At 38.3% G+C, this 144179-nt stretch overlaps 3 protein-coding genes across 3 annotated transcripts; 1 reads left to right on the plus strand and 2 right to left on the minus strand.

Moving 5' to 3' along the window:
- Window positions 1-8105: 8105 nt before the first annotated feature.
- Window positions 8106-24648, minus strand: LOC104223807 (CAAX prenyl protease 1 homolog). The gene is made up of 14 exons (XM_009775618.2): window positions 24449-24648; window positions 20744-20891; window positions 20555-20639; window positions 20377-20472; window positions 18920-18985; window positions 18722-18820; window positions 18419-18532; window positions 18203-18313; window positions 16416-16478; window positions 13971-14063; window positions 9919-10032; window positions 8794-8865; window positions 8619-8684; window positions 8106-8480 (listed from the first exon to the last, which is right to left on the minus strand). The coding sequence occupies exons 1-14, from the start codon at window positions 24477-24479 to the stop codon at window positions 8364-8366; spliced, it is 1275 nt and encodes a 424-aa protein (XP_009773920.1). The 5' UTR covers window positions 24480-24648; the 3' UTR covers window positions 8106-8363.
- Window positions 24649-33090: 8442 nt separating this feature from the next.
- LOC138876476 (secreted RxLR effector protein 161-like) lies at window positions 33091-33824 on the minus strand. The gene is made up of 2 exons (XM_070155462.1): window positions 33687-33824; window positions 33091-33633 (listed from the first exon to the last, which is right to left on the minus strand). Exons 1-2 carry the CDS (start codon window positions 33822-33824, stop codon window positions 33091-33093), a joined length of 681 nt encoding a protein of 226 aa, XP_070011563.1.
- A 5491-nt stretch (window positions 33825-39315) lies between these two features.
- Window positions 39316-40882, plus strand: LOC138876479 (uncharacterized). Its single transcript, XM_070155468.1, has 4 exons — window positions 39316-39406; window positions 39701-40264; window positions 40349-40563; window positions 40646-40882. Exons 1-4 carry the CDS (start codon window positions 39316-39318, stop codon window positions 40880-40882), a joined length of 1107 nt encoding a protein of 368 aa, XP_070011569.1.
- Window positions 40883-144179: the final 103297 nt, after the last annotated feature.

Consider the following 144179-nt stretch of genomic DNA (forward strand, 5'->3'; position numbering starts at 1 on the left):
GAATCACCCCCCAGATCCTCGAATCTTCATTTGAAGATTCGAGTCAAAACTCGATCTAACCCAACCAACCCCAGTTTCATACCAGACACTCCCCAGACCCTCCTCGTGACCAAACCATACTTGGTTTGGTCCGAATCTAACCAGGGAAACACGAATCCCAGATCTAAGTTTTTGAACTCTAGTTTTCCCTGTGCATGTTCCGTCACTGGTTCAACCGAAGAGATTAAGGTCTAATGGACTTTAATCAAAATGTTTCTCATCTGAGAAACACTTCGTTTAAAGTCCGTTCAGCCTTAAGAAAGGCCTGACCAAGTCCGAGTTAAGGTTTTGATCTTTTGCGGTTGAGGTAAGTTTCTTTCTTTCCTTTATTGTTTTAGCCCGTTTGATTGTTTGAAAAAAAATCTGTTCATATTTGTTTTGATTTTATCAACTTTTGTTTGTTCACTTTACTTAAACCTCCGTGTTTGTCTAAATCCCCCCTCCTATTCTGATAAGGCAAGTGTAATGTTTGTGTTTCGAGTTTGGACTGACTAGTTAACTCCTCGAGTGCATTTCTGTTTAGTCAGTATAACTCAAACCATGTATCGATGTTGTTTAAATGCTTGATTTGTTGGCTACGATTGTGTATATTAATGCTAATATAGTCGAGTCGACATGAGTCGTCAATTAGTTTCAACTGTCCGAACAATAACAAATCAACTTACTCCTGCTAAGCATGTGTTGGGTCAATTAAGAACCAGTTTTTGTTTACTGATAGCTTGTTTGAATTGATCAGTAATGTAGAAAGGATTATTTTGTTTAAAGTTCTGAAATGGAGGGCATGTGCACTTGGCACAGCATGTGCATTGGTGCACCTCATGTGCCTTGTGCACAGCCTGTTTTCTCCTGCATAAAAGGGCTTTCAATTTTTAAATTGGTTTGACAGCATATGCTGTCAGATATATTCTGTTGCCCACACCCTACTTTAGTTTCAGAAATAATAAACATCACAAAAAGGTAAGCATGCCAAGAGAATATGATGGGAACTTTCTAATACTTAAGTAGCTAAGTGGAACTGAAAAAGGGAAGCACATGGGAGGGGTTATTTGATTAATCCAACAGGCTGATAAAGGACTGAGGTTGAGGCTTATAAAAAAAAGAGAGAGTTCATAGTGGAAAAAAAAAAGCATACAGAAACATTGAGAGATACCTAAGAAAAAGATACAGAATTAGAGGTGAGAGAACCCTGGAGATTTGAGAAGAGAAAAGACAAAAACTGTGAGGAATTTTTGAAAAAAGAAAGCTGAAATACATACAAATACACACACACATAATAGAGGGAGGCACACGGTGAGGAATATTTAAGAAAGAAGATAGAGAGTGGATAGACAGAAAGCAGAAACTGTCTTTTTCTTCTTGCTAATTGTTCGATTCCCAGTTTGCTTAACCTGTTTCAAATAAGTGCTGATTTCCCCCAAGTATCAGCTAGGTTTCTGCTGTTCTGGTTCTTATTGGTTTGCCTTCTTTTGGAATTGGACCGTTTGAATCCTGAGCCCACTTCTCTGCTTGTTGCTGTCACTTTTGCCCATTGGCTATAACTGCATCTCGTACTGGGGTTCTGTTTCTATTTGGTTACCTGCTTGTTTGCTGCTGCTATTTGATTCCTGCTGCTGCTGACCTTCCCCTGTCATTCTCTTCTTCCTCTTGGCATTTCAGCATTCCAGGTACACATTTCAAATCCTATGTGGGTGTAAACTGTAACCGTTCGAAAGCATGAAATGAAGGGAATTCCAAGAAGTTTAAATGTCTGTCTGTAATGCTCGTGGTCTATTGCCCTTTTCGTATGAATTGATCAGTGTATAATTCAATAGTAAAAATGCCAGTTAGTTAATGCTTAAGCTGAGTTTTAGCCTCTTGTATCTTAGTTTGTAGTTGTTTGTTGATATGGGTTAAGTAATGGTGTGGTACGTAGGATGTACAAATATTTGACACAGTGACTGATCAGATTCTTGTTTTAGCTAAAATGATAGGATACTTCCACCTTACACAACGATATTCCATTTTATTTTAGTTCCTTTTGTCAAAACCCGCTAGGCAGCATATAGGAGCGCGTTTGAACCCCCAATGATAATAATGCTCAGTGGGTTAATTACCTTAACCTAGCCTAAATGAGTCTAGTTTGAATTCAAGTCAAGAGATGTTTTGGATAGGAGCCTAGCATTTGTCACGTAATTTCTTTATCAAAGTAGAACATTTCTCATAAAGTAGGACGTCTTTTACTTTACAAATAACTAATCAGAAATTGATAAGATTTAGGCCCAAAGCATATACTTGAATTGATATGTATCTTCTTTCTTCTATTTTAGATTGAACATAGTTAGAAATGTAGCCACTTTAGGATATCCTTTTTCTAAAATAGAGATGAGTCTCGCCAAATAAAAAATGCAAATTGCGGGGCCCTCAATAAATAACCATGATAATTATTTAGAATTCAAGATAGGCCATTTAATAAATTTCATGGCCTTCTGTAAAGATAATAACGCGTTAGACTCTGAAGGCGCGGCTTAATTAAATCATATTCTTAAATTCGGGTGCACATTGATGTGACCCAAATCCGAATCTCAACGAAGTCCGAATGTGTCGACGATCACGGGTGCATTGATTGTGACGTGGTTCGAGATGCATTTCCACGACGTTGCAATTCCATAAAAATAAATGATAATAATAAAAGCGGTTTAAACTTAATAAAAGCACGTAAGTCATAACATGTATTTAAATCAGATATTTAGCCATTATAACAATTTAAGCGACCGTGCTAGAACCACGGGATTCGAGGGTGCCTAACACCTTCCCTCGGGTCAACAGAATTCCTTACTTAGAATTTCTGGTTCGCAGACTTCATTTGGAAAAGTCGAAAATTTCCTCGATTTGGGATTCAAGATAAACCGGTGACTTGGGACACCAAAAGCCAAACCTTTCCCAAGTGGCGACTCTGAATTAAATAAATAATCCCATTTCGAATATTGTCACTTAAATTGGAAAAACTCCACCCGCGCATTTTAAACCCTTCGGGGCGGGGCGCGCAAAAAGGAGGTGTGACAGGGGCGGAAAAAGGAGGTGTGACAATGAAAAGATTGAATATCTTTATATTACTACAATAATGTCTGGTAAGATATATGTGCTTTAAATGTTACCTGCTCTTTCCTCCGGCTTATACTACACAAGTATTAGCAGAATTGAAACATATACCGTAGTAAACGAGAAGTTTACTAATCAAGATAATTTTATTATTTGGCATGACCGGTTGGGCCATCCTGGTTCTAATATGATGCGTAAAATAATTGAGAATACACATGGACATGCAATGAAGAATCAGAAGATTCTTCAATTTAAGGAATTCTCTTGTGTTGCGTGTTCTCAAGAAAAATTAATTATTAGACCATCAACTATTAAAGTTAGGATGGAATCCCCTATATTTCTGGAACGTATACAGGGTGATATATGTGGGCCCATTCACCCTCCATGTGGACCATTCAAATATTATATGGTTTTGGTAGATGCATCTACAAGATGGTCACATGTGTGCTTACTATCAACTCGCAATATGGCATTTGCGAGATTGTTGGCTCAAATAATAAAGCTAAGAGCACAATTTCCAGATTATGCAATTAAGACAATTCGTCTTGATAATGCTGGTGAGTTTACATCCCAAGCCTTTAATGATTATTGTATTTCAACTGGGATAACAATTGAGCATCCGGTTGCTCATGTTCATACACAAAATGGTCTAGCAGAATCATTGATCAAACGCCTCCAATTAATTGCTAGACCAATGCTTATGAGAACAAAACTTCCCATTTCAGTATGGGGTCATGCTATTTTGCACGCAGCAGCACTTGTGCGGATAAGGCCCACAAGTTATCATAAAGTCTCCCCATTGCAATTGGCTTTTGGTCAGGAGCCAAATATTTCCCATCTTAGGATCTTTGGTTGTGCGATATATGTTCCAATTGCTCCACCACAACGCACAAAGATGGGTCCTCAAAGAAGGTTGGGGATATATGTTGGATATGAATCTCCTTCTATTATAAAATATCTAGAGCCGATGACTGGAGATTTATTTACGGCAAGATTTTCTGATTGCCATTTTAATGAATCAGTATATCCAACATTAGGGGGAGAAAATAAGCAGCTGAAAAAAGAAGATAGATTGGAATGCATTATCACTGTCTCATTTAGATCCTCGAACAAATCATTGTGAATAAGAGGTTCAAAAGATTATTTATTTACAAAATATTGCAAATCAATTGCCAGATGCATTCACTAACCTACCAAGGGTGACTAAGTCACATATTTCAGGTATTAATGCTCCAATTCGAGTTGATATCCCGACAGAACAATTAATTAAAGCAAATGAGTCTAAGCCATGATTGAAACGTGGTAGACCAATCGGTTATAAAGATAAAAATTCTCGAAGAAGAAAATGAGCAAGTGATCAAAGTGTTACATAACACAGAGGTAGTGGCTCAAGAAGAGCCCCAAGACGTAACAAATGATAAGACCTTAGGGAAGGTCCAGGTACCTAAAAATAATGAAAATGAAGAGATATCAATAAGTTACGTCTCAACCGGGAAAAGATGGAACCGAAATAATATTGTTATCGATAAAAATTTTGCTTATAATGTTGCTGTTGAAATAATGCAACAAGATGAGGATCTTGAACCAAAATCTGTCAATGAATGTAGACAGAGAAATGATTGGCCAAAATGGAAAGACGTTATCCAGGCAGAGTTAACTTCACTTGGAAAACGTGAAGTCTTCGGACCCATAGTTCGAACACCTGAAGGCATAAAGCCAGTAGGGTATAAATGGGTTTTTGTGCGAAAACGAAATGATAAAAATGAAGTCGTTAGATATAAAGCACGACTTGTGGCACAAGGGTTTTCCCAAAGGCCTGGAATTGATTATATGGAGACATATTCTCTTGTAGTGGATGCTATCACCTTCAGGTATCTCATAAATATGGCAGTACAAGAAAAACTTGATATGCATCTAATGGATGTTGTTACAGCCTATTTGTATGGATCATTAGACAATGAAATTTTTATGAAAGTACCTGAGGGATTTAAAGTGCCAGAAGCATATAAAAATTTTCGAGAAACTTGTTCAATAAAGCTTCAGAAATCTTTATACGGATTGAAACAATCAGGACGTATGTGGTACAATCGCCTGAGTGAATACCTGTTGAAAGAAGGGTACAAGAATGATCCAATTTGTCCCTGTGTCTTTATAAAAAGGTCTGGATCTGAATTTGTTATAATCGCCGTGTATGTTGATGATTTAAATATCATTGGAACTCCTGGGGAGCTTCCAAAAACAGTAGACTGTCTGAAGAAAGAATTTGAAATGAAAGATCTTGGAAAGACAAAATTTTGTCTTGGTCTACAAATTTAGTATATGAAAGATGGAATATTTGTCCATCAATCGACATACACCGAAAAGATTTTAAAGCGATTCTATATGGATAAAGCACATCCATTGAGTACCCCGATGGTTGTGAGATCACTTGATATAAAGAAAGATCCATTCCGACCTCATGAAAATGATGAAGAGCTTCTTGGTGCCGAAGTACCATATCTTAGTGCAATTGGGGCATTAATGTATCTTGCCAATAATTCCCGACCAGATATAGCTTTCTCAGTAAGCTTATTGGCAAGATTTAGTACTTCGCCAACACAAAGACACTGGAATGGTATTAAACATATATTCAGATACCTCCAAGGGACCATTGATATGGGTTTATTTTATTCAAATGAATCCAAGCCATCATTGATTGGTTATGCAGATGCAGGATATTTGTCTGATCCACACAAAGGTCGATCTCAGACAGGCTATTTATTTACAAGTGGAGGTACAGCCATATCATGGCGTTCGACAAAACAAACTATGGTTGCTACTTCTTCAAATCATGCAGAGATAATAGCCATTCACGAAGCAAGTCGAGAATGCGTTTGGTTAAGATCTATAACTCAACACATTCAGCAAACATGTGGTCTTTCTTCGAAAGAGAATATTCCAACAATATTGTATGAAGACAATGCTGCATGCATAGCTCAATTGAAAGGAGGATATATCAAAGGAGATAGAACAAAACACATTTCACCGAAATTCTTTTTCACTCATGATCTTCAGAAGAATGGTGAAATAGATGTACAACAAGTTCGTTCAAGTGATAATTTGGTTGATCTGTTCACTAAGGCATTACCAACCTCAATATTTGAAAAGCTGATATATAAGATTGGAATGCGTCGTCTTCGAGACATTAAGTGATTTTTCATCAGGGGGAGTAACTACACGCTGCACTCTTTTCCTTAACCAAGGTTTTGTCCCATTGGATTTTTCTGGTAAGGTTTTTAATGAGGCAACAAGCAATGCATATTATAAGCAACTATGTACATCCCAATATTATTTTTTTTGTAAGTTTTTAATGAGACACATTATCTTACATGGACATCCAAGGGGAGTGTTATGAATAGTTTGTACATTGGATACTACTTTGGATACTACATTGGATACTACATTGGATGCTACATTGGATGTCCATGTTGTGAATAACTTAAAGATTAAATTTCCTATTTTATGTCCATCATCTTTACTTTTTATACTTATAAAAGGTCATGTAATTGCAATGAAAAATTACACCAAAGCGAAAGAAGAAAACACTTCTCCATTCTCTCTATCTCTTCTTGTTTACATTTTACTGCATTGCTTTTATTTTATAACATATAGATCTTTTTTTTTTTGTTGTTTTTAGCGAAAGAAACTGAAGTTGAATGCCTAACTAAATTTTTAGCGAAAGGAACTGATGTTGAATCTAACTTAGTCTTACATGTTACCTACGAATAAATTATTCATTTATACTATGTAACATAATGTGGAGTTAAATGCTATAGATACATAACAAATATAGTTTCTGGTGTTTACTATCTATAATAATCATTTAAAACAACTAGTATAGGAACTTTAATAATGCTCTTGTCAACCCCACCACCCCACTTTCTGTCCCACTTCTTAGTTAAAGATTTATTAAAATAAAAAATTTATTAAAGATGCGGCCAAATGGTGCTTAATGACTAAACGACATTGGAAAAGGTAATTAACTTAAACAAGTAGAGATGTTGAATTAAGGAAACTCTATAGTTAGACTATCATATTGCTATCTTTAGAATTTTTCTCCAAAGAAATTATTGACCTTTATGATTGATACTTTACCTTTTTGTTGTAAAGCTAGAAGTAATGGATGAGAGAAAACAATAACATGATTGCATGCGTTATAGCACTTTCTTTCTTTCTTCCTTCTTAAGTATCCTTTTTAGCCAACTTTAGTAAAGACAAGTGAATGGTGCGTATGAGATAATGTATTTCTATGTTTGCTCTTAAAAACTAAAAGAATGGTTGTAATGTCTATTTTTACACAAACAAATGCCAAAAGAATGACCAAATTAGTGTTACGTTTTGGGATAGTGGCCATGAATGGATAGGTAATGACCCTCCTTTTCTTCTTACTAATTATGCACCTAAGCTTCACGACTTACTTCTACTTGAAGAATGGGGTAACTCAACCAAAAGTACTTGACAAAACACATACCTTATCTAAACTACTTGACTGGAATTTCGGTAAGGGACACTTTTACCCTTTACAACGGAGGTCGAGACAAATTCATAATTTAAATTTGATGAATTCCAACATTAATAATTAAGACGGCACCTTATGTTTGATGGTAGGTTTAAGATAACCCTCTATATATATACTCTTGAGTAGTTTTGATCTTATTATCAACTACCAAGCTCTGGCGGTTCAATTTAACGGAAACTACGTCGTATGGTGAACCTCCCAGAGCTCATCTAAGCAATAAGCAAAGGGTTAATCTGCCATTAATAAAACTGAGGCGCCCATGTGCCTAAGCCCAAAGGTCCTTTTTTTCTTCAAACTAGTTATGATAGCAAGAATGAATTTTCTGTCAGTTCGCTCTGTTTAGAACCATTTTATTCCAATATTGGTAAATGATTTGTCCAATGGTAAAAGATCATTTTTTTATGCTTCACATTTTGGCGTTATAGCAAAATTGAGGTAACATCTTCAAAAGATCATTGTTTTTCTTATGTTTCAAATGTTAGTACATAAGAATTCATTCCCTTTTCCCCTCTTTGTGATCTCTAATACTGAGTTACTCATCTGAAAAAAAAAGATCATTACTTTTGCTGTGCTTCGAAAGATCAACATACATGACTAATTGCAAGCATATAATAGCTATGCTTGCAGATGTGCAGTGCAAAGTATAGAACTGAGTTCTACGTCAAATGGTGAAACTCCCACGTATTTGTTAGTCCGTCTTCTTATCAGGTTCATCAATGGCAGCCAGTCTTTCAACTAGGGGAGGGTGAGAGTAATGATAGGCTGAATACCAAGGATCTGTGTTCATAGCTGACAAGTTTTCTTCCTGGAAGACACCAGACGAATGGTTAATACACAGCTAGTACAAAGTTAAAAAGAAAAAAAAATATGCAAGACAACATGCACATTCTAACAATCGACTTCTATTAAAGTAGAGATGCTCGTGAAAGAAGAGATGGTTAACCTGCAATTTCACAAGACCAGCTCGAAGAGGTGCAGCATAGCCCAACTTCTTTGCAAATGCATCAGCCTGGAGAAAGAAATAACATAAAGTTAACGTAAAAGCATTTTTTTTGGGGTGTGTGTGGGGGGGGAGGTAAAGATTCAAAATCTGAAGACAGGTGCTAAGCAAAATTTACCTGGAACTCAAAAGCGCGGCTTACAAGATTAAGGCCAAAGCTTACTAGGTGCTGGAGAGGTATCACTGTGTGCTGCAACAATAAAGTTAATATTGAATAAGTAGGAAAAAAAATATTTGATTTTTAATTGAAAACAATAATCTGTGTTCTTGCAATGTTTCAAACAACAGTACAACAGAGTAGTGAAATTCAACCTGGTTGCCTACCCAAAATTATTGACTGTCACAGAGTAAAACAACCTAAAGGTACAGCGTTGATTAATAACAGATACAAATAGTACATCGAGGTACCCCTTCTATGACAAATTTGAACCTTCCATCTATTTTTGTGCCGTTAGTAGGCCTAGTCTTTCCAGCAATTGCAATGGCTTCTTTATTTCTTCGTGTTCAAAAAAATAAGATTGTTTAGATCCGCTGGGACCCAATCTCATCCATTTTTTTTGAAAACGTGGACTTGTATCATAACACAGATATCTATTTATTGGAATATAGTATAACATGTGATTTCCACCAAACATAAAGGAAAAAACTCTTATGCCTGCAGAAATATGATATATGGATATATCAATTACTTGTACTGTACCCAAATCAATCACTACCATATATTGCACCTTTTTCATAGACTCACAAGTTATGTCATACAATTTGACTTTATAAGTGAAAAGAACGTTTCAAATTAAACGTCTTGATTTAATTTTTAATGAATTTAAGATGTGAGTTCAAGAAAATGAATTGTTTACTTATATAAGCAAGACAAGTGGTTCAAAAAAGGAATATTTGGTTTGTCTTTTTATAATTAAAACGAAGAGAAGTCGCTTGAGAAAAGTAAATGCAGGGCTCGTTGGTTCATGCCATAGGTTTCCAAGGTTCCCTCTTTAGAAAAGTGGCCACTATTTTGATCTGGGCTAGAAAAGGAAAAAGGAGACTCAATTCAGACAGAGGGGGTAAAAAGCTCTGTCATTTCTTTCTAACTTTTGAAGGATCTCTCAATTCATTCAATATCAAAATTTGCTCCTAAAATTGGTACTTGGGACCCAAAAGATGCACTTGAATGGGATTGCATATTTCAAAATTAAGTTTTCATATTTAACTCTCCTAGTAGCCAAACCTCCTGACCTAGTATTACCTGGAAAATGATGAGTCCAATAAGAACTGGTTGTGTATCAAACCCAAAACTCTGAAACAAGTCCTTTGAATTCCTAACAAGAGTGTATCCTCCAAACTGCAACAACGTGAGAATCTGCAGGGAAAAAATACTAGAGTCAGAAAAAGACAAACATGAATATAAAGTTGGACGGAAAAAAGATAACAAATGTGTATTTATGCACCACATGGATAAGTGTGTATGTGCGCACGAGGCATTCCAATGAGGTAAAGAAGAAAGAAGTAAGATACTTTTTGGAAATGTTAGATGTCATGCACCAAAAGTCAGACAAACCATGCACCTGAAGCACAACAAATGTAGCCTGTCCATTTGAATGTTATTGAGGAAAGTAAATTCATCTTACCAGCATTTTATTTCGAAAAGATTACAACGGCGATGTCCATAAACAATAACTTGCAGTAGCATCTTACACCTTGATTCCAAAATGATCACACTTTGTATTGTTTGGCAGTTGGAGAATACTGGGCCTTACAGAAAATATGGCTCTAAGTGATCCCAATCCAAAATTGAGAAGGGAAAGAAACAGTTGTTGACAATGTGGCTCTAAGCATTACAGACAACAGTATTCTCACCCTTACAGATTTGTTTCACTGAGGCCCTTTTCTGCACTGCATTCAAGCAGCGACTTAAGAAGCTCATATTTTGTACCAAATCACCGGTTAGAAAGGGAGAAAATGGAACTCAGAAAAATAGAAGGCTTTGAGCAATAAAATTATTCACCAATAATACTGCTTGACATGCTGTGGAAGTTATCATTCACAACACACGGATTTCAAAATCGATAATCGGAAATCTGATTAAGGAGAGGGATCAACATGCTATGGACACTATTGTTTAGCAGATGCATCCAAAATCGCATGATTGATTAAGGATTATGATGGGAGTAACTCAATTTGGGATCACCCTACAGGATCTGAACAGGAAAATATTGCCAATTACTGATATAAGAGGATGAAAAAAGCCAACCACTTCAAGTCAATCCAATGGATATATGAGAAATATATTATGACAAACAAACTAGTGAAGGTTCTTGCAAGTGGATGTGTTTTATTAAGAGCAAATAGGGAGAAAGCAAGGATTTCTGCCTCAGATAGCCAAGAAGACAGAAAAGAAGAACTGACAAGATGAGCAAGGCAAGGAAAGCGAAAACCCAAAGCATGAAACAGAGCTGATCCATCTAGAATGTTGCATACTAATCGATCAATCAACTACACCTTAGATCCAGATTAATTGATGTTAGCTATATAAATCATATGTATGCACTCATAGTCTATCAGGCCCTTTTGATCCCAAACTATGAAAACCTTTGTCAAACAATGGACCAAATATAAGTGCAACAACAATAGCTAAGCTTTTATCCAAACAGTACGTATCATTAGTCATAATTAATTGCGAGCAATGGAAGGTCTTCTCTTAATACTTTCCTCTATGTGATTTTACGTCTACCTCACCCCTTTTAGCGCCTTCAATAATCATAGAATAACTCCTAGAGACGAGCATTCACGTAGGACATGACTAAACTATCTAACGTGATCTTATTTCATTTATCATATGTGTGCTACCTGCATTCTCCATCAAATGTGATAACTATTAATCTTGTCCAATCTAGTGTGCCCCATAGCTATGTTAACATCTGCATTTATACAACATTCATCATGTAGATACATTGGGCCTTGGATGCCCAACTCTCACACCATATAACATTGTTGGTCTCATAATCATTCCATGAAGCATAACTTTCACTTTGTTAGTGCTTCCTATTGTATAGCACTCCCGTAATATTCTTCCATTTCAATGATTCTATTTAATTCTATGTGTTACATCTTAATGTATCATTGCATTCTCATGAAGAGTGAGCCAGGACATAAATGTCTAAATTGTTTGCATTTGGACACTAGAATCCCATCTACCACCACCAGCATTCTTCTTATTGGGGCTAGCTTGTAGCGCATGTTGATTTGTTCTAATTATTCATCCTAAAACTCTTACTCTCCAAAATGATTTATCAAAAGTTACAATTTTTTATTGACTCTCACTAGATCCGTTAATTAATACAATATCATACACAAATAGCATACAGTTAACAACTTCATCCCCCATATTATTGGTTCACTTATTCATAACTAGGATAAACAAATACAGGTCAAGGCAGAGCCTTGGTATAAATCCACAGTTACGAGAAATCCTCTACATCTCTAGTCACACTTTTGAACATTGATATAAATTCTTTTCTTCACAAGTACCCATCAAATGACATTTTTTGATACTTTATCATATGTTTTCACTTGATCAATGAATATCTTCCTTTTATCCCTATAAATTTCACAAAAACATAACATATACTGTAGAGTTTGGCAAGTGCGAATTCGAATTGGTTCTCTATCACCCCTACTTTATCTCTAAGTTGACGTGTTATCGCCCTTTCCTAAAGTTCCAACGTACGACTCAAAGGTTTAATCCCATGAAAGTTCGCACAACTTTAAAGATTTCTTTTGTTCTTATATACTGGACTCAGGTACCCATTCTCCACTCTTTTGACATGTTTTCAATCCTCAATAGAACATTCAAAAGCTTGGTTAGTCATTAAACTCACCCTCTGAAATGTACCTCAAACCTTTATTAGGATACCATTTGGACCAAATGCTCTTCCAACCCTCATAATTTTTCATTTGCATTCTTATCACCTAATTCTATAGATGGGGAGCTAAGGTTTCTTTCCATCTTGAAAGTATGAAGTGAGGGGATTAATTATGTCTACATTAGGTTCAGTTTCTCGGGCAGTTAAATCACGGCGCTATATATTTCAGGAACCCTCAAATGCTTTTATTTAATATTTTTTTCTTACCATAATATTTACTCTGGTATCTTCTTATTTTTCAAAAACATGTAATCACTTGAGGATAAGGATGTTCTTTCCCAAGGTAGGAAAATACTTATGGTTACTATCAAAAGAGAAGCAAGCATGTTTGAAACATAAACTACATAATAAGAATTGAAGATGTGCTAAAGGACCCCAACTTTTTTAGAAACTAATGCTCATGATTACTTCACCGATCAAACCACAAAATCTACAAAAAAATGTTTCTTTTATCGTGATCAGTATCCAATAACTATTAGACTTATTTCAACTCCATATGGAATTTCTTTTTGCTGCTTAATGCTACACCACATTCATGAATCGTTACAGCAAAAACCAAAACTTAAACCAGCCAACGCTTAACATTCACGTGAAAGCCAACCAGCAGACAAAATGATAAATTGGCAGGTACCTAGAGCCAGTAAACAAGAATATAATTGATCTAAAAATTTTCCTTTTTTAAAACGATCGTGCTGTCCAGCTTGTGTGCACCTCGACTATTCAACGGGTGCCTACTTGTACCTCTGTCCAGAAGGCTTAGGCAGATGGAAAGAAATCATCTACTGATTTTTGCCTGTGCTAGGATTTTGAACCTAAGACACCTCATGGTTCTCCTCCCACTTGATTAACCACTAGGCCACACCGTTTGGTGCTTGATCTAACAATTTCCCTGTACACATTTCTGTGACAAGGTGGGCATGCTCTTAAGTTTTGACACATTTCTTTACAATACTGACAATAATATTTATGTCGTTTGGCATTCACATGTTTCAAGATTTCGAACAAAATTTAGCATTATCTTCTTCCATAAGAAAATCTCTTTTATCTTTTTACTTTTTGATATAATCTTCTGCCACAAAAATCAAAGATGTAAAACAAATGAACCCCTAGAATCTTTGTGCCAACACAAAGTAAATCACATAAAAAGGGATGAAGCAAATATATGCTTAATCTAGAAAAAAAACAAAGAACTGATTAGGGTGAGAAGTCTCTGACTTCAGTGTACCAGATTCCTCATTAACCTTCTTGGCCAGCTACACTAGCCACAAGAATCCCTCCAGCTTCCCCCCCCCCTCCCCCCAAAATAAAACAACTGCTAACAGACTTGAAATATGAATGAGAATTAAGGCATGGGCTTCAGGATTTAATTGCTTACCTGGACTGCAATGAAGGAGTACATTGTGTGATTAAGTTTCCAGTGACCCAGTTCATGTGCAATAACAGCAACTATTTCCTCATCATTCTTGCACTACAGAGCACCAAGAAGTGAAATTAACTCCCAAAATACAAACTAAAAAGAACTAACCAAAACATTTCAAAGGAATTTAAAAGCCAGGAAAAATAATAAACAGAGAAGAAGAAATCATTTGTTGGGGAGGTCGATGGCTAAACCACCAGCAAAGTATTTTCATGAATTCTAGCGACACCGATACCATGCATAAGAAGTGATGATGACATATGATTTCATGCAGTAAAGACAACCTTTCTAACATCCAATCAGTTCAAAGAAACAGGAATATCATATTTTAATTGGTTAGAAAGTAAATGAAGAGCGTGAACATATAATGAAAATGGACCCATATACTCATTCCTCAAGATATTACTCCATCTTAATCTGGCTACAGCTCTCAAATACAGTAAATTAGCCTCTATCTCCTTGAGGACAGAGGCGGACCTACACTAGGGGTTGAGGGGTCACGGGACCCCGTTAGTCTCGGACAAAAAACCTGTATATAGCTATAATACATATTTTTATATATATTGAGGACCCCTCATATATTTTCCTTGGCCCCCTCAAACAGCGAAAGTTGCGCAGGGTGACTGGTATTAGCGGCCAATGTGTGTTCCTTCCTGCACCTGGATACCTGAGATCGAACCCATCTGTAAAACATTTGTCTTTTCAATTCTTTTTTGTTTCTTTTCTTTTTTGGTTACTTTTTCTTAATTCAACAATAATTACTACTCCTTTTTGTTACCTTACTACTACTCCTTTAGTACGTAGGCAATTGGTTTATTTTTTTCTTTTATATTTTTGAATTAGTTTGGTATTAATTTATTTTATTCATTTTCAAATTCTCCCTTGTTCTCTTTCTTTAAAAGTTTTATCTCCTATACATCTACGAGGAAATAAAACATATTGTTTTTACAAGAATGGGACTGCAGTTGCATTCACATAATTACCAATAAAATTTACCTTATGAAGATAGTAAAATATGAAATAACTTGGACAATTTCCTGTGTGTTTCCTTATGGAAATTTGCAAGTGGCTTATGATTTTATATGCATCAATAAGATATATACTTTCTTATTCTAATTAGTGATACCCAAATATTTAACTAATTAACATCTAATTAGCTAGAATCACATTGGGCTATTCTATACAAGAATTTACACATTAAAGTTTAAACTTCGCACGATTTGCATATATAAATACTACGAGTTCAAGTATGAGCGGATAATATTATGTCAGTGCCAAATTATTTATGTTAGTAAAAATTGAATTTATATTTTCGATATGTATTATAATCAGTAAGTTTTCAAAGAATAAACATGTCAAACTTCGCCACTGATAATTGGCATATCTAAAGGCAGTGGGGCCCCCGCGACGCTCAAATCCTGGGTCCGCCTCTGCTTGAGGACATCCAATACTTAAGCAACCAAATGGCAGAAATTGTTTTCAATGAACTAGCAGTCATTAGAATACTGTCCACTCAAAAAGGAACATAGAACTGGTTCAACAAAAATGATCACAGTAAACAAGTTTTACCATCTTCAACTTTCACAGTATCAAGGCATAGACTCCTGCCATCACACAGATATTCCCTCCATTTCAGTTTGGTGTCTTAGTTTAACAGGGCACAAAATTTTCCATGTAAAGAAGACTTCTGCAGCTTGTGGTCTTAAACTAGAAGTGTGTAAAACGTGCTGAAAAATACCCTTTGAATGTTGTGGTCTTAAACATGCAATATCATACGCATAAGAGAGTATCATTAAGGGTAAAATGGGAATGTTGAATTAAAGCCTTTTTTATCAGGTAAAGTGAAATTTCATTTACTAAGCATCCAGAAGATGCACCTCAGTAAAGAGAAGTCATTAGCTCCTGTACATTCTTTTGACTCCTATCTAAACTCAAGGAACTTACAAAACCCATAAAATAAGAGGGGATTATTTACATTACAGTGGTTATACCAAGCAAAAAGATTGAATAAACATAGATTTTAAAACATGAATTCGAGTTACTTGGAACCAAAAACTTACTAAATGTGACATTCTTTTTGCAACAAACCAAAAGGGAAAGTAAAAATACATAAATTGAAATGGAGGGAGTATCTGTTATAGTGACCCTTCTTGGAACAATTCAACAAAGTTATAGTTCTATTGCTATGCAATAGTAAAATGGTAGAATCTGCATATGAACTCAAAACCCTTACCTTTGTTATTTTACTTCTTGTCAAGATCATGTTAGAACGACCTTTTTACCAACAAAACAGTTTCGAGGAATCATTAAATGTTCACAACTTCATCAACTAATGGCGATTAATAGAAGACCGGGGAAAAAACAAGACAAGGAACACTTAACAAGGTTTTATAGGCACCACACCTGCTGGATGAGTGTATCATAGAGGACAATGCGCTTGTTCTTGAAGAACCCATACATGTATGCCTAGCAAAATTTTGCAGATACAAGATCAGCCCGCGGAGTAAGAGAGGAGATAAAAGAGAAATAGATAACTAGGTATACGGGAGACAAGACAGAAATAAGTAATAGGTATAAACATCAGGATAATATTATACCCTCTGTGACCATTAATATTTCACCGTCATACACGACATAAATCCAACAAATGACTGAGCAGGGAGATTTCCAATGCAAATTTCATATCCCTTTCCACCAGAAGCTACAATATCGCAGATCTAATAAGATCCAATGGCTCAGCTTTTTATACGGAGTAAGAACTAGTTGGCTATGATTAGCTGGAACCTGAAGCCATAACGGCTGCTTTAAATCTACAAAACATGCATCAGGGAAGTGTAGACACACTTTTACACACACCTTTGTCAGAACCCTATCCAGCAACACATCCCGTAACATAATGTGGTTATTGTAGAAGGGATAAGGACCATAAAGCTATCACATAAACAATTATTGTATCCATTGAACTTTATAATGAAACCAAAGTATCAGAAAACTATATTAGACTCCAACAGCAAATGCAAAACTGAAAGCAAAATGACTTCAAAAGGCAACAGAGGGGAAAAATTCTTCATACGTATTTTTATTTACCCAGAAGCACACATGACTTGCAACCAATTCACACAACTTAGTTTTATCATTAGTTTCTGCGTAGGGCGTAGTTTTATTATTCCATTACATTCACCATATATAAATGGAAGAGAAATGAAGGCTTAATCAACCATTGTTTATGACTCACGTACACTATATGGAGTTGAACACAATTTTCAAGCTGAAATATAACTAACTACCAACGACTAGACAGATTTGATGTGCAGCCTAGTACTCTGATAGAGAAGACGATAACAACTAAATCCCCTCCAAGCTTTATTACTGTAGCAAAAATACTAGAACTTGAGCTCATAAACACTTTCATATATTTAGAAATCTTCTTGTTTTTGGTTGGGTGAGAGGAGTTGAAATCTTCTCGTTATCAATTACACTCTAAAAGAATATAAATTTATTCTTTTATCCTCAATTGTTGTGTAAAATGTTCTTGCCCCACCCTCAAAGCCAAATCCTTCAGTAAATAGGCAGATGACATATAAAAAGCAACAGTATCACATGCCCATTTGTCACTCAGCACAAGTGCAACTACTCCACCGTCTGATTAAAACCAAGAGATCCAAGAGGACGTCTCAAACTAAGCCCAGAATGATAAAACGAAGAGAGACCTCTCCAAGTTAGTTTTACATCCTTAGCTCTTTATCATATTGATTTGTTCAACAAGTGGAACACCTTACTATACCTTTCGCAAACCATATGCAAACAAAACGCACACTTCATCTCCAAAATGTATGAGAAGATTTGAAAGGTAATCAATTGCAAAAGAAAAATAAAGCAAATAAGAGATCAGGGCTATACTGCAAATCTGCTTCATTTAAAGCTAAAATATTGAAGCAATTAAGCAAAGCTAAAACTAAACCTGATTGCTAGTTCCGACAAAAAGCTATCATAGACAGAGGATTAAAAAAATTGAGCTGGAAACGGAACAAAACTAGCGTAACTTAAAGATTCAAATATTATCTCAAAATCTACTAGCACAACTTGGACCACCCAATCTATGAAATTATAGCACATAAAATGAATTTGCATTCAATGTGAAAAGTTACATATATAACCACTATGCAAAGATCAGTATAATAATCACTCACATTGCTGTGGCTCGACCTTGTAGACCCATCAACCACAAATAATTTCTTTAGGGGAAACTTGAGTGAGGATGCAAGATTCTCAATCTTCAACCTAAGGTCTCCCTGTGGAAGCTACTCATTGGGGGAAAAAAAATTAATCACCACAATGGAGCTGCAGGAAATATGTTTTTGATTTTCCTCTTCTTGAGGGGAAGAAGGGGTTGATGTACTACTTACCGGAGTGAACTTGTTGAAAAGTGGAGCAATTAGTACAGGGTAGATAGTCATCATAACAAGAGATAAAATCAGCATAAACCCCCACAAGTAAATTGCCAAGTAAGGACCTCCTTTCTGCAAATCGAGAATAGATTAGTGCTGTTAGCGGAATGCACAAGATGATATTTTGCAGCCTCCAAAATGAACGTGCAAGGTAAAATTATGTGATGAAGATCCAAGAAAAAGTTGATGCCAAATGAGATGAACAAGTGAGCGGCTATATCATGCTAAAATCTTGAATAAACAAAACCCATGTCCCAGTACCTGTACTATAACAATGATGGCAGCCACAATGGGAGGACCAATCACAATAGCTAAAGCAATTCCTTTTATCATGTCCCTAAAGAATAGCCATACTGTTTGCTGCATCAAAAAGACAATTCAAATTCCAAAGAGACATGTCAGCCACCAAGGGATGACAGATGCATGCTTAAAGAAAGAATTACATTTATTCCATGATACCTTGTTGAAACCATGGCGGGCCTCAATCACAAAGGTTGAATACAATGAAAATGGCAAATCGGTGATCTGTAGAAGTATTTGAAAATTTAGAATTGGTACCAGATTATGAAGCTATAACTTTTTGAAGCAATCCAGAATACTTGAAGGCGTCCTTGGTCCACGATATCACCACACTAAATACTAGCATATTCAAAAGAGGAACTAACAGCAAATTCACCACGAGAAAGTAGTCGTGTGCCAAACAGAAGTATTTCACAACAGTTCTCTAACTGAGAACTTAACTTAGAAAAAGATGAGTCAAACTCTGAAACACCAGAAACTAAAAACTACCTACTAAACTTGCTCATCATTGCAAGTGCAAAGCATAAAATAAGATGCCGCGTCACGCATCACGGGAATCAGGAACAAATGCACCAAATTTGACAAAATTCACTCTCTGAGTTCAACAGACAGGTCTACTTAAAGAATGAATCCTCGTCCAACACCACAATTAGGGAAGATAAAGATGATTAAATCAGACCTGAAGCTATCTTCAATCTAACAAGAAAAAGAAAAATAAAGACCAGGACTGCATATATGGTTTGTGGTTCATTTAGCCAATGTGATCAAGACTACATTGCTCGGACACAAAAGAGGCTCTACAGAGCGCCCTTTAGGACATAAGGAAAGCATTTATGCACAAAAAGATTTACTCATCCCCGAAGAAACAACTATTCACCTAAAACTTTGGCAACAAATACTACAACTCATACATAGTTGGAGCAAAATACCTTTCTAAACGAGCAACAGACAAGTTCCCTGACGAGAACTGACACAAAATCATCAAATAAGGAAAAAAGGTTATCCCAAAATCAAACTCAGATCACAAATCATCAACCTCGCCAGCTAACATTCACTTGACATAGGATCACACCATCACAGAGGCATTTTTCATCTACATTTCACAGTTTAAAAGTATGAGAAATTAAGGTCATATTCACATAAGTGATAACTCCTAGAAGATTGGAAAACTAAAAAGAAAGCCAGGGCGTCTGGTGGAAGTCTACCTTGATAATATCAGGCTGAAAAAGGGGCGATAGCACTAGAAAGTCTGGAACTTTAAAAGTCCCTTTATAAGGAAAAAGGGTACCCCGGATCACGAAGCATACCGCGTTCACACAAAGGGGTGTAAAAATTATAAAATTAACACGGGGCAAGAGGTACTTTGAAGCATTAAAGAAAGATAGAACTTCTGTAACTCAAAAGGAGAGAGTATCTGAGGATTTGCACATTAAATACATTGTAACATAATGCTAAACAGTTTTAATTAATTCACTTTTAACAAGGACAAACAAAACCCTAGAGAGTGCTGATAAATATTCTTTTTAAAAAGAAAAAATATATACAATGGACAAATATTCAACTCCAGGAAGTGTCAACCATTATGAACAAGAAACCAAAGGGATACTCATATGCACCTGTGACCAAACCATAACTCCTGCTAAAAATGAAAGTGTGTGAAATATTTCATTCTCTGCATTGAGACCAAGGTATACCAAAGATTCTCCTGATATCTGCCAGAATATAAAACACAAAGTCCATGAGTTGCTAGAGTGGGAAGAGAGGACATTTTAAGAAAAAAGCTGAACCATTCACCTTCCAAAACCAGGGCAATATCCGGAAGTACAAGATGGAAGAGTCCATAAGTATCGTAACAAACTCATGGATAAAATGGAAGTAACTGGAAAAAAAAAAGAGATGAAAAAGAATATCAAAAAAAATAGAACAATTTGGATGGTATCCCCTGAACAAAAGAAAAAAATCAAAAGCAAGTAGGAGATAAACCTTTTGTCTAGACTATATGCACGGGACTTCTCAAATTTTTCCTGGCTGATAACTCCCACCAAAGTTTTCGGAAGTGTTGGCAATTTATGAGCAGCATGCTGTCGTACATCAAGGTATGTCTCAAATATGTACATTAATATCATGAATCCTGAAATTCAACAGCAAAATTAGAGCCAAAAGCACAATAAGAAGGGAGGTTAATACAGCACCCTAGAAAAGACGGCAATAAATAAAATCAAGGAGGGAAGTCAGAGATAAAATCTGAAGCAAACAGCAAGCAAGCCAACTACCAAGAGACACAAGGAAAAAACCAAAATATAAAGATGTAAAAACCATTAACACACAAAACACGTCTCAAAAGTTGAACCAAAGCAGACCTTTTTCATCTCATTGCATCATCATTTAACCAATGATGTCTACTGGCTAGTTGAGCTATATATCAGACCAAATTAAGGGTGAAAATAAAAGAGGAGACCACCATATCATACATCAGATGACAACAAAATGCCATAAGATTAACAAAAAGGATATTTTCAGTTTCTTCTTGCCTGTCCCAGTCCATAAACGATACACAAATTGTGGATATTGTGTATGATAGTATGAGTGTATCCCCCACCAACATTAGCAGTCCTTACTTATCAACTGAATGAAGTTAAAAGCTACGTAATCATCGCTTAAGGTATTATGTGAAAAACAGACTGCATTAGCAGTCAATGCTCAAAAAAACGGAAAAAAACAATTAACTCATGGAGGGAGAGTCAAGGTGTCAGTCAATTTAAGCATATTTCCTGCACCTACAGAATCATTCAACAGTCGACATTCATTGGTTCCACTGGAGAAGAAAGTTGCCAGAACAAATTAGAATACACAGAATGAAAGGTGTTTCCAATGTGATCCTGCAATTAAAGCTCTCTAAATACCAATAACACACCACTCCTTTTCTAACAGTGTAATGTAAATGTTATAATGGGCATCCAGTTGATGCAGAATATGTACAAAAAAGGTTCCTATGGAACTTACGTTACCGACAAAATCCAAAAACTCATTATACGATATACACTAGACAGTTTGCTCCAGCAAAAAAGATTTACCAGATACTGAATTCAATGAAAGAGTAGGGTAAACTTCTCCTTCAAAGATCTATAGTTCCTTCCCTTCTATCCAGTCCATATAACAAATAATGCACCACTCCTTGAGGTAACAACAATGAGAGAGGTCCTTAATTTAGGCACGGCAGGAGGGAGAGCAAAGGTGGAAAAGTCAAGGCATTCAAGCACTTAAAATGAACTTCGCTTATTTGGAAAATCTAAAGGTCCTCCAGTTCTATCATGATTCTTCCAGGAATCCAAAAGGCACACACCAATGGATCTACTAGTCTTATCCTTTTGGTTGATTACAACAACAAGAAAAAGGACCTAACAGTTTGAAGCTTATCAGCACGTGAAGATGCACATAAAATTTAGCAGCAGAATAAAAGGTATTCAGTGAGAGAGTAAAGAACAGTAACATGTGTAACCTCAAATAGGGTTTAACACATCACAGGAAGCATCTGGCACAAATTTTGAAATGAATACAAAACAATAATTTCAGTTAACTCAGTAAAAGCACTGAGGGCCAGCGCATCAATACATGTTTTAATTAAAATTTTGAAATTATAGTGATCAAGTCATACAAATCCAGAACCAAAAACATGCATAACAAGCATCTAAAGTGCAAGTAGATTTTCCTTTATGCCTTCAAATATTCTATGATTCCTCTCTAACCAAACTGTCCACCAAATGGCAGCAGGGATTGTGTCCAACATGATCTTCTCGTTCTTGTTTAGACCTTTTCTGTGCCAACCTAGCATCAGAAGAGGTTGGTGGCATTGTCCAATGCATCCCCAAAACTCTAAAGAAACAAGGCTAAGAAACTTTCAAGGCCTTTCAGAAGAAGTTAGAACCGTCATATTACGACCTCAAAATTATCAGTAGATAGGCTCTAGCTAAAATGAATTCTAACTTAGTTTCTTAGGAACTCTAAGAAAGCACCTAATTTATTCACCGCCAAATGAAGCAGGACTCCACAAGGCGATGTTATATAGTTGGGCCGGTTTCTGTAGAAGAAGAAAGCAAAAGGCGTGAAAGTTCGCCCCGTTAGCTCTCATGTGGATAGTTTGGAGGGAGAGAAATAGGAGAGCTTTTGAGGGGATTGAGTCTCCTTTTTCACATCTTAAGAATAGTCTTTTATCTTTGATCGCTTTTGGGTGCACTCATATAGCCCCTACTTGTATAGAAGATTGGGCGTCTTTTGTAGAGAATCATGTTCTGTTGTAAATTCTCTACTCTTTGGTATACTTCCTGTATACGGGAGTTCTCTCCCTTTTGATCAATACAATTTACCTTATCAAAAAAATGAAGCAGGACTCCAATGCAATCCGATATGTTGCTGTTTGCTTTATTTGATAACGTTTTTGTTTCAATCTTCATGTTTCTCCATTTAAATTCATCTTGGGCCAACATTATACAAAATCAAAATAAAATAAAATAAAATAAAATAAAAGGTATAAAAAAAGTGCAAAAATAAAATAAAAGTACAAAAAAAAAAATATTAAACTGTTTTTGAGGCTTGAAAGCATAACCCCGAGCTAGTATACAACCAGATTAACCAACAGACCATAATGATTCAATATGATGTTAACATCGCATTAACCTTATATTGACATATAAATCTTTAACCAAACTGAAAAACCTCCCAGCAAAGACCAGACCTAAACGAAGACAGAACAATGTACACGTACATGCATAGAAACCATCAAGACTTTTACCAATTACAACACTATCTTCTAGAAATAAATTAAGTTCAAGATAACCTAAACCCCAAAATGCCAATTTCTTTCTAAACAGACAGACAACAGAGATGCTACAAGAATCTAAATAGAAACTGAACTTCTATACTAAAGAAAGACTGAAAGAATCATAGCTAATTAATAGTCCCCGAGATAAAAAAGGTACACACATGCATGCATAGAGAACAACAAGAATTCTACAGACTAGATGCTTTCTTCAAAAAATACATTAGTTTCAAAAAAAAAAACATAAACCCTAAAAGCCTATTTATTTCTCTAAATAGGCAACCAAAAGAGAGTTACAAGTATTCAATCAAGAACCCAGAGATTTTGAACTGCTAGACTAAGAAAAGCAAGGATCATTCGACCCAAATAATGCATAAAACACGTCAAGATTTTTACAGAGATTCCGATACCTTTCTTCAGGAAATATATTAATTAGAGATACCCAAAACCCCTACATGTCTATTTCTTTCTAATAACAGACAACAGAGAGACCACAAATATTTTATCAAGCTCCAAATTTGTAGACTAAGAAAGCAACAACCATCCTTTAACCGAATACAAGAAAATTGTTAAGTTAAAGAATCCAATAAAACCTATAATACCTACTTATTTCAAAACAGACGTTGAACAGAGATACAACAAATATTTGATCAAGAGCCAAAATTTTCGAAACATATGGACCAAGAAAGAAGAAGCAATAATGTAACCCAGTAAAAATGGAAGCGTGAAAACGGGAAAAAGATTGCATAGATATCAGTAATGACATTCAAAGACAGTAGAGCCGTTCAGAAAATGTAATATCCAGTAAATACCTGAGGCACTATAACGCGAATAAGTAAAAGGTGTAGAAAGATAGAAAAAAAAAGGCGTACCGAGAACTGCTTCCAAGTAAGGAAATGCCATAGCGAACTCAGTGGTTGGTTAAAGACTGCGAACACAGAGAGAGAGAGAAATGTCTTCTTTTGGTGATTTATAGAGAACGGTTTAGTGGGTCGGGTCATAGTGTGGAGTTTATGGGTCACCGACATGGTTCTATGGGTCGGATATACCCAGATGATTTACACCTGACGCTAAGTGCACAAATAGCCATATCTAGTACCCTATTTAAAGTAGAGACGAAATGTACCGGATTTTAATGTTTTGCCGCCTTAGAATCAACCTCAAAATCAAGATTTTAATGTTTAATATGAAGTAATTGCACGTCTAAACTTTCCAAATTCAGGCTGTTGAGTTCTGCCAACGAAGTTCAAATTCATACATGGTGTTAGGGTGCACAAAAAACGAATAAACTGTACCAATTCGATAATACGAGTTAAATCGGGTAAAAAATGACTATGATTCGATTTGATTTGATTTGATTTGATTTGGTATTTAAAAGCCCCGGCCATATTGATTTGGTTGTAACTAAGAAAAGCCAAATCTAAACTAAACCAACCCGATATTACATGTAAATAGAGCGGGCACGTACCAAACCCTCCAGCGCCGTAACTATGAAAAGATTGGACGATCTGGCCAAAAATTAAAATAGTTATAGTATAATTCATAAATATTTCTTAAACTTTTTCATATTTTTTATCTTTTAACATATTATTTCAAGCTTGAATTTAGAATTTTTGATTGGTCCAATATATTTTATACACCATAAATATTAGTAATTCAAACATAACCCAAACCTAAACCAAATTGATACTAATGCTAACAAAAAGTTTTTAATTCAATACTAGGAATGACAATAATGTTAAATATTTCTATTTAAGCTTTGTATTAGTTTAGATATGCATGAGATCCGAGGAAGAGCGGACCACAAAGGTCTATTGTACACAACCTTACCCTACATTTCTATAAAAGATTGTTTCCACAACTTGAACCTGTGATCTCTTGGTCGCATGATAACAATTTTACCAGTTATGCCAAGACTCCCCTTTGTATTAGTTTAGACATTAAAAATACATAACTTAACTTTATTTTTTTCTTCAGTGTTTAGTCATGTAATTAGTACTAGTACTTATTAGTCGACTTGTTTTAGCATGACTAAGTATTTTTAGATTATGTTCATTTTTATTATAGCTTATTAGTTAGCAATATTTATTTTATGTAATTTTATTATTGAATATTTTATGACAGTGTCATCACTTATCTCATATTATTTTGTGTTATTTGCTTGAGAACACCTTGTATTGTTGTATTCTACTAGGATTAAAGAAATATTAAGTTTTGAAATTTCAAATAGTCTGGGCGTTCGCTCATTAACTACTAAAAACCTTGTCTTACTTACAAGTAATGCTGTATTTTGTCCCGGGCCCGGGCCTTAGTGGGCCTAACGGGCCGGGCCTCGCGGTCCCGGGCTTCGTGGTCCCGGGCTTCGTGGGCCTAATGGGTGGAACCGGCCCGTGACGGGCCTAAGCCCACATGGTCCTGTGCTTAACGGGCCGGGCTCGTGGGCTTCGCGGGCCTAGCGGGTTTTTTTTTTTTTTTTTTAGACAATTTCTTGTAGTATCATGGCTATATTAAAAATATATATGTAGTATATATGTATATCTAATTATTAAAGTGCTTGATGAAAAAGAAAATAACAAAACAATAGTAAAACACTAAATTGTCATGCATAAATATCACTTCTTGAAGTATATTATATTGTATCTTATGTATATATATTCTCTTATATATTTTCTTTTAGTATATATATTGTATCTTATGTATATATGTTCGCATAATATATTTTCTTGTAGTATATATATTGTATATTATGTATATATTGTAGCATAATATATTTTCTTGAAGTATATTATATTTTATCTTATGTATATATATTCTCTTATATATTTTCTTATAGTATATATATTGTATCTTATGTATATATATTCGCATAATATATTTTCTTGTAGTATATATATTGTATATTATGTATATATTGTAGCATAATATATTTTCTTTTAGTATATTATATTGTATCTTATGTATATATATTCTCTTATATATTTTCTTGTAGTATATATATTGTATCTTATGTATATATATTCGCATAATATATTTTCTTGTAGTATATATATTGTATCTTATGTATATATTGTAGCATAATATATTTTCTTGTAGTATATTATATTGTATCTTATGTATATATATTCTCTTATATATTTTCTTGTAGTATATATATTGTATCTTATGTATATATATTCGCATAATATATTTTCTTGTAGTATATATATTGTATCTTATGTATATATTGTAGCATAATATATTTTCTTGTAGTATATTATATTGTATCTTATGTATATATATTCTCTTATATATTTTCTTGTAGTATATATATATTGTATATTATGTATATATTTTCGCATAATATATTTTCTTGTAGTATATTATATTGTATCTTATGTATATATATTCTCTTATATATTTTCTTGTAGTATATATATTGTATATTATGTATATATTGTAGCTTATAAATAATTCTAAGTATAGACAAAGAAATATTGCGAAAAGAAGCTCATGGGTAGAAGCAATAAATTTTATTACCAAAAAATGACATATCTTTCTTAGTCATCCTTCCCCCAATGGAATGAGCACAACAAGGTACTAATACCACCATTAGAAGGAAAAAAACTAAGGAAGATGTGCCAAAATACAAGTTACATATTATTCTATGTATTATCTCTAACAAATCTCATAAATCCTTCAAGGTTCGGAGGAGGTTGCGTTGGTGGTGGTGGAAAAGAAGCTTGTTCATCACCACTTCCGGGCGAAGCCGAATCCTCCGCAAGTTCCGCTATCATTTCTTCATAAGCTTCATCTATCGCCGGTTGTGCTTCTGCAATTCCAAAGTTTCTTCTTTCCGAGCGGATCCAATCTCTAAACAATACTGATTTTTCCAAGCTATCCCTCATAGACGCTCTATGATCACCTATTTGCAGTCTTGCTTGACTGAAAGCGCTCTCTGATGCAACAGTTGAAGCTTGAATTGATAAAATATCCCGAGCCATCCTTGCAAGAACAGGAAAATGTTTTTCCCTTGCCTTCCACCATTCCAAAAGATCAAAAGAGCCGTCTGGATTCTCCTTTTCAAGTCCCTGAGACAAATAAACTTGAAGCTCATTTAGATGTGAAGTTTCATCATAATTTTCACCTTGAGACCCCCTGAACTCCGTCCAAGATTTAAGAGCTTTTAAGCCCGCAACTCTTTTAGAGGATTGTGAGCTAGACGAAGTAGGGGTTGGAATAGTTGGCCTAGCATGCTCTAAGGCAAGTTGATAAGCATTATAAACTGTTTGAGCGTTAATCTTAATTGAAGCTTTTGCATCTGCAAGTGTCGCAATTTCCTCATTTGAAAGATCTAAAGCCTTATAAATATTTGAATACCAAAAATGAGGACCTCCCAATTTCATTGTAGGATTTAGCATTGCAGCAAGACCATAAATAGGAGGGATAGGAAAAAAATATTTTTTAAACTTTTGTTTCATTTCATTTATAGCAAGTTCATAAATATCCCCACCCTCACTAAATTCAACAAACAAATCAGATAGTGCTGCAATATAAACTAAACAGTTTGAAATAGTAGGATAATGTGACGCGAATTAATTATTCTATATGCAATTATGCGTTTTTGCATTATCCATTCTTCATCTATCCAATGACTTGTAACAGTTAGGTAATCACAATCATTACCACTTCTACCAATATCAGTAGTAATAGAAATCCGATTAGGTATATGAGTAAATAAATAACGCAAATATTGTTCATATTCATGTTTGAATTTATAAATATCACTCTTAACTGTTGCGCGAGGCCAACCTTTATAAGTAGGATTAAACACTCTTCTAATATAATGAACCCAATTAGGATTAGAAGCAAAAGTATAAGGTAAGCACATAACAGTAATCATCTTTGCTAATTCTTCACGATCTCTATTTGGATCGTAATATAAAATACCTCCAGTGACAGTGTTAATTCCTGGTTGAACTAGATTTGAACCTGTACTAGGGTTAATCGCAGAATCTACACTTGTCCCCTCTAGATGCGCTTTCATTTGAAAAAATCTAGCCTTATCTCTAGGGTGTGTTTTTATGTGCCTAGTCAAACTACCTGTGCCGCTACGGTCTCCTACATATTTATGCGACATTAATTTCCCACAAGTTTTACACTTAGCCTTATTTTTTTCTCTTACTTGAGTAAAAAAATTCCAAACTAATGATGTTTCTAAGCGTTTAGCAGGTTCTCTATTAAAAGTAGGAGTTTCTACAGGTGGGTCGACCGGTGCATCACTTGGGTTATTAAGAGGACTAGTAGGTGTATCATCTAAATCCGGTGCTTGAGTTTCATCATCATCCTCATTTTCCTCATTATTTTCTAAGATGGTTTCATTAGGATAAAGAGCATTCATAATTTCATCATCTAATCTATCACCTGGTGCAACATTATGATAAAATTCACTATCGGTAAATTGAAAACAAGGGTGATCACTATCAAGAATTACGGAAGGAGGAGGACGTCTAGGTTGGCGACTACTTTCAACTTGCTTATCTTTTCTAGGTCGGGGAGCCGGGGGAAGGGTAGTTGGTTGGCCACTACTTTCACCGGTTTTATCTTTTCCTTTACCAAACATTTTTTTCAAAGTAAATGCCATATTAATTATAATTATGCAAACTAAACCACACAAAAATATATTCTAAAAACGTAAGAGTTGAAACGAGTTTACCGGATTGCCGAACAACTTCTTGAAAATTGAAAATCGTTGAACACTTGAAAACTTCAATTCAACAACTTCACAATTTTTCACGAAATTTCAACAATAAATTAAGTAATTGTAGTAGAGAGATTGAGAGAGATTGAGAGATATTGAGAGATATTGATGAATTGGTGAATAAAAATGAAAGAATGAGGGGGTATTTATAGTTGAGAAATGGGGAAAAGTGTAATTATATAAAGTTTGGGGTTAAAATAAAGTTTGGGGGCCAAATGGCCATTTTTTAACTTAAAAAACGGTCATATTTTCAGCCCAAACGGCTAGATTTTAAATATGGCCGTTTGATTTTTTTTTTTTTTTTTTTTTTAAAAATAGCCGTTGGGCCCGCCAGGCCCGCCTGCCGGTCCCGGGCCAAACGGTCCCGGGCTCGTGGGCTCAACCATGGAGACCAGCCCGTGACGGGCTCAGAGGCCCACCAAGACCGGCCCACCCAGGACCGGCCCACCAGGCCCACCAGGCCCGTTAGGACCGCGGGCCCGGTCCGGTCCGGTTCAGGCCCGGCCCACCGAGCAGCATTACTTACAAGCCTAGCTTGGAGGCTATTAAATAATCCTTCCTTCCCTTAGGCACAACTTATCACTTGAAAATACGCTCACAAAAAGTCCAAGGTTAATACCTCTTTCATTTGGACAGCTCTTCTTAAAGACTGAAAAAATTGTAATGAAAGCACTATGTGGTATCCTTGTACAACTTCTAAAATCAACATCTGGTGTTCTAGATGGGTACACCACACTATTAAGCTGAGAGGTTCCATTGTTAGACCATTATACTTAAGTGACTATAATCTAACCATAGAAAGACTTACTCAAAGATGATCACTAGGATATCTCTATAATCTCTTCCGTATTTCCTCCTACTATTGTCAATAAAATTACCTCTACTCCTATCCCCAGCAAATACCTTTAAAGACTAAGTCAAGCCATGACATATTAAATCCACAAAGCCCTCAGATCTAGACTTTAAGTGGATTTGGAAACTACGATGCCCTAACAAAATCAATTACTTCTTATGGCAATGCCTCCATAATCGTATCCCTTGTAGAGCTTTCTTACAATGAATTGGGATGACATATGCCCGGTTTGCAAAAATGGTCCGGAAGATATTCAACATATTTTTCTTCACTATCCTATAGCATCACGTTTTGGAAAATATAGGTATTGTGAGACAGTCCAAGAACTGTGGCGTTCATTGGCTAATTCACTAAAAGGATTCTGAATGTTAGCACACGATTAACTGGGAAAGTCTTTTTCCATTCACCATTTGGAACCTTTGGAAAGATAGAAATAATGATGATTTCAATAATCCAGTTAGACTTAAAAATGTTTCTAAAGTTATTCAACAAGCCTGGGCATTTAATTTCCTTATTAAAAGGGATCATCTTAGGATTAAGAGGATAAGAATCGAGGTTAAATGGCAAAACAACCCAACGACACTGTCAAGCTAAATGTAGATGGTGCTTTCTCAAAAAATACGTTGAAAACATGCTTAGGTGGGATGTTTCGAGGTTACAATGATGACTGGATCTTTGGCTTTCACAAATCTTGCTACGCAATATTTTTCATGCAGACTAAACTTATGGGATTATAGTAATGTTTAAAGATTGCAATAGAGATGAATTTCACAAAAATGGAGATTGAAACTAACTCCACAAAAATTATTAAACTAATGGGTAAGGACAACCAATCTTTTACTAACACTTTACTAGATTGCAGGTTATTAATGCACCAACTGAAAGTCTCGATACTCATGCATAACTTCAGGGAAGGAAATGGAGTTGCGCATCAACTAGCAAAGGAAGCTATTACCACTTTAAGCCAGCTAAATGTATTTATCTTGCACGTCCCTTTTTTTTTTTGTTGAACCAGAACTACATTGAAACAAGCAAGAAAAATGTAGTAGTATTAAGTATCGTTCCACTTTTTTAATAGTCTTGCCGCTATGGACATTGGCAATATCCTTCGGGGCTATATAATGACTATGTAATCTTTATTTTAGTAATATAATCTTCCCTTTCTTTCAAAAAAAAATATTTTTTGAAATTTAAACTTTGGCCTTTGAAACATCACAGCTTTAGCTATGAAGTTAAACTGACAGAGCGCAACTTTAAATCAAAAAAAATTTTGGAAGAAGAGGAAGCAAAGATGAGAAGGTTCAGTATGAAGTTAATTTTAAAAAATAAATTTAAATAGGTTTGTAACAAGTACCACTCAATCTGTATTTTTTGCATAAAATACAAGAGATTGTATTATTTATAGTTTGACGGCAAGTAAAATCATCGAACTATTTTATTCAATCAAAAATAACCAACTGTTATATTTGTTAGAAAAATAGTTGATAACATTGACCAAGAATAATAAGAGAATAGAAATAACTTATCGAATAAATATTGTGTCGTGGCAAGCTACTGCCTTGAAAGCAATTTTGGTCCGACTGGGTGCAAATCGTTAAGACCGGTCGCTCCCCAAAGTTTCACAGTACTCCCAAACACGTGCACTCATGGCTATAAGTTTGGAGTTTGCAGAACGAATTGCCCGGGAAAAAACGGAAGAAGAATAGTCTTCCAGAATAATAAGAATAAGAATGGTCTTTTGAGAAGATGAGAGTAAATGTTTTTTGGTAGTTGTTTAGCTCACAAATGATGATGTTTATATAGGCAAATCACCTATGTTTTCTTCCATCAGAAAAACGTAAGTAGCCAAATGGGAGTTAATGTTATGTAACATTACTTTTGGTTTAATGATAAAATTGTCATAAAGACAGTAACTTCAAACCTTCTGAAAAGTTTGTTCTTTTCACAAACGAAGTCACAAAATTTAAGAAACCGTCGTATGAATGAATGTGAACCATTTATGAAGTAGTAACTTCATTCTCTCACCCCGCATATACATAAAATCTAGAAATGTTACAACAAATTAATAATGGAGAGGTATGACAATTAACCACTGATTAATTGTAGATTAGAAGTGTTCTTTATTCTTTGCATTATCAAATTAGAGTAACGCCTAAAGAGGAATAATACCAACAATCCCTCACTAATGCAAAGATAAAGAATAAGAATAATTCATGGGCAAAAGGGAGGGATATGTAATTAACTATCAATATCTTTCGATTTGAATTGACACGTAGTGAAATGAGGCAACGACTAATATCCACAAAGTGAAGTACTCTTGAACTGAATGGACATGAATTGAAACCCTCAATACACATACTATATCCTTAATTTTATGCAAACTCCGCGATACTAATAAAGTGCTTTTATGGTCATGCACACACCTTGTGTCTCATGAGTGCTCTAGAAAGACATCCCAAGTTTTTCATAAAAGGGGACCGCACCTTTACACTCATGTAGGTGATTCCATCAAGTCTATCAACATATAGACCACCTTAAGGCTATGGAATCATTAAGAGTAAAATAGAATCAACCTTATAAAGCACTACCACATGTCATAGGGATAGGAAATATAGTGCATATTGAAGTCTCATATGGCTTTGTTTGACCATGGATGGGTATCCACCATACTTCCTCAATCCATGGGCTTTATCCCCATTCCCCTCGATGTTTCAAGGATAATTCTCCTTGCTAAACCCTTGGTTAAAAGATCCACCAAATTTCTTTCGGACCTTACATATTCCAAGAAAATAACACTATGTTTTAATAATTATTTCACCGCACCATGTCTAATGCGAATATGTCTTCTTTTCTCATTGTACACGCTATTCTTGGTAATTCCAATTGCCGCTTTGTGAGTCACAATGTAAAAACACTGGTGAAGTTTATCTTCTCCACAAAAGCACATCTGCTAATAATTTTCTCAGCCATTCAGTTTCTTGCCCTGCTAACTCAAGAGAAATAAATTCAGATTCCATGGTCGAACGTGCTATACAAGTCTGTTTTGAAGACTTCCACGAAATAGGACCTGCACCCAAAGTAAACACATAGCTACTAGTGGAGATAACTTCATCATTGTTAGTAACCCAATTTGCATCACAAAATCCTTCTAAAACAGCAAGAAATTTATTAAAATACAAACACCAATCCATAGTAACTTTCAAATACCTTAGCAAACGATGAAGAACATTCTGGTGTTCACTATTGGGGTTGTGAGTATATCTACTCAATCTACTAACAGCATAAGCAATATCAAGCCGTGTATAATTCATGAGAAATATTACACTATCAATTATCTTAGCATATTCAGTTTGAGAAACACTAGATTCTTTATTCTTTCTCAAGTGTATGCTAGGATCATAAGGAGTTCTCACAGGAGCTACATCAAAACAATCAAACCTTTTCAATATTTTCTCAATATAATGAGGCTGAGACATTGAAAAACCATTAGCAGTTCTTTGATTTTAATCCCAAAAATTACATCTGCTTCTCCAAGATCTTTCATTTCAAATTTAGAAGACAACATATTCTTAGTCTTATTTACAATATCCACATTAGGGCCAAAGATTAACATGTCATCCACATACAAATATATAATCATACAATCTGATCCTACCATCTTGGAATAAACACAAGTATCAGATGCATTGACAACAAAACCATTATCTACTAGTGTGCTATTAAACTTTTCATATCATTGCTTAGGTGCCTGTTTAAGACCATATAAAGACTTTCTCAATTTGCATACTTTATTCTCATGTCCTTGGATCACAAAACACTCAGGTTTAGTCATATAGATCTCTTCCTCTAAATTACTATTTAGAAAAGCAGTTTTAACATCCATTTGATGTATCACTAAATTATGGATAGCGGCTAAGGCAACAAGAGTTCTAATAGTTTCTATTTTAGTTATGGGAGAATATATATCAAAGTAGTCAGTGCATTTCTTTTGGTTAAAATCCCTAATAACAAGTCCAGCCTTATATTTCTCGATTGTACCATCATGTCTCAATTTCTTCTTAAATATCCACTTGCTACATATGGGTTTAAAACCTTTAGGCAAATCAGACAAGTCCCAAGTGTGATTAGAAACTATCGAGTCTAAGTCACTTTTACTAGCCTCTTTCCAAAAATCAGTATCTATTGACCTCATTGCTTCATCATAAGTCTTAGGATCTTCTTCTACTAAATAGGTAGGCATTAATTCATAATTCAAAAGATCAAGCTCAATATTTTCAGTCAAGAAAGTAGTGATAAAGTAAGGACCAAAGCTAGATTCAATTCTACGTCTCTTACTTCTTCTAAGTTTATTTTCATGATCATTAGCAGTAATACTAGAAGAAGGCACAATATAAGAATTAACAAACATAGATGTAGAAGTATTGTTAGGAACATCAATAGGAACATTATATTTCAATGGAAAATTATGCAAAAAAAATTCTGCATCTCTAGATTCACAAATAGAATGATCATTCAAAGATAGAAATCTATATGCAACACTGTTTTGAGCATAACCAATAAAAATGACATCAAAAGTCTTAGGTCCTACAATTACTTGTTTAAATTCAGATAGACCAACCTTAGCCAAACACCCCCACACTTTTAGAAATTTCAAGTTAGGAGAAAATCCTTTCCATAACTCATAAGTAGTTTTATCTAACTTCTTATGAGGAACTCTATTAAGAACATAACAAAAGAAAATAACTTCCCCCCACATCTTGTCAGATAAACCTGAACTCAAACGCATAGAATTCATCATTTCTTTGAGGGTTCGATTTTTTCGTTTAGCTCCACCATTTGTTGGGGAATATAAGGAGCACTAACCTCATGCATAATACCATTTTTTTTCTCACAAAAAGATTCTAGAGTATTAATACTATATTCATCACCCCTATCAGACCTAAGTCTCTTGATTTTCCAGTCTAATTGGTTTTCTACTTCTGCTTTGTATTTTAAAAACATGCATTCAACCTCATCCTTAGACTTAAGAAGATATACCTTAGTGTATCTTGAAAAATCATCTACAAAAGTGATGTAGTATAATCTTCCCACCCTTACTAATAATATTCTTAAAATTAGCTAAGTCTGAATGCACTAGTTCAAGCAATTCTGTCTTTTTACTAGTTACATTTTTAAAAGGCTTTTTAGTATATTTTGCTTCTACACAAACATGACACTTAGAAAAATTATCAACATTAATTGCAGGAATTAATTCCATTTTTCTAAGTCTTTTTATAGAAGCAATATTAATATGACCTAGCCTACCATGCCACAAATCATTAGACTCAGCAATATAAGCAGAATTAGAAATAGTTGCATTACTAGTAATCTCTTGAACAATGTTCAGTATAAATAAATCTCCATTGGGGTAACCCTACCCAACAAAGTCTCCTCCACGAGAAATAATAATTTTATTGGGTTCAAAAATAAGTTTAAGGCCTGCTTTGTTGAGAAGTGCACTAGAAACTAAGTTTCTACAAATGGAGGGAACATACAGAATATTGTACAAGGCTAAAGTTTTTCCAGAAGTTAACTTAAGAAGAACTTTTCCTTTACCCGTAACTCCTGCTGTAGTGGAGTTACCCATATAAACACACTCACCATCAGTAGACTCCTCAAAGTCATGGAACAATTCCTTGTTGGTGTAGAGGTACCTTGAGCGCTTGTGTCCAGTATCCAATCAGTCTCATTCGCCACCATATTTGCCTCAAAGATCACAACAGCAATCACGTCACCACTTTCAGTAAGGTTAGCTTGGGCTGGAGCTTTCCCTCTTGCTTCGAGCCATGTCCTTGCCTTTGGTTGCACTGGAAAGCCTTGTGACCAATTTTTTCACAGACATAGCAAGGTCCTTTCGACTTTTGGATTTGGCCCTCCGGTTTATTGAAGTACTACTGCTTCTTTACATATCCTTTCTTATGTTTGCCTTTAAACCTGTCTTTTACAAAAGTACTAGCAGATTCCACAAGGTTAGCTTTAGAATAATTAAGAGAGAGCGAGAGAGAGAGAGAGAGAGAGAGAGAGAGAGAGAGAGAGAGAGAGAGAGAGAGAGAGAGAGATTTCATCTTTGTTGATACCCAATTTTTCCCTATATATTTTAAATATGCATAAATGCCTTCAAAATAGCATATATATATATGCATATATAAGCATGCACAAGGTTTTTATTATTGTTTTCCACAATTTTAAGCGTTTAAATTGATTTATTTTCTCTCCTTTTATTCATAAATTCCCCAATAATTATTTCCAAAATTATTGTTATGATAATTCATTTATTTAATTTCTATACTTATTCCAAAATATATCTAATGTAATTTTTATGTATTTTTACAATCACATTTAGTATTTTTTAAGCTAAATTGCATATAATTGCAATGTTAGCCCATTTTAAGGTATAATTATATTTTATATGTATAAAATTGGTCCTTATATTTTTAACATGATAGTTATGTATTTTAAATCATTTTGGAACCTTAAATTATTTTCCAAAAATTACCTATTATTTTTTATAAATTAAAATATGGAAAAACGGGCTATTTAAATAATAGCCAGATTTGGCTTTCAATTGTAGCCCAAATCGGATCCAATTTCCTATTAAATAACCCGACCCAGACCCTACAAACCCCTACCCAAACCCGGAACCCACCTACCCAGTTGAATCCTGACCGTTGATCTCCTAGATCAACAGTCCAAACAAGCCCCTACCTTTTTAAACTCTAATCAACCCCCCTCCCAACCCTAATCACTTTTCCAATCCGCCACCTTCAGATGCTCTCATCTCCCTCTTCTCTCAACCTAACCCTAATCACTTTTCAACCACCGCTTCTTTCTCTGGTCATCTCCGGCGACTGCCTCTCAACCCCAAGCCTCCAATGGTCACTCCATCGCCTTGCTCATCATCTTTAAGGCCTTCAAGGATCCTGGGCCATGCTGATTTGGATCTAGGGTTTCTGTTTCTGTTACTCATAGGTTCTCCGGTGTGATTTTGGGAAAAATCACACCTTATTTGTCACGATCGGTGAAGTTTACGACAGGTTCTTTCGTTCTATTTAGGTTTCCTTTTGAAACCCTAACTCTCGTTTGAATCCCTTAGATCTGTGTTATTTTTTAACGCTTTAAGTCTGTTTCTTCTTATGATTTGCACTATTCTCGAACTTCTTCTGCGAGATCCTCAACTTTAAACCGTTTTTACTTTCTTTAAAAAATTAGGGTTTTCTTGGAGTTCTTTCTACACTTGTTTTAACCGATTTTCTTTATGATTAAACCTCTTTCCTTGCTTATTTTGACCGATCTTATGTTCTTACTGCTTTTAATTCGCCTATGTCAAAAGCCCTAATTTTTAAGATTTGTTTGCTTTGGTTCTGTGTGTTAGCCTGTTTACTTGATTCTTGATAATCTTCCGTGGTTACCATGCTTCGAATATGTATCCTACTGAGTCTTTAGTCTACCTATGTCACTTTTGCATGATTGTGCTCATTTTGTTTATTCATCTCTTTCTTCTTTCTGTCACTATGGCTAATCTTGCCTGTTTGCTACGTCTGTTCGTTCTTCTCTATTTGTATGTTGCAATAAAGATACTTCCACCGCTTTTAATTAACAGTGAATTCGCCGTCTTTTGTATTCAGTTTACCGTTGTTTTCGGATTAATCAACACAAGTTCCAATACAGAGAAGAAGCTGTCGAGGAGAAGTAGTTAATCGTTGGGGAGATAGCTCCGGAGCCCAACGCCGGTATGACTAAGCATCACTAGGATTTTTGCAGTTTTAGATGCAAACTTTTTTAATTCGAGTTACCTCTTATTATCAGGTGTTCTAATCTCATCAATTTCACATTTATTGCTTGTGATTTGTGCTTTTAGTTTATCTTTATTTTAATTGCTTTATATTTGTTCCTTAAACCCCAAACCTAGATTTTTCATATCACATTATCTTTGCTGCTCACTATATTGTGTGTTTAATTGGTATTGTTCATTCTTCTTGAAATCTATATTATACTATTATTTGAAGTTAAAAAGAGTATACCTGCATTCAGTATTCTTGATTTATGCTTGATTTTAGTTTGGTGTAGAAGGCTTGACTATTATTAACTATTATTGTCATTAACTATTATCCTCCATTTCGCTTCTCGAATTAATCTTGCACTCTTTTCCGCAAGAAATAAATATGAGTTTGAACAGTAACTGCACAAGATTTTCGATCTGGTAGAGAGGAGAAGAGTAATCGACCTTTGGCTTTTACATATGTGCGAATTTTTTTTTTTTTATGTTTTTTGAATTGAAAAAAGGGTTTTATATCTTTTAGCTTCTAAAAATCTCCGATCTGCTTCATCCAAGCTCAGATCTATCTCTATGGTAAGTTTCTAGCTCCAATTTGCTAAATCCTTTTCAACAAAGTTTTTCACTAGATTTCTTTTTCAGAATTAATTAATATTTTGAAAATATAAGCTCCAAAAAACAGTTGACTTCTGTTGTCTTCTTCTGTTGCAACTAATAAAAAAATGATTTTTTCTATTTAACTAGTATAATTTCGATTTGTTTTAATTTATAGAAGAGTACTGATTATTTCTTAATTTATAGTAGTTATCAAGTGTTCTGGCAATATATTTCATTAGATATTTGTGTAGTTCTCTGCTTTTTCCCTACATTTCCCCCTACTACTATCAGGGCTACACCAGTGGTAGCGGTGACAGCCCTTTTTGGTTTTTGGGTCGTGGTATTTTTTGTATTTTTAGGGAAATTCTCGAAGTTGTGGAGACAACTTGGACGCACGAGCACTAGCAAAGGAGAGAAATCAGGACGAGCGTCCGCAACGGGCGGTGGGAAGCGGTGTGTGAGTGTACAACTACATCAAGTACAACAAATCAACACAAGTTTGGTTCTCGGGAGTTGTTACCTACCGTTCTACTGTCTCCCTTTTGGTGTTAGCTAAATTGATGTTACTTTGGTTCACAATAGTTCAATCATTCAACTAGTGTACTTGTAGTCACTTGTTTTCTTCTAGTTTGATTCGTTGTTTGTTGTGCACTAGTGAGTCTTCTTGAGATTTGTCGTAGGTGTAGTGGCTCCAATCTGGGATGATAGATTAAGGGCATGTCCTCGGGTGGGGCAGAGTATGGGGACAGGGTCAGGGTGTGGGACGGGAGGTAGGGGAGGTAGAGGGGACAAGGGAGCCTATAGGTTGAGAATCGGGTCATGGAACATAGGTTAGCTAACGAGTAAGTCTATAGAGTTGGCGAAAATACTTTAGAAGAGGAAGATTAATATAGCGTGTGTCCAGGAGACTAGGTGGGTTAGATCGAGGGCGAAAAACGTGGATGGGTATAAGTTATGGTACTCTGGAGTCCTGAGGGGTAAGAATGGAGTGCGTATCCTGGTAGATAACCATCTTAGAGATTCGGTGGTAGAGTTCATGCGGGTGAATAATAGACTAATGACTATTAAATTGGTGGTGGGTGAGTGTACTTTAAATGTCATTAGCGCGTACGCACCGTAAGTAGGCTTGGATGAGGAGATTAAAAGGCGTTTTTGGGAGAGGTTGGATGACATCGTTCGTAGTATTCCGCCTTCGGAGAGGTTATTCATAGGAGGAGATTTCAATAGTCATATTGGGTCGTCTGCAGTTAGTTATACTGAGGTGCATGGCGGCTTTGGTGTCGGGGAGCGGGACGGAGGGGGCACTTCACTGTTGGACTTTGCCAAGGCATTCGATCTAGTGATTGCGAACTCAAGTTTTCCGAAGCGGGATGAGCATCGGGTTACTTACAAAAGTTCGGTGGCGAAGACTCAGATTGACTATCTCCTCCTCAGGAGATGCGACAGAAGGTTGTGCGAGGATTGCAAAGTTATACCAGGTGAGACCCTAGCAACGCAACATAGGCTTTTGGTGATGGACATTGGTATTAGGATAAGGAGGAAGAAGAGGTCAGTACGAAGCCATCCGAGGATTAGGTGGGGCACCTTGACTAAGGATAAAGCTCAGGAGTTGGAAGGAAGGTTATCGGCAATGAGAGCTTGGAGAAGTAGTGGGAACGCAAACACTATGTGGTCGACGATGGCTGATTGTATAAGAAAGGCGATGAGAGAGGTGTTAGGGATATCTTCGGGCCGTACTGGTGGCCACAAATGAGACTGGTAATGGAATCCAGTTGTCCAAGATAAAGTGGAAGTGAAGAAGGCGGCGTACCTGCAGTTCATAGGGAGCTCTGGAGAGGAGGAGAAGAGGGCGAACAGTGAGAGATATAAGGTAGCTAGGAAGGAGGCGAAGATGGCAGTAATGGAGGCTAAGACGACAACTTTTGCTCGTCTGTATGAGGAACTAGGGAACAAAAGAGGGGAGAAGAAGTTATTCCGATTCGCTAAGGTTAGAGAGGACGGCTCGGGATTTGGACCAAGTGAGGTGCATAAAAGATGATGACGACAAAGTTTTGATGGGGGGTGACCAGATTATGAGGAGATGGCAGACCTACTTTCATAAAATTATAAATGAAGAAGGGGATCAGGATATTGTGCTAGGTGAACTGAGGAATGCCAACAACCCCCATGAATTAAGTTATTGTAGGGACATTGAGGTCGATGAGGTTATGGAGGCAATGCATAAGATGAGGAGGGGTAGAGCTACTGGGCCAGAGGAAATTCCGGTTGAACTTTGGAGGTGTGTGGGTAGAGCAGGCTTGGAATGACTTACTGGGTTGTTTAATGTTATATTCAAGACTAATAAGATTCCTAAAGAGTGGAGGTGGAGTACAATGGTTCCGCTGTATAATAACAAAGGCGATGTTCAAAGCTGTAACAACTATAGGGGTATCAAATTATTGAGTCATACCATAAAAGTCTGGGAGAGAGTGGTAGAAATAAGAGTGCGAAGGACGGTGTCTATTTTAGATAACCAGTTCGAGTTCATGCCGGGGCTATCTACCACATAAGCTATCCACCTTATTAGGATGATGATAGAACAATACAGGGATATGAAGAAGGATCTCCACATGGTGTTTATCGATCTAGAGAAAGCGTACAACAGGGTTCCTAGGGAGGTCCTATGGAGATGCCTAGAGGTTAAAGGGGTCCCGGTTGACTGCATTAGGGTGATTAAAGACATGTATGATGGAGCTAAGACTCGGGTTAGGACAGTAAGAGGCGACTCCGACCATTTTCCGGTTGTTACGGGGTTGCACCAAGGGTCTGCATTCAGCCCTTTCCTATTTGTCCTGGTGATGGATGCCATAACACATCATATTCAAAGGGAGGTGCCACGGTGCATGTTATTTGCTGATGACATAATCCTGATTGACGAGACACGACGCGGCGTCAATGAGAGGCTAGAGGTTTGGAGACATGCCCTTGAGTTTAAAGGTTTCAGGCTGAGCAGGACGAAGACGGAATACCTCGAGTGCAAATTTGGGGCCGAGCCGACGGAAGCAGGAGTGGAAGTGAGGCTCGACTCTCAAGTCATCCCTAAGAGGGGTAATTTCAAGTACCTTGGGTCAGTTATTCAGGGGACCGGGGAGATCGACGAGGATGTCACACAACGTATAGGGGTGGGGTGGATGAAGTGGAGGTTAGCAACGGGAGTCTTGTATGACAAGAAAGTGCCATCGTTACTAAAAGGTAAGTTTTATAGAGCAGTGGTTAGGCCTGCTATGTTGTATGGGACCGAGTGTTGGCCGGTTACAAATTCACACATCCAGAAGATGAAAGTAGCAGAGATGAGGATGCTGAGGTGGATGTGCGGGCATACAAGGATGGACAAGATTAGGAATGAAGATATTCGAGAGAAGATGGGTGTGGCCCCCATGGAGGACAAAATGCGGGAAGCAAAACTCAAATGGTTCGGGCACATTCAGAGGAGGAGCACTGATGCACCAGTGATGAGGTGTGAGCGACTGGCTGTGGTGGGCACGAGGAGAGGTAGAGGGAGACCTAAGAAGTATTGGGGGGAGGTGATCAGGCATGACATGGCATGACTTAGGATTTCTGAGGACATGGCCCTTGACATGAAATTGTGGAGGTCGAGCATTAAGGTTGTAGGTTAGAGGAAAGTTTGTGAATATTACTACAACGCACTAGAGGGAGACTAGCCATTTAGGAGTTAGACTTAGGATGCTACTGACCAGCTACTGATGCAGGGCTGTATCTGTTGGATATTAGTATACCTTACATCCTTTTCATACTTCCTATATTTCTTATATTGTTGTTATTTTGTTATTTTATGTTATGTATTTTATGTTATTTACTATGAGTCTATTGATAGTACTAATATATTGTCTCTTGTTGCTCTCTTGAGCCGAGGCTCTCCTGGAAACAGCCTCTCTGCCCCTCGGAGTAGGGGTAAGGTCTGCGTACTTATTACCCTCTTCAGACCCCACTTGTGGGATTATACTGGGTTGTTATTGTTGTTGTTGTTGTTGTTGTTGTTGTTGTTGTTGTTGTTGTTGTTGTTGTTGTTGTACTCTCACTTGATTGATTTTGATTTCCTTAATTGATGTTGATTGAAAGATTTTCTTTTAAAGCCTAAAAAGCTTTACCTCGTCTGTTAAGCTTACTGATTTTATTACCTTATTTGCTATGATGCTTTATTTCTACTGAGTCGTGTCCTTAATTGAGGTTTTTCTGAACCTAGTCCTAATCGACTACTCTATGCCTACTTGTAGACATGTGTTTTTTGACCCTCCCCAATTGTTTTATATTTTAGCATGTAAATATTTAATTTAGGCCTAATATAGCTATTTCAACTCATTTTGACTCTTTTACTTTATTTTATTACAAGAAAAATGAAAATTACAAAAAATATTTTATTTATGTATTTTTCATAATTTGTTTTTAAAAAATATAATACAAAAAATAGTACCTTATTTTTTATTTTTTATAATTTCGAAAACACAAAAATAGTTTCATTTTTAGTTTAATTAATTAGGATTAGCTTTGGCATTTATTTCAAATCATAAAAATATAAAAAAATATATTGCATCTTCATTTAGGATTTATTTTATATTTTTAGATTAATTAAGTAAGTTGGTATTTGACAAAATAGAAAAAAATCATAAAAAATAGTCATGTTGCATTTTACTCTTTTATTTTCGAATTTTGGCAATTTTCTTTTAATTTGGTATTTAGTTAGTTGGGATAATTATTATTTTGAGTAATTAATCTAATTTGGTAGGTTGAATCTTGGGTCAATTTGACCCATTTAGTTTTTGAAGTAATTAACATGGGGTTTTAAGGGTAGTCTAGGGATTGTTTAAATTGGGGAGTCTTACCTAACTAATTAGGAAGCTTCTAGAGTGGTGGAGTTGGGAGTGCATTATTGAATAGAGTAAAGAAAAGGATTTGAGTGGAGTCAAATAAAAAATTGGGGAAGGGGTATTTGTGAATAGGTAATTCATTTCTGCTACCTATTTAAAGAGAGGGAAATATACTGAAATAGGGGGACCTCTTTAGAAATCCGCCGCAGAGGACAAAACAAGACCCTATTCCCCTGTAACTTCATCTTCTCAACAAAAATACACAGGAGACCTACCCCCCTGATCGACGGTCTTCATAGAAGAAACAACAAAAAATTCCATGGCTTCCTCTGAAGCGAAAACCCCTGAACGCTGGCACCCCAAACAACACCCCTGAACCGTCTTCTTCTTCATCACCTTCGTCAGCCAAAACCGCCCCCAGCGAAACTTTATCTTTTTCATGGATTTCAGTCGCTAAGCACACACACACACACACAAATAGAGAGAACGGACAGAAAATCAGGACGAAGGGAGAGGATTTTTGGTTGGGTTTATTTGTCGCAAAAAATGGAATTTGACTGATATTTGGGTTTGAGTTCATGTTCGATTCGAGATTCGTGGTGCCGAGTAGAGTTCCCAGCTGTTGCTCGAGGTTCCAGTCTAATTTCTGCTCGTGTTTGCTGAACTTCAGCCGTCTTTGTTGTGTTTTTTCTTTGGCTCTTTCAATCGTTTCTTGCCCAACCAGGTATTCAACTATGAATTCAAGTTTTACTTGGACATAATACGAAACGTGTATTTTGTTCCTCTCCATAAAATTTCGATACATTTGTTATCTTCATATGATTGAATCCTTTTCTGAGTAATTTGTATGTTAGAAGATTTAAACCTGTTTAACTTATATCACTGTCGTCAAATTCTGGTGGGGAATTACAGATGTTTCAAATTTACGAAGCATGCTTGGTTGTGTTCAATAGAGTGGCTGTGATGTGCTTAAGGTCCATATGTGCTAAAAATTTTGAAAAGTTTGAGTTATAGCTGAACTTGGACTAGATCGTTTGAGTTAATTGATTTGAATGAATTCGACTATCGTACTTAGCTTGATTTCTGAAGTATTGAGCTGAAATTTGTTCTCAATTTGTTGCTACCGGTCTTCAGTTGAGGTTCTGATTTCGGTCGTGTTGTGAAGTCATGTTTTCGGAAATACAAAGCTCCGCCCTTGATGGCACGTTGGTTAAGAGCACATGTTCCTGTTTTGCTATTACTGTGATACGGTCTCCTACAATTGCTTCCTTTTGAATCTTCTTCCTTTGAAATAGAGATGACTACTACTAGCAGATGTTGATTGGTCCCAAATAATTAGCCATGCGTATAAATCCACTTTAATACAATGCCCAATTACCTTTAGATAAAGAGTTTACTTTATATATGCTGCAGTGTTTTTTGTCTGGTGCTACTGCATAATTGCATTAAAGGTTTGGCTATTTGTCTCTGTATGATTGGCCATAATATCCTTGGCAGCCTCCCGTTTGTTATTGAAGCTTTCAAAATTAGATCTATAAATTTCTACATGTGTGAAATCGATTCCAAACAAGTTGGATGGTCACTTATGAACATCCGTAATTCGCTTTAGTTGAATACGAATCTTTTTGAAATAAAGTGAGGCGTGCCATTCACAAATGAATCCCATAATGTATGGCCCTCACTTAACTAATTTTAATTCTTTAAAAATCGAGATGTGCCATTATTTTAATTTTCCATGGTCCTTTCAAACTTGAAAGAGCGTAGTTGCTTTAGGCGAGCTATTTTAAAAATTACCTTCCTAAACTCGGGTGTGCATTTCATGTGACCCAAATCTAAATCTTAACAATGTTAAATAAAATGTGTCTCGGATTTCGGGTGCATTTCATGTGGCGTGGTCCAAAGACGTATTTTAGATGACGTTGAAATCTTCCTGAAAATAATTAAAAGCGGTTTAAAGCTAAAATGCACATAGGTTTAAAAGTGTTTTAAAATCAGATAATTGGCCAATAATAACAGTTGAGCGACCGTGCTAGAACCACGGAACTCGGGAATGCCTAACACCTTCTCCCGGGTTAATAGAATTCCTTACCCGGATTTCTGTGTTCGCGGACTGTAATACAGAGTCAATCTTTTCCTCGATTCTGGATTTGAACCGGTGACTTGAGACACCATAAATTATCCCAAGTGGCGACTATGATTTGTTTTTAATAAATAATCCCGTTTCGATTGTCACTTTAAGTTGGAAAAAACTCCCTTATATACCCTTCCGGGGGTGTAGTAAAAAATGAGGTGTGACAGCTCTGGCGACTCTGCTGGGGAAAAGAACACAGAACTTCTGGTTCAAGGTTGAGAATTCGAGCTTAGAATATCTGTTATAATTGGCTTTATTTATTATATGATTTTTATTACATGTTTGAGCCTAAGGTGCTAAATGTCGCTTTTTACCGCTTTGATATTGTTGAACTGTATATAAATTGTTACGAAAATCTCCTCTCTCTAAGTCTTCTAAATCATATGGGAAGTGTACACTTCGTGTGACTTCTTTTCTGTTAGAGTCATATTCCAATTTTAGAACGAAGTTCAGACCAGTTGCAAATCCGATGAAGCTTCTGTATTCCTGGTACGCTGCCCCCCCTCGGCTCGAGCTGTCTGCTCGGGTAAGCCAAGTCTAGAACAAATAAAACCCAGGTTTTAAACCTAGAATAACATAGCCTCATGCCGGATCCCTAGTAGGAATGCTTGTTTGCATCATGTGCATCTGACTTTGGGGACTCAACACAGGAGTTGGGTCCGTCTAGGACAGGTGCACCAAAATAACAGACCATCTTGATGCATCCTACGTGCTACATGTTGCATTCTTCAAGGGTAAAAAGGTCATTTGGCGAACCAATGATAGTTGAGGGCAAATGAAAAAGAAAAAAAAGAGGAAAAAAGAGGGTGAAGTATGAAAAATAAAACAAGTAGGGCCCAGTTATGTTTTCTTTTATATTTTTGTTAAGAAAAGACAAAAAAATGAAAAAATTCAAAAAAAAAAAAAGATTTTGCACTTTTTCATCATTTTCCAAAAATCAAAAAATCAAAAAAGGGGAAAAGAAAATCCAAAAAGAGTTTACATATTTCATCGTTTTTCAAAAACAAAAGACAAAAATATATTTCCTCTAAATTAGTTGTTATTTCTATTTCTTGCCCGTATCCAATCTGCCCGAACTACGCATACCTGATTCTCGTCTTTCGGGGCGTGATACGTAGGCAACCCGTATAGGGTCCGGTTTTCCTAGTAAATCTTAGATTCTTGGCTTTGCGGGGTCTTAGCCAAATTTTGCATTTCTAGCCACCTTTTGGCCACATAAGCCGTTTTACAAAAATAGCCTCAATCACGTCTTGCGTGTGTCTAATAGGGAGTGTTATAGTCTCACATAGTGTTGGTTAAAGTTTTTTCATACAGGTGTGGATCTACTTACCGGAGTTTGAGCACGATAGAGCCTCAGGACCATCTAGTCAGGATCGTTTATTCATGAATGGATTAAAAAGAGATTTTCTTTTATTTTATTTATTTTTGAGTTTGTTTTTCTTTTATGTCATCTTTTACCTTTTAGTTTTGTACAGTAATGTCGAGTCTTCTAGGTGATGTTAGAGTTTGTCATAGTCTAGTTAAGTTTGTTGAGTTTTTTGTTACTGTATTTCTTATTTTGTATTTGGAAATGTGTTACAAGGCAAAAATCCAAAAAAAAGAGAGAGAAATTTTGCGTTTTTATATTTCCGTTGGAAGTTTTCTTCAGAAAACTAATTCTAGGAATTAAAAAAAATTCATTTTAGGTGGTTTTTCCTTTAGGCAGTTAATATCTAGAACTTAAAATAAAAATTTGTTTTTATATTTCCTTTAGTATATCAGGAATTTTTTTTTCTTTTAGTACCTTTTTTTTAAAAAAGTTTTCTTTAAGGTATTAATTTCAAAATCCAAAAAGATTTTCTTTTGAGTTTTTTCTTTGGGAAATTAATGAAAAATGAAAAAAAAATATTCTTTTACTTTCACTAGAACTTTAGGATGTTGTACATAGAAGAAAAAGAAACATACTTTATCCTTTGTTTATTATTAGAATTTCTCCTTTTGGCAATCAAAATTGAAATCCAAAAGCATTTTGTCTTATCTTTTTTCATTACTTGTTTGCGTCAGGATATCAAATGAAAATTCAAAATATTTTTCTGTGGTTTATTCTTTATATTTCCTTCATAAAAAAAGAAGAATAAAAAAAAGGAAAAAATATTTTCTCTTGTAGGGCTTTTTCCTTAATAATTTCCCATAGAGTGTTTGTTTCAAAAAGGAATATATATATATATGCTCGTTAAGCTTGAGCTCAGAATAGGTTATAGAACATTAAGTCTAGAAAATTCAAAAAAAAGTTTTGCTTCTTTTATTTCTCTTTTCTCATCAGAATAAGTCATTAAGGTAATGAATAAAAAAAGAGAAAAAAGGAACGTTCGTTTGTTTGCTTTATTTTCAATCTTCCCGAACTACGCAAAGATCTGATTTATGCGGCGTCATGATACGTAGGCAACCTAAATAGGGTTCGATCGAATCATTTTTTATTATTATTAAATAAAAAAATAAAAAAAGATGAAATCATGGGATGTGAGAAATGAGAGGGAAGAAAAGAACAATAATCAGAAAGAAAAAGGAGAAGGAAAATGAGCAAGCTAGGAAATGTGAGAAAAGAAAAGAAAGGAGAAGATTCAAGTGGACAAATTGGGATGATGCCAAGTGACCTTATGACCCTCGAAGTCATTCTAGAACCATTAATTGTTGCTAGGTGCATTGCATGCAATGTGATATTTTTGTTGTTAAATGCCCTAACGCTAACGGGGTGCCCCCATTTTGTTCCTTTTGATATCTTCATAGCAGAAAGGTGGTTGGTTTGTGGTTCCCGAAGTAGTAACTCCTCTCCACAACATAAAGTCAAAAGGCAATGGCGGACAACAACAAAATTGGGTTGGTTGATACCGGTGCCCGAAAGCAGTTAGTTGAACATGACACTGGTTTGGCTGATGAGATAAGGATGTTAAGACAACACATGACGGACATGTATCAGGCCTAGATGACTAGGAAGGCACCACCCCCGCCACCACCTAGCTTCTTAGATGCTACCCTTGCCCAAACTTCGATCATAGTGCCGGATGATCCTCCATACTCTCCAGATCCACCCGTTTATCATAGTTTTTCCAACCGTCCTAGTAGCTCCATCACTCATCCTCCAATTACCTCTACCCAAAATTTCCCTCCTGTCATATCCATTATTCCTAACAATGAATATCCACTCAAAGCTCATGATGCCCAATACTACCTCGCAGAGGTTGCCCACAAGGTTCCTGACTCATACAAGAAAAGCCCTCGGGATGAGCTTTATGCTGAACATGAAAAAGTCACGGGAAAAGAAGGGCGAGACAAGATATACAGGAAGCTGAAAAGCATAGAACAGTCCTTAAAGAACATGCAAGGGATGAGAGACCAGGTTAACATGTCTTATAAAGAGTTGTGTATGTTCCCTGACGTTCACCTGCCCGCAGGGTTTAAAGTGCCAAAGTTTTACTTGTATGATGGGTGTGGAGATCCGGTAGCCCATTTAAAGGTTTATTGTAGTGAAATGAGAAGTATTGGAGAGAAAGATGACTTGTTGATGGCCTATTTCAGTAAAAGCTTGACTGGGGTAGCTTTGGAATGTCATAATCGTCAAAGATGTTGGTAAGTGGCCTACATTGGGTGATATGGCTCAAGATTTTGTTCGATACTTTCAATACAAATCAGGCGTTACCCCAGACCGCTCCTCCCTATCTAAAATGGAAAAGAAGCCGGAGGAAAGCTTTAGGGAGTTTGAGCTCAGATGGATGGAGCAAGCTGCTCGAGTCAGTACCCCAATTGGTAAAGAAGAAATGGTTGAGCTTTTCCTAGAAGCCCAGGGGCCCACCTACTTCAGTCATTTGATCCCGACCTTGGGAAAGACTTTTAATGATGTGTTAAAAATGGGGGAGCTAGTAGAAGAGGGAATCAAGTCAGGCAAAATCATGAGTTGCTCGAAAGACATTCAGAACATCCCAGCAAGCTTGGGTGGAAGAAAGAGAAACAGAAAAGATGATCCGATGGGCTTTCCTGCTCAACACTTCCAGCCTCGACATCATCCCCGTGGATATCTTTGTGCACCAGATGACCCTCCCCAATGCTACTTCTCTCCACAGAACTCCCAAAGTCGTACATCATTTTCCCAGTACCCAACTCCACAAAGTGCCTATCCACCCCCACGAGCCTACTGAAACCCCCCTGGATCAGGTTTCCGGCCCAATCAAGCATTTAAGAACAAGAGGTTACGGAAGAAGAAAACCTACACTCCATTGGGAGAGTCATATGCCAGTCTATTCCATAGGCTAAGGAAATTGGACATGTTGAAGCCGAGCCAGATAAAAATGTCAAACCCTCCTCCAAAGAAGTTTGATTTTTCTCAAAGGTGTGCATATTGGTGAGATGCCCCGGGGCATGACATAGAGAAGTGTTGGAATCTGAAGAATGCGATTCAGAAGCTTATTGATGCAGGCGACATTGTCGTGCAAAATCCAGATGCAGCAGACACCAACCAAAGTCCATCGCCTGTGCATAATGAGACGCACATGGTGGGTATGATTTATTTTGAAAAGAAATACGAGAATTCTTCTGGGAGCCTCGGAGACCCACATGCTACTAAGATTTCAGCGCTATCAGAGGTTGATCTTAAGAACGAGCTGGCAAAAGGAAGCCAAAAGCAATTTGTTAAGAACAATGTGATGAAGACTTGTGAAGTTCCTAGTATTGTTAATGCAGAATTCAGTGGCTAAGATACCATGCTTGGTAATTGGAAAGACGCTCCATTTGTTGGGCAGCCGTAGGGGAGCTTTGGTGGCTTAGTTTATTGTCATTTCTATTGTTCGGGTTATTTCAGGGTTGTAATCCGGATATTGTCTTGTAATTCATACCCTTCTATCCTTTTATTTTGTCTAGTTCCTTTAGTCGTAGTATCTCATTTAGTGTTATCTAGGTTTGTTTTAGGGTTGTACCCCAATTCATTTTGCTTGTTTTGTTGTTCAAACCCTTTCACCATCTGTCTAATGCAATTCTCTGTTTTCTGCTATTTCTAGTCATTCTTTTAGTCCTCTTCTCCTTTTACAGTTCTTTTCATGATGGTTCTAGTGACATGACATGTACAACATAATTCTCAGCCTAATCTTTAAAAGTCAGTTTAGTCAGGAAGCAATGAGACAATTTTGAAGATGATGGGGACATTCGAGGGAAATATGTAAAGGCATTTTGAGATCACTTCAAGCCTGAATTGTGTGAAACTGGGGCAGATAGAGCATAAAGAAACCCTATTGAAATGCATCATGCCGCATCAGGTTGAAGCTAACGGCAAGTTTGCCCAAATTGACAGGGGTTGTTCGTGGTAATGAGAGTGGGGGTGTTGTTCAATGGTGCTTTGTAGTTAACAGATGTAGAAAGCAAATGCGTGGATATGGTTATCAAGTCTGGTACAATCAAAAGATGATACAAATATTTTCCTTGGTTTTCTTAATTGTGTAGTTTGCACTTGGCATGTTTTGGAGATTGGAATGACGAAGGCATTTTGTTCTGCTATCTAAACACTTTATCCTTCGTTACCCCTTTGAGCCTTATTTATTTTCTTTCATACCCCTCTTTTGGAATCAGTAGCAAAGATCAGAAACGCAAGCATGAAAGATAAGTAAAGGAAAAAGAAGAAGATAAAGAAGAAAAAAAAGAATAAAAAGAGAAGAAAAAGAAAAAAGAAAACAACAACAACAAAACAACAAAAAGAGAAAAAGAAGAAAGAAAAGAAAAGAAGAGAAAGAGGAAGAAAAAAGGAAAGAAAAATCACAACAACAAAGTAATTTCTATGACATGAACTACGTTCGACCTGATTCCTTTTAAGGATATGTAGGCAGCCTCACGGTTCGGTCCCATCAAAATAAAAATCCAAAAGTCCCCAAGCAAAGAAACTGGGGCAGAAGTTGTGTTTGCTGTAAGAAATCTGATTCCAAAAGTTGTAATTTTAAACCCATGTCAAATTGTTTCGAGTCTTTGATACCCTTTCTTTCTAAAAGCCCACATTACGGTCCAAAGAAAGACCTTCCGATCAGTCTTCGAGAGATGTCAAGTCGAGCAAATAGAGGTGATTCATATCAGGGTAACACTCTGGTCCAAGCAAGAAAAGTAATCAAAATGAGAGAGTCTTATCGGTGAAAACCCTCACAGGCACCGTAAGGCGATGGGAGTTGAGAGAAATAAAAATGAGAGAGTCTTATTGGTGAAAACCTTCACGGGCACCTTGAGGCGACGAAAGTTGAGAGAAAGAATCAAATGAGAGAGGCTTGATGGTGAAAACCCTTTTGGCACTACAAGTCGAATTGTAAATCGAATTGGATAATCGGAGCATTGAAGCCCAATTTCACGGCGTAGAGGGTACAACAATAGTTGAACATCAGACTTGCTTGACAGCATAGGCCACAAGTGAATGTCATGGTCGTTAGAGTTGGTATCCAATCTGATAGGTTTCTCCTTTGTAGTTTTCTTGTTAGGAATCATCTCTTTCCCTTGTCCTTTACTCTATTTCTTTTGTCGTGTTTACTTCCTTTTTCTGAGTTTGTTTAGTCAAAGCAAGTGAGAAATGACTTCAAAATTTTCCACCAGCTTTCCAAGTGCACAAAATGAGATCTGGCTAGCACATCAAAGCGTCATAAGTCATGAAAGAACAACAAGCGCACTGAGCTGGTAACAATCAACATGTTTTGGGATCCTTGTGAAATACAAAGCTTTGGTACATATCAATCCCTAGACAATGCAACAAATGGAGGGTGTTAGGTGAATGGATCAAAGGTATCTTCTGTGGTAAGATTCACAAAAGTGGTTAACCAGTGGCAAGCGAGGTTTTCCAAGCAGAAATCAAAGTTATCATGGCAAGCGAGGGAGTAGTAGACCTCAAGGCCAGGGCCAGTGGTTTAAGTCAAGGAAGAACAACATACACACAGAGTTGGTAACAATCAACATGCGTTGGGATCCATGTGAAATACAAGGGACAAAAAATGTGGTAAACCAGTGACAAGTAAGGTCTTCCATGCAGAAATCAAAGCTATCATGGCAAGTGATGGAGCAATAGACCTCAAGACCAAGGCCAGTGATTTAAATCAAGAAAGAACAATGTGCGCATTGAAGTTGGTAATAATCAATATATCGTGGGGATCATGTGAAACACAAAGGTTTGGTAGATGTCGATTCATGAGCAATGCAGCAGATAGAAGGTATTGGGTCTGAACGGATCAGAGGTATTTTCTATGATAAGGTTGACAGAGAAAGTGGTCAGTCAATAAACAGGCAATGTCTTTCAAGTTGAAACCAAAGTTATCATGGGAAGTGAAGGAGCAATCTCCCTCAAAGTCAATGCCACAAACCAACCACCATATTTATAAACTCACAAGTTTTCTTTATTTGAAACAGGGACGAAAATTGTGTCCAAATCAAAGCTTGGAAGTTTGAATTTTTTTCAAGTGTCATGCCCAAATTTTGTCAGCAAAAGGCGGTTTGAGAAGGGGAAAGGAAAATTTGTTCGATCTGTAGGAACCCTCCATGAGGAAAAGCATGGTTCAGAGGCAAGGAATTTTGTTCGTTCTGCAGAGATCCTCCAGAAAGAAAGCATGACTCAGGTAAGTTCATTCTCGGCTCTTCAGGACCCTCATGGATAATGGAATTTAGTTTTAAGTGTTCAGGACCCTCCTGGACAATGGGATTTAGTTCTAAGACCTTCATAGAAAATAAGATTTAACGTAAGTTTTACCTTTAGGAAATAGGATTTAGCTTTGAAGTTGACACTCTATAGGTGAGATTTATTTTGAAATTTTTAGGACCCTCCCAAAAAATGGGACCTAGTTTAAAATTCAAAACAATCACGAGTAGCAAGATCTAGTATAAATGTACCCCAAAAGGATATAAGTTGGCTTTAAAGCTTTCATTCTTAGGATAGGATTTAATTTGAAGTTTTCAGGCCCCTCCTGGAAAATGGGACCTAGTTTAAAAATTGAAACAATCATAAGTAGCAAAATCTAGCATAAATGTACCCCAAGGAATATAAGTTGGTTTCAAAGTTTACATGTTTGAGATAGGATTCAACTAGGAGTTTTCAGGACCCTCCTGAATAATGGGACCTAGCTTTAAGATTTCCATTAGATAACAAGGTTTAGCATAAGTTTTGTTTTAGGGTAAAATAATTTAGCCGTAAAATTGTCACTCTTAAGATAAGACTTGATTTTTGATTGTTAAGACCCTCCTGGATAATGGGACGAAGTTTAAAACTGGCTTGCATAACAAGATTTAGCGAAAGTAACACCTTTAGAAGATATAACTCATATTTAAAATTGTCGTTTAGTTAAGAATTGTCAGGACCCTTCTGGATAATGGGGAGTAGTTTAAGACCCTCTTAGATAACAAGATTTAGCGGAAGTCATACCTTTAAAAGATATAGCTTAGATTTAAAATAGTCGTTTAGTTAAGAGTTGTCAGGACCCCCTGGATAATGGGACCTAACTTTTAAATTCTTAGTAATATTTGGTAATATGATTCAGTTTAACACTCATATATGTGCCCAGCTACCAAACTGGGGCAGAAAATTTTCTTTGTTTTATCTATTTTTTGTTGAAATCAGGTACCCACTTGGAGAACAGGGAAAATCAGTTCAAGTTCAGCAGTCAGACGCTCACTTGGAGAGCAAGGGAATACAATTCAAGTTCAGCAGTCAGGCGCCCACCTGGAGAGCATGGGAATACATTCAAGTTCAGCAGTTAGGCGCCCACCTGGAGAGCATGGGAATACATTCAAGTTCAGTAGTCAGGAGCCCACTTGGAGAGCACGGGAATATAATTCAAGTTCAGCAGTCAGGCATCCACCTGGAGAAAGGGAAAGCATCTCAGATTATAATTCAAGTCAGCAACAAAAGAAGCTCGCGGCAAGAATGCGAGTCAACAGTCCGAGGTGATCAACAGAAGTTAGTCACAATAAAGAAAAAATAGGAGAAAGGCAAGAAGTTAATCCAAATGCAGAAGTTGATGAAAGATGTGGGTTGCCCAAGACATGGTTGAGGTCACAAGCACTACATGTTCGGTCTTGATCCGAAAATCTGAAGAAGAATGAACTAGTATCTGCAACTAGCAAGCATAAAGGTTCAAATCCAAAGTCTGCATGAAGAACCATTCAAGACTCAAATCAAGCTTCAGAAGACTTATAGATAGGAATCTTGTAACTCATAGTTGACAAACTTAGTTAGTCTTTTTCATTTTTGATTTTGATGTAATAACAGGGTCGCGGACAGGAACCTCGACGGAACGACACCTCGATCGGCTCTCCACCTCGGTATAATCCATTATCTCACTCATCTCTGAACTACACGTGGCCTGATTCCTTTATAGCCAAGGATATATAGGCAGCTCAAATACTAGGTCTCGGTTACATTCCCCTTTTCTCTTTGTTTTAGTCACTCCAAATAAGGGTCGGGTCAAAAAACCTGTCTAGTCATTCTTTGTCTGAAAACTCTTTGCGTTCCAGTCAAAGAGGGGCAGCTGTTGACATGTGATTTTTGACCCTCCCCAATATTTTTATATTTTAGCAAATTTAGGCCTAATATAGCTATTTCAACTGTTGACTCTTTTACTTTATTTTATTACAAGAAAAATGAAAATTACAAAAAATATTTTAGTTTATGTATTTTTCATAATTTCTTTTAAAAAAAATAATACAAAAAATAGTACCTTATTTTTATCTTTATATAATTTCGAAAACACAAAAATAGTTTTATGTTTAGTTTAATTAATTAGGATTAGCCCTCTTTGTTGTGTTTTTTCTTTGGCTCTTTCAATCGTTTTTTGCCTAACCAGGTATTCAACTATGAATTCGAGTTTTACTTGGACATAATACGAAACGTGTCTTTTGTTCCTCTCCATGAAATTTCGATACATTTGTTATCTTTATATGATTGAATCCTTTTCTGAGTAATTTGTATGTTAGAAGATTTAAACCTGTTTAACTTATATCACTATCGTCAAATTATGGTGGGGAATTACAGATGTTTCGAATTTGCGAAGCATGCATGGTTGTGTTCAATAGAGTGGTTGTGATGTGCTTAAGGTCCATATGTGCTGAAAATTTTGAAAAGTTTGAGTTATAGCTGAACTTGAACTAGATCGTTTGAGTTAATTGATTTGAATGAATTCGACTAGCGTGCTTAGCTTGATTTCTGAAGTATTGAGCTGAAATTTGTTCTCAATTTGTTGCTACCGGTCTTCAGTTGAGGTTTTGATTCCGGTCGTGTTGTGAAGTCATGTTTTCGGAAATACAAAGCTCCGCCCTTGATGGCGCGTTGGTTAAGAGCACATGTTCCCAAATAATTAGTCATACGTATAAATCCACTTTAATACAATGCCCAATTACCTTTAGATAAAGATTTTACTTTATATATGCTGCAGTGTTTTTTGTCTGGTGCTACTACATAATTGCATTAAAGGTTTGGCTATTTGTCTCTGTATGATCGGCCATAATATCCTTGGCAGCCTCCCGTTTGTTATTGAAGCTTTCAAAATTAGATCTATAAATTTCTACATGTGTGAAATCGATTCCAAACAAGTTGGATGGTCACTTATGAACATCCGTAATTCGCTTTAGTTGAGTACGAATCTTTTTGAAATAAAGTGAGGCGTGCCATTCACAAATGAATCCCATAATGTATGACCCTCACTTAACTAATTTTAATCCTTTAGAAATCGAGGTGTGCCATTATTTTAATTTTCCATGGCCCTCGCAAACTTGAAAGAGTGTAGTTGCTTTAGGCGAGCTATTTTAAAAATTACCTTCCTAAACTTGGGTGTGCATTTCATGTGACCCAAATCTAAATCTTAATAACGTTAAATAAAATGTGTCTCGGATTGCGGGTGCATTTCATGTGGCGTGGTCCAAAGACGTATTTTAGATGACGTTGAAATCTTCCTGAAAATAATTAAAAGCGGTTTAAAGCTAAAATGCACATAGGTTTAAAAGTGTTTTAAAATCAGATAATTGGCCAATAATAACAGTTGAGCGACCGTGCTAGAACCACAGAACTCGGGAATGCCTAACACCTTCTCCCGGGTTAATAGAATTCCTTACCCGGATTACTGTGTTCGCGGACTGTAATACAGAGTCAATCTTTTCCTCGATTCTGGATTTGAACCGGTGACTTGAGACACCATAAATTATCCCAAGTGGCGATTCTGATTTTTTTAATAAAATAATCCTGTTTCGATTGTCACTTTAAGTTGGAAAAAACTTCCTTATATACCCTTCCGGGGGTGTAGTAAAAAAGGAGGCGTGACACTACTGAACCTTGACTCTTTCCTTAATTAGTCATGCATTGATTTTTCTTCTTGCCTTATATGATACTGAATCTTCCCGTTTGATTTGATTCCTTTAACTTAAGGGTGTACTTCCTTGATTCTCTAATTGATTGATTCTGAGTTCCTCAACTATTATGCTACTATAATTCTTACCTTATTTTACTACCTACTTTCAACTATAAATACTCTAAGTCTTTCACAAACACAAACACACGAACACTTAGTTTTCAAAACTACCTGTCTTACTAAAAAAATCCCTGCTCTCCCCTCTTTCTTGTGCTATTTGTTGCTATTAGTCGGCTGCAAGCCAAGGCTAATCATCTGTGCTCTCTTGTTCTTTCATTATGCTTACTTCTCTCTTCACTGGTATGTCCTAGTTTTAATTTAAAGCCTCAACAACAACATGCTTCTCTTATTGCTTCAGTTTCTCTTATTTCTAGTCTGCTTCTACTTGTGGTTCTGTTGTGAAACATATAGTTGATTTATATTACTAGCATGCTATTATGTCTCCCCTTCCCTTTAGATTAATGTATTCCTTTATGTGTGTTTCAAAGCATGCCATGTCAATTGTCTTTTATTTACCATCTTATGAATCCCAAATCCCTATCCCCCTCTATGTGTTTATATTCTCCCTAACTGGTTTGTGATTATGCCAGTGTCAACTATTTCTGAGCATGTCCAAACCAGTCCTAAGACCCTTGTTGGGGTTATGTGTTTGCAGTCAAATGTTTGTGTATCCCCAAACTCCTTGACCCCTGTGTGACTACCGAATTCATTTGGATTCTGTGTGTGACCCTATCCTGAAGTGCCTGACTTTGTTTACCACTCCAACCTCTTTTCAAACAACCTATGTTGCTTTACTAATGGCTTTCAATATAGACTTTTAAATCCAGTCTTTACTAAACCTCTTTCAACTTGTGTCCTGCACTTTCACATCATTCTTAGTTAATAAGTGCTGCCCCCTCTAGTATGTGTACTACCTTAGGATTCTCTTGAAAGCCCTCTGAACTCTGGCATACTGAGGCTGGCCTTTCCATACTGCACTGGTTTAATGCTTGGTTACTAAGTCTAGGTGTAAGCATTGCTCGGGGTCCTTGAGACTCTTAGGGAACTTTGATGCACCTAGACTCCGATTTCTCTATGGGAATGAGGCTTGTGAGACCATTGGAGGCTTTGGGAAACTTGGGCCTGATTGTAGGCTCCCTATAGAATAGATTCTTGATTTCTATTTCTACTTATGTAATTCATTTATTGGCCTGTAATAATTTGTAAACAGATATTTGGGGTATTTAGTAAAAGGGTGGGTAAATGTATACTTTGTGGGGTAATATGGGTAGAAATCCTGCTCTTAGGATCTTACTTTTCAAATCTGCCTGTCTTACTCAATAGAAAACATGCTCATAGGTTTGCTCTTGTGAATCTGATTGATTTTACCTAATAGAAATCATGCCTATAGGATCACATTTTCGATTTCTTTTGTATCGGATAGAAATAATGTTCATAAGATTCTGCATGTGTCATGTTAGAAACCATGTTTCTAGGTTCCAAACCATTATGTCTTAAATCAGTAGATGTCATGCCTATAGGACTTAATTCCGATTCAGTTCTAATAAGTCTTACCATATGTTACTGCAAATTGACTAAAACATGTAATACGCCTAGATACCATGCCTATAGGGATTTCTATTCGCAATTATGTCTGATAATCTAATTAGCATAATAAATCAATTTCATTTCGCCTAGTTTACTTCTTAAAACTGGTCTTAATAAGTGTCAATATTTCCTGAAACTAATTCTTTCAAAATAGCCTCAATCACATTAGATATCATGGCTATAGGTATTAATTCCGAAAAACCTATTTGTTTCTGCATAAATACCAGTCTAATGTATATAGGCAAGCCTTAGGGCGTTTTTAAAACTATATTTCTCTGGAACTATCTCTGTTGTTTAACGTTTCTAATTCTAATAATGTAACTACCCGAATAGTCGTTTTGAGCTCCGACGCGTCATTCAGCAGTTTGAGGCCATGAGCGGCTTCATCTCAGGTATATTGACTTGTGTGTATGGTCAGAATTAAAATTCAGGAAGTTTGGAGTCAAATCTAAATGGAAATTCTCATTTTGAAAGCTTAAAATTGAAGAAATGAACTAGGATTGGAATTTTGAGTAAACGACCTCGGAATTGGGATCCGAAGGTTCCAGCAGGTTCGTATGATGATTTCGGACTTGGGCGTATGCCCGGATCGGGTTTTGGATAACCCGGGAGCGTTTTGGCGCCTATTGTGGAAGATAGCATTTTAGAAGAAATTGCATCAGTTTGGTTTAAAATGCATTTCAGTGTTATTGATGTCCGTTTGGGATTCCGAGACTGGGAGTAGCTCCGTATGGTGATTCTAAATTTGGGAGAGCGATTGGAAGTGAATTCGGAGGTCCGTAGGTCATTTTGGAGTCGTTCGGCTAAAGATGGAAAATTGAAGGTTTTTGAGAAAATTTGGCCGGAAGTGAAAATTTTGATATCGGATTCGAAATGCAAATTTTATGGTTTGGATAGCTTCATTAGGTTATTTGGGACTTAGGAGTGTGTCCGGAATATCTTTGTGTTGAAATATATGAATTATGGGAAAAATTTGAAAATTTTTGATATTTAATATTGTTAAAGTTGACTTTGATCAACATTTTTGGTAAACGAACCCGGATCCGTGACTTTTCGGTCTCGAAAGGTCCATAGAAAAATATGGGAGTTGAACGTGTTTCCGGAATCGAATTCCGAGGTCCCAGGCCCGAGAAATGAATTTTTTATTGTTTTCTGAAAATGTTTAAGGAAAATGAAAATGAAATTTGATCAGAAAGTATTGGTATCAGGCTCGTATTTTGGTTACGACACCCGGTACAGGTCATATATGTTGGTTAAGCGCTTCCTGTAAAGTTTAGTTACAAATGGACGTTGTTTGACGGGTTTCGGCCTTAAATTGAAAAATTTGAAAGTTTATGAAATTTGAAAGAATTCTTGGATTTAAGGCTCAAATCATTGATTTTGATGTTATTTTGGCGATTTGGTCTCTCGAGCAAGTTCGTGTGATGTTTTAGAGTAAGTGTTCATATTTGGTTTGGAGCCCCGAGGGCTCGGGAGTGTTTCGGAGGTGTCTCGGAGTGATTTCGGACTTAGGAAAAATTGCAGAAAATTGCAGAAAATTCTGCTGTGCCCAGAAAATTTTAGGTGCGAGTAGTCTAGTTTGGAAGCTCATATCTTGTAATTTATAAGAAACCAGAAAAAGTGCAAAACACGAAAGTTGTAGCCCATACATTCTAGTTTTCGGAAAGTTAAACCATTCGCGATTTGGATATCATCTCAGAAAGTTACGATGGATCGAAAAGGGCTGCTGGAGCAATTTCGGCAGAATTTACGATGCACTTTAGAAGCTCATATCTCGGGATATATAAAGAGTTATATGGTGTACAACCTATCGAATTAAAGATCTTTGAGTCTAGTTTCTAAATCTTCAAACCGTTTGTCATTTGGATATTTATACAAGACGTTATGGATGTTTAAACAGAAGGTGTCCGACAAGGAACAATTTTAATAGGATGTACAACTTGTATAGCACAAGTGCAAGGTACAACTCAACGAAGCACAAACAGATTCTTTTATACACGGATTTAGCTCACTTTTCTTCATTTCTTCAAAGTATGGGCGATATTTGGGGAGCTCCAAGAGGAGATTTTCATCATCAATGTGAAGGTAAGTTATCCCCACCTATTTTGAGTTAAGTACATCAATTATGTATGGATTTGAGCATAAAAATTGTAGAAAAATTGAGGATTTAGGCCTAGGGATTTGAAAATAAGATTTGGTGATTTGAGGGGTCAAATGAACTTCGATTTTTGTAAATTTTATATGTACGGACTCGTGGCGAGACTAAGCATCCGGTGATGTGACTTTCGTAATTTTTCGAGAAGTGGGCCCGGGGCTCGGGTTTTGCAAATTTTGTGATTTTCGATATTTTTCGAGTCTTTTCGATTGGGTTATATTCCCTTAGCCTATTGTAATATATTCCTTGTGGTTTTGGCAAGATTCGACGCGCGACGAGGTCGATTCGAAACGAAAGGGCATCGCGGAGTAGACTTTTGGCCATCTTAAGGTGAGTAATAGATGTAAATGTTGTTCTGAGGGTTTGAAACCCCGGACTTTCACATCGTAACGCTATATTGAGGCATGATACGCACTCCATAGCGAGTGCGGGGTCGGATACTATTGGAGATTGTGACTTGGCCCATCCCGTGTGATGTTTATACTATACTGGTGATTGATACACATACTTCATTGATATTACTGGGCTTGATGCCATGTTTGGGGCCTTGTGCCGATTTGTAAAATCCTTCGAGGATTGATATTACTGCTTAGCATGATTTGCATATCATTTAATTTCAGTCCAAGGTTTTAAATGCTGTTTTGCAAACTCAGCCATAATTCTAAGTGTTGAAAACTTAAATGATATTTTTAAATGTATTCCGGGCTGGGAACTTCTGTTTTGTAAATGCCCAAGGGGCTTATTATATTATTTTCTGGACTGATTATAAAGTGACTTGAAACAGTGGTAACAATGACACTGTGTGATATACTTGAAACAGTGGTAACAATGACACTGTGTGATATACTTGAAACAGTGGTAACAATGACACTGTGTGATATACTTGAAACAGTGGTAACAATGACACTGTGTGATATACTTGAAATAGTGGTAACAATGACACTGGATGATATACTTGAACAGTGGTAACAATGGCACTGTATGATATAAATTGGTCAGGTAACAATGGCTGACCGGTCAGGTAACAATGACTGACCAAGATATTGCGCTTGGGCTGTAGGAGCCCCTCCGGAGTCTGTACACACCCCCAGTGAGCGCCGTCGACGATAAATAAATATGGATGGCTCGGGCTGCACGCCGCAGTGGGTACTGGAATGTACCATCATATGCATTGCATTGCATTCATGTATTTGTATTTATACTGGTGTTTAGCTGCTCAGTTCCATATGTTGCTGTATATTCGGATTGTAGCTTACTTTGTGTATTTACTGGATTTTCTTATATTCGGACTGTAGTTACTTTTATTACTCACTGGGTCGGAGTACTCACTTTACTCCCTGCACCTGTGTGCAGATCCAGGGCAGTCTCAGGCTCAGTAGATCCAGTTGATCAGCAGATCCAGCCTCTGGGAGTATCGAGGTAGCTGCACGGCGTTCGCAGCCATTGATCTTCTCCCTCCTATCCTATCTCTTTATTTCCGCATTATCGGACTTTGGATATACCGTGTATTAGGATGATATTCTGTATTCTAGAGGCTCAGATTCGTGACACCGGGTCCTAGTGAGATTATATTGTGTATTTTGTTAAAATCTTCAGTACTTTAATCTTGCTTAATTGATATTTCTTTCCGCTATTTTTGATAAATTGGGTTAAGTGTTGAATAATGGTCGGGCTTGCCTAGTAGTGTGCTGGGCGCCATCACGACCGGGATTTGGGTCGCGACAAATAAGCTTTTAAAAAAAGGGAATCCCTAGGAAACTACTAGTTTATAATTTCTAGGTATAAAAGGTTTAATCTGTTTCTACATAGTCACTTAGAGATCCTGCTTTAGGTCTTTGATTAATAAGGACTTTAACTGTGCTTGAGACGTGCTGCTTGTATGTTTGTTTGAGGAGGAAACTGTGAGCCTCTTAATTGCTCCCATTATGTGAAAGTCCTAAATGTTTTGACTGTCGCCTTAGAGTTTTTTGCCTTTCTAAACCTTAAGGGTATGTCTAGAACTAACTATATATAGAGGTCCTAACTCCTTCCGGGACCATTAAGAAGGGACGGGTAGCAACACACAATAGGAATCAGTGACCACACTCGCTTTGCATGACCAACAAGGGGATGAGAATGGTAGACATGAGATATGATGACTACGCGTTAATGTCACGTGTAGCCCCTCATCAAGGAGTGTTTACCGGGCATTGCGTGGGGTGATCCTATAAGACAAACAACCTAGGACCCCTCTATACCAAATCCCCTATTTATTTTAAACTTTTCGTCTTTTACAACTTGTTCAAACCTTTACTTACTACTTGAACTATCCAACGTGCTTTACTTACAACTCATTTGATTCAACTGTTTATATGGACTAATTTGTAAATATAAGTTTGGTCGGAACCCACAGTTGTGGACTAAGTGGGGTGCCTAACACCTTCCCCTCGAGGTTACTTCGAGCCCTTACCCTAATCTCTGGTAATGCAAACCAATCCAAGAGTTAATCACTCTAGGTGACCTAACGCACCATAATCTGTTAGGTGGAGACTCTCCAAATACCCAATTCCCAAAAGGAAATGAGTCATTACACCCCATGAATGTCGAAACCCGAACTTTCTCCCCGGAGGAAAAAAGGGGGCGCGACAGCATGGCGACTCTGCTGGGGATATCTTTTAGGATCTTACCATAACGAACTTGTCTTTACAAATTAGTCCAAACATGCTTATCTCGTACCCTGCTCCCTTATCTGAATTTAACTGTCTATTTTTCAAGCATTTATGATTCCTTTATTACCCTGAAAACTAACTTATCTCTTTGTTTTCATTTTTTATGTAACTGTCTTTTCAATTATTTAAATGTAGTATTTATTTTTCCTATGTGAAAATAATTGCCTACATATTATTAACTACTGCATAAATCATGCTCCACATCATATTCCACTCGTGCGTCTCAAATCCTATAGCAATGCTTTAATGAGTGGTTGTGCTCTTCCTATTTATTACCCTTAAATTCGGAAAGGCTTATTTGCGGTAAAACCAGTCGATCAGCGGTGCAGTCGACGGTTCCGTGCCTTCCCCCTCAAGTTGTCCGCTTGAGGGTACTGGTCTAAAACCCCATAGAAACCTTACTCTGTTTAAATTGTGCATGCATCATGGTCAAACCTAGTTGGATCAATTATGTTGTCCACATAATGATCCTTTAAGATAAGCCTTATCCAAAGTCCATCAGGTTTTCCATAATTCCAACGGACGCAATCACACATTTTGTGCATTAATTTGGAGGACTAAATGCCGATATACTGATCATAAATGTACAAATAGTCGAGTCCGGTGGGGTTAAAGCCTAACCCTTTTGTTTTGCAGAAAAATGAAGCACGAGGTCCCTAGATTCGGTATGGTTAGAAATATCCCTCTATTGTTGCTAGATTGGTGGGAAGATCTTTCCTCAAGTGACAAGAAGCATATGAAAAGCACCTGGGTAACTTACCTTCCCTGTTAGATATTGAACCAAACAAAAAATTGATCAAGGCTGCTACCCTATTCTGGGATAGTGAAAGAGCTGTGTTCCGTTTCGGTGACATAGATAACACCGCTCCTAGAGGAAATAGAAGGACTTGCAGGGTTGACTTAGGACAGTACCAGGCTTTTGGTGCTAGAAAACTATAAAGGCAGGGGATTTTTGAAGATGATGGGGTTGAAAAAGAATGCCGACCTAGTGTGCTTGAAGGACTCCTACATACCTTTCGAATATATCTACGAGAGGTATGGCCACAACAAGTCTTTCCGCACTTATTATGACGAGATCGCCCTCACTTCACTGGGTCACATCTACCGCAGAGTGTTTGTGTTCATTTAGTGCTTTCTAGGGTTAATAGTGTTCCCAATGAAAAAGGGAAGAATCCACACTAGGTTGGCCATGGTTGCCAAAACTCTGATGGAGGGGATTAATGGACAGACATACACTATAATCCCTATGATTGTAGCTGATATCTATAGGGCTCTAGAGCGCTGTCAAAGAGGGGTCCAACATTTCGAGGGTTGCAACTTACTATTGCAGTTATGGTTGTTGGAGCATCTACAAAAGGGTCGCTATCGCCAAGAATTTCCGTGAAAGGCTTGAGATGACCACATTGGTTTCTATCACCCTAAGCATATGACCTACATTCCGGACAGATTTGCTCAGCCGGAAAGTGCCAACGAATGGGTAGAGTTCTTCGACAATCTGATCGAGTAACAAGTGCAGTGGATGGTTGAATGGTTTCCAACAGACGAGTTCATCATCAGGTCCAGGGATGCTCCCGCATTTGGTGTTGATCGGGTTGAGAGGGATATATCCATATGTCCCTATGCGAGTTATGAGGCAAGCATGCAGAAAGCAAGTTGTACCAATGGTCATCAAGATAAGTCATTCATTTCAGGGCAGATTTCCAAAACGATGACATACCTTACAAGTGCCAAGCTCAACACATACGGCACTGCAAAATTATTGTGGAGAAAAGCACTGTTGATCCAGAAAGCTATCACGCGGGGTGCGAGCTTCTCTACCCTGCATGGTTGGAGGACAATTTGAAAGGAACACTGACACTAGGAACTGGTTGAGGGAACAGAATCATAGACGAGGAAGCTGAAGCCCAAGTCAAATACAACAGGCTGCACAAAAGGGTCCACGACTCTGAGAATGAGCATCAGGAGATACATGAGAGGAACGTGAAGTTGATTGAGGAATGGAAAGAGATGGCAGTCATTTCCAATAGAAAACTAGAATACCTGGAGCGAGGAATAGTGGAGCTGGAGGGAAAAGTCATAAAAAGGATTGAAAACTATCAGAACGCTGAAGGAGCCGAGGGACGACATCTGGCCCGAGCCTACTTGCTGCTGGGACAGTCACACCTCCTTTTTCCTACCCCGGAAGGGGTATATGGGAGTTTTTCCAATTAAAGTGACAATCAAAACGGGATTATTTAATTAAAAATCAGAGTTGCCACTTGGGATAATTTATGGTGTCCCAAGTCACCAGTTCAGATCCCAAATTGAGGAAAGATTGACTCTGTTTTACAGTCCGCGAACATAGAAATCCGGGTAAGGAATTTTGTTAACCCGTGAGAAGGTGTTAGGCATTCCCGAGTTCCGTGGTTTTAGCACGGTCGCTCAACTGTTATTATTGGGATATTATTTGATTTTAAAACATCTTTGAAATCTATGTGCATTTTATCCCTTTTAAAACCGTTTTATATAATCCAATTGTCATACATCTAATTATTTGATTACACGTTGCGAATCATGTCACGAAAACCGTACCCACGATCTACAACATGTTTATTTTATTAACAAAAATTAAATTGTGGTCGGATTGCATAAATGTACCCCCAGATTTTTAAAATTATGTATCACAACTACGCCACGGGAATCATACCCGTAGCTATGGCACTTTATTTAATTAAAGTGCCTAAAGCAAACTATGATGTTTATAAATTATTTTCTAAACTACTTTGAGATTATTGCAGGCCATGATCTATTGAATTATTGAAGAAGATCACGAAGTAAATTAATTTTGGAAATATAACTAGCTTACGATGTTGATGGGCTTGGTAGACTAAAATTAATTGGCCCAAAATTTTCAAGTCATTAGAATTCAACAGCCAACTTATACTATTCATCCATATAACCATTTATTCCTTCAAACAAACCTAAGTTTTTAAACAAATATAGTACAATATTTAAAGCATGGATCAAGGTGACTTTTTTATTCACAATTATCTTTCTAGCATATTCATAAGAATATATATTCGAAACAACTCTAAATACTAGGATAACTTAATGAATACTAATAGAAGCATGCCGCTTACCTGATTTTGGAAGATAATTCTACTCTCTGGATTATCTTTTCGAGAGTGAATCCATGTATTAGCACTAAAGAATATAGGGTCTTCATTAAAGTTATGAACAACAATCTCGCACATAAGACTCCGCAATCTTTCCCGACTTGGTAACTTAAAAACTGAGTTTGAACTTTATATTAAATGAATTGAGTTGTAAATACAAGCCTAGAAACTGAACAATTCCGTACCGGATATTTTGCCGGTGTCAACGAGCGGAACCAGCGACCGGAGACCGCAAACGTTGATCTCAAACAGACCGCAAATCAGAAGCTTCGAATGGATCTCACTGGATTCAACTTAACTGAGTTCGGACGACGGTTTTGGATGTCTCAAGGGCTGTTTTATGCTATATTTTGATCTTTGGCTATTGTTTAGTGGTTCACCGGATTTCTCGCCGGATCTGTCAAATTCCGGTGCAACAGTAACGGTCGAAAATCGCTTAACAGAGGAGTTTCATTTGGGTGGTGGACGGTTGGTCTAGGTTCGAAACGGAGAGGGTAGAAACGGGTTGAAGAAGGATAAAGGTCGCTGGTTAAGGGCTGGTGGCTATGGTCATTTGGGGTCAGGTGAAGAAGCTCTTTTCCATGTGAAGGAGATGATCTCGCTGGTTTGGTTTTTCTCAAGATGATGAAGAAATGTTGCTTCTCTTTTGTGTATAAGTTGATATTTTGGGTGTGTCCCTTTAATAAGAAACGACCGCTTCAATGGGTTAGAGCATCAAAATAGTCTACAAGGAAGAAAATAACTTCCAAAGCTGGGACGTGAACTAAACCTCTGATCGGGAATTTCGATCAGAACTTCGACGACCTCGAACAGACTCAAATTCAGACCTCAAAACTTACTTACTACCATGACGATGATGTTACTATTAGATCTAAACCCGCCCGACATAGAAGTGAAGCACACGAGAATAGTGGTGATGAAACAGTCGCCGAATTAATTTTTCGGTTAGATCGAAACCAAGATTTCCGGCCAGACCATGGTTGAAAAGGTAGTAGAGGTGAGGAGATAAAGAACTCGGGCTCATTTTTGTTGGAATGACGACAGGGTTTTCGACGATTTGGAGGGGGGTCTCCGCTAGGCTTGAGAATTTTAGAGATAGGGATCAGCTGAAACTTAAGCCATGGAAGGGAAGGAGATTAGGGGTAATCTCATGTTGGAGAAATGGAGAAGAAAATGAAGATCTAAGGGCTGGTTCTTGGGTGGTTCATGTTAGGTCTAGGTTAGGGATTTTGGAGAAGATGATCTTCAGGGGGGGTCTCTTGTGTGTTGAAAATGACGGATTGCTTGTCTAGGGGTCCAGGTTATTTTTAGGTTTTGTATATGTATAGGGTGCTGAAGATTAGGTCTTAGGGTTGGGTGTTAGGTATTGGTCTTAGGTTATTTGGACCTTAAAATTGGGTCCAAGACTAAAAATAGACTACAAAATTCATAAAGACGGGATAAACAACCCAAAACTAATTCCTCCTTCTAAAATTATATACAATTTATAATATAAAAATATAAAACTAATCTTAATTGATTAAACTAAACTATATTAAAACATGAAACTATTTTTGTGTTTTCAAGATTATATAAAAATAAAAATAATGTACTATTTTGTATATTTTTATTTAAATTTATGAAAGATACATAAACTAATTTTTTTTGTAATTTTTATTTTTGTGACGAAATAAAGTAAAAGAGTCAAAATTAGTTGAAATAGAGATATTAGGCCTAAAATAAATATTTACATGCTAAAATATAAAAAAATTTGGGGAGGGTCAAAAATCACATGTCTACAATTGCGCCTCTTTGACTGGAAATATGAAGTATTTTCAGACAAAGAATGACTAGACAGGTTTTTTGACCCTCCCTTATTTAGGGAGACCAAAAACTAAGAGAAAGGAGAATGTGACCGAGACCTGGTATCTGAGCTTCCTACATATCCTTTGCTATAAAGGAATCAGGCCACGTGTAGTTCAGAAGCGAATGAGGTGATGGAGTATACTGAGGTGTAGAGCCGGTCGAGGTGCCGTTCTGTCAAAGTTCCATTCCGTCGAAGTTCCGGTCCGCGGTCCTGTTATTACATCAAAATCTAAAAAAATGAAATAGACTAATTAAGTCTGTCAACTATAAGTATAAGATTCCTATCTATAAGTCTTCTGAAGCTTGATCTTGAGTCTAGAATGGTTCTTCATGCAGACTTTAGATTTGAACCTTGACGCTTGCTAGCTGCAGGTGCTAGTTCATTCTTCTTCAGCTTTTTCGGATCAAGACCGGACATGCAGTGCTTGTGACCTCAGCCATGTCTTGAGCAGCTCATATCTTTCATCTACTTCTGCATTTGGATTCACTTCTTGCTTTTCTTTTTTTATTCTAGATTGTGACTAACTTCTGTTGATCATCTCGGACGGTTGACTCGCATTCTTTCCGCGAGCTTCTGCTACTTCTAACTTAAATTGAATTCTGAAATGACTTCCCTTGTTCTCTAGGTGGGCGCCTGAATGCCAAAACTTGAACTATATTCCCGTGTTCTCCAGGTGGGCACCTGATTGCGAAACTTGAACTATATTCCCTTGTTCTCCAGGTGGGCGCATGATTGCCAAAACTTGAACTGTATTCCCTTGTTCTCCAAGTGGGCACCTGATTGCCAAGAACTTGAATTGTATTCCCTTATTCTCCAGGTGGGCCTCTGATTACAAAACTTGAACTGTATTCCCTTGTTCTCCACGTGGGCGCCTGATTGCCAAAACTTGAAATGTATTCCCTTGTTCTTCAAGTGGGCGCCTGATTGCCAAAACTTGAACTATATTCCCTTGTTCTCTAGGTGGGCGCCTGATTACCAAAACTTGAAATGTATTCCCTTGTTCTCCAGGTGGGTGCCTGATTGCCAAAAACTCGAAATGTATTCCCTTGTTCTCCAGGTGGGCGCCTGATTACCAAAACTTGAACTGTATTCCCTTGTTCTCCAGGTGGGCGCCTGATTGCCAAAACTTGAAATGTATTCCCTTGTTCTCCAGGTGGGCGCCTGATGACAACAAAACAAATAAAACAAAAGAAACATTTCTGCCCCAGTTTTGTATCTGGGCACATCTATGAGTGTTAACCGAATCATGTTACCTATGATGAGCTATAAGAATCTGAAAGCTAAATCCCATTATCCAGGAGGGCCCTAAAAACTTTTTAAACTAAATCCCATTATCCAGGAGGGTTCTGAAGAGCCGAAAATGAACTTACCTGAGTCATGCTCTTTTCCTGGAGGATCTCTGCAGAACGAACAAAATTTCTTGCCCTGAACCATGCTTTTCCTCATGGAGGGTTTCTGTAGATCGAACAAATTTTCTTTCCCCTTCTCAAACCGCCTTTGTGCTGACAAAATTTGGGCACAACACTTGAAAAATTCAAGCTTCCAAGCTTGATTTGGACATAGTCTTCGTCCTTGTTTCAAACAAAGAAAACTTGTGAGTTTAAACATGGTGGTTGGTTTGTAGCCTTGACTTTGAGGGCGATTGCTCATTCACTTCCCATGATAACTTTGATTTTACTTCGAAAGACCTTGCTTGTTTATTGACTGGCCACTTTCTCTATCACCCTTATCACGGAAAATACCTCTGATCCGTTTTAACCCAATACCATTTATCTGTTGCTTTGTGCTCATCATTAACATATACCGAACCTTTGTGTTTCACATGAATCCTAAAGCACGTCAATTGCCACCCACTCAGTGTGCATACTGTTCTTTCCTGACTTAAACCACTGGCTTTGGCCTTGAGGTCTATTGCTCCTTCACTTGCCATGATAACTTTGATTTCCACTTAGAGGGCCTTTCTTGTTATTGGTTAACCACTTTCTCTGTCACCTTTATCACGGAAAATACCTCTGATCCGTTTAAACCCAATACCATTTATTTGTTGAGTTGTGCTCATACATTGACATATACCGAACCTTTGTGTTTCACATGAATCCCAAAGCACGTCAATTGTCACCCACTCAGTGCACATACTATTCTTTCCTGACTTAAAACACTGGTCTTGGCCTTGAGGTCTATTGCTCCTTCACTTGCCATGATAACTTCGATTTCCACTTAGAAGACCTTTCTTGTTATTGGTTAACCACTTTCTCTGTCAACCTTATCACAGAAAATACTTTTGATCTGTTCAAACACAACACCCTCTATCTGTTGCATTGTGCTCATGAATGTACCGAACCTTTGTGTTTCACATGAATCCCAAAGCATGTCGATTGCCACCCACTCAGTGTGCATACTGTTCTTTCCTGACTTAAACCACTTTGATGTACTAGCCAGACTCTGTTTTGTGTAATTGGAAAGCTGGTAGCATATTTTGAAGTCATTTCTCGCTTGTTCTGACCAAACAGACTCAGGAAGAGGAAGTAAACAAGACAAAAGGAATAGAGTAAGGACAATGGAAAGAGATGATTCCTAACAAGAAAACTACAAAGTTGAAACTTATCAGATGTTGATACCAACTCTAATGACCATGACATGCACCTTTGGATTAAGTGGCCTAATCTGTCAAGCAAGTCTGATGTTCAACTCTTGTTATACCCCTAAACCGTGAAACTGGGCTTCAATGCTCCGATTATCCATTCTGATTCACGATCCTTATTTGACTTGTAGTGCCCGAAGAGTTTTCACCATCAAGCCTCTCTCATTTTGTTCTTTCTCTCAACTCGCCATCTCCTTATGGTGCCTGTGAAGGTTTTCACCAATAAGACTCTCTCATTTTATTCTTTTCTTCTTATTTCCTCTGATTCTACAGATCACAAAGCATTAACCATGGTAAAAACATCATATACTCTTGGCATGTGTAAACTCAGCACTCTCAAAGATTATCTGGGAGGTCTTTTTTGGACTGTAATGTGGCTTTTGGACAGGGTTAGAAAGAAAAGATATCATAAAGGCTCAAAATAACTAAGACAACATGGTTAATTTATTTATAACGTTTGGAATCCATTCTAAAAACTTTGCCCCAATTTCTGAAACAAGGGAATTTGATTCTTTTTATTTTTATTTTTTGAGATGGAATTTCTAAGAAAGACTGCCCCACTCTCGACTTCGTGGGATTATGAAATATTTTATTTGGTATGACCGAACCGTAAGGCTGCCTACGTATCTTATGGTGACAAGAATCAGGTCAAACGTAGTTCATATGACTACTTTTGTTACTATTTGCCTTTTTCTTTTTTCTTTTTTCTTTTTTTTCTTTTTTCTTTTTTTCCTTCTTCTTCTTTTTTTTCTTTTCTTCTCTTTGATTTTTTTAATTTTTTTTGGGAATGAATTTTCTAAAACAAACCTTATAGGGGTATGATTTTTTTTTGATATATAATTTTTTTAATGACTCTAACTTGATTCCAAAAGAGGTGAGGTCAAAGAAGTCAACATAGGCTCAAAGGGGTGTCAAAGGGTATAAAGTGTTTGGATAGGTGAAAGAGGGTCTCCCAATCCCTGCAAATGCCAAGTACAATACATGCAACTTGAAATGAAAAAGGAAGAGCACATTCAACATTTATTTTACAGCTTCGGCATTGATATCACTGATATGCTTCCCACTTTTTTTTTTTAGTGTCTTGTCAAGTACATAACTCTCATTGGGTGATTTCTTCTTCACTATAAGTACCCTCCGTCTATTTGGAGCAAACTCCCTTGACTTTATCTTGTAAATTGAGGTGTACTTGAACTCAAAACTGCTCACTTTGAATCGTTGGGACGCACTCTCTTGTAACAAATTCTTGTCGTCCCATGAACTTTCCAAACTATCTACCCCAGTTTCACACAATTCGGGCTTTAAGTGATCTCAAAATCCCTTTACTTATTTCCGTCAAATGTCCCTATCATCTTTAAAACTGTTTCAATGCTTCATGATTAAACTAACTTTTAAGACCAAGCCTAGAATTATGCGTGCATGTCATGTCACTAGAGCCAGCATGAAAATAACTATAAAAGGAGAAGAGAACTAAACAAAAAATGGATAGAAATAACAGAAAATAGAAAATTGCACTAGACATACGGTAACAGGGTTTGAACAACAAAACAAGCAAAATAAATTGGGGTTACAATCCTGGAACAAACCTAGATAACACTAAACGAGTTACTACGACTAAACGAACTAGGCAAAATAAAAGGATAGAAGAGTTTGAGTCACAAGACAATATCCGGATTACAACCCTGAAATAACTCGGTCAACAGAAAAGACAACAAAATGAATCACCAAGACTCCTCCCTGGCTAGCCAAGAAAAAAGCATCTTTCCAATCGCCAAGCTCAAAACCTCAGCCACTGAGCTCTGTATCAACAGTACTAGGACCTTCATAAGTCTCCATCCTTTGACCTTAGCAAATTGCTTTTGGGTCCCTTTCGCCAACTCGTTCTTGTCACACCTCCTTTTTCCGACCCCGCGAAGGGCGAAGGAGTTTTTCCAATTAAAGGACAGTCGAAACGGGATTTGTTTATTTATTTCAGAGTCGCCACTTGGGAGATTTAGGGTGTCCCAAGTCACCAGTTTAATCCCGAATTGAGGAAAAGAATGACTCCATATTACAGTCCGCGAACCAGAAATCCGGATAAGGAATTCTGTTAACCCGGGAGAAGGTGTTAGGCATTCCCGAGTTCCGTGGTTCTAGCACGATCGCTCAATTGTCATATTTGGCTTATTTATCTGATTTTAATACAATTATGAACCGATGTGCCAATTTTAACTCTTTACCACTTTATTATTATTATTATTATTTTTAAAAAAAATTGTGAACATCGTTTAAAACATGTCTTTGGATTACGTCACATGAAATGCACCCGCAATCCGGAACACATTTTTATTCAATGTTTTAGGATTTAGATTTGGGTCGCATGAAATGCGCATCCGAGTTTAAGAAGGTAAAATTAATTAAATCGCGCCTAAAGAGTCTAGCGTATCATTATTTTGGGTAGGGCCGTGAAATTTGCTAAAACGGCTCCTCCCTAATTCTAAGCGATTAAATGTACATTTATTGAGGGCCCCGCAATCTATACATTTCATTAAGCGAGGCTCATCTCATTTATTTGGACAAATCTTAAAACGACTACATTTTTCTATAAAAATGAGTCTCTAAAATAAAGAAAGAAAATCCTAATTTATTACTAGCTTTTATTATTTTAAGAAGACATGACATGCTAATTGCTTGATTAATACAAATATTGATGAAAAAGAAATTTCACTCTTAATTTCGAAATTATAAATAAAATAAAAATTCAACAACTAATATTCAAAATAAACAAATATAGCTAGATTAAAACTCAGCATTGTTATTTTTTTTAAAAAAAATTATTGAGATTAATTATTCACAATCATTTGAAACTAGATTTAACCATAATTACTAAAGCTTATTAGAAAGTTTATTAGACTTAAACGTTCTCTTAATCTTGCTTAAGCTCAAGTCATGCCTTAATGCCTAATTTACGATGTTTAATTTAAATTCGTGTCTTAGCTAAATTTAGCTACTTGTTCATGATCAACCTATAATCTTGAAGCCTTCATAACTAGTGAATTAACCTATTTTGCCGAACTGATTTATTACAGACTAACTTATGATATTATTTTCTTATTCCAGTTATTATTTAGTAATTCATGAAATAGCTTAAATACAATCAACAAAAGGAACAAAGAAATAAAAACGAAATTAAAACTTCAAATTTTCATTCTTCATATGTATTCACGCTTCATATTTCGGATTACAATAAACAGCTTTTCAGTTGTGTACCTGATATTGGAAGCAAAAGAAAATGAATATGAGAATCAACAACAGCAGTAAAATCAGTACAACACAGCAACAATAGCCCAGCAACAGTAACAACCCAGTAACAGACCGGTGGAGTAGTAATCCAAAAAAAAAACAAAAGCTTCCAGCTTTTATGAAACAACAATTAATTCTGATTTCAAACAACAAAAGAAAACAGAATATTTTTTTTAGTTTTTTTTTATATTTGAAAGCTTAAATATTTTTTCGGAATTTTCTATCTCTTAAATGTTCATTCCTTTTCTCTCTCTTATTTTCAGATTTGTTTCTCTCTCCCATTTTTTTCCTGTCTGTGTATTTCTCTTGTCCTCCCTTTTTATTCTGATTTCAAGACTTCTTATAACCCACCCCATAAATCTTTTAATCAATTAAAATCAACCCATATTCTCTACCAAACCCATTATCTTCTCACTCATCCCCATTATATTAAATAAACATATCACACCACCCCATTTCATTTTGTCCCCCATGCTTCATTTAAAATAATGCAAGATTCCCCTTTAAATTAAATCTTGTCCCCCCTTTATATTAAATAATCATATCACAACCCACCCCATTTCATTTTGTCCCCCATGCTTCAAATAAACAATTACAAAATGTACAATTCCTAAACTACCCCTTCCGACCTTACTGAAATTACCAAACTACCCCTGAACGTATTACAAATTTACCAAACTACCCATCAGCTATAACACATCAATTAATCAAACTTAACCAAAATATAGACAATATGATCAATTTCTAACAATGTTCAAACAACAATATGAACACGGATGAACATCATAACAACAATATCACATGAACATGATTTTAACAACATTTCAACAACAAATCACATGAACACAAATTGAACAACCAAGAACAACTAAAATTTGATTGAACAATATTTTAGCAACAAACAATCCTATTTTCGGATTCAACAACAACAACAAACAAAGTATGAAGATTTCTAAATTCAATCATATTGAACTTAAAATCAACTCTAACAACATTACAACAAACAATTCTTATATTAAACTTTAAACAAGATTATGAGAACAATTCAAGCAATAATCATAAATGGTAAACAAGAAATCAAACTATACAAAATTCGGATTCAAGATCATCCAAACAAAGTATGAACATGAATGAATCTATTTTAAGACAACAAACATGACGGATTAAACGATTAAAACAATATATTCCTTTAATACAACTAAATTCTTTAAACAAATAACAAGATCGACGAAGAAACAATTATGAACTTAAACTTGAACTTAACAATATTAACAATTTCTAACAATACATAAACACATGAAACAAATTGAAGAAATAGTTGATTAAATTTCAATTTGAATCTAACAAACATCAAACTAACAAATACTTACTTAAACAATAATACAAACATGAAATAAACATGAAAACAACTAATTAAACTTCTATTTTGAAATCTGAAAATTAATTTTAACAAAGCACATGAACATGAACAAACTAGAAAAATAATTTCAACGATGAACAACGAACAAAACAAGAATTGAATTCTTTAACGATTTTGGATCCGGAAAATATCAAACAAAAATATGGACAAAAATAAAAATAAAACTCAAAAACAACTAACCGGAGATGAATCAACGACGAACTTTGATTGTAAACAAATCTGTCCGAGAACGAATCTCGCACCAAGATAACTTGACGTCGAAGACGACTACGAACGGACGACCAAAGAAGGTGGTCGTTTGGCATCGTTTAAACGAAGAATGGCAGCCCGCCACAAGCAGAAGGCAGCAGCAGCAACACTGCTGGAGCAGCAGCACGAAACAGTGGCAGCAGCGGTGTCGGAGAAGATGCAACGGCAGCCATGGGAGCTCGAGTTCGAGCTCGATGAAGCTCGTCCATGGCTGGACGCGGCGGGCAGCAGTTGTGGTGGTTTGTTTGGACGACACAGCAGCAACATGAAGGATGAAAAACGCAGCAGCAGCAGTGTTGGAGAAGAAGAAAACGCAACAGCAGGAGGAGAAGCAACTACGGGCAACAATGGTGGCGTAGAAGTTGCTCGACGAACTTGAAAAACGCAGCCATGGCAGCGAGGGGATGTCGTGGGGGTGAGAGTGGTTGTGTTGTGTGTGTGTTGACGTGAGGGGGGCAGGGGTGTGAGGGGGGAAGGTTTGCCATGGGAGGAAGGGATGTGAGCTTGAGGAAGAAGAAGAAGATAGGAGGGGGGGCGGATGGTTTAGATTTTTAGGGTTTTCTTCTCTTATTTTTTTTTGTTTTGTAAAAATGAAAGACAAATGGGGTTTGAGTCTTTTGGGTTATGGACTGGGTCGACCCAGTTCGAAATGGACTGGGTCGTAGGGAAGATTGGGCCAATTTTTGGGCCTGTTGCTTGAAATTGAAGAAGAGGCCTAATTCCGACTTTCTTTATATTTTTGCTTTCTTTTCTTCTTTTATTTCTCTAAAACTAAATTATAAAAATACTTAAACTATTATTAAGAATTAAATTAAGTTATAAAAGTGCAAATTAACTCCCAATAACAATTAACGCACAATTAAGTATTAATTAAGCATAAAATTGTATATTTGGACATTAAATGCTAAAAATGCAAACGATGCCTATTTTTGTAATTTTTAATTTTTGTAAAACAATTTTAATTACTATCAATTGTAGAATTAAATCCTACATGCAAAATGCGACATATTTTTGTATTTTTTATTAATTTAGCGAATAAACACGCACAGACAAATACAAATAATTCTTCAAAATATCACAAAATATCACAAAATTGTACACCAAAGAAAAATCATTTTATTTTTGAATTTTTTGGGAGTAATTCTCATATAGGGCAAAAATCACGTGCTTACAGCTGCCCCTCTTTGCCCGGAGACACGAAGGGTTTTCGTGCAAAGATAAAGCGAGCGATTTTTGCCCATCCGAGTACTCCGTTGAAGCATTTTTTGAAAAAGATTTGACCGAACCTTTGCTTCAAAGGTTTCCTACATATCCTGGGCTAAACAGGAATCAGGTCAATGTAGTTCGGGAAGTTTTTGGTAGCTGGGACTACCGTGGGACTGCGATGTTACTGCTGTTGCATGCTGTTATCACTGCTTACCGATCTCCTTGTTACACCGTGCTTAAAAGAAAACAAGAAGCTAGGCTAGACTAAAATTTGTTCTTGTTGCCTTGCTTTCTTGTCGGCTTGTGTTTCCTCCGGTGCTTTTCTTCCGATGCTTTTCTTCCTTTTGACACATGGACTTGAGTTTATGCTGGGACCTCTTGTTGCAACCTTCTGCTTCCCGGTGCTGGGGATTTTATTGTTTACTGCTGGGGATTCCTGTTGTAACCTTCCGCCTTCTGGTGGGGTTACTGATTCCAAACTCTGTAATACAAGACTAAAAAGTTGCTTCAATGCAAAATTATGAAATGTATGCCCGCATTATACTGGTGGGCGACCTAGAGCTGAAAGTATTCCCGCATTTTACTGGTGGGCGACCTAGAACATGAATGTATTCCCGCATTTTACTGGTGGGCGACCTAGAACTGAAATGTATTCCCGCATTTTACTGGTGGGCGACCTAGAACAGAAAGTATTCCCGCATTTTACTGGTGGGCGACCTAGAACTGAAATGTATTCCCGCATTTTACTGGTGGGCGACCTAGAACTGAAATGTATTCCCGCATTTTACTGGTGGGCGACCTAGAACAGAAAGTATTCCCGCATTATACTGGTGGGCGACCTAGAACTTAAAAGTATTCCCGCATTCTACTGGTGGGCGACCTAGAACTGAAATGTATTCCCGCATTTTACTGGTGGGCGACCTAGAACTGAAATGTATTCCCGCATTTTACTGGTGGGCGACCTAGAACAGAAAGTATTCCCGCATTTTACTGGTGGGCGACCTAGAACTGAAATGTATTCCCGCATTTTACTGGTGGGCGACCTAGAACAGAAAGTATTCCCGCATTATACTGGTGGGCGACCTAGAACTTAAAAGTATTCCCGCATTCTACTGGTGGGCGACCTAGAACTGAAATGTATTCCCGCATTTTACTGGTGGGCGACCTAGAACAGAAAGTATTCCCGCATTTTACTGGTGGGCGACCTAGAACTGAAATGTATTCCCGCATTTTACTGGTGGGCGACCTAGAACTGAAATATATTCCCGCATTCTACTGGTGGGCGACCTAGAACTGAAATGTATTCCCGCATTTTACTGGTGGGCGACCTAGAACTGAAATGTATTCCCGCATTCTACTGGTGGGCGACCTAGAACTGAAATGTATTCCCGCATTTTACTGGTGGGCGACCTAGAACTGAAATGTATTCCCGCATTCTACTGGTGGGCGACCTAGAACTGAAATGTATTCCCGCATTTTACTGGTGGGCGACCTAGAACTGAAATGTATTCCCGCATTTTACTGGTGGGCGACCTAGAACTGAAATGTATTCCCGCATTTTACTGGTGGGCGACCTAGAACTGAAAATGTATTCCCGCATTTTACTGGTGGGCGACCTAGAACTGAAATGTATTCCCGCATTCTACTGGTGGGCGACCTAGAACTGAAATGTATTCCCGCATTTTACTGGTGGGCGACCTAGAACTGAAATGTATTCCCGCATTCTACTGGTGGGCGACCTAGAACTGAAATGTATTCCCGCATTTTACTGGTGGGCGACCTAGAACTGAAAGTAAAAGGACAGAAATGTATGCCTCTATTATATGGGCGGGCTCCCAACTTCAATGCTAACTTAGGAGGAAATGCGTCTCCTATGGGTAAACTAAACTTAGGAGGAAATGCGTCTCCTATGGGTAAAAGTAAATTTAGGAGGAAATACGTCTCCTATGGGTAAACTAAACTTAGGAGGAAATGCGTCTCCTATGGGTAAACTAAACTTAGGAGGAAATGCGTCTCCTATGGGTAAAACTAAACTTAGGAGGAAATGCGTCTCCTGTGGGTAAAACTAAACTTAGGAGGAAATGCGTCTCCTGTGGGTAAAAGTAAATTTAAGAGGAAATGCGTCTCCTATGGGTAAACTAAACTTAGGAGGAAATGCGTCTCCTATGGGTAAACTAAACTTAGGAGGAAATGCGTCTCCTATGGGTGAAACTAAACTTAGGATGAAATGCGTCTCCTATGGGTAAAACTAAACTTAGGAGGAAATGCGTCTCCTATGGGTGAAACTAACTTAGGAAGAAATACGTCTCCTATGGGTGAAACTAACTTAGGAAGTGCGTCTCCTATTGGCAGAACTAGACTTAGGAAGTGCGTCTCCTATTGGCAAAGGCGTGGAATGTATTCCCTTGTTATACAGGTGGGCGCCTAAAATATGCAATGGACAGACAAGAAAAGTATTCCTTTCGTTATTCAGGTGGGCGCCTGGCTTCAACAACAACTTTGAAAATAAAATCCTATTCGAGGGCGGATGAACCCAAAATATCCTATTCGAGGGCGGATGAACCCAAAATATCCTATTCGAGGGCGGATGAACCCAAAATATCCTATTCGAGGGCGGATGAACCCAAAATATCCTGTTCGAGGGCGGATGAACCCAAAATATCCTGTTCGAGGGCGGATGAACCCAAAATATCCTATTCGAGGGCGGATAAACCCAAAATATCCTGTTCGAGGGCGGATGAACCCAAAATATCCTTATGACTTGAAAATGTCTTACCTCGAATACTTGCTGGGGATAACACTATTGGGGAATTATTTACTTACCTGTTGGGGGGTAAAATGTTATCAGCTGGGGATAACGCTGTCGAGGATAACACTGTTGGGGGATTCTGATTCTTTCAGAACTAGTGCTTCACTGAGCTCAAGTTTCATCCCTTTGCTGGGGAACAACTTCCTCCATAGAACTTATTATGTTGGGGGCAACACTGGTTCTAAGACCACTTCCCTTGAGACTGGCGTTATCTTTATTCTTTCCCGCATGGGTACCTGACTTCCAGAAAATTTTCTAAGCAGAAGGAAAATTTTCTGCCCCAGTTTGATAATATCCCTTGCGGCATGCATTTCTGGCATCAATGCCATTTCCTTTACCTGTTTCAAATTAAACAAAATTTGTTAGTTTAAAACATAGTGGTTGGTTGTGATACCCCTACTGGGATGGCTTTTCCCTTTCTCCTTCCTTGCTCTGCGTTCCACAGCTTGTTGGGGATGATATTATGTGCTGGGGATAGTCCCTTCCTACTGGGGATATCCGTCTTCTTTTGTGACATAGCTCGGAAGCTGGCATTTCCCCGACCTTTTAGTCCTAGTATGAATTTCCCAAATCATGCTCATTGCTCTCCTTGATTTGCCCACGGGCTTTGGCCTTGAGGTTTATAACTTTGGTTTTGGCAAGGATATCCCTTTTGACACTCGTCAATCCTTTTGTCTATTCCCTTTTGCTGGGGATATTTTCTTGACACTGGCCTCGCGCTTGTTCCTCGCTGACTACACCATTTGGATGCACTAGTCAGATCTCATTTTGTATAATTGGGAAGCTGATGACATATTTTGAAGTCAATTCACACTTATTATGACCAGACAGACTCTATTGGGGAGTTTTTCTATGAAAGGAGAAATACAAAAGAAACAGAATAAAAGACAAAGGAAACGATGACTCTTTTACAAAAGAAACTATAAATAAAAACCTATCAAACGAAAACACCGACTCTAATGGTCATGACATGCACATTTGGCCTATCCTCTGTCGTCAATCATCTTTCAAGACCTTCAATTGGCAATTCCCCATCTGGTTCCTAATCTTATTCGACTTGTAGTGCCCGAAGGGTTTTCACTATCAAGCCTCTCTCATTTTGGTTTTTCTCTCAGCTTTCATCGCCTTATGGTGTCCGTGAAGATTTTCACCGATAAGACTCTCTCATTTGTATCACTTTCCCGATGGGGATTTGGAGTGTTGCCGGTATGACTCTCTCTGCTGGAGATTAGAGTCCTTTCTGTTGTGGAACAGAGTGTTATGTTCGCCGGTAAGACTCTCATTTGTCTGACTTGGCATCTTTTGCAGACTGATCAGAAGGTCTTTCTTTGGACCGTAATGTGGTTTTTTTTGGATAAGCTTAGAAAGAAAGGGTATTAAAGGCTCAAACAAAATAAATTGGAGGTTTAAAATTACAACATTCGGAACCAATTTTGCTTACCACAAGCGCAACCCTTGCCCCAGTTTCTTGCTTGGGGATTATTTATTAATTTTTTTTTAATTTATTACACCATGCATACCATGCACATTATGCACACTATGCACCATATGACCGAGCTGTGAAGCGCCTACGTATCCTCTTTGAGGAATCAGGTCAAACGTAGTTCCCAATTCCTCTTTTTTCATTTGACTTTCTTTTTTTTTTTTTTCATGTTTTCATGCCATGCTCGCGTTTTCTAGTCGTTTTTACTGATTCCGAACGAGGGGTATGAAAGAAAAATAAGTAAGGCTCAAAAAGGGGTAACGAAGGATAAAGTGTTTAGGTAGCAGAACAAAATGCCTTCGTCATTCCAGTCTTCAAAACATGCCAAATGCAAACAACACAACAAACAATAGATTTATAGTCTCTTCCGACGGTGCTGGGCTTGACAATTATGTTAAACATATGTTTGTTCATTTGTCACTTCTAAAGCACCGTTGGGCGACACTCTCATTCTCTTTTATTATGAACGACCCTCATGCCAATTTAGGCGAATCTTTATTTAACGGTTTTCTTTGTGTTTGCCCCAGTTCCACATGACTCGGGCTCCAAATAATCTCAAACCGTTCTTATTTCCTTTAAATGCTTTGATCACCTTCTCAGGGTTTTATGATTAACTTTTAAGACTAGGCCCAAACTGGGTGCGCATGTCATGTCCCTAGAATCGGCATTGAACAAAAATGATAAAAGGACTAAACAAAAAGATGACTGGAAATAATAAAAGACCGGATTTTGTATTAGACTACCGGTGAAATGGTTTAAATAACAAAACAAACAAAACAATCCAGAACAAAATCCTAAAACAAACTGGACAAGACAACATCCGACTTATAACCCTAATAATCCGAACAACAGAAATGACAACAAAATGAGCCACCACAAGCTTCTCTCTTGCTGACCAAGGAACGAAACGTCCTCCCACTTTATCAAAATTGGCATTTTAGCCACTGAGCTTTGCATCAATACTGCCGAGACCATTACCAGCTTCAATCTCATCAACCTCCGTCGGCAAGTTCTCGAGGGGGTTCGAGTGCTCCATGTCACTGTTATTAATCACAACCCGCCCTTCTCGGATCATTTTCTCTACTTCCCTTCTCCAACTATGACAGCTCTCAATGTTGTGCCCTATGACATTGGAGTGGTAGGCGCATCGCGCTGCCGGATCAAAGCTCCTTGCAAGTGGATTTGGAGTACATGCGGGGAGTGGTTCAATCGAGCCAGCATGCCTTAGCCTTTCAAACAGACTGGCATAAGATACCCCGATAGGGGTGAGAGCCTTTTCTCGTTTCAGCAACCTCTTCATTCTTGCATGTTGACAGGGCCGGAAACCTGATCCAGATGGCTTTTGGTAGGCTTGTATGGGTGGGTAAGCATTTCGTGGAGTCGGGTACCTGGGAAGTGAGGTATGGCTTTTGAGGTCACGGGGAAAGAAGTGGTGTTGGGGAGCGGAGAAACATTGAAGAGTGATGGAGCTACTCGGATAGCTGGGAAAGCTGCCATAAATGGGTTGGGATGGAGAGTATGGAGAATCTTCCATTATGGTGTTGGGTGCTTGGGAAATGACCGAGTTCAAGAGGCTTGGCGGTGGAGGGGGTGGTGCTTTTCCCGTTATCCATGCCTGATACATGTCTGCCACATGCTGTCTCAGCATTTTCACTTCTTCTACCAACCTGTTGTTCTGTTCGACCAATTGTTGTCGGTCATCAGTACCGATCCACTCGGTTCTGCGGTTCTGAGCCATTGTCCTTTGATTTTGCTTTGCAGGGAGGAGTTACCACAACCAACCACTTTCTATATATGGACACATCAAAGGGAAGCCATCACGTTAGTGTTAGGGCATTGGACAGACAATCATGTATCAGAGATACAATGTACCTAAGCAGTTAGACAATTGTGCCCCCCTGAAAATCTTCCACACTCTCTTTTATTTATTTATTATTATATTTTTTTATATTTTTTTTATTTTAGTGGTGGTCGAATCTTATGGAGATTGCCTACGTATCATGACCCCGCATGAATCAGACCTTGCGTAGTTCGGACCAAATGAAAGGTAACAACAATGAGACACATTTTTTTTATCAATTTTCATAATAAAATAAACTGGGTTTCAAAGGTTGAAAGATGACCAACAAACTCAAAAATCAAACAACCCATATATTCTAGCCAAAAGATTTATAACCTCAAAACAAAAAGGCCAGCTTCCTTTCCCCGTTTGATAAATGCAACCAAACGGCTATTTTTGCAAATGTGCCCCTTCCAAATCTCACATGAATTTGAGGCCGGGGAGGATTATTTTATGACACTTTACACACTTGTCCATTCTTTTACGAAAATAACCTTTCGACAACTGACAGATACTCTAAGGTTATTTCGGCAAGAACGGTTCAAGACGCGGCCGAAGTTGGCTCGGGTTATTTTGACTAAAAAAATCCAAACGGTATTCACCTGACCGCTGACTCTTTTTTTTTCTTTTAAAATTATACTGAAAACCTGATGTTGCAAACACGGCCCTTCAGCGCCTCGGGGACGAAGATTTATAGGGCTGTGTGGGTCAACTAGACCAAAATCCTAAACAGGACCCAAAAAAGTGGCTGTTTATGCAAAGTCAGCCTTCCGGCGTCCCTCTCGGGAACATTCGGCTATTTTTGACAAAACAGCATCACCCGACTTATTTATGACTCTTTTTATCATTTTTCGAATTAGAAAAGTCAATATTGCAAACACGGCCTTTCAACGCCTCGGGGACGAAGATTTTTAAGGCTGTGTGGGTCAACTGGTCAAAATCTTAAAAATGACCCAAAGGTGGCTGTTTATGCAAAGTCAGCCTCCCGGCGTCCCTTTCGGGAACATTCGGCTATGTCTTCATAAAACAGCGTCACCCGACTTCTCTATGACAAAATTAAAATTTTGACATGTTTTTTTTTTTGGCTATTTTAGCAAAAGGAAAGGTTGGACACCACCCGACTTATTCATGACAAGATTAAAATTTTTGATTTTTGGCTATTTTAGCAAAAGGTGAAGTTGGACTCGATGAGGGTTGCCTACGTATCTCACATCCGGTGAGAATCAAACCCGCGTAGTTCGAGCCTCGCGAATAAGTAAATGAACTAATATATTTTTTTTTAATTGGAACTGTGAAAGAACTGCTTCAAAAGAAGAAAGGAAGTATATATATATATTTTTTTTGATTGATTTCTTTTTGAAAGAAAGACTTGTAAAAATTCCTTTTCTTTTGATTTGAACTTTGAGAATTTCAAAAGTAAAAGGAAGTTTTTTTTTTTTTGAATTTCCATTTGTTTTTTTTCTTATTCTAAAGAAAAAAAAATATTTTTGGAATTTTACTTTTGATAAAAGAAATGCTTCTAAAAAATATTTTTGAATTTTGAATTTTCTTTTCAATTTTGAAAGAAGTATCAAAATATTTTCGGATTTTTTTTTCTTTTTAAAACATTTTTATTATTTTTGTTTTATCAACAATGGAAAATAAAGATATTTATATTATTTTTTGCAAGACATATCTTTTTTGGAATTTTACTTTGAATTTTCTTGGCAAGACAAATACTCTTTGCAACAAATAAAGATATATATATTTTTTGGAAATAAAAAAACTTTTCAGATTTATATATATATTTGCGACAAATAATGAAAGACTTTTTTTTTATTTTATTTTTTGCATTTTCATAAGCAAATAAATAATAAAAAAACCATTTTGAAAATAAGACTCTTTTCATTTTCATTTTCATGGCAAGACAAATTATATATTTTTTCTATTTTTTTTTTGAAAAACACAACAGAACAACGACTCTTTTTTTTCTTTTCTTAGCTTTTAATAAAACAAACTAATAAGACATTTTTTTTCATTTTCTCAAAATTTCGGCAGAGTTTTGACAGTATTTGGGCATTTGTTTTCTTTTCAAAATAAACAATCAATTCCCTAACCGCTATTTCTTTTTTTTCAATTTCAAAATATTATTCCTGATATTCACAAGTCAGTCAACACACAAGTCCGAATCAAATTAATGCGCAAGTAGTAACAAGTAAGATGCATCAGGATGGTCATTTTCATTTTTGGTGCACCTGTCCTAGACAGACCCAACCCCTGTGTTGAGCCTCCAAAGTCAGATGCACGTGATGCAAAAAAACGTTCCTACTAGGGATCTGGCATGTGGCTTTGTTATACTAGGTTCAGAACCTGGGTGTTTGTTCTAGACCTGGCTTACCCGAGCGGACAGCTCGAGCCGAGGGGGGTAGCGTACCGGGAATACAGAAGCTTCACCGGCTTAGCAACTTGTCCGAACCTCGTTCTAAATTGGGATTTGACACTATACAGAAAAGAAGTCGTACGAAGTACACCCTTCTTCATGATTTAGAAGACTCAGAGAGGAGATGGGTTTCGGCACAGTTTATACACAGTTCACGTAATATCAAAGCGGTAAAAGCAGCATTTAGCACATTAGGCTCAAACATGTAAAAATCAGATAAAACCAAATATAACAATTTATATGAGCTCGAATTTCTAACCCTGAACCACTGGTTCTGGGCTAGTCCCCAGCGGAGTCGCCAGAGCTGTCACACCTCCTTTTTCCGACCCCGCGAAGGGCGAAGGAGTTTTTTCCAATTAAAGGACAGTCGAAACGGGATTTGTTTATTTATTTCAGAGTCGCCACTTGGGAGATTTAGGGTGTCCCAAGTCACCAGTTTAATCCCGAATCGAGGAAAAGAATGACTCCATATTACAGTCCGCGAACCAGAAATCCGGATAAGGAATTCTGTTAACCCGGGAGAAGGTGTTAGGCATTCCCGAGTTCCGTGGTTCTAGCACGGTCGCTCAATTGTCATATTTGGCTTATTTATCTGATTTTAATACAATTATGAACCGATGTGCCAATTTTAACTCTTTACCACTTTATTATTATTATTATTATTTTTAAAAAAAATTGTGAACATCGTTTAAAACATGTCTTTGGATTACGTCACATGAAATGCACCCGCAATCCGGAACACATTTTTATTCAATGTTTTAGGATTTAGATTTGGGTCGCATGAAATGCGCATCCGAGTTTAAGAAGGTAAAATTAATTAAATCGCGCCTAAAGAGTCTAGCGTATCATTATTTTGGGTAGGGCCGTGAAATTTGCTAAAACGGCTCCTCCCTAATTCTAAGCGATTAAATGTACATTTATTGAGGGCCCCGCAATCTATACATTTCATTAAGCGAGGCTCATCTCATTTATTTGGACAAATCTTAAAACGACTACATTTTTCTATAAAAATGAGTCTCTAAAATAAAGAAAGAAAATCCTAATTTATTACTAGCTTTTATTATTTTAAGAAGACATGACATGCTAATTGCTTGATTAATACAAATATTGATGAAAAAGAAATTTCACTCTTAATTTCGAAATTATAAATAAAATAAAAATTCAACAACTAATATTCAAAATAAACAAATATAGCTAGATTAAAACTCAGCATTGTTATTTTTTTTAAAAAAAATTATTGAGATTAATTATTCACAATCATTTGAAACTAGATTTAACCATAATTACTAAAGCTTATTAGAAAGTTTATTAGACTTAAACGTTCTCTTAATCTTGCTTAAGCTCAAGTCATGCCTTAATGCCTAATTTACGATGTTTAATTTAAATTCGTGTCTTAGCTAAATTTAGCTACTTGTTCATGATCAACCTATAATCTTGAAGCCTTCATAACTAGTGAATTAACCTATTTTGCCGAACTGATTTATTACAGACTAACTTATGATATTATTTTCTTATTCCAGTTATTATTTAGTAATTCATGAAATAGCTTAAATACAATCAACAAAAGGAACAAAGAAATAAAAACGAAATTAAAACTTTAAATTTTCATTCTTCATATGTATTCACGCTTCATATTTCGGATTACAATAAACAGCTTTTCAGTTGTGTACCTGATATTGGAAGCAAAAGAAAATGAATATGAGAATCAGCAACAACAGTAAAATCAGTACAACACAGCAACAATAGCCCAGCAACAGTAACAACCCAGTAACAGACCGGTGGAGTAGTAATCCAAAAAAAAAACAAAAGCTTCCAGCTTTTATGAAACATCAAATAAACAATTTCAAAATGTACAATTCCTAAACTACCCCTTCCGACCTTACTGAAATTACCAAACTACCCCTGAACGTATTACAAATTTACCAAACTACCCATCAGCTATAACACATCAATTAATCAAACTTAACCAAAATATAGACAATATGATCAATTTCTAACAATGTTCAAACAACAATATGAACATGGATGAACATCATAACAACAATATCACATGAACATGATTTTAACAACATTTCAACAACAAATCACATGAACACAAATTGAACAACCAAGAACAACTAAAATTTGATTGAACAATATTTTAGCAACAAACAATCCTATTTTCGGATTCAACAACAACAACAAACAAAGTATGAAGATTTCTAAATTCAATCATATTGAACTTAAAATCAACTCTAACAACATTACAACAAACAATTCTTATATTAAACTTTAAACAAGATTATGAGAACAATTCAAGCAATAATCATAAATGGTAAACAAGAAATCAAACTATACAAAATTCGGATTCAAGATCATCCAAACAAAGTATGAACATGAATGAATCTATTTTAAGACAACAAACATGACGGATTAAACGATTAAAACAATATATTCCTTTAATACAACTAAATTCTTTAAACAAATAACAAGATCGACGAAGAAACAATTATGAACTTAAACTTGAACTTAACAATATTAACAATTTCTAACAATACATAAACACATGAAACAAATTGAAGAAATAGTTGATTAAATTTCAATTTGAATCTAACAAACATCAAACTAACAAATACTTACTTAAACAATAATACAAACATGAAATAAACATGAAAACAACTAATTAAACTTCTATTTTGAAATCTGAAAATTAATTTTAACAAAGCACATGAACATGAACAAACTAGAAAAATAATTTCAACGATGAACAACGAACAAAACAAGAATTGAATTCTTTAACGATTTTGGATCCGGAAAATATCAAACAAAAATATGGACAAAAATAAAAATAAAACTCAAAAACAACTAACCGGAGATGAATCAACGACGAACTTTGATTGTAAACAAATCTGTCCGAGAACGAATCTCGCACCAAGATAACTTGACGTCGAAGACGACTACGAACGGACGACCAAAGAAGGTGGTCGTTTGGCATCGTTTAAACGAAGAATGGCAGCCCGCCACAAGCAGAAGGCAGCAGCAGCAACACTGCTGGAGCAGCAGCACGAAACAGTGGCAGCAGCGGTGTCGGAGAAGATGCAACGGCAGCCATGGGAGCTCGAGTTCGAGCTCGATGAAGCTCGTCCATGGCTGGACGCGGCGGGCAGCAGTTGTGGTGGTTTGTTTGGACGACACAGCAGCAACATGAAGGATGAAAAACGCAGCAGCAGCAGTGTTGGAGAAGAAGAAAACGCAACAGCAGGAGGAGAAGCAACTACGGGCAACAATGGTGGCGTAGAAGTTGCTCGACGAACTTGAAAAACGCAGCCATGGCAGCGAGGGGATGTCGTGGGGGTGAGAGTGGTTGTGTTGTGTGTGTGTTGACGTGAGGGGGGCAGGGGTGTGAGGGGGGAAGGTTTGCCATGGGAGGAAGGGATGTGAGCTTGAGGAAGAAGAAGAAGATAGGAGGGGGGGCGGATGGTTTAGATTTTTAGGGTTTTCTTCTCTTATTTTTTTTTGTTTTGTAAAAATGAAAGACAAATGGGGTTTGAGTCTTTTGGGTTATGGACTGGGTCGACCCAGTTCGAAATGGACTGGGTCGTAGGGAAGATTGGGCCAATTTTTGGGCCTGTTGCTTGAAATTGAAGAAGAGGCCTAATTCCGACTTTCTTTATATTTTTGCTTTCTTTTCTTCTTTTATTTCTCTAAAACTAAATTATAAAAATACTTAAACTATTATTAAGAATTAAATTAAGTTATAAAAGTGCAAATTAACTCCCAATAACAATTAACGCACAATTAAGTATTAATTAAGCATAAAATTGTATATTTGGACATTAAATGCTAAAAATGCAAACGATGCCTATTTTTGTAATTTTTAATTTTTGTAAAACAATTTTAATTACTATCAATTGTAGAATTAAATCCTACATGCAAAATGCGACATATTTTTGTATTTTTTATTAATTTAGCGAATAAACACGCACAGACAAATACAAATAATTCTTCAAAATATCACAAAATATCACAAAATTGAACACCAAAGAAAAATCATTTTATTTTTGAATTTTTTGGGAGTAATTCTCTTATAGGGCAAAAATCACGTGCTTACAGTTCTTAAGATCAACTTCTGGAACCGAGACTGATAGAGCCGAAAACTTTGCAACAAGTGGCCTTCCAAGGAACTCAGAAAAGTTTTCATGTTCATTTTCAACACAAATCATGCCCACCTCATGCGTCTCATTATGAACAGAAAATGGATTTTGGCTAGTACCCGCTGCATCTGGATTTTGTACGATAATGTCACCTATATCAATAAGCTTCTGAACTGCTCTTTTCAGATGCCAACACTTTTCTGTGCTGTGACCCGGGGTATTAGAGCAATATGCGCACCTATGAGAATAATCAAAATTCTTTGGAAGAGGGTTCAACATTTTTATCTGAATCAGCTTCAACATATCCAATTGCCTCAACTTTTGGAACAAACTGGCATATGACTCCAATAGGAGTGAAAGTCTTTTCTTTTTCCTGCTGTCTTTTCATTTTGTACTCCAGCCTCGGTTGGAACCTCCTACGGGTAGGTGGTTGACATGCTTGAGGAGGTGGGTACGATATTTGTGGAGGTGGTACAAGCCATTGCGGGTCTCGTGGGTGTGGAGCATATGGCGGTGCATTGTGGATAGAGTACTGGGAAAGTGAGGCATGACCTTGGCGATTTTGTGGAGGAAAGTAGCACTGGGAAGGATTATATGGAGTCCGAGGATATTCATGGGGTCGGTATTGAGGCTGAAAGCATTTAGCAGGAATGCCCACTGGATCTTGTCGTTGGCGGGACTCAGCGACATCCTTTCTATCAATCGGAGAACTGACCCGAGCAACTTGTTCGTTCCATTTGAACCAAAATTCCCTAAAACTTTCCTTGGGTTTCTTTTCTATCTGAGATAGGGAGGAGCGGTCTGGGACAATGTCTGTATTGTACTGAAAATGTCACAAAAAATCTTGAGTCATGTCATCCCATGTGTGTCACTTACCAACATCTTGATGAGTATGTCGTTCCAAAGCTTCCCTACTCAAACTCTGACTGAAATGTGCCATCAACAATTCATCTTTCCCACAAACACTTCTCATTTCACTGCAATAATCCCTCAGATAGGCTACTGGATCTCCACGCCCATCATACAAATTAAACTTTGGCATTTTAAACCCCGTGGGCAGTTGGATGTCAGGAAACAAGCACAAGTCTTTGTAAGACACGCTTATCTGGCTCCCTTTCCCTGTATGTGTCTTAAAAACTACTCTAAGATTTTCACCTTTCTGGTTATCTCATCTTGCTCCACTGTCTTAGCAGGCTTTCACCGGGAGGCTCAAAATGAGGAGTGTGAGAATATGGAACCGAGACCTTGAAAGTTGGTTCTGGAGCACAATGTTGGGCATCGGGGACTTTGAACACAGTCTCGTTAGAGGATTGAGGAAAAATAGTTGGTGGAGGAGCTACAAAATCAGGAGTGGCCAAAGGAGCAGGATATGAGGTGGTTTTGGCGGGTGGAGTGTGAAAAGGTTGCAGGTAGACATCGGCAACAGTAGGAAGCTAGATTTGTGACAATGGTGGAATGGTGACAAGGCTTTCAGTGTACTTAGCAGGAACTAATGGTGGAGGGTGCCCACTAATCCTGGCTTGGTATATTTTGGCCATCTGCCCTTTCAACCTTAAGACCTCTTCTTTCAACTCAGATTCTGATTCAACAATTCCCTTAGACGGATCAATGGCCCCTGTGCCCAACTCTTTGCCAGCCATGGCTACCTTGCTCTTTGACCTTGTGTTGTATGGATGAGTTACCTTAAGAACCACAAATCAACCACCCTTCTGCTCAATGAAGATAACAAAAAGGAACAAAATGAGGTCATCACATTAGCGTTAGGGCATTTAACAACTAAAAATATCACATTGCATGCAATGCACCTAGCTATAATTAATGGTTCAAGAATGACTTCGAGGGTCACAAGGTCACTTGGCATCATCCCAATTTGTCCATTTGAATCTTCTCTTTTCTAGCACTGCTTGGTTTTTTTATTTCCTTTCTTCTCTTTTCTTTTGCTTATCGCTCTTTTCTTTCCTCTCATTTCTCACATCCCATAATTTCAACTCCTTTTATTTTTCTTTTTCTTTTTTTCTCTCTTTATTTTTTCTCTTTTTCTTTTTCTTTAAAAAAAATAATTCGATCGAACCCTATGTAGGTTGCCTATGTATCATGACGCTGCATGAATCAGATCTTTGCGTAGTTCGGGAAGATCGAGAATAAAGTAAACAAACTAACGTTCTCTTTTTCTTTTTTCTTTTTTTCTTTTTTTACCTTAATGACTACTCTAATGAGAAAAGAGAAATAAAAGAAGCAAAATCTTTTTTTTTTGAATTTTCTAGACTTAATGTTCTATAACCTATTCTAAACTCAAGCTTAACGAGCATATTTTTTCTCTCCTTTTTCTCTTTTTGAAATAAATACTCTATGTGAAATTATTAAGGAAAAAATCCTAGAAGAGAAAAATATTTTTTGATTTTTATTTCTTATTTTTTAGGAAGGAAATCTAAAGAATAAACCAAAGAAAAATATTTTGAATTTTCGTTTGTTATCCCTGGAGAAAGATTTCCAAACGAGAAATGAACAAGATGAAAAATATTTTTGGATTTCAATTTTTGATTACCTAAGGAAGAAACTCTAAAGATAAACAAAAGATAAAATATTTTTTTTTATCTATGTACAATATCCTAAAGTTCTAGTGAAAATAAAAAGAATATTTTTTTATATATATATTTCCCAAAGAAGAACCTCAAAAGATTATTTTTTTTGAATTTTGGAATCGATATCTTAAAGAAAACTTTTAAAGAGGTACTAAAAGAAAATTCTCTTTTTTTTTTGAATTTTTAGTCTTAATATACTAAAGAAAATATAAAAGCAATCTTTTTTTTATTTTGAGTTCTAGATATTAATATTCTAAAGAAAACTTCTAACGGAAATATAAAACGCAAAATCTCTTTTTTTTGTTTTGGATTTTTGAGTTATAACAACTTTTTCAAATGCAAAATAGAAAGTACAATAACAAAAAACTCGACATTACTGTACAAAACTAGAAGATAAAATATGACATAAAAAGAACAACAGACTCAAAACATAATAACTAAAAAAAATCTCCTTAAGCAACTCCTGAATGAGCGACTCTGACTGGATGGTCCTAGGGCGTCTTCATGCCCAAACTCCGGTAAGTAGATCCACACCTGTATAAGAAAATTAAGACCAAATAAAGTTAAAGACCTAGAACACTATGTGAGACAATAACACTTTCTGTTGGACAACATGCGAGACATGATTGAGGCTATTTTTACAAAATGGCTTATGCGGCCTAAAGGTGGCTAAAAGTGTAAAATTTGGCTAAGACCCCGCAAAGTCAAGAACCTAAGACTCACTAGGAAGATCGGACCCTATGTGGGTTGCCCCGAAAGACGAGAATCAGGTATGCATAGTTCGGGCAGATTGGATACAAGCGAGAAATAAAAAAACAACAACTAATTTAGAGAAAATATATTTTTTGTCTTTTGTTTTGAAAAATGATGAAACATGTAAACTCTTTTTGGATTTTCTTTTTTTTTTTCCTTTTTTCTGATTTTTTTTTAAAAAATAATGGGAAAGTGCAAAATCTTTTTGGATTTTTCATGTGTTTTTTTCTTTTCTTTTTCTTTATAAAAAATGTGAAAGAAAACATAACTGAGCCCTACTTGCTTTATTTTTTTCACTTTACCCTTTTTTTCTCATTTATCCTCAAACCTCATTGGTCCTCCAAATGATCTCTTTTACCCTTGAAAATGACAATATGTAACATATAGGATGCATGAGATTGGTCTTTTATTCTTGGGTACACCTGTCCTAGACAGACCCAACCCCTGTGTTGAGTCCCCAAAGTCAAATGCACATGATGCAAACAAGCATTCCTACTAGGGATCCGACATGAGACTAAGTTATTCTCGGTTTAAAACCTGGGTATATTGTTCTAGATTCGGTGTACCCGAGCGGACAACTCGAGCCGGGGGGGGGGCTACGTATCGGGAACCATAAGGCCATCTGGCTTTGTAACTTATCCGAGTCTTTTTCTAATTTAAGGTAAGACACTAACAGAAAAGAAGTCACGCCAGCATGCAGTTCCCCGAAGATAAGAAAATAAGGGTTTCGTAGCAGTTTATATACAATTCAAATAGTATCAAAGCGGTGAAAAGCAGCATTTAGCACATTAGGCCCAAACATGTAATTAAAATCAGATAATAAATAAAAGCCAAATATAACAATTATTCTAAGCTCGAATTCTGAACCCTGAACCAGAAGTTCTGGGTTCTTTTCCTCAGCGGAGTCGTCAGAGCTGTCACACCTCCTTTTTCCTACACCGGAAGGGGTATAAGGGAGTTTTTCCAATTAAAGTAACAATCGAAACAGAATTATTTAATTAAAAATCAGAGTCTCCACTAGGAATAATTTATGTTGTCCCAAGTCACCGGTTCAGATCCCAAATCGAGGAAAGATTAACTCTGTTTTACAGTCCGCGACACAAAAATTCGGGTAAAGAATTCTGTTAACTCGAGAGAAGGTGTTAGGCATTCCCGGGTTCCGTGGTTTTAGCACGGTCGCTCAACTGTTATTATTGGCCTATTTATTTGATTTTAAAACATCTTTGAAACCTATGTTCATTTTATCCCTTTTAAAATCATTTTTAATAATTCAATTGTCATACAACTAATTATTTGATTACACGTTGCGAATCATGTCACGGAAACCGTACCCACAATCTACAACATATTTATTTTATTAACAAAATTAAATTGTGGCTGAGTCACATAAATGTACCCCCAGATTTTTAAAATTATGTATCATAACTATGTCACGGGAACCGTACCCGTAGCTATGACACTTTATTTAATTAAAATGCCTAAAGCAAACTACGATGTTTATGAATTATTTTCTAAACTACTTTGAGATTATTGCAAGGCCGTGATCTATAGAATTATTGAAGAAAAGCACCAAGTAAATTAATTTTGGAAAGATAGCTGGCTTACGATGTTGATGGGCTTGGTAGACTAAAATTAATTGGCCCAAAATTTCCAAGTCATTAGAATTCAACAACCAACTTATACTATTCATCCATATAACCGGTTATTCCTTCAAACAAACCTAAGTATTTAAACAAATACAGTACAATATTTAAAGCATGGATCAAGGTGACTTTTTGATCCACAATTATCTTTCTAGTAGATTCATAAGAATATATATTCGAAACAACTCTAAATAGTAGGATAACTTAATGAATACTAATAGAAGCATGCTGCTTACCTAATTTTGGAAGATAATTCTACTCTCTGGATTATCTTTTCAAGAGTGAATCCATGTATTAGCACTAAAGAATATAGAGCCTTCATTAAAGTTATCAACAATCTTGCACATAAGACTCTGCAATCTTTCCCGACTTGGTAACTTCAAAACAGAGTTTGAACTTTGTATTAAATGAATTGAGTTGTAAGTACAAGCCTAGCAACTGAACAATTCCAGACCGGAGATTTTGTCGGCGTCAACGAGTGGAACCAACGACTGGAGACCTCAAACGGTGATCTTAAACAAACCTCAAATTAGAAGCTTCGAACGGATCTCACCGGATTCAACTCGACTGAGATCGGACGACGGTTTTGGATGTCTCAATGGTTGTTTTATGCTGGATTTTGATCTTTGGCTATTGTTTAGTGGTTCGCTAGATTTCTCGCCGGATCCGTCACCTTCCGGTGCAGCTATAACAGTCGGAAATCACTTAACAGAGGAGCTTCGTTTGGGTAGTGGACGGTTGGTCTAGGTTCGAAACGGAGAGGGTGGAAACGGGTTGAAGAAGGAGAAAGGTCGCTGGTTGAGGGCTGGTGGTGGCTGTGGTCGTTTGGGGTCAGGTGAAGAAGCTCTTTTCCATGTGAAGGAGATGATCTCGCTGGTTTGTGTTTTTGTCAAGATGATGAAGAAATGCTGCTTCTCTTTTGTGTAGAAGATGATATTTTGGGTGTGTCCCTTTGATAGGAAACGACTGCTTCAATGGGTTAGAACATCAAAATAGTCTACAATGAAGAAAATGACTTCCAAAGCTGGGACGTGAACTAAACCTCTGACCGGGAATTTCGATCGAAATTTTGACGACCTCGAACGGACTCAAATCCATACCTCAAAACTTACTTACTACCACGACGATGATTACACTGTTAGATCTAAACCCATCCGACATAGAAGTGAAGCACATGAGAATAGTGGTGATGAAACAATCGCTGGATTAATTTTCCGGTCAGATTGAAACCAAGATTTCCGGCCAGACCATGGTTGAAACGGCAGTGGAGGTGAGGAGATAAAGAACTCGGGCTTGTTTTTGTTGGAATGACGACTGGTTTTTCGGCGATTTGGTGGGGGGTCTCCGCTAGGCTTGAAAATTTTGGAGATAGGGATCTGCTGAAACTTAAGCCATGGAAGGGAAAGAGATTAGGGGTAATCTCAGGTTGGAGAAGTGGAGAAGAAAATAAAGATCTGAGGGCTGGTTTTTGGGTGGTTCACGTTAGGTCTAGGTTAGGGATTCTAGAGAAGATGATCTTCGGGGGGGGGGGGGGGTTCTTGTGTGTTAAAAATGGCGGATTGCTTGTCTAGGGGTCTAGGTTGTTTTTATGTCTTGTATATGTATAGGATGCTGAAGGTTAGGTCTTAGGGTTGAGTGTTGGGTATTGGGCTTAGGTTATTTGGGCCTTAAAATTGGGTCCAAGACTAAAATAGACTACAAAATTCATAAAGACGGGTTAAACCAACCCAAAACTAATTTCTCCTTCTAAAATTATATACAATTTATAATATAAAAATATAAAACTAATTTTAATTGATTAACCTAAACTATATTAAAACATGAAACTATTTTTGTGTTTTTAAGATTATATAAAAATAAAAATAAGGTACTATTTTTTTATATTTTTTATTTAAATTTATGAAAGATACATAAATTAATTTTTTTTTAATTTTTATTTTTGTGACGAAATAAAGTAAAAGAGTCAAAATTAGTTGAAATAGCGATATTAAGCCTAAACTAAATATTTACATGCTAAAATATAAAATATTTGGGGAGGGTCAAAAATCACATGTTTACAGGGACTGCGCGAGCTGGGAGATCTGTTTGATGGAGTCTGGAAGATCAAATCTGGGGAAGGTCCTTCTGGGACCAAATAGATTAGATTTACTTGCTTTTCTTAAATGTAATAAGGCCAAGTGCCAGTAGTAACTTGTTTTAGTATTATGATAGTGTCATTTTGGATTCGTCTACTTTTATATTATGAAATGAAGCATTTATTGGCATTTGAAGTTCTTCAAATTTATTTGTCGCTAGGCCTACCTCGGGCACAACGAGGCTCCCAAATTAGGATACGAGTTTATATCTCGCACTATGTGTTTAAATACTGCAAACATTTCAGGATCCCTACTAACTTGTTACCTTTTTGTTTTGTTTATTATTATTATTATTCCAATCCCCATAGGTTGGTTCATTCATACTGGCCTCATCAGCATATCATACCAGATCCAGAGGCCCTCCACCTCCTCCTCCTCCAAGCAACACAAAAAGTAGAGGGAAAGCAAATATGGACGACTTAAGTGGAATACGAAAGGAAAACATTGAGAATGCAGAGACTTCTAATGGCCGTAGTATTCCGGCCCCGAACGACCTGGTTTTGAGACTTGAACAAAAGATACTAGAACTGCAAGGAGAACTAGAGCAGGTCCGCAATTTGGAAAACTTGTCACTCACCCTCAATGTCCCTGACATCGTGTCACGACCCTAAACCCGGACCCGGTCATGATATTGAAGACAAGACCAGCCGACACTTCCCATTTTCCAGTTATTAATAATTAAGCATTTAGAAATAGTCTAAACATGAATAAATAGACCAAAGTTTAAGAAAATGATAGTATAATATGTGGAATACAGCCCAAACACAGTCCGATACCGGGGTGTCACTAGTCGTGACCATCTAACAAAACGGAATACTCCAAATGTATATAACTATAGAGTTTAATACAGAAACCAAGAACAGAAAGGAAAAAGATAGGGAAGAGCTTCAGCTACGAACGCCAATAGCTAGCTACCTAGAGTCTCATTGGATCCGCCTGAGACGGTATGATCAGCACTCGAGAGCAGGACCAGATACGCCTGAATCTGCACACATGGTGCAAGGAGTAAAGTGAGTACTCCAAATCAGTGAGTAATAATCATAAATAAAGACTGAAAGCGGGAAATCATGTAAGGCACAAAAGCATGCTATACTGAAGCAGTAAAACCATTTAAAACAGTAAACCAATGGAAGTTAGGTAAAATCCTTCAACTCAAAACTTTACTTCATGAAAAGCCTTTTTCAACAATTAAGCAGGTAATTGACAGTCAATTATGAAAATAAACACATAAAGGTTCGCCCCTCAGGCACAGTACCAACAAATCCGCGGCAATATTTCTGAATAGTACCAGCCCCTCGGGCAATCACATAGAACAATACCAGCCCCTCGGGCTCAATCTCACATCACAATGGGTATCGCGCTCACTGGGGGGTGTACAGACTCCTAGAGGGGCCCCTTACGGCCCAAGTGCAATATCAAGCCACTTCGTTGCATCATCACTAGGCCCTCGGCCTCATATAAACCAAGCCACCTCGTGGCGTACATGTCTCAGGCCCTCGGCCTCATAATCAGTATCAAATGTTTCCTCATAACATAGGCCCTCGGCCTCACTCAGTCAAAATTCTCACAAGCCACTCGGGCAATAGTAAAACATGATTCTCAGCCCAAAAATATCATTTAAAAGATCATGTAAGTGTTAAAACAGAGTAAACATGGCTGAGTACAAAAATAATGAAATATAACATGACTGAGTTCAAGTATAAAGTCAAAACAGTGAGGAAATACCAGTAAAAATCCCTGAAAGGTTCAAATAGTTGGCACAAGGCCCCAAATATGGCATTCAGCCCAAATCATGATGATAGCAAATAGATTTCAGTCAAATACGCGGTAAAGTAGTCATTCGGGATGGACCAAGTCACAATCCCCAACAGTGCACGACCCCACGCTCGTCATCAAGCGTGTGCGTCACCTCAATATAGCACTACGATGTTCAAATCCGGGGTTTCAAACCCTCAGAACATCATTTACAATCATTACTTACCTCGAACTGGTCAAATCTCTAGCTCACGATGCCTTTGCCCCTCGAATCGGCCTCCACTCGCGTCAAATCTATCCAAAATAGAACGAGGTGTCAAAATATGCTAAGGGAACGAAGCCCAAGCGAAAATAATCAATTTACAACATAAATCTCGAAATTACTAAAACCCGACCCCGGGCCCACGTCTCGGAATTCAATAATTTTTACATCAATAGATTCCTTATCTCCCCACGAGTTCATACATATCAAAAGTTCTGTAATTCGACCTCAAATGGTCCTTCAAATTCCCAATCGAAGGTCTAAATTTCCAAGCCCTAGTTCTTCAATTTTTGGCTTAATTTCCATGATTATTTAGGTGGAATTCACATTAGAATCGAGTTTTAAGTCGAAGAATTTTACCTCCAAGTGATTCCCCTTGAATCCCTCTTCAATCCCCTTCAAAAGCTCCAAAAACGACCAACAATGGAAGAAATAAACTCCACATTCGCGGACAAGACGACCTTTTAAACCTTCTGCCCAGGTCTTAATTTCCTTCTTCGCGAACGCGGTCAACGCGTCGCGTTCGCGAAGCACAAAAATTCCGTTGACCAAAACTCTTCTTCGCAAATGTGACCCCACCATCGCAAACGTGATGCCTCAGCTTCACCAACCTACGCAAATGTGACCCCACCATCGCGAACGCGATGCCTCAGCTTCACCAACCTACGCGAACGCGGCCAAGCCTCTCGCAAACATGATGCTTACTATTCTAGCCCTTCTCGAACGCGGGACTCCCCTTTGCGAACGCGAAGGAAAAACCTAATGCCTCCATTCCTAACCCTTCATGAATGCAAGGGTCCACTCGCGAACGCGAAGACCAAAATGCCTGCAACAACCGAAACCAAAATCTGCAATTTTCTTTACCTAAAAATGATCCATTCAACCCCTCAAAACTCACCCGAGGCCCCCGGGACCTCAACCAAAGGCACAAAAATATCCTAAAACCTTATTCAAACTTGTACCAATCTTCAAAACACCTCAAACAACATCAAATCAACCAAAACACATCGGATTCAAGCCAAACTTTCTAAAATCTTCCGAATTCCGCTTTTGATCAAAACCCAACCAAACCACGTCCAAATGACTTGAAATTTTGCACACACATCCAAATTGACACAACGGAACTACTCCAACTCTCAGAATTCCATTCCGGCCCCTATATCAAAATTTCGCCTACCAACCAGAAATCGCCAAAATATCAACTTCGCCAATTCAATCCTAAATCTACTACGAACCTCCAAAACTCATTCCGATCACACTCCTAAGTCCCAAATCACCTCCCGAAGTTAACCGAACCATCAGAACTCACATCCGAGCCCTTTAACACATAAGTCAACGTCCGATTGACTTTTCTAACTCAAGCTTCCTCAAATGAGACTAAGTGTCTCAAACCTTACCAAAATCATTCCGGATTCGATCAGCGCAACCGGATACCACAAAACACGGATAACAAAGCATAAAGAAGCAAAAATGGGGAAAACAGGCGGTAACTCATAAAACTACTGGTCGGGTTGTCATATCCTCCCCAACTTAAACAAACGTTCGTCCTCGAACGAATCAAGAAACATACCTGAAGCCTCAAATAGGTGAGGATATCTGCTCCGCATCTCCCGCTCGGTCTCCTAGGTAGCCTCCTCAACGGGTCGACCTCTCCACTACACTTTCACTGAAGCTATATCCTTTGACCTCAACTTTCGAACCTGACGATCCAAAATAGCTACTGGCTCCACATCATAAGTCAAATCATCATCCAACTGAACTGTGCTGAAATCCAAAACATGAGACGAATCCCCAATATACTTCCGGAGCATAGAAACATGAAATACCGGATGCACACTCGTCAAGATGGGTGGCAAAGCAAGCTCATAAGCCACCTCCCCAATCCTCCGAAGCACCTCAAAAGGCCCAATAAACCGAGGACTCAATTTTCCTTTCTTCCCAAATCTCATAACACCCTTCATGGGCAAAACCTTCAACAGAACCTTCTCACCAACCATGTAGGACACATCTCGAACCTTTGTATCAATATAACTCTTTTGCCTCAACTGCGCTGTACGTAGTCTCTCCTGAATCACCTTCATCTTTTCTAAGGCATCTTGCACCAAGTCTGTCCCCAATAACCTAGCCTTACCGGGCTCGAACCAACCAACTGGAGATCTACACTACCTCCCATACAAAGCCTCATACGGAGCCATCTGAATACTCGACTGGTAGCTGTTGTTATAAGCAAACTCTGCAAGCGGTAGAAACTGATCCCATGAACCTCCGAAATCAATTACACAAGCACGCAACATGTCCTCCAATATCTGAATAGTGCACTCGGACTGCCCGCCCATCTAAGGGTGAAAAGCTGTGCTCAACTCAACCTGAGTACCCAACTCTCACTGCATAGACCTCCAAAACTGTGAAGTAAATTGATTGCCCCTATCTGTAATGATGGAAACGGGGACACCATGCAAACAAACAATCTTCTGGATATAGATCTCTGTCAACCGCTCTAAAGAATAGGTAGTACACATAGGAACGAAGTGCGCGGACTTGGTCAGCTGATCCACAATCACCCAAATAGCATCGAACTTCCTCAAAGTCCGTGGAAGTCCAACAACAAAGTCTATAGTGATCATCTCCCACTTCCACTTGGGAATATCCATCTACTGAAGCAAGCCGCCCGTTCTCTGATGCTCATATTTCACCTGCTGACAATTGAGATACCGAGCTACAAATCCCACAATGTCTTTCTTCATTCTCCGCCACCAATAGTGCTTCCTCAAATCCTGATACATCTTCGCGGCACCCGGATGAATGGAATACCGCGAGCTATGGGCCTCCTCCAGAATCATCTTCTGAAGCTCATCTACATGGGGTACACAAATCTGGCCCTGCATCCTCAACATTCCATCATCACCAATAGTCACATCTCTAGCATCAGCATGCTGAACTCTAACCTTAAGGACAAGCAAATGCGGATCATCATACTGGCTCCCTCTTATGCCATCATATAAGGAAGACCGAGAAACCACACAAGCCAATACCCGACTGGGCTCCGAAATATCTAACCTCACGAACCGATTGGCCAAGGCCTGAACATCAACTGTAAGAGGTCTCTCCCCAACTGGAATATATGCCAAACTCCCCATACTCACTGCCTTTCGGCTCAAGGCATCGTCCACTACATTGGCCTTTCCTAGATGGTACAATATAGTGATATCGTAATCCTTAAGCAACTCCAACCACCTCTACTGCCTCAAAATTGAGATCCTTCTGTTTGAACAAGTGCTGGAGGCTACGATGATCAGTAAACACCTCACAAGACACACCATACAAGTAATGCCTCCAAATCTTCAACGCGCGAACTATGGCAGCCAATTTCAAATCATGAACGGGGTAGTTCTTCTCATAGGTCTTCAACTGACGAGAAGCATAAGCAATAACTCTACCCTCCTACATTAATACACAACCAATACCAACTCTCGAAGCATCAAAATACACGGTTTATGAACCTGAAGCTGATGGCAAAACTAACACTGGGGCTATGGTCAAAGTTGTCTTGAGCTTCCGAAAGCTCTCTTTACACTCGTCCGACCATACAAGTAAAACACCCTTCTAAGTCAACTTGGTCAAGGGCGATGCGATAGATAATAATCCTTGAACAAATCGGTGATAATAGCCTGCCAAACCCAGAAAGCTACGAATATCTGTGGCTGAGGATGGTCTGGGCCAACTCTAAACCGCCTCTATCTTCTTCGGATCAACCTGAATACCCTCGCTGGACACCACGTGCCCCCAGAAAGCCACTGAACTGAGCCAAAACTCACACTTGGAGAATTTTGCATAAAGCTTCTCCTCTCTCAATCTCTGCAAAACAACTCTTAAATGCTCCGCGTGCTCCTCCTAACTACGCAAATATACCAAAATATCATCAATGAAGACTATGACAAATGAGTCAAGATAAGGCCGAAGTACACTGTTCATCAAATGCATGAACACTGTTGGGGCATTGGTCAGCCCAAAAGACATCACCAAGAACTCATAATGACCATATCGGGTCCTAAAAGCTGTCTTAAGAATATCCGAGTCCCTGATCTTCAACTGGTGATAACCTGAACGAAGATCAATCTTGGAGAACACTCTCGCTCCCTGAAGCTGGTCAAATAAATCATCAATGCGAGGCAAATGATACTTGTTCTTAATTGTTACCTTGTTCAATTGCCTATAATTAATACACATTATCATAGTGCCATCCCTCTTCTTCACAAATAGAACTGGCACTCCCCAAGGTGACACACTAGGCCGAATGAACCCTTTTTCAAGGAGTTCCTGAAGTTGCTCCTTTAATTCCTTCAACTACGCTGGTGCCATACGATACAACGGAATAGAAATGGGCTGAGTGCCCAGCACCAGGTCAATACCAAAATCAATATCCCTATCTGGTGACATACCTGGCAGGTCTGCAGGAAACACATCGGGAAAATCCCTCATAACTGGAATAGAATCAATACTGGGAGTCTCAACACCGACATCCCTCACAAAAGCTAGATACGAAAGACAACCCTTTCAAACCATACGCTGGGCTTTCAAGAATGAGATCACTCTACTGGGAACATAATCAGTCATACCTCGCCACTCGATCTATGGCACACCCGGTATAGCCAATGTGACTATCTTAGCATGACATTCCAGAATAACACGACACGGAGATAGCCAATCCATGCCTAAAATGACATCAAAATCCACCATACGCAATAATAAAAGATTCACACTGGTCTCCAGACCCCCAATAGTCACCACACACGACCGGTACACACGGTCTATAACACTATTATCGCCCATCGGGGTAGATACATGAACAGGTGAAGCAGGAAACTCATAAGGCATATCTAAATAATGAGTAAAGTATGATGACACAAAACAAAAGGTGGAACCGGGATCAAATAATATAGAGGCATCTCCGTGGCAGACTGAAACAATACTTGTAATAACAGCATCTGAAGCAATAACATCGGGCCTGCCTAGAAGTGCATAGAAACAGGCCTGACCGCCACCTGATCGACCTCCCCCTCTAGGGCGACCCCTAGCTGACCGACCTCCACCCTTAGCTGGCTGGGCGGGTGGTGGTGAAGTAACTGGCACTGAAGTTGATAACTGACCCCTCTGATGGGATTAACTCACAAGACGATGAGGGCATTGCCTCCACATATGACCCATCTCACCACACTCATAACAACTCCCAGGTGCTGGAAAAGGGGACTGAAGGGAACCCCTCACACCGGAGTAACTAGCAAATGCACTCGGCATAGAAGAGCCGTGAACTGATGGAGTACGGGACGAACTCTGAGCTGGAAGGGTACTAAGTGATGACTGGCCCTGATGAGAACTGTTAGAACCATGACCTGATGATGCCCCACGATAACCTGGGCAAGCTGGCTGAGCATGCCTAAATGGACGGCCTTTGTCGTGCTGAAACTGACCTCTCGAAGCAGTACCACTGTAACTACTAGATCCTCGAGGCCTCTTGGACTCCCTCTCCTCTCGCTCCTAACGACGAACTGACTCAATCTCACGGGCAATATCCAAAACCTCCTTGAAAGTAGCACCAATCACCCTCTCCTTGGTCATGAGAATACGAAGCTGATAAGAGAGGCCATCAACAAACCTCCTAATCCTCTCTCTCTGTCGGAACCATCCAAATAACATGATGAGCTAACTCAGAGAACCTCATCTCGTACTGCGTCACAATCATCTCTCCTTAACGCAACCACTCAATCTCTCTACGCAGCTCCTCTCTACGGGACTGCGGCACATACTTCTCTAGAAAGAGAACGGAGAACTACTGCCAAGTAAGGGGTGCTGCACCAACAGGTCTACGCCTCTCAAAAGCCTCCCACCAAGTGAAGGTAACTCTAGGAAATTGATAAGTAGTGAAAGCGACCCAGCTGGTCTCCAGAATACCCGTTGTACGAATCATCCTTTAGCATTTATCTAGGAAACCCTGGGCATCCTCACCCTATGCACCACTGAAGGTCGGAGGCTGCAGTCTACCAAACATATCCAACCTATGCTGCTCATCCTCCAGCATGGCATGAACTACATAGTCCTGAGCAGCTGCAACCGGCTGGGCTGGATGTGCCCCTGGCGTCTAAAGTCCCTGCACGACCTACTCAGGTGTGCGAGCGGCTGGAGTCTGATTGCCTCCCCCGGCCTGAGATGTAGCTGCAGTTGTAGTGGTTGAAATCGCCTGAGCTAGGCCAATGCAAATTGATAAGATCTGATCCAAGGCCTCCTGAAGACCCGGAACACAATGGGCACAGCTGGTACTTGAGCTGGTGCTGCTGGAGCGCCCATAACTGGGAGATGATGCTGAACTGGGACTGGGGCGGCTAGTGGATCTGCAGGTGCTGCCCTAGCTGTTGTGCGGGCCACACCTCTGCCTCTACCACGACCACGACTGCATTCTCAGCCTCTAGTGGCCACAACTAGTGGTATTGGTGGTCGTCCGTCCTGACCAGTAGCGTGTGTCCTCATCATCTGTGAGAGAATAGAACAACAAAAGTTTAGTACTCGGATCAACAAATTTGCACGACAAGAATTTCAAGAATGTGAAGTTTTTCCTAAAGGTTCTGCAGCCTCTCGAGGATAAATACAGATGTCTTCGTACCAATCCGTGAGGCTCTACTAAACCTGCTCATGACTCGTGAGACCTATGTAACCTAGGCTCTGATACCAATTTGTCACAACCCTAAACCCAGACCCGGTCGTGATGGCGCCTCTCGTGAAGACAAGGCCAGCCGACACGTCCCATTTTCCAATTATTAACAATTAAGCATTTAGAAACAGTCTAAACATGAATAAATAAACCAAAATTTAAGCAAATGATAGTATAATATGCGGAATACAGCCCAAAGACAGCCTGATACTGGGGTGTCACTAGTCATGACCATCTAATAAAACAGAATACTCTAAATGTATATAACTACAGAGTTTAATACAGAAACTAAGAACAGAAAGGAATAAGACAGGGAAGAGCTCCGGGCTGCGAATGCCAACAACTACCTAGAGTCTCCTCGGATCCGCCTGAGCTAGTATGATCAGCACTCGGGAACGGGACTAGATACACTTGAATCTGCACACAGGGTGCAGGGAGTAAAGTGAGTACTCCAACTAAGTGAGTAATAATCATAAATAAAGAGACTGAAAGCAGGACATCACGTAAGGCACAAAAGCATGTTATACTGAAGTAGTAAAACCATTTAAAATAGTAAACCAGTGGAAGCTAGGTAAAATCCTTCAACTCAAAACTTTACTTCATGAAAAGCCTTTTTCAACAATTAAGCAGGTAATTGACAGTCAATTATGAAAATAAACACATAAAGGTTCGCCCCTCGGGCACAGTACCAACAAATCCGCCACTCGGGCAACATCTCAGAAGAGTACCAGCCCCTCAGGCAATCACATAGAACAATACCAGCCCCTCGGGCTCAATCTCACATTATAATGGGTACCCGCGCTCACTGGGGTGTACAAACTCCTGGAGGGGCCCCTTACGGCCCAAGCGCAATATTAAGCCACCTCATGGCATCATCACTAGACCCTCGGCCTCATATAAATCAAGACACCTCATGGCGTACATGTCTCAGGCCCTCAGCCTCATAATTAGTATCAAATATTTCCTCACAACATAGGCCCTCGGCCTCACTCAGTAAAAATTCTCACAAGGCACTCGAGCAATAGTAAAACATGATTTTCAGCCCAAAAAGATCATTTAAAAGATCATGTAAGTGTTAAAACAGAGTAAACATGGCTGAGTACGAAAACAGTGAAATATAACATGACTGAGTTCAAGTATAAAGTCAAAACAGTGAGGAAATACCAGTAAAAATCCCCGAAGGATTCAAATAGTTGGAACAAGGCCCCAAATATGACATTCAGCCCAAAACATGATGATAACAAATAGATTTCAGTCAAATACGCGGTAAAATAGTCATTCGGGACGGACCAAGTCACAATCCCCAACAGTGCACGATGTTACGCTCGTCATCAAGCGTGTGCGTCACCTTAATATAGCACTATGATGTCCCCAACCAGCATGATACATGTTTGGCTCGATGGTATCTCTTCCCATTATGATCTTGCAGTGCCACATATGCTGAGCTTTGCACTTGTAAGGACCATCATCATTCTGGAAGTCAACCCAGAAATGACTCATCTTGTCGACCCTAGGTATAACCTTCTTCCTACCAGCTTGCCTCATAACTCGGAGAGGGACATAAGGGTATGTTCCTCTCAGACCGATCAGGAAACGTGCATCTCGGTATCGGGTGATGAACTCCTCGGTCGAAAACCACTTGAACATCCATTGAACCTGTTCTTCCACCAGAATATCAAATAGCTCAACCCATCCTTTGGCATCCTCTGGCCAAGCGAACATATTGGGGATGTAATTCATTCGCTTTGGATAATGGAAAGCGATGTGATCATCCCAGTCCCGTCGCCGAATCTCTTGTCTGTATTCGCCCCTTTGGAGATGCTCTATGAGCCAGAGTTGAAGTAATAAATTGTAGCCTTCGAAGTATTTTGCTCCTTGGTGACACTTCTCCAAGGCTCGGTATATGTTTGCAATGATCATGGGCACGATGCTGAATGGATGCCCACCAATCCCTTCTATTAGGGTCTTAGTTACCATAGCCAGCCTGATATGAATTCTTGCTTTCTTCATCGGAAACACGATCAGACCCAGGAAACAAAACATGAAGACGAAAACCCTTCGTTAGATGTGCCCCAAGGATGTGATGGCAAACTCGTCAGGGTAGGTACGGTAGGATTTGCCGTGACTGTACCTTTCATACAAATAGTCAAAATGGATGTATGATTCCTTCAGGCATATTAATTCTGGGTTCTTCTTCAGACCCATCATTTTGAGGAAACCCATACCTTTACAGTTCTCAGGCTCAGCAGACCCGGAGTTTCCCATACTAGACCGGCCAATCCTCTTATCTCCTCTAGTGAGGGTGTCATTTCAATGTCCCCAAAGCGGAACACAACCCTTTTACAATCCCAAAACAGTGTGGTAGCTTCTATGATCTTGTTGTTAGGTTGGATCTCCAGGAGGGAAGGTAGGTTTCCCAGATACTTTCGGACGAGAGTTTGGTCACTAGAGTGTAGATCTTTCCACCAGCTTAGCAGTTTTGGGTGGATGCTGGTGACCATGCCGAATCTAGGGACTTCGTGCCTCATATTTCTGCAAGACAGATAAAGTTAAGCCCTTACCCCCACCAGACTCGACTATTTAATACCAACAATTAGCATGCAGCATTTAGTTCTCCAAATAAATGCACAGAATGTGACGGTGTCCGTTTTGGTTTAGGGAAACCTAGTGGACGTTGGACAAGGCTATATTAAAGGATCATTATATGGACAACATAACTGACCCAGCTAGGTTTGACCATGATGCATGCACAATTCGAACAGAGTAATGGTTTCTATGGGGTTTTAGACTGGTACCCTTGAGCGGACAACTCAAGGGGGAAGGCATGGAACCGTCGACTGCACCACTGATCGACTGGTTTTACCGCAAATATACCTTTTTGAATTTAGGGGGTAATGATATAGGAAGAGTGCTACCACTTATTATAACCGTTGCTATAGTATTTGTTTGGCACGAGTGGAGTATGATGTTGAGCATGATTATGCAATATTAAAACATGTTGGCATGTTAAGAAAGCGATAAATACAGCATTTTCATAATTTAAAGTAGCAATAAAGGAAAGAAATAAGAAGACATGTCAGTTTTGCAGTTGAAAAGGATATTAAATGCTTAAAGGAATTAAACAAGTAATTGCATACAAAGAGGTACAAATTCACAAGAATAATCTGAAGTGGTTAAAGCCTAAAAATCCCCAGCAGAGTCGACATGCTGTCGTGCCCCCTTTTTCCCTCTTTGCATCGGAAAATCGAGTTTATGACATTTTTGGGATAGGACAACTCATTCCTTTTGGGAATTGGGTTTGCATTTGAAAAGTCGCCACCTAATGATTTAAGGTGTATTAGGACACCTATAGGGTTCATTTCTGAGTTTGTTTGATAACTAGAGATAGGGTAAGAGCTTGAAATTATCCTAAGGGGAAGGTGTTAGGCACCTCTCAGGATCCACTAGTGTGGTTCCTGGCCAGAGTGTTTTTGTGAATTTTGTACAATTAGCAGATAGACAGATATAGGCTCAAATAGTAGGGGATTTAAGTTTGAACACATAAGAGTTTGAAAACAATTATTAAAAGGCGAATTTTGAAAATGAGTTACAGTTCTACAAATACTTGAGAATATAAAAAGGAGGGGGTCCTAGGTTTATTTATAATATGAATCACATCAATGTGATACCCGGTATGACACTCCTCAGAAGATGGGATACACGTGGTATTAGCACATCGGTCATCATATCCATATCTACCCTTCCCACCCCATTAAGGTATTGAAGCGTGGATTGGTCTCGACCTCTATTGCATGCTATTACCCATCCCATTCCTATCAGTCCCAGAGGAATTTAGGACTACGGTTCCTATAAGAAGGAGGATTTTAGGCTGACTCTTGGATTTTAAAGGTAAAAAGGCTAAGGCGACATACAAAACACGTAGGACTGCATATTAGGGAAAACATATAAACAAATAAGAGGCTCATATATACCTCCACAGACAATGCACATAAATAGCATAATTTAAACACAGTTAGGGTCAGAATTTAAAGGTACTAAGGCAGGGTGTTTTAATTGTGCAGACCAAGAAGTCCGAATCAGACCTGCCTGCTGGTTGTAGCAGTTGCTAATTAACAAAGGCAGATTCAATTTTATCATTATTACCTAAGGCTTGCCTAAGTGTGTATTGGTGATGTCCTATAAGCATGATGTCTATTATTGATTGGGAATGCAGTAAAGCAGTGGTTAATTTTAAATAGGCGATTTGGATCCTATAGGCATGCTTTGTAAACTGTATTAATTAACACAAAAGAGCAAGCTGTTTAATTTGATTCAGACAGGCATGAGTCAAACTGATTTTAACTAGACTGATTTAGATCCTATAAGCATGATCTCTATTATAGCTACTTTTAATTCCTATAGACATGGTATCTACGTATTAAAAGCTTATTTTGGTCCTATAGGCATGATATCTAATTGATCATGCAGTGAAGTAGGCAGGATTTATTTGATTAAAGCGAAATTCCTATGGGCATGATTTCTATTAAAAATTAATTTTTAATCCTATAGGAATGATCTCTATGTGAAAGTAAAGCATGCAGAATTTGAATTAAAACAGAACAGATCATATAGGCATGTTCTTTACCCTTCTAACAGCTAAAACATGCATAATTACCCCATCCCTTTTAACTAGCCAAACCCAATATTTGTTACAAATTATTATAGACCAAATACTGAATTATACCAGAAAAAGTGTAAAACAAGAAGTTACAACCATAGGAAGCCTGATTCTGACTTCCTCGAAGCCTGATTCTGACTTCCTCTCTAAGTTATGGAATAAACCACCTCAAATGCCAATGATGCTCAAAGCCTTTCTCAGACCTAGGTGTGTCAAAGTTCCCTAAGGGTCTCAAGGGACCCCGGGCAGTGCTTACACCCAGGTTTGCATAACCAGACAGAAATGAGTGCAGTGTGGAAGGGTCAACCCTTATAAGTCCAAGTTCAGAGATAGCTCAAGGGCCCCAAGGCAAGGCTCACACAAGAGGGGAAGAACCTAAGTTCTAAGAATATAGTGGAAGTGCAGAAGGGAGTTTGTTTAAAAACTGGACTGGCAAGTCCCCTTTTGAAAGTAATCAGTAGCAGAAATGCTTGAAATCAGTTGGGGTAATGAACAAACTCAAACACACAGAATCAGCAGCTACACAAAAGGGTCAAAGGGTTTTGGGAATACGTTGTATGAAGCATATGACACCAGAAGGGGTCAGGTTTGGTCATGCACAACAATAACTGATGCTGGCATGCCCACAAACCAGCCAGAGAACACAAACACATAGAGAGGATATGGGGGTTTTGGGATTCATAAGTCAACAGGTGCACACATAGGGGAAACATAAATCTAAATGAGACGGGGGCATATTACAACATGCTAATAATACAACTTGATTGCAGAAACATAAGCAGGAGCAGGCAAGAGGGAAAGAAATTGAAACAACTTAAAGTAACATATTGTTGTTGATGCTTGAAAATTAACTAGGACATACCAGTAGAGAAACAAAGTGCAGAAAGGTAAAGCATGCAAGATTTTACAGTCTAGCCTTGGCTTTCAGCCGGCTAAACAAAGCAATAGCACAAGTAATAGTAAAGAAAGAAAGAGTTTTTTGAATGTGAGTGTGTGTTTTTAAAAATTGTTCATGTCCTTGATAGGAAAAGGGTGCAGGGTATTTATAGCTTCTGAAAACGAGTGAAAAGTAAGGTAATAAGTAAAGTCTTTACACAAAAATGGAAACAATTGCAACTTATAATCAATTAACACAAGTGATTCCCTTTAATTAAGGAATCACTGCTTAACGGATACTATCAGTGATTAATTAAGGAAAGAAATCAGCTTGATACCGATTGATTATTGCCATATAAGGGGCAAACAAAAGTATGCAGTAAATAATTGAGTCTAAGTTAAAAAATAGGCATAGTTTGGGAAAAGATTCAGCAAGGTAAAACATCACAGTAAAGGGAAAGGAATAAATTAATTTTAAACAGGCCAGTGAAATTAGGGTTCATAAAAGAAAAGCTTTTGTAATCAGTCACAAGATCAAAATCAATCAAGGAAGAAACTTCAGTATATAAATAGAGTGAACGGAAGCATCAGAAATGCGAGACCAAACACATTGGCAAAAGAGATAACACAACCATACAGTAGTGGCAGAAATAAGCTAGGATTCAGTAGTAAGGAAAATATTCGAAGCATAGTAGTCAAGTAGGTCAAGTAACCATATAGAATCAATAGTGAAGAAGAACATAGTAACAGGTAAAGAGAGTCAGAAAAGGTAAAGGTATCACAATAGTAATAGGTGAGAAAAACCCCTTTTAAGAAATTAGCGCTTCGACAGTAGTCGAGTTTGAGAGATGAAAAGAACTCAAACCAGATAAGTCAAACAAGGAGAAGAGAGTCAGAAACAAAGAACTTAAAATAAGCATACGTTTAGGCAAACAATTTCAGAACTCAGATAGGACAAAAAGGGAACTAGGGTTTTCAACATGCTGAAATAGATAGAAGAACAACATGAGAAAGCCGTTTTCAACATAGCAAAATCACAAACAACATTAAAATAAGAGAAGAGATATTTTGAAAACTTAAAGGAAAACCTTAATCATCGGAAAATGAAGAGTCGTTTTGAAAGAAAAGTTGAAGAACCTTCGAGAAAACACTTAAGAAATTCATAGTAAGCACAGATCTATGGTAGATCTGAAAGAAAAATCAAAAGATGTTAAAGATTAGGGTTTCGGAGAACCCAAAAAAGGTGAGAAAGACCTTGAATGTCACCGATCTAACCAGGAAAGTTAAGGATCTGCCTTGAAAGACCATGAATGGACGGAGAAAGGTCATGGATGGCCAGAGAAACGCCATGAACAGAAGTCGAGCAAAGACTGGACCAGTTCCCTTCTAGGTCTGGCCATGAAACCACATAAACAAACACCCAGGAGCCATAGGAGGCTGATACACATCTCCAATGGCCAGGCCATGGATTAGGTAGGGGTTGAGGTAGATTAAGGTGAAATTAGATGGCGGCGGCTAGGGTTCGTGAGAGATCACAGAGAGAGTTGAGAGGGAAGGGATTCAGAGGCGGCATTTGGTGAGAAATAAAGTAGGGTCAGGGGTCATTTGGGGTTAAAAATGGTAAGGGAGAACGGTGGCCGTTGATCTAAATGATCAACGACCAGAATTAAAATGGTTAGGTAGGGAGTCCAGGTTGGGTCGTTTAAATTAGGTTAGGGTCGGGTTTAAAAGGGAATTGGGCTGGGAAATTGGGTTTAAATTGGGTTCAGATTTAGGCTACAACTGAAATGCAATTGGGCTATTATTTAAATAGCCAATTTCCCCCTTTTAAAATTATAATAATAGTAAATTAATTTCTGGAAACAAATTAAAAGCACTAAAATTATTTGTGACATATAATCAAAAATTTGAAAATATAGGACTTAATTTTATGAATATAAAACACAATTGAATAAGGGCTAATATTGTAATTATATGCAATTTAACTTACAAATACTAAATAAATTTGTAAAAATATGCGAAAAATTACCTTAGTTATATTTTAGCATAGATATAAAAGTCCAATGAATGAATTACCAAAATAATAATTTTCGAAATAATTATTGGGTTTTTATGGATAAAAGAGGGAAATAAATTGATTTAAAAACCTTTAAAAATAATGGAAAATAACAAAACACTTAAATATGCTTACATATGCATATATATGTCATTTCAAAGTTATTTTGCATATTGAAAATATATAGGAAAAAATTGGGTATCAACACACGACCCCACGCTCGTCATCAAGTGTGTGCGTCACCTCAATATAGCACTACGATGTGCAAATCTGGGGTTTCAAACCCTCAGAATATCATTTACAATCATTACTTACCTCGAATCGGTCAAATCTCTAGCTCGCGACGCCTTTGCCCCTCGAATCGGCCTTCACTCACATCATATCTATCCAAAATCAGAACGAGGACGTCAAAATATGCTAAGGGAACGAAGTCCAAGCAAAAATAATCAATTTACAACATAAATCCCGAAATTACCAAAACCCGACCCCGAGCCCACGTCTCGAAATTCAATAATTTTTATATCAATAGATTCCTTATATCCCCACGAGTTCATACATATAAAAAGTTCTAAAATCCGACCTCAAATAGTCCTTCAAATCCCAATCAAAGGTCTAACTTTTCAAGCCCTAGTTCTTCAATTTTTGGCTTAATTTCTATGATTATTTAGGTGGAATTCATATTAGAATGTTTTAAGTCCAAGAATCTTACCTCTAAGTGATTCCCCTTTAATCCCTCTTCAATCCCTTTCAAAAAGCTCCAAAAACGACCAACAATGGAAGAAATAAACCCTACATTCGCGGACAAGGCGACCTTTTAAACATTCTACCCAGGTCTTAATTTCCTTCTTCGCGAACGCGGTCAACGCCTTGGGTTCATGGAGCACGAAAATTCCGTTGACCAAAACTCTTCTTCGCGAATGCGACCCCACCATAGCTAACGCGATGCCTCAGCTTCACCAACCTATGCGAACGCGACCCCACCATCGCGAATGCGATGCCTCAGCTTCACCAACCTACGCGAACACAACCAAGCCTCTTGCGAACACGATGCTTACTATTCCGGCCCTTCATGAATGCAGGACTCCCCTTCGTGAACGTGAAGGCCAAACCTGACGCCTCCTTTCCTGACCTTTCGCGAATGTGAGGGTCCACTCGCGAACGCGAAGACCAAAATGCCAAGCAATAGCTGAAACCAAAATCTGCAATTTTCTTAACCTAAAAATGATCCGTTCAAACCCTCGAAACTCACAGCCCCTAGTGTCACACCTCCTTTTTCCGCCCCCGCGAGGGGGTACAAGGGAGTTTTTTCCAATTAAAGGACAATCAAAACGGGATTTATTTATTTATTTCAGAGTCGCCACTTGGGAGATTTAGGGTGTCCCAAGTCACCAATTTTAATCCCGATCGAGGAAAAGAATGACTCTGTTTAACAGTCTGCGCACCAGAAATCCGGATAAGGAATTCTGTTAACCCGGGAGAAGGTGTTAGGCATTCCCGAGTTCCGTGGTTCTAGCACGGTCGCTCAACTGTTATATTCGGCTTGATTATCTGATTTTATACAAATATGAACTTATGTGCAAATTTTATCTTTTTACCGCTTTCATAATTGTTATTATTATTTTTACAAGAATGTGAACATTGTTTAAAAACATGTCTTTGGATTGCATCACATAAAATGCACCCGCGATCCGGAACATATTTTTATTCAATGTTTTGGGATTTGGATTTGGGTCGCATAAATACGCACCCGTGTTTAAGAATGTATTATTATTAAAATCGTGCCTAAAGCGATTAGCGTATTATTATTTATGGGTAAGACTGTGGAATTCACTAAACAATCCATCCCGAATTCTAAATACTCAATTAAACAATTATTGAGGGCCCCGCAATTAGTGCATTTTATTGGGCGAGGCTCATCTCATTTTATTTTTAAAAGGACAGTCCTAAAATGCCTACATTTTTTATTGAAATTTGTCTCTACAAAATAAAGGAGAAATATCTTAATTTATTTACATGTTATTACCTAGTTACATTATACTAGGCATGTTCTCAGTTTGTCAAATTAAAAAAAAACATAGCAATTCTAATTTTAATCCTAGACCATTTACATGCTGAAATTAACCAATATTATTTAACTAAACAATATTTCTACCAACTTCCTACTAGATGGCCTATTCGTTTGATTTTTGACTCGACGGAATTACTACACCATTTATTTATTTTTAGGCAATAGATGTAGATAGTTCATTTGTTAAGCTATCGTCGAATGTTCCACTATATGTATTAAATATCTACATGATTCTGATTTTTTGCAAGCTAAATAATTTATACAAACAAAATTCAGAATATAATTGAATATAATTCAGAATTTCAACTCTTCATTTTTTCGTATTCATGCTTCATATTTCGGATTACAATAACCAGCTTTTCAGTTGTGTACCTGATATTGGAAGCAAAAGAAAATGAAGATGAGAATCAGCAGCAGTAATAACAGTACAACACAGCAACAACAGCCCAGCAACAGTAACAACCCAGTAACAAACCGGTGGAGTAGTAATCCCAAAACAAATGCTTCCAACTTTTATGAAACAAAAACAATTAATGCTGATTTCAAACAATGAAAGAAAGCAGAAGATTTTTTAGTTTTTTTTTATTTGAAAGTTTTAATATTTTTCGGAATTTTTCTCTCTTAAATATTCAGCTTTTTTTTTTCTCTCTTATTTTCTTTTTGTTCCAGATTCATTCCTCTTTTTTTTCTCTATCTGTATTCTGTTCTCTCCCCCGTGTCTTGTGTTCAAGACTTCCTATATATAATCTCAACCCTTTAATCAATTAAAATCAATCCATTTTCTCTACCAAACCCATTATCTTCCAACTTATCCCCATTACATTAAATAAATATATCACACCACCCCATTATTTTTTGTCCCCCATGCCTAACATAAATAAATACAAGATTCATCCCCACTAAATTTTGTCTTGTCCCCCCTTTATATTAAACAACTATATCACAACCCACCCATTACACTTTGTCCCCCATGCTTCATATAAACAATTACAAAATGTACAATTTCTAAACTACCCCTCCGACCTTACTGAAATTACCAAACTACCCCTGAACGTACTGCAAATTACCAAACTACCCCATCAGCTATAACAAATCAATTAATCACACTCAACCAAAATATAACCAATATGACCAATTTCTACACAAATTTAAACAACAAATCACATGAACATGATTTCTTCAACATTTCAACAACAAATCACATGAACACAAATTGAACAACAAAGAACAACTAAAATTTGATTGAACAATATTTTTTAGCAACAAACAATCCTATTTTCAGATTCAACAACAACAATCAAACAAGTATATTTAGATTTCCAAATTCAATAATATTGAACTTAAAATCAACTCTAACAACATCACAACAAACAATTCCTATATTAAACTTAAACAAGATTATGAGACAAATTCAAGAAATAATCATAAGTGATAAACAAGAAATCAAACTATACAAATTTCGGATTCAAGATCAACCAAACAAAGTATGAACATGAATGAAAATATTTTAAACAACAAACATGATGGATTCAAACGATTAAATCAATATATTTCCCTTAACACAACTAAATTCTTTTAGACAAATAACAAGATCGACGAAGAAACAATTATGAACTTAAGCTTGAACTTAACAATATTAACAATTTCTAAAAATACATAAACACATGAAACAAATTGAAGAAATAGTCAATTAAATTTCAATTTGAATCTAACAAACATTAAACTAACAAATATTCACTTAAACAATAATACAAACATGAAATAAACATGAAAAATAACTAATTAACTTCCATTTGAAATCTGAAAATTAATTCAACAAAAATACATGAACATGAACAAAACCAAAAATCAAATATCTAACCATAGACATGAACAAAACAAACATTTGTCGATTTTAGATTCGAAAATATCAAAACAAAATACGGACAAAATAAAACTCTAAAACTACTAACCGGATCGAAATGAAATATGTACGGACTGTTTCGACAAACTTCGACCAAAACTCGAGCAAACGACGACGAACATGAACCTACGAAGCAACTGAAGCAGACGCAGTTCGAAGAGAAGAGACGCAATGGCAGCCATGGTTGCCTGCGTTGATGAGGAGCAGCTGGACGAACTGGAACGACAGCAGCAGTGGCGACAATGGCAGCAGCTGTCCGTCGACGGGGAGAAGAAGAAACATCGGCAGAAGCAGCGGGGACAGAAACAGGCAGCTGTGGCGCGTTTGAACGATGAGGAAGCAGCTGCGGCGAGCAGAAGGAGTAGAAGAAGCAGTGGCAGCTGGTTGACGCAACATCAACGGAGGTCGTTAATGGCGGACGTCTGGCGTGGTCGTTCATGGGGGGGTAGCTTGGAGACGACGTGTGTATGTGTGTAAGTATATGCTTGCTGTGTGTGTTGGAGAAGGATGGAGGGGAAGCCATTGATGCTAGGGAGAAACTTGGAGAAGAAGAAACAAAAGTGGGGGGGGGGATGACTTAGGTCTTTTTTAGGGTTTTTTCTTCTTTTTTTATTTTATTTTATTTTATTTTGTTTGTAAAATAATAGGGGTGTTGGGTTATGGACTGGGTCGACCCAGTTCAAAATGGACTGGGTCGTAGGGAAGGTTGGGCCATTTTTTTAGGCCTGCGGCTTGAAATCGAAGAAGAGGCCCAATTCCGACTTTCTTTATATTTTTGCTCTCTTTTCTTCTTTTATTTTTCTAAAACTAAATTATAAAAATACTTAAACTATTATTAAGAACTAAATTAAGTTATAAAAGCGCAAATTAACTCCCAATAACAATTAACGCACAAGTAAGTAATAATTAAGCATAAAATTGTATATTTGGACATTAAATGCTAAAAATGCAAACGATGCCTATTTTTGTAATTTTATTTTTTTGTAAAACAAATTTAATTACTAACAATTGTAGAATTAAATCCTACATGCAAAATGCGACATAGTTTTGTATTTTTATTAATTTAACAAATAAACATGCACAGACAAATACAAATAATTATTCAAAATATCACAAAATTGCACACCAAGAAAAATTACTTTATTTTTGAATTTTTTGGGAGTAATTCTCATATAGGGCAAAAATCACGTGCTTACAGCTGCCCCTCTTTGCCCGAAGACACGAAGGGTTTTCGTGCAAAGATAAAGCGAGCGATTTTTGCCCATCCGAGTACTCCGTGTGAAGCATTTTTTTGAAAAAGATTTGACCGAACCTTTGCTTCAAAGGTTTCCTACATATCCTGGGCTAAACAGGAATCGGGTCAATGTAGTTCGGGAAGTTTTGGTAGCTGGGACTACCGTGGGACTGCAATGTTACTGTTGTTGCATGCTATTACCACTGTTTTCCGATCTCCTTGTTACACCGTGCTTAAAAGAAAACAAGAAGCTAGGCTAGACTGCAATTTGTTCTTGTTGCCTTGCTTTCTTGTCTGCTTGCATTTTTTCCGGTGCTTTTCTTCTTTTTGACACATGCACTTGAGTTTGTGCTGTGACCTCTTGTTGCAACCTTCTGCTTCCCGGTGCTGAGGATTTTTATTGTTTCCTGCTGGGGATTCCTATTGTAACCCTCTGTTTTATTGTCCTCTGACTTGATCTTAAAATGTATGCCTCTGTTGTATGGGTGGGCTCCCAACTTCAATACTTGAAAATTAATGCTGAATGTATTCCTCTGTTATATGGGCTCGCTCCCAACTTCAACACTTGCAATGAAAAGACTGAATGTATGCCTCTGTTCTATGGGCGGGCTCCCAATCTTCAACTCTTGAAATGTAAAGACTGAAATGTATGCCTCTGTTATCTAGGCGGGATCCCAACTTCAACACTTGAAATGAAAAGACTGAAATGTATGCCTCTGTTATCTGGGCGTGCTCCCAACTTCAATGCTTGGAATAAAAAGACTGAAATGTATGCCTCTGTTATCTGGGCGGGCTCCCAAATTCAACACTTGAAATGTAAAGACTGAAATGTATGCCTCTATTCTATGGGCGGGCTCCCAACTTCAATGCTTGGAATAAAAAGACTGAAATGTATGCCTCTGTTATCTGGGCGGGCTCCCAACTTCAATACTTGAAATGTAAAGACTGAAATGTATGCCTCTGTTCTATGGGCGGGCTCCCAACTTCAACACTTGAAAAATGTATGCCTCTGTTCTATGGGCGGGCTCCCAACTTCGATACTTGAAATGTAAAGACTGAAATGTATGCCTCTGTTCTATGGGCGGGCTCCCAACTTCAATGCTTGAAAAATGTATGCCTCTGTTCTATGGGCGGGCTCCCAACTTCGATACTTGAAATGTAAAGACTGAAATGTATGCCTCTGTTATCTGGGCGGGCTCCCAACTTCAACACTTGAAATGAAAAGACTGAAATCTATGCCTCTGTTATCTGGGCGTGCTCCCAACTTCAATGCTTGGAATAAAAAGACTGAAATGTATGCCTCTGTTATCTAGGCGGGCTCCCAACTTCAACACTTGAAATGTAAAGACTGAAATGTATGCCTCTGTTCTATGGGCGGGCTCCCAACTTCAATGCTTGGAATAAAAAGACTGAAATGTATGCCTCTGTTATCTGGGCGGGCTCCCAACTTCAACACTTAAAATGTAAAGACTGAAATGTATGTCTCTGTTCTATGGGCGGGCTCCCAACTTCAACACTTGAAAAATGTATGCCTCTGTTCTATGGGCGGGCTCCCAACTTCGATACTTGAAATGTAAAGACTGAAATGTATGCCTCTGTTCTATGGGCGGGCTCCCAACTTCAATGCTTGAAAAATGTATGCCTCTATTCTATGGGCGGGCTCCCAACTTCGATACTTGAAATGTAAAGACTGAAATGTATGCCTCTGTTATCTGGGCGGGCTCCCAACTTCAATGCTTGAAAAATGTATTCCTCTGTTCTATGGGCGGGCTCCCAACTTCGATACTTGAAATGTAAAGACTGAAATGTATGCCTCTGTTATCTGGGCGGGCTCCCAACTTCAATGCTTGAAATGTAAAGATTGAAATGTATGCCTCTGTTCTATGGCCGGGCTCCCAACTTCAACACTTGAAAAGTATGTCTCTGTTCTCCAGGTAGACTCCTGATTGCTAAATTTAAAATTGAATGTCTCTATTCTCCAGGCGGACTCCTGACTTTTAAAATTTAAGCTGTATGTCTCCGTTCTTCAGGCGGACTCCTGACGTCAAACTTGAAAAGTTCGTCTCTGTTCTCCAGGCAGACTCCTGATTGCTAAATTTGAAATGGAATGTCTCTATTCTCCAGGCGGACTCCTGACTTCAACAACAACTTAGGAGGAAATGCCTCTCCTATGGATAAAATAAACTTAGGAGGAAATGCCTCTCCTATGGGTAAGACTAAACTTAGGAGGAAATGCATCTCCTATGGGGTGAAACTAAAACAAACTTAGGAGGAAATGCATCTCCTATGGGTGAAACTAAAACAAACTTAGGAGGAAATACATCTCCTATGGGTAAAACTAAAACAAACTTAGGAGGAAATGCATCTCCTATGGGTAAAATTAAACGTAGGAGGAAATGCGTCTCCTATGGGTAAAACTAAACGTAGGAGGAAATGCGTCTCCTATGGGTAAAAACAAACTTAGGAGGAAATGCCTCTCCTATGGGTGAAACTAAACTTAGGAGGAAATGCCTCTCCTATGGGTAAAAATTAAACTTAGGAGGAAATGCATCTCCTATGGGTGAAACTAAACTTAGGAGGAAATGCCTCTCCTATGGGTAAAAACAAACTTAGGAGGAAATGCCTCTCCTATGGGTGAAACTAAACTTAGGAGGAAATGCCTCTCCTATGGGTAAAAAATAAACTTAGGAGGAAATGCATCTCCTATGGGTGAAAACAAACTTAGGAGGAAATGCCTCTCCTATGGGTGAAACTAAACTTAGGAGGAAATGCCTCTCCTATGGGTAAACCATTTCCTTCTTCCTGAATTATTTACTTACCTGTGTTGTCTTCCCTCGAAACTGCTGGGGATTATTTTGCTGGGGATGAATTTTCCTTTTCTTCCTTACCCACTCTGGGTTGTCCGACCCTCTTGAAACTTGGTCGAGGATGCTTCTACATCTCGATGATCCACTGGGGATAACACTGCTGTGGATAACTCTGTTGAGTAAATATGTTATCTTACTCCTTCCAAAATTACTTCTTTTTGAGTAGGATGTTTCATTCCTCTGCAAACTACTTCCCCCTTTTTCTTTTTTTTTTCGTTTTTTTAAATGAAAAGACTAAATGTATTCCTCTGTTATATGGGCGGGCTCCCAACTTCAACCAACAAATCTCCTCTGTTATATGGGCAGGCTCCCAACTTCAACCAACAAATCACCATTCTATTTTTCAGGGGGGGCTCCTGATTACTTAAAATTTGAATTGTATTCCCTTATTCTCCAGGTGGGCTCCTGATTGCTGATACTTCAACTGCTCTTCCTTGTTCTCCAGGTGGACGCCTGATTGCTAATACTCCAACTGCTCTTCCTTGTTTTCCAGGTGGACGCCTGATTGTTAATACTCCAACTGCTCTTCCTTGTTCTCCAGGTGGACGCCTGATTGCTAATACTCCAACTGCTCTTCCTTTTTTTTATTCTTTTTTTTTTATAATTCTTTCGTATTTTTTTTTTTTTTGCATAGCTTCTTCCTTCGAAGACTACCTCCCTTAAGAATCGTTTTGCCTTTCCCCGAAAGGAACCGCTGAGGATACCGATTTTTACTAAACTTGTGTTGTACTCCTCGAGACTGTTAGGGATAACACTGTTGGGGAATTTTATCCCTTCAAATCGATGCTTCATTCTTCTGGAAGCTGCTGGGGATGATAATGGCTTTTGCTTTTTCTAAACACAAGTGTCATCCATTTGTTCTGTCTGCTGGGGAACAACTTCCTCCATTGAAACTTATTATATTGGGGGCAACACTGGTTCAAAGACCACTTCCCTTGAGACTGGTGTTATCTTTATTCTTCCTCGAATGGGTACCTGATTTCCAGAAAATTTTCCAAATGAAAGAAAAATTTTCTGCCCCAGTTTGACAGTCTCCCTTATGGCATGTATTTCCGACATCGATGCCATTTCCTTTACCTGCTTCAAATCAAACAAAATTTGTTAGTTTAAAACGCGGTGGTTGGTTGTGATACTCCTACTGGGGATGGCTTTTCCCTTTTCCCTTTCTCCTTCCCTGCTCTGCGCTCCAACTTGTTGGGGATGATATTATTTGCTGGGAATGATCCCTTTCTGCTGGGGATATCCCTCTTCTTGTGTGGCACAGCTCGGAAACTGGCATTTCCCTGACCTTTTAGTCTCGCATGAATTTCCCAAATCATGCTCATTGCTCTCCCTGATTTGTCCACGGGCCTTGGCCTTGAGGTTTAATAACCTTTGATTTCGGCAAGGATATCCCTCTTGACACTCGTCGATCCTTTTGTCAATTCCCTTTTGCTGGGGATATCTTTCTTGACATTGGCCTCGCGCTTGTTCCTTGCTGACTATACCACTTGGATGTACTAGTCAGATCTTGTCTTGCATAATTAGAAAGCTGATGGCCTATTTTGAAGTCATTTCCCACTTGTTCTGACTAGACAGACTCTACTGGGGAATTTTCTATGAAAGGAAAAGATAAAAGGGAACAGAATAAAAGACAACGGAAAAAGATGACTCTTTAACAAAAGAAACTATAAATAAAAACCTATCAAATGCAGATACCGACTCTAATGGTCATGACATGCACATGTAGTCTATCCTCTGTCGTCAATCGTCTTTCAAGACCTTCAATTGTCAATTCCCCATCTGATTCCCAATCTTATTCGACTTGTAGTGCCCGAAGGGTTTTCACTATCAAGCCTCTCTCATTTTGGTTTTTCTCTCAGCTTTCATCGCCTTATGGTGTCCGTGAAGATTTTCACCGATAAGACTCTCTCATTTATCACTTTCCAGTTGGGGATTTGGAGTGTTGCCGGTATGACTCTCTCTGCTGGAGATTAGAGTTCTTTCTGCTGTGGAACAGAATGTTATGTTCGCCGGTAAGACTTTCATTTGTCTGACTTGGCATCTTTTGCAGACTGGTCAGAAGGTCTTTCTTTGGACCGTAATGTGGGTTTTTGGACAGGCTAGAAAGAAAGGGTATTAAAGGCTCAAAAACAAAATAAATTTGGGGTTTTAAAATTACAACCTTCGGAACCAATTTTGCTTACCACAAGCGCAACCCTTGCCCCAGTTTCTTGCTTGGGGATTGTTTACTTATTTTTGATTATTTTTATTACACCATGCACACTATGGACATTATGGCCATTATGCACCCTATGACCGAGCCGTGAAGCGCCTACGTATCCTCTTTGAGGAATCCGGTCAAACGTAGTTCCCAATTCCTCTGTTTTCATTTGACTTTCCTTTGTTTTTTTGTTATCATTTTTCTTTTCTTTTCCTTTTTTTCGTTTTTATTTTTATTTTTTTTCCTTTACCTTCCAGGCTCGTATTTCCTAGTCGTTGCTATTGATTCCGAACGAGGGGTATGAAAGAAAATAAATAAGGCTCAAAAGGGGTAACGAAGGATAAAGTGTTTAGGTAGCAGAACAAAATGCCTTCGTCATTCCAGTCTTCAAAACATGCCAAGTGCAAACAACACAATTGATCATAGATTTATAGTCTCTTCCGATGGTGCTGGACTTGACAATTGTGTTAAACACTTGCTTTTTCATTTGTCATTTCTAAAGCACTGCTGGGCGACACTCTCATTCTCATGAACGACCCTCATGCCAATTTGGCGAATCTTGCATTTAACGGTTTTCTTTATGTTTTACTTGCCCCAGTTCCACATGACTCGGGCTTCAAATAATCTCAAACCGTTCTTATTTCCTTTAAATGCTTTGATCACCTTCCGAGGGTTTTATGATTAACTTTTAAGATTAGGCCCAAACTGTGTGCGCATGTCATGTCACGAGAATCGGCGCTGAACAAAATGATGAAAGGACTAAACAAAAAGATGACTGGAAACAATAAAAGACCGGCTTTTGTATTAGACTACCGGTGAAATGGTTTGAATAATAAAACAAACAAAACAACCATAATAAAATCCTAACACAACCTTGACAAAACTTGAACAAACTGATATGACAAACTGGAAAGATAAGAAGGTTTGACACAAGACAATATTCGGATTACAACCCTAAGAATAATCCGGACAACAGAAATGACAACAAAATAAGCCACCAAAAACTTCTCTCCTGCTAACCAAGGAACGGAGCGTCCTCCCATTTTATCAAAACTGGCATCTCAGCCACTGAGCTTCGCATCAGTATTGCCCAGACCATTGCCAACTTCAATATCATCAACTTTAGTCAACAAGTCCCAATATGATTTGAGTGCTTCTGTTATCAGGCCTGATCCCCGCAAAGTATGCTTCTGGGCCTTGTATTTCCAACTTACCACAAACGAACCACCTTCTTTCTTTGTGATTCAAAACAAAACAGGTTAGAATGGACTCTAAAGGTCCTCATTATTAACAACATCTTTTTTCTTTTTTTTTCTTTTTTTTTCTCGATTTTTTCATCATTTTGCTCTTTTCATTTTTTTCTTTTTCTTTTTCATTCTCTTTTTTTTGTTGTGGTCGAATCTTATGGAGATTGCCTACGTATCATGACCCCGCATGAATCAGACCTTGCGTAGTTCGGACCAATAAAGATAAACAATAATAAATATTTTTTCAATTTTCATATTAAAACAAACTGGGTTTCTAAGGTTTAAAGATGACATACAAACTCGAAATCAAACAACTCACATATGATAATCAAAAGATTTACAAACTCCAAAAACAAATGGCCAGCTTCCTCTCTCCGTTTGACAAATGCAACCGAATGGTTATTTTTGCAAATGTAGCCCCTTCCAAATTTCACATGAATTTTGAGGTCGGGGAGGATTATTTTATGACACTTTACAAACTTGTCCGTTCTTTTACGAAAATAGCCTTTCGACAACTGAAAGATACTCTAAGGCTATTTCGGCAAGAACGGTTTAAGACGCGGACGAAGCTGGCTTGGCTTATTTTTGACAAAACCCAAAGGTATTCACCTGACCGCTGACTCTTTTTTTTCAAATTACAATAAAAACCTGGTGTTGCAAACACGGCCCTTCAGCGCCTCGGGGACGAAGGTTTTTTAAGGCTGTGTGGGTCAATTTGACCAAATCTAAAATAATGACCCAAAGGTGGTTGTTTATACAAAGTCAGCCTTCCGGCGTCCCTTTCGGGAACATTCGGCTATTTATGACAAAACAACATCACCTGACTTATTCATGACTCTTTTTATCGTTTTCCAAATTAGAAAACTCAATATTGCAAACACGGCCTTTCAACGTCTCGGGGACGAAGATTTTTAAGGCTGTGTGGGCCAACTGGACCAAATCTTAAAAAAAATGACCCAAAGGTGGCTGTTTATGCAAAGTCAGCCTTCCGGCGTCCCTTTCGGGAACATTCGACTATTTTTGACAAAAACAGCATCACCCAACTTATCTATGATTAAATTAAAATTTGACATATTTTTTTTATTATTATTTATTTGTTTTTGGCTTTTTAGCACAAGGTGGGGTTGTACCCGATGAGGGTTGCCTACGTATCTCACATCCGGTGAGAATCAAACCCGCGTAGTTCGGGCGAATTAACCGAACCATTTTAAAACAAGTCTCTTTTTGATTTTCATTTTTCATTGCAAGACAAACCATTTTCCTTTTCTATTTTTTGAAAACAAGACAAAATAACGACTCTTTTTTCATTTTCAACAAAAATAAAACAACCTATTTTTCCAAACTAAAATAAAGACTCTTTTTCATTTTCTTTTCAACAAACGACTTTCCAAAAATAAAAGACTTCTTTTTTTTCTATTTTTTTTCATTTTCTAAAATAATCAATTAACGCCTTAACTGTTATTTCTCTTTTTGTTTTCTCTTTTCTCTTTTTTTTTCAATATTCCCGAGATTCAGAAACCGGTCAACATGCAGGTTCGAAACAAATATATGTACATAGCAAGTAGGATGCATCAGGATGGTCTTTTCATATCAGGTTGCTAGTCCTAGACGGACCCAACCCCTGTGTTGAGTCCCCTAAGTCAAATGCAACGTGATGCAAATAAGCGTTCCTACTAGGGATCCGGCATGAAGTCACGTTATTCTATGTTCAAAACCTGGGTCGGTGTTCTAGACAGTGTACCCGAGCGGACAACTCGAGTTGAGGAAGGAGCTCCTTTCCGGGAACCAAAAGGCCAGCCGGCTTAGAAACTTTCCGAGCCTCTTTTATTTAGGGTATGACACTAACAGAATAAGGAGTCTCAACCAGTAAGCACATCCCCGGAGGTGAAGAGAGAAGGGTTCGACACAGTTTATATATACAGTCAAATAATATCAAAGCGGTAAAAGCAGCATTTAGCACATTAGGCTCAAACATGTAAAAATCAGATAAAGCCAAATATAACAATTTATCTAAGCTCGAATTTCTAACCCTAAACCAGTGGTTCTGGTTCATAGAAAATTCCCCAGCAGAGTCGCCAGAGCTGTCACACCTCCTTTTTCCATTCCCGAGAGGGTACAAGGGAGTTTTTTCCAATTAAAGGACAATCGAAACGGGATTTATTTATTTATTTCAGAGTCGCCACTTGGGAGATTTAGGGTGTCCCAAGTCACCAATTTTAATCCCGAATCGAGGAAAAGAATGACTCTGTTTAACAGTCTGCGCACCAGAAATCCGGATAAGGAATTCTGTTAACCCGGGAGAAGGTGTTAGGCATTCCCGAGTTCCGTGGTTCTAGCACGGTCGCTCAACTATTATATTCGGCTTGATTATCTGATTTTATACAAATATGAACTTATGTGCAAATTTTATATTTTAACCGCTTTATTATTATTGTTTTTAAAAGAAATATGAACATCGCTTAAAACACATGTCTTTGGATTGCGTCACATAAAATGCACCCGCGATCCGGAACGTATTTTTATTCAATGTTTTGGGATTTGGATTTGGGTCGCATAAATGCGCACCCGTGTTTAAGAATGTATTATTATTAAAATCGTGCCTAAAGCGATTAGCGTATTATTATTTATGGGTAAGACTGTGGAATTCACTAAACAGTCCATCCCGAATTCTAAATACTCAATTAAACAATTATTGAGGGCCCCGCAATTAGTGCATTTTATTGGGCGAGGCTCATCACATTTTATTTTTAAAAGGACAGTCCTAAAGTGCCTACATTTTTTATTGAAATTTGTCTCTACAAAATAAAGGAGAAATATCTTAATTTATTTACATGTTATTACCTAGTTACATTATACTAGGCATGTTCTCAGTTTGTCAAATTAAAAAAAAACATAGCAATTCTAATTTTAATCCTAGACCATTTACATGCTGAAATTAACCAATATTATTTAACTAAACAATATTTCTACCAACTTCCTACTAGATGGCCTATTCGTTTGATTTTTGACTCGACGGAATTACTACACCATTTATTTATTTTTAGGCAATAGATGTAGATAGTTCATTTGTTAAGCTATCGTCGAATGTTCCACTATATGTATTAAATATCTACATGATTCTGATTTTTTGCAAGCTAAATAATTTATACAAACAAAATTCAGAATATAATTGAATATAATTCAGAATTTCAACTCTTCATTTTTTCGTATTCATGCTTCATATTTCGGATTACAATAACCAGCTTTTCAGTTGTGTACCTGATATTGGAAGCAAAAGAAAATGAAGATGAGAATCAGCAGCAGTAATAACAGTACAACACAGCAACAACAGCCCAGCAACAGTAACAACCCAGTAACAGACCGGTGGAGTAGTAATCCCAAAACAAATGCTTCCAACTTTTATGAAACAAAAACAATTAATGCTGATTTCAAACAATGAAAGAAAGCAGAAGATTTTTTAGTTTTTTTTATTTGAAAGTTTTAATATTTTTCGGAATTTTTCTCTCTTAAATATTCAGCTTTTTTTTTTCTCTCTTATTTTCTTTTTGTTCCAGATTCGTTCCTCTTTTTTTTCTCTATCTGTATTCTGTTCTCTCCCCCGTGTCTTGTGTTCAAGACTTCCTATATATAATCTCAACTCTTTAATCAATTAAAATCAATCCATTTTCTCTACCAAACCCATTATCTTCCCACTTATCCCCATTACATTAAATAAATAGATCACACCACCCCATTATTTTTTGTCCCCCATGCCTAACATAAATAAATACAAGATTCCTCCCCACTAAATTTTGTCTTGTCCCCCCTTTATATTAAACAACTATATCACAACCCACCCCATTACATTTTGTCCCCCATGCTTCATATAAACAATTACAAAATGTACAATTCCTAAACTACCCCTCCGACCTTACTGAAATTACCAAACTACCCCTGAACGTACTGCAAATTACCAAACTACCCCATCAGCTATAACAAATCAATTAATCACACTCAACCAAAATATAGCCAATATGACCAATTTCTACACAAATTTAAACAACAAATCACATGAACATGATTTCTTCAACATTTCAACAACAAATCACATGAACACAAATTGAACAACAAAGAACAACTAAAATTTGATTGAACAATATTTTTTAGCAACAAACAATCCTATTTTCAGATTCAACAACAACAATCAAACAAGTATATTTAGATTTCCAAATTCAATAATATTGAACTTAAAATCAACTCTAACAACATCACAACAAACAATTCCTATATTAAACTTAAACAAGATTATGAGACAAATTCAAGAAATAATCATAAGTGATAAACAAGAAATCAAACTATACAAATTTCGGATTCAAGATCAACCAAACAAAGTATGAACATGAATGAAAATATTTTAAACAACAAACATGATGGATTCAAACGATTAAATCAATATATTTCCCTTAACACAACTAAATTCTTTTAGACAAATAACAAGATCGACGAAGAAACAATTATGAACTTAAGCTTGAACTTAACAATATTAACAATTTCTAAAAATACATAAACACATGAAACAAATTGAAGAAATAGTCAATTAAATTTCAATTTGAATCTAACAAACATTAAACTAACAAATATTCACTTAAACAATAATACAAACATGAAATAAACATGAAAAATAACTAATTAACTTCCATTTGAAATCTGAAAATTAATTCAACAAAAATACATGAACATGAACAAAACCAAAAATCAAATATCTAACCATAGACATGAACAAAACAAACATTTGCTGATTTTAGATTCGAAAATATCAAAACAAAATACGGACAAAATAAAACTCTAAAACTACTAACCGGATCAAAATAAAATATGTACGGACTGTTTCGACAAACTTCGACCAAAACTCGAGCAAACGACGACGAACATGAACCTACGAAGCAACTGAAGCAGACGCAGCTCGAAGAGAAGAGAGCAATGGCAGCCATGGCTGCCTGCGTTGATGAGGAGCAGCTGGACGAGCTGGAACGACAGTAGCAGTGGCGACCATGGCAGCAGCTGTCCGTCGACGGGGAGAAGAAGAAACATCGGCATAAGCAGCGGGGACAGAAACGGGCAGCTGTGGCGCGTTTGAACGATGAGGAAGCAGCTGCGGCGAGCAGAAGGAGTAGAAGAAGCAGTAGCAGCTGGTTGACGCAGCATCAACGGAGGTCGTTAATGGCGGACGTCTGGCGTGGTCGTTCATGGGGGGTAGCTTGGAGACGACGTGTGTGTGTGTGTAAGTATATGCTTGTTGTGTGTGTTGGAGAAGGATGGAGGGGAAGCCATTGATGCTAGGGAGAAACTTGGAGAAGAAGAAGCAAAAGGGGGCGGGGGCGGATGACTTAGGTCTTTTTTAGGGTTTTTTCTTCTTTTTATTTTATTTTATTTTGTTTGTAAAATAATAGGGGTGTTGGGTTATGGACTGGGTCGACCCAATTCGAAATGGACTGGGTCGTAGGGAAGGTTGGGCCATTTTTTTGGGCCTGCGGCTTGAAATCGAAGAAGAGGCCCAATTCCGACTTTCTTTATATTTTCGCTCTCTTTTCTTCTTTTATTTTTCTAAAACTAAATTATAAAAATACTTAAACTATTATTAAGAACTAAATTAAGTTATAAAAGCGCAAATTAACTCCCAATAATAATTAACGCACAATTAAGTAATAATTAAGCATAAAATTGTATATTTGGACATTAAATGCTAAAAATGCAAACGATGCCTATTTTTGTAATTTTATTTTTTTGTAAAACAAATTTAATTACTAACAATTGTAGAATTAAATCCTACATGCAAAATGCGACATATTTTTGTATTTTTATTAATTTAACAAATAAACATGCACAGACAAATACAAATAATTATTCAAAATATCACAAAATTGCACACCAAGAAAAATTACTTTATTTTTGAATTTTTTGGGAGTAATTCTCATATAGGGCAAAAATCACGTGCTTACACCTGGGACCTCAATCAAAGGCACCAACATATCCTAAAACCTTATTTGAACTTGTACCAATCTTCAAAACACCTCAAACAACATCAAATCAACCAAAACACATCGGATTCAAGCCAAACTTTCTAAAATCTTCCGAATTCCACTTTTGATAAAAAAACCCAACCAAACCACGTTTGAATGACCTGAAATTTTGCACACACATCCCAATTGACACAACGAAACTATTGCAACTCTCGGAATTTTATTCCGACCCCTATATCAAAATCTCGCCTACCAACCAGAAACCGCGAAAATATCAACTTCGCCAATTCAAGCCTAAGTCTACTACGAACCTCCAAAACTCATTCCGATCACACTCCTAAGTCCCAAATCACCTCTCGAAGCTAACCGAACCATCAGAACTCACATCCGAGCCCTCTAACACATAAGTTAATGTCCGGTTGACTTTTCCAACTCAAGCTTCATCAAAAGAGACTAAGTGTCTCAAACCTTACCAAAATCATTCCAGATTCGATCCGACCAACCCGATACCACAAAACACGGATAACAAAGAATAAATGGGGGAAAACGGGGTGGTAACTCATGAGACGACTGGTCGGGTCATCACATATCCACCAACAGAACGTGAAGAATCCAACACCTCCTCAAAACACACAAAACCAACAGCCACAAAATCCTACCATACCAAATTAATACGCAACTCCACCTCAAAATATCAATCCATTGTCGGTACCAACTGCCCCACAACAACATCATCAACCAATTCCATACCCACCAACCACCACTTACCACACTCCCCAAAATACACCACCACTCATTTCCGATCCACAAAACTCCACCAATGACCATCATTATACCCAAGTTCCTAGCACCCATCAGAGCAACCCCATATACATGGAAACTATACCACATTCTACCTAGCTAATATCATATGCGTCAGAATCCTCCGAAAAGGACCTGCTCATTAAGAACATGGACGAAGAACTCAAGAAATTGACAAGCCGAGTTCAAGGTGTTGAAGGCGACAGAGGAATAGAAGGTTTGAACTATGAAGATCTGTGCATACAGCCCAATGTGGAACTGCCAGAGAAGTACAAACCTCCCAAGTTCGAAATGTTCGATGGTACATGTGATCCTAGGGTTTACCTAAGAACTTACTATGATAAGCTGGTCGGGGTTGGAAAAGACGAAAAGATTCGAATGAAGCTATTTATGAGGAGCCTTACTGGGGATGCGTTGTCTTGATATATCAGCCAGAGTCCTAAGAAATGGTCAAATTAGGTAAGCATGGTGTCAGGTTTCATGGACCGGTTCAGGTTCAACACAAAAAATGCACATGGTATCTTCTACATTCAGAATCTCAAGAAGAAGCCTATTGAGACTTTCCGCGAGTATGCTACTCATTGGAGGTCGGAAGCCGCCAAGGTCAGGCCCTCTTTGGAAGAAGAACAAATGAATAAATTCTTCGTCAGAGCACATGATCCACAATATTATGAGAGACTGATGGTCATCGAAAATCACAAATTCTCTAATATCATCAAGCTCGAGGAAAGGATCGAGGAAGGAATCAAGAGCGGGATGGTAACAAATTTCGAAGCACTGCAAGCCACAAATAAGGCACTCAAATCAGGTGGCATATCGAAGAAAAGAGATGTTCGGGCAGTAATAGTGGCCCAGGTCCCAAAAACTCCACTCACATACCAAATTCCCATACCCACTTACCCAAACGCCCCTACCCACATACCAGACACCTCCACCCACCTATCAAACACCTTCACCCACATACCAAGCATCACCACCTATATATCAACCTTCATCTCCCAGGTATTCCCAACCAGCCGCTATCCATCATACCTATAATTCCAACTATCCCACTTCCAATCACCACCAACTTGCCAAAAATTATCCAAGACCAAGACCCAACTTCGATCGCAAGCTATCCAGACAATACACCGCCATTGCTGAGCCCATCGACCAATTGTATGAAAGGTTAAATGCAGTAGGTTACGTCATTCCTATTCCCGTTGTGGCACTAGAAAATCCATCCCAATGGGTCAATCCAAACAAAACTTGTGCATATCACTCCGACATGAAAGGGCACATCACTGCTGAGTGCCAAACATTGAAGGATAAGATTCAGACACTCACTAACAACAAGGTCATACAAGCGAAGGAGGCCGCACCTAATGTCCGTAGCAATCTCCTCCCTGATCATAGAGGTGACGGTGTACATGTTATAGAAACAAATGAGGAATGGGACCCTAAGGGGTCAATTGGGCTTATCCAAGAAGGCGATGACTTTAAGGTCACGGTTACACTCACTCATATTGTGATTCAGACTCAGGCACCTATTGACGTTGAGGTAACGGCATCAGTTCCATTCCAGGTGGAAGTAGCTCTGCCAGCAGCCACCTCCGCTCCATTTGAGGTAGAAGTGGTCACACCTTTTACTGTGACAGTGTCAACTACACCCCCATTCAACTCAAAGGTGATACCCTGGGATTATGTCGCCGAGGCTCGATGAAAATGGAAGACTAAGATAGAAGAATCTGACGCTACATAAGGGATGACTAGAACTGGAAGAGTCTACACACCTGAACACCTGGGAGGTTCAAGTAAGGATGCCACTGCTAGGCAGCCTATCATCGAGACAGGGCCAGATGACCTATGGAGGAAAGTACAGGCGAAAGAGTATTCTGTTATTGATCACCTGAACAAATGCTCGAATATCTATCCTATCACTACTACAAAATTCAGAGGCACACAAGAACACCTTGATGAAAGTACTGAGCGAGGATTATGTACCCAATAACATCACTGGTGGAGAAATGGCCAATATGGTCAGTCAGGTACTGGAGAGCCATAAGATTATCTCCCATGAAGATGAGCTGCCGCTGGAAGGTTTGAATCACAATCGAGCATTGCACATTACGGTACAATTTGAAGACAAGTTCATTGCTAGGGTCCTAGTTGATGGAGGTTCTAGTCTGAATATTTGTCCACTGGATACCCTGAAAAGGTTGGTCAAAGGTTTACAGAAAATACGGATCGAAAGCATGAATGTAAAGGCTTTCGATGGGTCCTAGAGGGCCACGACTGGGGAAATCAACCTTTGCTTGCAGATGGGGCCAACTTGGTTGGATGTTGAATTCCAAGTGCTTGACATACCAGCCTCATATAATCTTTTGTTGGGCCGCCCATAGATCCATGCTGCTGGAGCCGTGCCCTCCACACTACATCAAGCCGTAAAATTCAAATGGAACCGTCAAGAGGTGATCATTCATGGAGATGGGAGTAACCCCATCTACACTAGTCAAACCATTCCGGCCACTAGACATAGAAGGAGGCTAGGAGGAGAAACTTATCATCACATTGAACAGGTCAATACCGTCGAGAAGGATAAGTGATGGAGTAACAAAATAAAAAGCATACTAGCATGGTTCAGATATGAACCTGGCAAACGGTTGGGAAATAATCTCTAGGGTATCACCAAGCCGATACGGTTGAAAAACCATGGTACCACCTTTGGTCTCGAATACCAGTATACATGGAAAAAGTACAATGATTGGTCACCTCCATGGTGTGGATCGTACTACCCTCTTGAGCAACCGGTACCACGTTTGGAACAAGCTTTCCACCAGGCTGACACAATATGGGGAACTACAGAAGAAAAGGCACTAGCTAGGCTGAAAGATCTATTCTTGGAAGATGAGGACATGGACTGTTGTAACATAATTGAGAAGGAGGAAGAAGGCCTCACCATTCAGACTGCAGTAGAGGGAGCAATTCTCAGAAACTGGACCACCACACCATCCCGAGCCCGCCGAGTCCTTGGGTAGCTTGGCAGGATTTACTTTTATAGCCATCCTAGGCATTTTAATTTTCCAGCAATTTTGTTTTAAGATTTTTTTGTTTCAAAATAAATGCTCGATCCACCGAGTCAAGCTTTGTTTGAACAATTTTCTCAGTTTTAATCAAATGCATTTATACTTTATCATTATTCATTAATATTTTATATTTTCCTCTTCTACAGTGTTATTATTACTTTTCCTGATGAACCAGTGACTGTGACATGTAATGAGGCAATACAACATGAGAATAGTGACTTAGAGGAAGAAGATGAGATACCCGAGGAAATTGTCAAGGAAGTTGAGAATTTTGAGAACAAGCCTAAATCCAACTTGGACGAAACAGAAGCAGTAAATTTGGGAGACGCCGAGACCATCAAAGAGACCCGCATCAACATTTATTTGTCACCAATAGAGAAGGAAGAGTACATCCATTTTCTAAAGGAGGATATCTTCGCATGGTCGTATGACGATATGACCGGTTTGAGCACATCTATAGTAGCTCACAAGTTGCCTACCAATCCTATGCGTCCACCAGTCAAGCAGAAACTTAGAAAATTCAAACCAGACATGAGTTTGAAAATCAAAGAGGAAATTACCAAGCAGATCAAAGCCAAAGTTCTTAGGGTGGTTGAGTACCCATCTTGGTTAGCTAACATCGTGCCAGTTCCGAAGAAGGACGGGAAGGTCAGGGTATATGTTGATTATCGGGATTTAAACAGAGCGAGTCCTAAAGACGATTTTTCACTGCCAAATATACACATCCTGATCAATAACTGCGCCAAGCATGAACTCCAATCCTTTGTAGATTGCTTCGCAGGTTATCACCAGATCTGGATAGATGAAGAAGCTGCAGATAAGATAGCTTTTATTACGCCTTGGGGTGTATATTGTTACAAGATAATGTTATTCAGTCTAAAGAATGCTGGGGCCACTTACATGAGGGTCATGACAACCATATTTCATGATATGATACACAAAGAAATAGAGGTATATATGGACGACGTCATCATCAAATCCAAGAGGTCCGCAGATCACATAGCAGACTTGAGGAAATTCTTCTACAGGCTCAGGAGATACAATTTGAAGTTGAACCCCGCAAAGTGTGCATTCAGGGTTCCTACAGGAAAGTTATTGGGATATTGTCAGTCACCGAGGGATCGAACTGGATCCGATTAAAGTCAAAGCTATTCAGGAGTTACCACCACCCAAAAGTAAGAAGGACGTGATGAGCTTCCTGGGACGGCTCAACTACATCAGTCGATTCATAGAATAGTCCACAGTAATATGTGAACCCATCTACAAGATGCTGAGGAAAGATACCGAGACAAGTTGGACTCAGGATTGTCAGAAAGCTTTTGACAAGATTAAGGAATATCTGTCCACACCGCCAGTTTTGGTCCCGCCAAAACCAGGACGACCTTTGCTACTTTATCTATCCGTGTTAGATGGATCCTTCGGAAGTGTTTTGGGACAACATGATGAGACAGGAAGAAAGGAGAAAGCCATATACTACACGAGTAAGAAATTAACACCTTATGAAGCATGGTATTCTCTACTCGAACGCACTTGCTGTGCTTTGACATGGACAACCCAGAAGTTGAGGCATTATTTGTATGCCTACACTACATACCTCATATCCAGGATGGATCCTCTGAAGTACATATTTCAGAAGACCATGCCTACGGGGAAGTTGGATAAATGGCAGATACTATTGAGTGAATTCAACATCGTTTATGTAACTCAAAAGGCAGTCAAGGGACAAGCATTGGCAGATCACCTCACTAAAAATCCGGTGGGAGGAGAATACGAACCCTTGAAAATGTATTTTCCTGATGAAGAAGTATCATTCGTCGGAGAAGACATTACAGAAATATATGACGGTTGGAGGATGTTCTTTGACGGAGCTGCAAATTTCAAAGGAGTAGGCATTGGAGGAGTTTTGGTATCAGAAATGGGTCAGCATTATCCGGTATCTGCTAAACTCAGATTTCCTTGATCCAACAACATGACAGAATATAAAGCCTGCATACTAGGGCTCAACATGGCAGTCGACATGAACAATCAGGAGTTGTTGGTGATCGGCGATTCAGATTTGCTTGTGCACCAGGTGCAAGGGAGTTGGACTTAAAACTTATTCCTATGCTATTATTCCATGGATTAGAGCTAGAAAATAGGGAAATTAAGGGTGAAATTTGGGAAAAACTAGGGCTTGGGAACGTAGGCCTTTATTTGAGGATTTGAGGGACCATTTAGGGTCAGATTTGAGAACTTTTGATATATATAAACTCATGGGGAGATAAGGAACCTATTGATATAAAAATTTTTGAATTCTGAGACGTGGGCCCAGGGGTAGGGTATTGGTAATTTCGGGATTTGTGCCATTTATTGATTGTTTTTGCTTGGACTTCGTTCCCTTAGCATATTTTGACGTCCTCTTCTGATTTTGGATGGATTCGATACGAGTGGAGGCCGATTCGAGTGGCAAAGGCATTGCGAGCTAGAGATTTGACCGGTTCGAGGTGAGTAATGATTGTAAATGATGTTTTGAGGGTTTGAAACCCCGGATTGCACATCGTAGTGCTATATTGAGGTGAGAAACATGCTTGATGATGAGCGTGGGGTCGTGCACTATTGGGGATTGTGACTTAGTCCGTCCCGATTGATGATTTTACCGCGTATTTGACTGATATCTATTTGATATCATCATTATTTGGGATGAATGCTATATTTAGGCTTCGTGCCAACTATTTGAACCCTTCGGGGCTTTTTAATGATATTCTCTCACTATTTTGACTTTATACTTGAGCTCAGTCATGTTATTTTCCACTGCTTTTATACTCAGCCATGTTTACTATGTTTTAACACCTAAATGATCTTTTAAATGATATTTTGGGTTGAGAATCGTGTTTCACTATTGCCCGAGTGGCTTGTGAAGATTTTGATTGAGTAAGGTCGAGGGCCTATGTTATGAGGAAACATTTGATATTAATTATGAGGCCGAGGGCCTGAGATGTGTAATCCACGAGGTGGCTTGATCGATATGAGGCCGAGAGCCTAGTGATGACGCCATGAGATGGCTTGATATTGCGCTTGGGCCGTAAGGGGCCCCTCCAGGAGTCTGCACACCCCCAGTGAACGCGGGTACCCATTGTGATGTGAGATTGAGCCCGAAGGGCTGGTATTGTTCTAAGATATTTCCCGAGGGGCGGTTTTGTTGATATAGTGCTCGATGGGCGAACCTTTATGTGTTTATTTTCCTTAATTGCCTGTCAATTACCTGCTTACTTGTTGAAAAAGGATTTTACGTATCTTGTAAGTAGTTCACTGTTTTCAAATGGTTTTACGGCTTCATTATAGAATGCCTTGTGCCTTACATGTTTTTCTTAATTTCAATATTTATTTACATTTGTTACTCACTGAGTTGAAGTACTCATTTTACTCTCTGCACCCCTGTGTGCAGATTCAGGCGTAGCTAGTTCCGCTCCCGAGTGCTGATCCTTTCAGCTTCAGGTGGACATTCGGAATTCACGAGGTAGCTGCTTGACGTCCGCAGTTCTGTGTTCCTCATCCTTTATCATTTCTACCCCTTTTCAGACAGTTGTACTAGTTTATAGACTTAGCGGATTGATATTATGACTTATAGATGCTCATGACTAGTGACACCCCGGTTAGGGCTGTATTGTGTTGTACTTCCGTATTTTATTGATATTATCTGCTACTTAGTATTATTAAATCATGTTTTAGATTGTTTTCTTGTTGTTTAACTGTTTAACTTAGAATTGGGAATAGTTTGCTGGCCTTGCCTTCACGAGAGGCGCCGTAGTGACCGGGTTCGGGTTTAGGGTCGTGACAAGTTGGTATCAGAGCCTAGGTTATGTAGGTCTCATGAGTCATGAGCAGGTTTAGTAAAGTCTTGCAAATCGGTACAAAGACGTCTGTATTTATCCTCGAAAGGTTGCAAAACCTTTAGGAAAAACTCTATATTCTTGAAATTCTTGTCGTGCGAATTTGTTTATCCGAGTACTAAACTTCTGTTATTCTATTCTCTCATAGATGGTGAGGACATGCACCACCGGTCAGGATAGACAACCACTAGTACAACCAGTTGTGGCCACTAGAGGCCGAGGACACGGCCGTGGTTGTGTTAGAGGTAGAGCAGCGAGGGCAGCACCTACGGATCCACCAGCTACCCCAGTTCAGGATCAGGTCCTAGTTATGGATGCTCCAGCAGCACCAGCTCAGGCACCAGCTGTGCCCATTATGATTCCGGGTCTTCAGGAGGCCTTGGCTCAGATCTTATCAGTTTGCACTGGCCTAGCTCAAGCGGTTTCAGCCACTACAGCCGCAACTACTTCTCAGGTGGGGGGAGACAATCAGACTCCCGCCACTCGCACACCTGAGCAGGTCATGCATGGACTTTAGACTTCATGGGCACATCCAACCCAGCCGGTTGCAGCTGCTCAGGACTATGTAGTTCCTACCATACTAGAGGATGAGCATCGTAGGTTGGAGAGATTTGGTAGGTTTCAGCCTCCGAACTTCAGTGGTGCCGAGGGCGAGGATGCCCAGGGATTTTTGGACAAGTGTTAGAGGATTCTTCGTACAACGGGTATTCTGGAGACCAGCAGGGTCACTTTCACTACTTATCAGTTTTTAGGAGCTGTTTTCAATTAGTGGGAGGATTTTGAGAGGCGTAGGCCTGTTGGTGAAGCACCCCTTACCTAGCAGCAGTTCTCTGTTCTCTTTCTGGAGAAGTATGTGTCGCAGTCTCACAAAGAGGAGCTGCGTAGGCAGTTTGAGTGGTTGCGTCTGGGGGAGATAACCATGTCACAGTATGAGTTGAGGTTCTCCGAGTTAGCTCGTCATGCCATTTGGTTGGTTCCGATAGATAGAGCGAGGATTAGGAGGTTTGTTGATGGTCTTACTTATCATCTCCATATTCTCATGACCAAGGAGAGGGTGACTGATGCTACTTTCGAGGAGGTTGTGGATATCGCTCGTGAGATTGAGTCTATCCGTCGCCAGGAACGAGAGGAGAGGGAGTCCAAGAGGCCTCGAGGATCTGGCAGTTATAGTGGTGCTCCTTTGAGAGGTCAGTTTCAACACGGCTGAGGCCGTCCATTCAGGAATGCTCAGCCTACTCACCTAGGTTATCGTGGGGCATCGTCGGGTCAGGGTTATCACAATTCTTAGCAGGTCCAGTCATCACTTAGTGCCCTTCCAGCTCAGAGTTCATCCCATGCTCCATCAGTTCAGGGTTCTTCTATATCGAGTGCATTTTCTAGTCACTCCGGTGAGAGGGGTTCCCTTCAGTCCCCTTCTCCATCACCTGGGAGTTGTTATGCGTGTGGAGAGATGGGTTATATGTGGAGGCAGTGTCCTCGTCATTTTGCTAGTTCATCTCAGCAGAGGGGTCAGTCATCAGCTTTAGCGCTAGTTGCTTCATCACCACATGTCCAGCCAGCTAGGGGTGTCGGTCAGTCAGCTAGAGGCCATCCCAAAGGAGGAGGTCGATCAGGAGGCGGTCAGGTCCGTTTCTATGCACTTCCAGGCAGACCCGATGCTATTGCTTCAAATGCTTTTATTACAGGTATTGTTTCACTCTGCCACAGAGATGCCTCTGTATTATTTGATCCCGGTTCCACCTTTTCTTATGAGTCTTCATACTTTGCTCGTTATATGGGTACGTCCCGTGAGTTTCTTGCTTTACCTATTCATGTATCTACCCCGGTGGGCGATACTGTTGTTGTGGATCGTGTGTACCGGTTGTGTGTGGTGACTATTGGGGGTCTAGAGACGCGAGTGGATCTTTTATTATTAAGTATTGTGGACTTCTATGTCATTTTGGGAATGGATTGGTTGTCTCCGTGTCGTGCTATTATGGATTGTCATGCTAAGACAGTCACATTGACTATTCTGGATGTGCCACGGATTGAGTGGCAAGGTATGACTAATTATGTTCCTAGTAGAGTGATCTCTTTCTTGGAAGCCTAGCGTATGGTTGGGAAGGGTTGTCTTTCATATCTAGCCTTTGTTCGGGATGTCAGAGCTGAGACTCCCAGTATTGATTCTGTTCCAGTTGTAAGGGATTTTCCTGATGTGTTTCCTGCAGACCTGCCGGGCATGCCACCGGACAGGGATATTGATTTTGGTATTGACCTGGTGTCGGGCACTCAGCCCATTTCTATTCCGTCGTATTGTATGGAACCAACGGAGTTGAAGGAGTTAAATGAGCAGCTTTAGGAACTCCTTGATAAGGGGTTCATTCGGCCTAGTATGTCACCTTAGGGTGTGCCCATTCTGTTTGTGAAGAAGAAGGATGGCACAATGAGGATGTGTATTAACTATAGGCAATTAAGCAAGGTATCAATTAAGAACAAGTATCCTTTGCCTCGCAGTGATGATTTATTCGACCAGCTTCAGGGAGCGAGAGTGTTCTCCAAAATTGATCTCCGTTCAGGTTATCACCAGTTGAAGATCAGGGATTCAGATATACTTAAGACGGCTTTCAGGAACCGATATGGTCACTATGAGTTCTTGGTGATGTCTTTTGGGCTGACAAATGCCCCTGCAACATTCATGCATTTGATGAACAACGTGTTTTGGCCTTATCTTGATTCGTTCATGATTGTCTTCATAGATTATATTCTGGTGTACTCGCGTAGTCAGGAGGAGCACGCGTAGTATTTGAGAGTTGTGTTGCAGAGATTAAGGGAGGAGAAGCTTTATGCGAAATTCTCCAAGTGTGAGTTTTGGCTCAGTTCAGTGGTTTTCTTGGGGCACGTGGTGTCCAGCGAGGGTATTCAGGTTGATTCGAAGAAGATAGAGGCGGTTCAGAGTTGGCCCAGACCATCCTCAGCTACAGATATTCGTAGCTTTCTTGGTTTGGCAGGCTATTATCGCCGGTTTGTTCAGGTATTCTCATCTATCGCATCGCCCTTGACCAAGTTGACTCAGAAGGGTGCTTCATTTGTATGGTCAAACGAGTGTGAGGAGAGCTTTCAGAAGCTCAAGAAAACCTTGACCACAGCTCCATTATTGGTTTTTCCATCAGCTTCAGGTTCATATATCGTGTATTGTGATGCTTCGATAGTTGGGATTGGTTGTGTGTTGATGCATGAGGGTAGAGTTATTGCTTATGCTTCTCGTCAGTTGAAGCCCCATGAGAAGAACTACCCCGTTCATGATTGGAGTTGGCTGCCATAATTCACGCATTGAAGATTTGGAGGCATTACTTGTATGGCGTATCTTGTGAGGTGTTCATTGATCATCGTAGTCTTCAGCATTTGTTCAAGCAAAAGGATCTTAATTTGAGGCAGAGCAGATGGTTGGAGTTGCTTAAGGATTATGATATCACTATATTGTACCATCCGGGAAAGGCCAATATAGTGGCCGATGCTTTGAGCCGAAAGGCAGTGAGTATGAGGAGTTTGGCGTATATTCCAGTTGGGGAGAGACCTCTTACATTTGATGTTCAGGCTTTGTCAATCAGTTCGTGAGGTTAGATATTTTGGAGCTCAGTCGGGTATTGTCTTGTGTGGTTTCTCGGTCTTTCTTATATGATTGCATCAGAGAGCGCCAGTATGATGATCCGCATTTGCTTGTCCTTAAGGACAGAGTTCAGCATGATGATGCCAGATATGTGACCATTGGTGATGATGGGGTGTTGAGAATGTAGAGCCGGATTTGTGTGCCCAATGTGGATGGGCTTCGGGAGTTGATTTTGAAGGAGGCCCATAGCTCGCGGTATTCCATTCATCCGCGTGCCGCGAAAATGTATCAGGATTTGAGACAACATTATTGGTGGAGAAGAATGAAGAACGATATTATGGGATTTGTGACTCAGTGTCTCAATTGTCAGCAGGTGAAATATGAGCATCAAAGACTGGGCGGCTCGCTTCAGCGGATAAATATTCTAGAGTGGAAGTGGGAGAGGATCACTATGGACTTTGTTGTTGGACTTCCATGAATTTTGAGAAAGTTCGATACTATTTGTGTGATTATGGATTGGCTGACTAAGTCCGCGCACTTCATTCCTATGTGTACTACCTATTCTTCGGAGCGGTTGGTAGAGATCTATATTCGGGAGATTGTTCGTTTGCATGGTGTCCTTGTTTCCATCATTTCAGATAGTGGCACTCAGTTTACATCGCAGTTTTGGAGGTCTGTGCCGAGAGAGAGTTGGGTACTCAGGTTGAGTTGAGCACAGCTTTTCATCCTCAGACGGATGGGCAGTCCGAGCGTACTATTCAAATATTGGATGACATGTTGTGCGCTTGTGTCATTGATTTCGGAGGGTCATATGATGAGTTTCTACCGCTTGTAGAGTTTGCTTATAACAATAGCTACCAGTCAAGTATTTAGATGGCTCCATATGAGGCTTTGTATGGGAGGCGGTATAGATCTCCAGTTGGTTGGTTCGAGCCCAGTGAGGCCAGGCTATTGGGGACTGATTTGGTGCAGGATGCTTTAGAGAAGGTGAAGGTTATGCAGGAGAGGCTTTGTATAGCGCAGTCAAGGCAAAAGAGTTATGCTAATAGGAAGGTTCGAGATGTGTCCTACATGGTTGGCGAGAAGGTTCTGTTGAAGGTTTCACCTATGAAAGGTGTTATGAGATTTGGGAAGAAAGGGAAATTGAGTCTGCGGTTCATTGGACCTTTTGAGGTGCTTCGGAGGATTGGGGAGGTGTCTTATGAGCTTGCTTTGCCACCCAGCTTGTTGAGTGTGCATCCGGTATTTCATGTTTCCATGCTCCGAAAGTATATTGGGGATCCATCTCATGTTCTGAATTTCAGCACGGTTCAGTTGGACAATGTTTGACCTATGATGTGGAGCCAGTAGTTATTTTGGGTCGTCAGGTTAGGAAGTTGAGGTCAAAAGATATAGCTTCAGTGAAAGTGCAGTGGAGAGGTTGGCCTGTGGAGGAGGCTACCTGGGAGACCGAGCGGTAGATGCAGGGCAGATATCCTCACCTGTTTGAGGCTTCAGGTATGTTTCTTGATTCGTTCGCGGACGAACGTTTTTTTAAGTTGGGGAGGATGTGACGACCCGGCCAGTCGTCTCCTGATTTACCGCTCTGTTTCCCCCATTTCTACTTCTTTATGCTCTGTTTATCTGTGTTTTGTGGTATCAGGTTGGTCGGATCGAATCCGAAATGATTTTTGGTAAGGTTTGAGACACTTAGTCTCTTTTAAGGAAGTTTAAGTTGGAAAAGTCAATCAGATGTTGACTTATGTGTTAGAGGGCTCATATGTGAGTTCTGATGGTTTGGTTAGCTTCGGGAGGTGATTTGGGACTTAGGATCTTGATCGGAATGAGTTTCGGAGGTTTGGAGTAGACTTAGACTTGAATTGGCGAAGTTGATATTTTGGCGATTTCCGGTTGGTAGACGAGATTTTGATATAGAGTCGGAATGGAATTCCAAGAGTTGCAGTAGTTCCGTTGTGTCAATTGGGATGTGTGTGCAAAATTTCAGGTCATTCGGACGTGGTTTGGTTGGGTTTTTGATCAAGAGCAGAATTTAGAA

Source organism: Nicotiana sylvestris, chromosome 1 (genome assembly GCF_000393655.2).
Source record: "Nicotiana sylvestris chromosome 1, ASM39365v2, whole genome shotgun sequence".
In the NCBI taxonomy this organism is placed as follows: Eukaryota; Viridiplantae; Streptophyta; class Magnoliopsida; order Solanales; family Solanaceae; genus Nicotiana; species Nicotiana sylvestris.

What these genes read in the sequence shown, in the direction of transcription:
- LOC104223807 (XM_009775618.2), bottom strand. Translation starts at nt 24,479, where the DNA reads ATGGCATTTCCTTACTTGGAAGCAGTTCTCG. An exon ending in TTTTCAACAAGTTCACTCCG is followed by an intron (nt 18,314 to 18,418) that starts GTAAGTAGTACA and finishes CCCAATGAGTAG; the next exon opens with CTTCCACAGGGAGACCTTAG. An exon ending in ACTCCTTCATTGCAGTCCAG is followed by an intron (nt 10,033 to 13,970) that starts GTAAGCAATTAA and finishes TTTTCCCTGCAG; the next exon opens with ATTCTCACGTTGTTGCAGTT.
- LOC138876476 (XM_070155462.1), bottom strand. Translation starts at nt 33,824, where the DNA reads ATGGTAGGATCAGATTGTATGATTATATATTTGTATGTGGATGACATG. An exon ending in AAGATCTTGGAGAAGCAGAT is followed by an intron (nt 33,634 to 33,686) that starts GTAATTTTTGGG and finishes TCAATGTCTCAG; the next exon opens with CCTCATTATATTGAGAAAAT.
- LOC138876479 (XM_070155468.1), top strand. Translation starts at nt 39,316, where the DNA reads ATGGGGACAGGGTCAGGGTGTGGGACGGGAGGTAGGGGAGGTAGAGGG. An exon ending in AATCGGGTCATGGAACATAG is followed by an intron (nt 39,407 to 39,700) that starts GTTAGCTAACGA and finishes CACCGTAAGTAG; the next exon opens with GCTTGGATGAGGAGATTAAA. An exon ending in AGTTATTCCGATTCGCTAAG is followed by an intron (nt 40,564 to 40,645) that starts GTTAGAGAGGAC and finishes GGGGGTGACCAG; the next exon opens with ATTATGAGGAGATGGCAGAC.